Here is a 144,179-nt window from a genome sequence, read left to right as displayed (position 1 = left end):
AAGCCCTTAGCTGAATGGTTTTCTTGTCACTAGAAGTGCAGTTGTTTCTTTCCTGTAATCGGAGTAGATCAGTAGGTGACAGCTATGAAGATCTGCTTCCATCCCTTCACTGAGCTGTATGTTGCAGAGTAAACACACCTTTATTTCTCTTCCAGGCTGGATGGAAAACACGTTGTTTTTGGGCACGTAAAGGAAGGAATGGATGTTGTGAAAAAAATTGAGAGCTTTGGTTCCAAGAATGGGAAGACCTCTAAAAAGATTGTTATTACTGACTGTGGCCAACTGTCATAGCCTTTTGCTCTGCTGTTAAGGACAACTTCAATGCTGTGAAGAATGAATCATAAACATTTCTGATCCCATGAGTAGCAATATGAAGCCATATTTTCTATTTAACTTGGTTCTACTTTTATACTTGTATCAAATAATATGGATTAAAAGTGTAAAATGTGTGTGAATTGAGCTATTGTGGTAGTCACTGCCATGCTGACTTGGCAGAGTCCTACTGTGTTCTGAAAGAAGTGGCACAGTAACTGAGAGTCTGCCTGTCCTGCTGTTAACGTTATTAATACGTGAGTGCTTCAGGTACTAGAGTTGGTGGTGGGGCTGACAATTCAGTACTCTGTAACTGAGGGGTAAATAAAAGCTAAATTGTGAAATACCACGTTTCCTTCAGTTCCAGTAACCCCTTTCTGTTCTGTCTCACCATCATTCAGAAAAATGGTACTAACTGGTGTTATCAGGGATAACTGCAGCAATTATGTCAAGTATTTTCTTTGTGTCTTAAGTTGATCCAGTAGAGCTATTAATGTATGGTTGTTGGTTTTTTAATTAATGTTAGATCTATTTTTGTAGTCTGATCACTGTTTAAAAATGCTTGCTTCAGTGGAGCAGTGTGTATTCTGGGTTGAGTAGCAGCCTGCTTCCAGAGCTTTACCTCTACAATAAGACCACAAATGAGCCAGAATATCATGGGACAGTGAACTTGCTTGAAGAACAGCTCTTTTCTGAGGCCCAATCATGTAATGAATGCAGCACAGCTCTCAAGAGATGGGCTATTTTTGCACTTGGAGAGCATAAACAAGAGTGTAGTGAGCTTATTAGAATGAGCAGTGGGCTCTACTGCTATTTTTCTGTTATTCTGGTCCTACGAGGTCAGCCTGCCCCTGATATATCTTTTTGTTGTGGCTTCTTCTCATCCATCAGCAGAGTCAGAATTGGTCACCATGGAATTGCATGGCCAGTGGGTACAGCAAAATTGTTGTGGTTGATGCATGAGAAGGAAAGAATTTAGCTGATCAGATTCAGTTTCATTTGTAGAAACTGGTGTGTTTTTATGTGGAATCCTTGAGCAGTAACAAATGTTGGAACCTCGCAGTACTGCTTCTAGAATTGCTAAAGTTGTAAGCTTTCCATGCTTGGGGGGAAAAAGCACTTGGCTGGTTTTATGTGATCATCTTCTGCTGAAGAGAAAAATAAAATGTGATAGCTCTGTTCAACTATGAATTTACTTCCACTGCATTCTGCTACCCGTGTGGGTTTTAAAGTAATTTGCACTGCAATTTTTTCCTATTTGGAGCTGCATTCTTGTGTATACATGGGAGGAGTGCAATCTTACAGGAAAGTGTGACTTATGAGCTTCCCTTCATTAGAGCTGTTTCATCTTGTATCATTTTTGATTTGTACTGTTTTGGTTTCCTATATAATAACAATTGTGTTCTCAATTTGTATATAAAAAATAATTTAAATATAGTTCTCCTATAAAAAGGAAAAATACTAAGTTGTTTCTTTCTTAAATAAGAGTGTGTACTCTTCTTAGAAGTAGAAAAATGTGATGCTGAATTTTGGTATGTATATGTGGGCTTGGTTTAGAAAAGAATCATAGAGTCTTTCTGTTTAGAAGGGACCTTTAGAACTGCCTCTTAGTCCAATTCCTCTGCAGTGCACTCTGCAGTGTAGCGTCCCACCTACAGCTGGATCAGGTGCTTAGAACTCCATCCAGCCTTACCTCGGATGTTTCTAAGCACGGGGCCTCCTACCTCCCCTCTGGGCAATTTGTTGCTGTGCCTCACCACTTCTATAAAGAACTATTCAGTCTAAATCTCCCCTCTTTAAGTTTGAAGCCATTTTGCCCTCAATCTAGCAGGCGCTAGAGCTTTCCAGGCTGCTTTTTTCCTGGGAGCCCTCAGATGTCGCCGGTAGCCTGGGAAGCAGTGGTCTCTCCCTTTGCTGCCCTATCTCTGGATTGGTGTGCAGGTGGCAACTGGAGTAGGCTTTGGAGGCCGCTTTTTTACAACAAAGGCCTCTGCCTCGCAGCATTGTTAGGGACAGAGAAAAGCTTTAAAGATGTGTTTCAGCTGTGAGAGGATACGATGCCCGAAGTGACTTTTGAAATCGACTGATGTTAAATCCCCACCGACTGCGTGTTTCCCTTGTGTTCTAATGCGCGAGAAGGCGGGAGGCGAAGAGCGATGTGACCGCGGGGTGGCGCCGCTGCCCACCGGCGGGGTCGGGCGGTTCGGAGGCGGGCGCGGGGTGGAGGGGGCGCGGGGAGCAGTGCCCGGAGCCAGGGAGTGCCAACAGACGTGCGCCAAAAGCGAGTTTGTGTTGCGGAGGTTTTTCAAGTAACTCACAAATGTTTTTGTTTAGTCTCGTGTTTTAATTATGTCCCAGACTCTGCTTACATAGGTGGCTTTCATTGGTGCTGGGCTGGGGCTGTGTGTCTGCGTTTGTAACGTTCAACTACTGGGAAGAAGTGGCATCAGAGGTAACAAATACCGTTCCCTGCTGCAATGCATGCACCGCCTGTGACAACGTATCCGCAGTTAGAGCATGGAGGATGTGAATTATTGAAATGTACACAGATCACTCAATGTAGCCTTTTCAGTGGACAACGGATGCTATGCTGCAGGCTGAAGGCTTGTGGCTGCACAGACCTTTCTTCCTGGCTCTGAAGCAGTCAGGTCTGGGGGAGTGTGGTGTTGTCCATTGATAGCTTCTGTCTGCAGCGTCGGCAGTGATGATGGAAATGAAATACTGCTGATGGTTTTGACCTGAGTTCAGTGCAAGTGTATCAGAGGTCAGTGCTGGCTGAGTTGCTTGTTTTTTGTTAAGAGGTTCAGCAAACAAAAACTTAGAATTAGGTCATCATTGGGACTGATGAAGTCAGAGAATGGAGGAAAGCCCAGCAGTGCAGTGACCCCTCCCTCCAGAAGGCAGCAGCACGCTCAGGTCACCAGTGCTCTGTAGGAGAGCAGTGTAAACGGGCAGGGAACTGGGCTTCAAGCCCGCAGCCATATCCCCAGCTGTGCATCCCCACTGGGTGGACAGCTAGCTCTCCACCTGGTTTGGTAACGTGCCCTTTGCTTTACTGGGCACGAGCCCACTGCTGCTGAGCGGCACTTTGAAGCCCAGCTCTGCTGCGGAGCACTGGGACCACGCATTGGGCTCCTGCTGTGCTGCCTGGCACTGGGCACTGTGTCTCTTCTGGCATTCCTTGGCTCCAGCTGAGGGAGGGCAGTGCTGGGTGGATCCAGAGGCTGCAGTGTGGCTCTGGCAATCATTGACTGTAACCACCCAAAAGACAGCTTGGATGAACTATCACTTATTTTTTTACTAGCCAGAACAACAAAGGAAAAAGAGCATGTACCAGAAGGAAAAAAATGACTGTGTCTTTAAAACAGGGTCAGGGAGAAGTTAAAAATGTGCAGATACAGGGCTTTGTGGGGGGGAAGACTGTCACCATTCTCATTTTCACTCACCTCCTACTTACATCTGGGAAGGTGGGCAGAGCAGCTGCTGAAATTACCAGGTGGAAATCACTTTTAGCAGTCGCAAGTACCGGTGCTTTTCCTGCTCACTCTGGCCTCACCCCCAGCACATTCTCATGATGTGGGGCCAAATGCCACCCATCTGTCTGTCCATCCATCCATCTATCTGTCTGTCCATCCTTTCTTCTGCTCCATCCGTCTGAGCCATGCCCGGCAACCAGGAGCTGCTCCCCTGGGATCTGAGGCATGAGGAGGCAGCAGCTGCACAGTTCAGCTCTGCTGCAGCCATAAATTTTGCATTAGCACTAAACAGTGCTCGTTCCAAGTGATGCAGTGCCTTGGATTCTTTTTCTGCCTGCCAAAAGTCAGTGTTTGGTTGGGATTTTATTTTTTTGGAAGAGGCTTTGCTATTAACTTGATGGTTGCCAAGGCCAAACAAAGTGCAAAGTGTCCTTGGAGAAAGCTACGTGATTCTGTGCATTAAAATCCGGGGGATGCCAACACACGAGCTCAGCCTTGCAATGTCACGTGGCTTGCTTGTGCTGCCAGCACCCTATAAAAGCTTTGCTGAATTTTTAAAGAATATTCCCATGCTTAAACTGTAGAGGTTGAAGCTCTGCCTTCTTTGTTCCGCTTGCTGCATGGGACTGCCCAGCCATGGCTGGCCCAGCAGGGCCAAGGGGCAGCACCCAGCTGGGAGCTGTGGCCTGTACTGCACACTCTTGCCACTGCTCCATGCTGACCCTAACCCTTGGTGCATCGAGCTGCTGCATGCAAACCTCAGCGGGCACTGGGGGGGCAGTATATCTCCTGACTCCAAGCAGGAAAAAAGCCCAAGCAGCTCTCTGCTGAATGCTTCCATTTGCTTGCAGAGTGATCAGGATTGCACAGAGCTTGAGAACTTAACACAGCAGGGGGAGAAGAGGAGATGGCTGCAGGACCAGCCTTTCAGTGGTGGCTGCTGCTCTAACACAGTGCCCACGGGGTCAGGGCAAAACTGCTTGCTTTTCCATCAACTGTCATCTGGTTTCCCTCACAGCTGCTCTGAGCTGTGCTGCCCTGGATTTGGAAAACAGGGCTCGTGCACACAGACACAGGAACACACAGTGAAGGTAAATAAAATGCTCCTTTTAGATGCAAGGATGACTTCATTTCCGGGGTGAGCTGGAGGATTACTTGTGGTTAGAAACAGAAAGCATAGAGATTATTTTGGAACAGTAGTGGAGATAATTACATCTTCCTCTTCTCCACCTTTCCAGAACTGATCCCTTCATGATGAAATGAAAGGAAATATTTGGGTTTTTTTTCCTCTTCACAATACTATGAAAAAATTTTCCAGAGCCCGTCCTGATCCAACAGCTTCCAGCAGACTATGGCCCTGGTTGGGGTCCTGCTGCTTGCAGACCCCATGCTGCACCACACTTTACAGCCAGAATGTCACAAGCATGATGTTCAATGTGTGCAGCCAGCTCTTCTCCATCAGTTGCAGTCCCATTCCTGTAGTACTTCCAGCAGCCCTGCAACACTGTCCAGCTGCAGTTGATGGCTTCACTCCTGTTTATTTGCTGCCCCAGCTCCCACAGGTGATCCTGAAGGTGCTGAGGAGCAGCAGAGTAAGGGAGGGATGTCGTCCCAGCTGTCGCAGCAGCATCCTGCAGCTGGCAGCAGGTTTACCTATTCTTTGCACTTTCTGTTTTCTTTGCTTTCTAAACTGAAAAAGCTCTCAGTGGGACTTTGCAGCTGCAGATGTTATTATCCCAGCCAGGAGAACTCAGTTCCTTTTCTTCTTCTTTTCAGGCATTTGGAGCACCAGCCCGTGCCAGCTTCCTCTGCCCAGAAGCTGTCTCAGTTTCTCAGGAATGAAGCTGAATGGAGTTTTTCAATGGCTTCAGTAGCAGCTTGCAGATAACAGAAGTTTGTTCCATGCTGTTCTTTGCGAGCAGAACCCCTGACAGAGTAGCCTTAACTCTATCAAGGAGTCAAAGAGTTAAAATAATATTGCCCCAGTGTGTCATTGCTGACTAAGGTCTTGGGTTTAACAAGACCCTAAATTGTTCATGTTCTAATGATGTAATTTGTTATCCTGAATTTCCCCTTATTTTGTCATCAGAGTGCCCGTCTCTATGGTTGTAACTTTAACACAAATTCTTCACTCAAAATCAGCAACAATTGTGTGTCTGGGTGATAAACTGGCAGCAGCTCTGGTCTCACCTGCTTGATGCAGTCCTGTGGTCGCTGCCTTTCCACTGAGCTGGATGCAGAGGCCTGCCCTGCTCTGCACTGGGGTCACTGGTGGGCCACCAAATTCATCCAGGTATGTGGGATATGTTGGAAGAAGGCAGTGGTCCCCAAGAGAAAAAGCAGGAAAAACTTCAGTGATCTTCAGATTGATACAGATGTTATCTAATGAGTGACATTTTTCTTATATTCCAATCCAGTGTGATTTATTAGGACAAGAGTATTTCCTGCTGGGAATACACTTAATTTATGACCAGTTATTTCTTTTCTTGCTTTTTTTTTCTTTTTTCTTTTTTTTTTTTTTTTTTTTTGTGTGTGTGTGTGTGTGTGTGTGTGTGCTCTCATAGCCAGGTTTCTCAGAGCTGGAGGACCAACACCAAGGTGGCTTGGCTTCATTGCCTCCAGAAGACCATCAGCAAAAGTGAGCACAGCTGACATGGAAAAATGGAAAATGGAGGAAAAAGGCTATAGAGCAGAGTGAATAAAAGCAAGAATATAAGCTAAGTCCTTTGCTTTTGGAAGCTTTCCAACAACCTCTAATATGCATTAGTGAGATATTAGCATTCTGCCTTGCAGGATGAACTATATGATATTACATCTTAGCCCTGCGCATTTTCAAGCTCCTTGCCCTTTATTACAGACACTGGTTTATTAAAACTAGACATGGACCTAGATCAAACTCTGGCAGAAACTGAATGAATGTCTGCCTCCAAAGCCTGCAGCTAGCTACAACTGCTCTCTAATGTGCTTAAAATAATGCTTAACCCAATGAAACACCCAAGAGCTTCTCATCCCTTCTCTCTTTGCTCTCCCTGAACAACGCTCCATATGCCCGGATGTGTGGGAGCTGACAGCATGCAAAACTCCCTGCCCGCTAGTGCTCCTGGTGTGGTGGGCAGTGTGTGAGGAGCCACATTCCATCCTATGAAGCATGATCGATGATGTATCTGAAAGGGTACTGCATGTGACTTGTTTTGAAGTCTGTTCATGTGACCTGTTCTGCTTCCAGGACTAGCTGGCAGTTAATTTCCTCTTGCTTCTTTCCAAAATGTCCTTCCCATGTCCTTTTGTTTTATGGTCTTCACTAAGGAATGTTGTCCTCTGGATCATTTTTATTGGCTTTGCTTTTTAATAATCAGCATTTGTGTTTTAATGCAGTGGGATTTTTTTTTTGTAACAAAATTCATAGCTTAGAAAGAAATCAAAGCAGTCTTTCATTTCCTCAGATAGATCTGAAATGCGATTACTTTTGTAAGTTGTAAATAAAGAGCTGGTAACTGACACTTAATGGGATGCACTCCCAGCATGTTTTCAGCATCCACTGATAGGAAAACTGCTGAGTTGGTGCATCAGGCCACTTCGTCCTGCTCTTTTCACTCCGGGTCCATCTAAGCTGCTTCCCTGATGATTTCTGCCAGAGGGTTTTTTTTATCCCCATAATCTGCTCTGGCAATTCAGCACAGGGAGATTCACGGGGGCATTAACTCCTATTGGACAACAAAAAGCTGTAAGAGCCATCTTCCTGCTGACAGTGAGTGAGGGCCCAGCAGAAGGAGTGAGTTTGGAGACAATTTTGATAACGGAAAAAGAATTCTAGTATTTAAAATCAACCTGATTGACAGTCAGGTTGGAAGCAAGTCTAAGTCCCTGAGGCTACGCACTCCTCACCCCAGTGGGGCCCTCTCCTGGGCTGCCTGTCCTGCTCCTGGGCTGGGCTGTGTTGGAGGGATCCTTGGAATGGCCAGGCTGTGAGGCAGCAAGACCTCGAGGAACTCAGCTGTGCGTGGCCGCTCCCTGTGAGCTCACACTGTCGGGCTGCCAGCAACGCTGGGACTGGCTTCCCTCACACCATCACAGCAGGGAGGGTCCAGGGAGGCTCCCAGCCCAAGTCTGCAAGGACCCAGAGGTACTGAGGCATGCACAGGCTGACGTGGTCCTTGCACGCATGGCTCACTCAGTGCTCCCAGAAAGTGTACAGAGCAAAGCAGCAGCAGCAGCAGCAGCAGCAGCAGCAGCAGCACAGCATCCAAACTTGTGACTCCAAATCCTGTACTTAGCTCCAGCCCAGCCACTGGAGGAAAGCAGCCCTCCTGAAGTAGTTATCACATGGGCAATGAGGGGTGGGAGATCAGTGGTGTGTCACAGGGACTAGGACTAAAGAAGGGCTGAAAGTGAAGGGACTGAGTGACTGAATTACGCTGTGTGAGTGGAATGTGGGAGAAAATGCCAGGTACACAACTAACTCACCGTATGAAAGCACTAAAAGAAACAACACCTGGAAATTGAGGCGTGCAAATTCATTTAGGAAATGAGAACCAATGCCTGAGCAGTGAGGATGATGAGTATTGGACCAAGCTACCAATTTATGTGAGTTTTCCAGTCCAGATGAAAGCATGCCAGAAGAGTTACAAGCCTGAGAGCAACTGGCTGAAACTCAGTGCCTTGTAGCATGCAGGCTGTCAGGCTGGATGCTTTAATGTTCCTTTTTGGCCTCAGACTATATTAAAAATGAAGAAACCAAAAGCCCCTTTCCTGATCTGAATCTTGCCTTGCCAGCACTCCTTATCATTTCTTTCTACTCTTGTTCTCAATCGGATCTTGGGGGAGTTACTTTCTCTGTCCTATTAGAAGTCTCTCTCTCTCACTCTGCTTTTAGTAGATAAAAACTGGGGATTTTGAAGGTCCTGAAGGAAGTCAGACTCCCAGCTTCAACTGAATTCAAAGGGAACTGAGTGCCAAATTCAGAGCTCTTGTGAAAGTTCCAACCCAGAGCCCTGAAATTCAGAGTAGCTTTTGAAAACCTGTAAAAAGCAAGCTTGCTGATAGTGGACTGTCTCAAGTTTTATTCCTTACTCTTATGCATTTTTTTGATGAGGGTGCTCTATAAATATGCACAATGATGATGCGAAATAGAGTAAATGTCTGGCTGTTGTGTATGAATTTTCTGCAGTGAAAATCACCAAAGTTATTTTACTGGCTGGTTATCTCAAAGCAGCAAGTATCCAGACGGTTGTCTCCAACTGTTGTTATTAAATTCAGCAGGAAATCCATCCTGTCCAAAAGAATTATGAGTTTCCATTGCTCCTGGAGATGTCCAGAGATGTTAGTGTGTGTGTGCTCGTGTTGCACAAGCAGCCAGCAGTGTGTGGGGCTGGGTTTTGATCTCATCCTGGGCTGGGGGAGCTGGGTTGGAGCTGTAAAACTGATGTCAGTGTCTAGCCTGGGGGTTTATTTAAGAAAGCAAGCCTTCCAAAACACCCTGATCACTCCAGCTATAAATATGTTTCACATCATAGGGCAGCATTTGAAATTAGTGGTTCAGCATCCCGTAACGGGGCCCAGACGCCGTCAGTGGCAGCCTTTGCCATTAAGGCTTGGTGTTTGTCAGCTATTTCTGCTCAGAGGTGTGTGAGATACCACAGTTTCCCCTTTTTCTTAAAAGAGGAAATAACTGTGGTGGCAATCTGGTCTTTGTCACTTCTGTAGATGCTAAACCATAGAGTCCCGGTCCCTTATGTATCCCATAAGGCCCATAGGGGGTGGGACTCATCTACCAACGGGTCAGGAAGCAGAACCCTGACTGGGGGACTTGCCCTGGCCAGGGGCCTGGAGCAGGTCCTCTCATAAGCAGCCATCTGAATGGCTGGAGAGGTGCTGCTGCTGCTGCAGTGGCAGCCCCCAATTGACACAGTTCCTAAATCCCCCCCTGCTCTCTGTGGCACAAGACAGTCTGAAGATATCTGTGGCTGTCCCCTCACACATTGTTCCTTGCCCAGTTGACAGAGCACAGGATGGTGGAAGTGACATGCTCAGCCCTAGAACAACCTCGCAGCATAGCTTTATTTTTCAGGTCGTTTTGATTGCACAAAATGGAAGCTGCTGTCCTGGATAAACTAGGAAGCCTATTGGTGTAACCACACTGCTCAACTATCAGCCTCTGTTTCACAGACTGAGACTAGATCTAACATGATTAGAAAAGTTCAAATTTGTCTTTAAAACTTTGATTCATCTCAAAAATCATTGTGTTCTTGGCAAAATACATAAGTAAGCATCTTTAGAATATCTGCACCAGTCCTACATTTAACTCACTGTAATACCACAGCCACATATAGCCACCTGGCAAAAGTCTCCTAGAGAAACTCGGCAGCACAGAAACATGATGCTATAGCCTTGAGAAAACAGCAAGAGGGCACTGACACTGTTCAGATGTTTGATTTTATAGAAGATACCTCTGGACATGAATAAAATCAGTCTTGGTGAGCATGTATACACATAACAGGGTGCATTGCCAGCAACGCGACATGCCATATACTGCAGTGAATAAATGCTGTTGTTGGAAGCATGGAGTGTACCAATGCAACTGGGGCTTTAGAACTTCCACGGGCAACTCTGGATCCACACCAGCCTGTTCCACCTCAGCCAGAGTGGCAGGTGGCATTTCTCCAGTTCCACTGTGGGAGCACAGCAGTGTGCTCAGGACGCAGCCAGCCTGTCAGGCTGTCATGCGCCTATGCCAGCAACAGCACACTGGCAACCACTGTTGTGGCAGTGCCTTGCACAGTGCTTTCTTCCCCTCGTGTCAAGTGTGTATAGTTAGGAGTCACTGTATGGGAACTGTTGAGTCACGGTCTGAACCACTGATTGAGCACCTGGGGAAAGGTCAGCCCTGGGAGCACAGGTGAAGGTAATTCAGCTGAGTGACTGTAAGGGGGTGGAGCCTGGCTGCACCTCTCCTAGCCCTCATTTAAGGGCTGACTGCCACTAGGAGTTTTCTGACTGCCCCTAAGCAGTTTTCCCTGTGAACCTAGATCTTCAGAGAAGGGTGAGCACTTTTCCTTTGTAACGCCTTTTCATTGTGCTGGTCCCTTTGTCATTACATCTCCTGTATCACCATTCCACTGTGTTGATCTTTCCGTTACAGTCACCAAGCTTTTAAGTCACTTTCTCTACTTTCCCCAGTTAGTGTAGCCTTAATTCAGAAAGTTTTCCAAGGCTTTATATGTACAGAGCAAAGCTTTTTCATCAGCTTTAGTACATTTACAACTTTCCATGGAAAAAGTAAAAAGCAGGAATGTGTTGTCCAGCTTTTTCTGGGGCATAGTGCCCTTACTGCCTTCTCTCACTCTGGAAACTGCATGCCGTGTGCACTTCCCATTTCAGCCCTTCCTAGTGGAGCAGGGCTTTGGCAACTAGTAATGATACTGACATACTGCTGTTCAAAAGAGCAGCACTGAAACCTCATACATGCTAAAAACTCTTCCAGTGATGAGTTCAAGATGGAGAAAGCTCCTTACACATTGCAGAGTGCCATACAGGAAGAATTTGAAGAGCTGACCCTTTATATTTCCTATCTTTCCAGTGCTGTGTTTTACTATCTAATGGCTTACTGCTGACAACTCTTGGTTAAGCAAGGATTGGGATAGCCAAGGCAAACTAAAAACAAAGATAATATGAAGCATATGGCAATTAAATGCTAAGAAAATAAAGTCAGAGCACTGTGAGAGACCACAGTCCCTGACAGCACTGACCTGGGCAGGGGTGGGCACTGAGGACTACATGGTGGAAAAGAAAAAGAGCAGCGGTTCATCCAAGGCCTTTTGCAACTCACTTTGGACTCCTTGTGCTCTGAGTATGATTAATCCACAACCTGGGTAATCTGTGCAAGAACTGGTGATGGCTGCTTGGTTTTTCTAACAAAGCTGCATTGCTTTAGTAAAACACTGTGCACCGTATGTGTTACCAGTGGTGCTTCTATGTCAGAGCAGCACAGGAGGATGGTGAGTATTTTGCACTGTTGACTACCTCTTCTTTCCACACTGCAGACATGCCTTGAATTTGCTCAGTTTGTGATGTTTCCCACCCTGCTCAGCCCATGATGGGAAGTGCAGATTGCCTTTCCATACCAAACTGCCTGCAAGGGGAGCTCAGTGCAGGTGTATGTGGGAAGTGAGCGGGAATTGGGCCCAGATGTTGCAAGACGCCTGCAGCTCCCAGCCAAGCTGCTGGGGGCTGTCAGCACAGCTTGCTGATCACTGGGGAAGTTTATGGGGGAGCCAAACTCCAGAGCAGGCAGCCACACATGACAGCTTGGCCCAGCTCAGCTCCCACCAGGCTTCAGCATGCTGCTCAGCCACGAGTGTGTGCAACTTTCTGACAGCTCCTCTTGAGCGGCTTTTCTCCAAAATAACCATCCTTGCTCTCTCTCATTGGCAGCATGACCCTGGAACAAGTGTATCACAGTTTTGGCATGTTTAGGACATGCTACCATAGTACAGCAATATTATGTGGCAAGAACAACATATGTTTTGGAAGGGAGTTCAGTTTATCTTAGCTGCTCCAAATTTACTTGACCTGTTTAATCCGGCTTTCACACTACATCATCTCAGTTGCTGGGATTGCTTTTAGGTCATGTCCCTTGCAACATGTGCAGCCAGTTGGCCTTTCATCTATATGTTTAATTGTCCAAAATGGTTTCCATGTGATTAACACAACACCCCCCCTCACCCACTGGTGGTGGGCCATTGGTAGGCCAGATTGTGCTGTCTTCCCTTCAGTTGTCAAGTGGGGGGGGGGAGGGGGGCTACGAGGAAGGAATTGTGCTCAGTTGGTGAGCTGGAGAACTTGCTCAGGGACATCATCAGATTGCTCCCTGTCTGGAGAGTACAGACTTCATCACTGCGGGGAGAAGGAGGAAGGAGCTATTTGCTGTCACCATTACTTCTCCAAGGGAGAGCAGCTCCACTCTGCTCTTGCCTCATCTCCTGCCAACAGCAACAGCCATCGCCCTGCCCATCAGCCATTCCATCCGTCCAGCTGAATCACACTGGAGGCATGAAGCAGTGTTGGGTGCTGAAACCTTACAAGGCTTACAGTTGCAGAATACACCCATGTGCCCAGCCTGGAAACTGGCTCCCACCCTGCAGAGAGAGACAGGCCCCCTCAGTTGGGCATTCATAGTGGACCAGCTGGGGCCGTGGCTGGGGGCTGCAAAAGTATCCACGTTTACCAGCTCCAGTCTTGCAGACCCGTCTGCTAACTCCATCCAGGGCTTTCTCTCACAAGGCAACCAAATGTGTTAAGAAAAGAAATTGAGAAGATCATTTTCACACCTGGCTTACTGACTGCAGTACATTTTTCTTCCTTCACTGCAAAACCATTGCACCGGCCACTTGTCTTCCCTAACCTTTCAATATTAATGTGGCAAAGTGCTTTCTGTCCTGGAATGTTTTCAGTCTGTCAGAATGTTTTCAGCAAGAGCTGGCCGAAGAAATGGACTGCTTCAAAAAGGATTGGAAAAACTAAGTCCATCTCTGATAGAAAGGTCTCCTGGAGCAGGAGAGTGCCCTGATGTGTACCTCAAGTTAACATGGAGATATCCATAGAACTCATGGAAGAAGTCAAAGCCAGGGCCTTAGGCTGTAACCCAGATGCAGATGGCGGTGCTTAGAGACTAACAGGGCAATCAGGCCCTCAGGCCCCATGTTCTGAAAAGCTTCCCTTTTGGTTCTCTGCTGAACTAAAGATAGGGGCTTTGTGAGGAACAGATGAGCAGTTGTAAGCGTGACTTGACTGTAGAGGTCCTGTGTTCCTTCCTGTGAGTGCAGTGAAATGGTTGTGGTCAGACACCTGCTTCCTTTCCATCTGGAAACGACTGCATTTAAGCACTGGTTAAACCCTGCCTAGCTGGACAACCTGTTTCTTTGTACTCTTCCAGCAAACTTCAGGCTCTTCCTAATGCTTAAAAACGAACAAACAAAATCCTAGCAAATTACTCAACAACAGACCAAATCATTTTATTTAGGCAGGGTAGCATCAGGGAACTTGTTATGCTGCTGATGGTGTGGGGTCAGGGCTGCAATGGAGTTACTTAAGAGCTATGCTGAGGACATTGAGAGGGGACAGCACTTTGTTGCAATGCAAACTGATTCTTTTGAGAAACCAGGAGTGGCACATAGCAAGTTAGAGGACTTCAGGAGTAAAAAACTCAAAGACCAATGACTGTGAAGTACTAGCAACAGGGGGAGCTGAGAGCAGTAGGAGAAAAAAGGGAGGTAGGAGGCAACTAGATACTTAAAGATTGCAGTTCCAATGATTTCATGTGCAGTCATTTGCAAACTAAGATGAAGGACTTTGCTGAGGCTGAGGCTGGTCAATTTTATATTCTAAACATATGTGTCTTAATTTAGTGACCAAGAAGATTTTAAACAGCTGGGTTTTTCAGAAGATCAGTTTAGTTATAGGAATTTATTTTATTTTATTTTTGACTTGGAGAACAGGAAACAGCTTTGGAGTGAACTAATAGCAGATTTTTGTTTGTTTGTTTTTGTTTTTCTTTGTGTATCCCTGAAAGGGATTAGCAGCATGCTAGAGACCAAGCAGTACCTCAGTTTAAAAAAAAAAAAAAGCACTTTTTAACTCTTAAGAAAACAATAATATCTGCCAGGAGCAAAAATGAAGTTTATGTGCCCATTACTGTAAAGTTAAATGCTACCAGCTGTATTGTCTACCTTTTCAAAAGGAACTTAGGTGACAAATTTCCCCTACTTTTCATATTTAAAAATCTGTTTTGAAATCTGCCAGGTTTTCTGGTAAGGTGTTGAAGAGAAGATCAGGTTTATGAAGTGTATTAAATTCTCATTAAAAAAAAAAAAAATCTAAGCCATATTTCAAATGTAGAGTCCTCGAGGGAGAAAATCACACATACCTTAGACTGAACTTCACCTTTCCTGGGACTGTAGAGCCTTTTGAGCCCTTCTTTCTTCTTGTACTAAATTCCTGTGAGGAGGCACACAGGGCTCAACATAGGAAGGAAATTGGGGGAGAAAAAGTTCACTTTCTTCTTTTGGCTCTACTCATCTCACAAAAGCCTCCAGATGTAACTCCTTTTGTCTGAATATTTCTGTCTGCTTCAGACTGACATTTCCTCTCCTAGCAGAGAGATGGGCAGACATATTTATGGCAGAAAAGATAAATTGTGAAGCATTTCTCCATCCAGGTCTGCGTTTGCTTGCACATCTTGTGCTTTCCCTGCAGCCAAACGTGCTTTCATGCATACAGGAGCACTTCAGGATGCCAAGCAGCATGAGGGGCTGCCTGGACATGGAGATGTACCCCTGGGTTCAAGGATATTGTTTAAGATTTGTGGAGGTGAAATATGGCCATAAGCTAGCCAGCATGCATGGTCATTTGGGATCTCCCCAACTGGGCAGAATGATATTGCCCAGTGTGGATGAAAGCCACCACTTGGTTACCTCCCATCAAGCTGTGGCATATCACACAGCACATGGCACAGCCATGGCCAGGAGGAACACCCAAGCCCCCTTTCTTTGCAGGGCTGGTGAGTACCTCGTGCTCGTGGCTTCAAGCCAGGCCTTTCCCAGTTCTTGGCACTGCTGAATAGCAGCTGCAGGGGTCCAGAGGCCAGCGCTAGATATTTCCACTCATTTGTTTTTTAAGCCTACGACCTCATCCTTACAAGCTCCATTTACTATACCTTTAGGATCCTATGAGGTGGGCAAACACCTCTTAGAAATTTTACTTGGCTCAGTAAATTCCTCTGGGTCTCTAGTGAGCCATACAGTGAGTTGACCCTGACCCACTACTGGGAGACCCAGAGTAAGTGGCACATCTAGCATGGGGGAATGCAGTGTGTGGACAGGCTTAAAATACCCCAATTAGCTGTGTTTAAGGTTTAGCTTTTCCAACAAAAGTATCTGCAATTAATTAAAAAAAAGAAAAAGAAAAAAAAACAACAACCCCCACCCACCAAATGAGTTACATTTGTGCATTATTTGGTTGTATACTACGAATTATGGTGGGATTGTGATTAGTGTCCTGTCTGTTAATCCAATTGAGCCTGATTGTGAGTGACTTGCAGGGTTTTCTTCCAGAACATGAATGCTGGAGAACCAGAGGGCATTTTGTTAGGAACTGAACAGCTAGACTGAGTATAGACCTACCTATACAGGAACTAACTGCATGCGTACTCTTTTATGATGAAGCAGAACAGATCCTTTCAGGCCAGATCAGTGATCAGATGTGCACTGGCTCTAGTGTCTTTTTTCCTACAATAGCTATTAAAACCAGGCAATTAAATGTCTGTTGGCACAGTCTTTGCTCCTGTGCTTTGGGACTTCCTGAGCCAGGGCCGCAGCTCTGTAGTTAATAACCCTTTAAGGATTTTAATTTTTTTAATGTGATTTTTCTAATCGTTTTTGAGCTCATTTCTCCTTTTGAATTAGAACATCCCATGGCTGTGAATTTCTATCTCCTGTGTGAAAATTTTGTTTTAGTGTTATCTCAGATAATTTTATCCAAAATTCCCTGTTTCTGGTAGGGAAGCACTCTAGAAGCAATGAGTACTTCTTCTCTTCTTCATGTCATTTATTGTTGCAGGCCATGACATCACATTTGTGATCTCTTTTTCCAGGAAGAGAAGGCCCAGTGCACACAGCCTCTTTCCTTTCACTGGTCCTAATTTTTTCAGTTCTGCTTCATCTTTTCAGTGTTTGTGAATGCAAAATTAATCAGTAATGGAGTGATAAAGGCCATGTGATGATGTTTTCTCTTTGGTTTGTTGTCCTGAATTCCAAATCTTACACTTGCCTCTTTTTTTTTTTTTTTTTTTTTTAATGAGTATGGTTACTCAGTAAATTATGCAAAACAACTTATTCCTGACAAATACTAGCAAACTAAAACCTACTATTGAATATGCACAATTTGGGGAGTCTTTGCAGTTGTGCATAATTTGTGTTTACCACTGCTGAATTACAGGAACCAACATTTCAGCCCATCACGAAGCACCAAGTTGCTGGCTGGCTCTGTGCAGCCTGGGTTGCAGCTCCAACACCTCCCAGCAGGATGGGCCTGCTCAGTCCCAACCCTGGAGAGTGTCCCAGTAAACGCTGACTGAGGTAGGTGTTTCCTGATATGTTCTGTTATTAAAGCTTTTCCTTGTTTGTTGAAGCATTGTGAGAGGCTTTGTTCGAATGAAATTTTGCAGTTGTGGTGGGTTGTATCAAAGCCTGTGTGCCTGTTTTTTGCCTGAAGAGGTGAGGATGAGGAGGATGTAGAGGATGAGTGATGTCACTGGTCCCAGTAAGAGCAAATTGCTGTGTGAGCAGGTGTGGGTCTTACAGCTGATGCTGCTGAGGGGAGAGTTTGCAAATAGTATCTCCTAGTTCAGGGGGTGAATGCTAGAGAAAAGCAAGACTGAGTGTGGTGTTCCCTTTGTTCAGGACCCCAAATAAACCACATGCTACACGCTTCTCAGGAATGAGGATTCTGTATGTCCTTCTAGGTAGGTGTTCCACTTCTGAGTGGGAAGACCTGACTGTCAGCTGTCAGTGACTGGTGTTCTGGTCTCAGGCTCCTCTTTTGTCAGTGTCTCCTGTGTGCATCTTCTTGAGAGGGATGAAGACAAAAGTGGGCCTACCTTGTGTAGCTGTTGATGCACTGGAAGGCCAAGATGCGGCTGGGTATGTGATGTGTTTTGGCTGACTTAATACTTGTAATCTTTGTGCACTGTTTGTTTTTCAATAAAGAACAATGAAACATTTTTACTTCAAAGTATGGATGTTATGTGAAATCTCTGTGATAAATTCCCTATTATTTTTCCTAAAGCGGGAACTTCTTAGTTCCTCTGTTATGAGCATTGTCTTTTGACTTCGTTCATATGTAACAGGAAGGCAAATCACCTGGGAATTAAGAGTAAAGGAAAAGTAGTTTGATAATTTATGTTGCTACTATATTGTTTGTGTTAATCTATTTTTGTTTTCAATATGAAAAAGTTACTTCTGAGGGATAACGTGGAGGATAACGTGTTAACAGAGACTTGGCATTTTGCTGTTTGTCTGCTGAGCATTTTCTCTGGTATCAGTGGAGCACTGAACTTGGCATGCTGGCATTAGGAGAGCCCCTGGTTCTAGTGGAGGGAGGTATTACAGTTAGCTTAGGTTTGTGGCTATAGTTGCATATGGGAACAGAGATCTTGGCAATTTTTATACTGAAGAACAGTGCGTTTTGTGCTTAAAACAATAATTTACTACTAATTTACTGTCTTCTATGGGGTTCAACTAGGAGCATGTCTTTCATCATCAGATGGAAATTGCTTTTTTCAGGGCTTCAAATCTGCGTGGTTCCTTGTCCAGTCTCTCTTTTGCACACACATGCATGCACATGTATATGTTTTGACTCTCATGCAAACTGAATGAGGAGAGCTCTCAAATCTTCCTAGCAATCAGGTTTGCTATGCAATGTGTCATTTCACTATGTTACAGTGCTCCAAATGTCTGAGATGCACCATATTTGTATGAGCCTAGAACTGTGTGCTCATCAGTCTACTAAAAATACTTTCTTTCTAAATGAAGAGGATCCCTCGTGTTAGAGGCCATATACCTAAACTACTAAGAGTAACAACCTCATTTTAATGTATTGCAAGAAAACCACACCACTCTTGCTGTTTTTTTTTTTGGTTTTTTTTGGTTTTTTTTTTTTTTGCATTATTTTAATACAGCATTAAAATGCTAGAATACTAGAGAAAAGCTGTATACTATCCAGCAAATAAGGCACATGTCGGAATGCCATTTTATGGACAATCCACAACAGAGGTTTTACAGTCTCTTTAGCAATGTAGTCGCTCAGTAAGCTAGCTGTCATCTTGATTGCTGAAGCAGAACTGGTACCTCCGAGGCTGTTGTCCATAGGTTCTGTTTTTGTTTTAGCTGTACAAGTTTCTTAACAGTTACAGAAAATGAAATTGTACAAATAGCCAACTGAATCTGACAAGGTCAGTGGGCACAGCTAAACAAATGTAATAGTAATTAGGTTAATTTTTTTTAAAGCTGAAGAAATTCATAAGATACAGTGTTAGTTTTAGCACTAGTACACAATGCAGTGAGTGCTGTACTAAACAATCTTTTAAAGGAAACAAGAATCCAGTACAGGTTTGGGCAGACCTCCCATTTTAGCATGGTAAAATATCAAACTAAAAACCCAATCCTTCATAATATAATCAAACTACATGAAATGTAAAGTGTAAAAATGCTTCAAATACGTGCACATGCATATTCTATATTGCTATGAGTTCTAATTAAAATAAACATAAATCCTTACAATCGTCTACTTCAATGCATTTCTCTTCCATCCTTTGATTAATATTATTGCTGTAGCCAGTACTGCATAGCTGAGCTCACAGTCTGCAAAGATTTGTGAAAGTTGAGTTGTCAGACAGCGTCCCAATCAACTCTTTTCCCTTCTCACCATGAAAAAGGACAAGAACTACCATTTGAAACTCGACGCTTGTGCTTCAGAGTTTCTGAAAGCTGAGTCTCTGTGGTGCTTTCAGCATCTTCTGTCTTTCACAAGGTCATAAAGTGACACTATACTGTTATTTGCTCTCACTTGCTATACATCTAGTGATAGCTTTTTCTAGCAATCCTTCCCCAAATACACATAAATAAAATGTATAAGCATTTTCATATAAGTCAAAGCACTTGAATAATATATTGGTTACTTAATACTGATATTTTCATCCAAGGATAACAAAAACAATATGGCTTAAAGAATTGCAAGTTTTTTTTTTTTTGTCAGAATTATGTACCAACTTTCATATAATATTTTATGTAGACAATATTTCCTTCTTAATGTAGTTCTGTTGCATACTTTATACAGACAAAAGCATTGTAAAAAAAAAAAAAAAAAAAAAAAAAAAAAAAAGTAAATTACTTCCATAAATATTTTCTTGAGGATACATCCCTAGTTCTGCAAAATACTTAAGAAGACTTTTACCTCTGTTAGTATCCTAGTTGAGAGGAAGGCCCTTCTGAAAGCTTCCAAGTTGTAAAAACTTTTTCCCAAAGAACAAACAATACTTTTACTAAAAAGGCCCTCAAATATATACAAAAAAGTTACTGCAAAGAGTTTCCAGATAAGATAACGATTCAGTATTACAAGAAATATTTGTAACCATTCAAAAATTTTAACATCTAGAAAGGTTTCCAAAATACACACATAGTATTAAAAAAAAATTGAAAGAAACTCTATGTCAAGTATAACTCAAGATAAATACACATCTGCAAGTAAAACTGTAAAATACTTCATACAGGGTAAACATTTATATCAATCATCTATAGCTAGTAACTGCACACGATTGTCCCTTTGAAATTCATCCTAGAAACAAACCATCATCCCTATGTCTAAGATCTTGACCAGCCCTCTGAGCACTTCAGCAAAATAGCAACATTAATGGACAGCAGTGGTTTTGCGGATAGGAAGGAGATGTGATGAAGCCTGATCTGGAGCAGAGTGATATCTTAGAGGATGATTTTGTGTGGGGATAGTTCCATCACATTTTGAAACGTTGGCAAAGGCAAATGGAAAATGTACGTCAGTTCACTTAAATCATAAACATGTGTTTTTGAAATCATTGCAATCTATTCAGTGGATAACCCTTAGCATCCACACTAGAGAAAAAAATGGTATTCCATTTGACTGCAGGACATAGAGAACTAATCTGTGAATGCTGACATTTCCAAAAGCTTCTTACTATTTTAAAAGTAGTTTTATTTGGGAAATAATGGCTAGATCTTGTCAGGTATGCAACCCATGTTTAATCTAAATGTCACGTTACACAGAAGGTAAAATATAGAGAGCACTTCTTAATAAAAGGCTTCTTTCAGACAGCTGTAAATTCACATTTTTAGTTTACAAATTGTGTCCCATATAATGGGGAATTTAAAATACACTTATTTTCAGAAATAATATATACTCTTGTGTATTTATTTGAAATTAAGAGGCAACAGGAAGGCCTCAATTTTTTCTTGTGTGGCATCATTTTATGCCAGCCATAGCAGCAATAGAAACTGGCTAAAAGGGGGCCATCCTTTAAGCTACAGGGATTTCTTTCATTGTCATGAAAGGAAATATTTGTAACAACTTCAAAGGAGCTGCATCAAGTTAAAACAGCTAAAGCCTATACTACTTATTTTGGATTCCCAATAATTTTCTCCAGTGCAGGGCCAATGCCAAAGAAAAACTTCATGTGAAATGTTCAGACCAACTAAAGAAATAATATGAGATATATTTTTCAAGAAACAAACGAACCAAAAAAAGTCTGAAGGAGGAGGAAAATGTAAGAAAATCATCCCCAGAAAAACTGCTGCATGCTGGATGGACCTATGGATCTGTAGGTAGGCAGATAATAGCAAGCATTTGATGAGGTTTAAAACTGGGCTTGACAGATAAAGGCAGAGAGAGAAATTTATTTCAGGTACGTCCCTGAGAATACTCTATTTAGGGAGACCTGCACTGATTTAAATTTCTTTACTGGAACAGCTTTGTTTCTGATAGCTGCTTAAAAATCCCTTTGAGGAATACCAGCTAATGGACTAAATGTAGAGCTATTTAAAGAGAACATCAAAAAGTATTCCTAAAAATACGAGTGGTAAATAAACTCATCCTCTTCCCTCTCAAAGTATGACTTCTAGGGTTGTATTTTTTCAGTTTGGAAGGAGTTTAGCCTATGGGTAAATTACCTTTTTTTTTTTAAATTAAAAAAAAGATAGAATTATCTTATAGGCAATTTGTTTTCTATTTTTTTTATGTGAAATTGATATTAAGAAGTTTTCTTTCTGTGCCAATGACCACAAGATATTGTCTGGTTCTTAGAGCTGCGTGTTCTTCCAGCAAGACACCAAGCATACAGAAAAGCATGGAGCAGATGCTCCTATGAGCAAACCTTGGCAGAAGGGATGGAGGAACCTCATTCATGCTTCCTCAGCCACCAGCTTGCTAGAGAGAGGCCCTGAGCAGGACAAGAAAAACAGGGTTGCCCTGCATTCTAGGGGAAGTTTGAGTTGAGCCCCGCAGACACAAGGACAAGGACATCCTGTCTGGGTTCCCAGTGCTCTCCTGTCCCACCCCTTGCCTCTCAGCTCCAGCAGAGACAGTGAGATCAGCACGCTGCTTCCAGCCCCAGGGGGCTGCAGTCCAAGTTCGGCAGGACAAAGTAGGGCAGTGTCTGGCTTTTAGCTTCTCCCCACATTTTTTTAATCTGTTCTTCCCCAGCATAAGTGCAGGGGAAAATAGATTTTCCTCCTAGATATTTTAGATATGCTTAATATTTCTTACATACTTTGTCTTCTACCTGGAAAAATGTGATATAAATATGGAACTCTTTTAACTCTACTTTTAGGAACTGTTACTCTACATGGAGAGTTGTTAAGTATGTTGATCACGTATATTTTTAGGAAGTTTATTTTAAAATAAAACCTAAAAGCACCACCATGAAACACTGAATCTGGATAAACAGTTTTTAAGAGAACACTGTCATGAGAATAGCGATGATTGCATATAATGGCATTGGCAGTTGGCCTTTGTTCAGTATCTGCTGGTATGCTCTATACTGATGTAGCTATACCATGGGATGTGCTATTCTACTGATTTAGTGGTTATCAAAAAGCAGGAATTATTTAAAAACAAAATGCTTGGTAGCAACGCTAGGGAGAAAAATAATTCTCTGATTTTCACCTGATGGTGTTCATCTACTTGTCCTTTAGTTGGATATGAAACACCAAGGATATTTCTGTTCATGTTCTGTTAAGCACTCAAAAAGGAAAAAAAAAAAAATAATAATTGGATTTAACATGTTATTCTTTCAGTAAAAGCATGCATGCTGGAAACTAATTATCAAGATTAACAAGCTTTAAAATCCACCCTCAAAATCACCTGTGTATTTTATTCTCTTATAGGCAAGTTAGTATCTTTGTTTTTCTCTAAGGTATTTTTTTCTGAATCTGTGCAAAAGAATGCATTTCTATTTGAAAAATCTGAAACTGTATATCTTGACTGACATAACTGAGATCTCTTATTAGTGTTAACATTCAATAATATTATTCTTCAGCTACTCTAGTTTATAGAACTACCATCTTGGCAAAACTAGTTTCAAAGTGATTAATTTTCTTTAAGATTTTAGAATTACATAGCATTTTTCATCCAGTGATGTCAAAACGCTAATAGATACTGAGTATGCCTCACAACACTGCTGTGAGGTAGGTGCACTGAAGTACGATTACCCCCCTTTTGCAGCTGGGGGAACTGAAGTCCAAGAAGGATCTCGTGACTTGCCCACAGCCAGGGAGCTAATGCAGGAGTCATGGTCAGAATCAACAAATCCCAAGGCTTTTTCATCAGACTGACCAGTGGGCTGTGTCACTTGGGCTACACATAAATAATGCAGTTTGTGAGATATGTATATTACCCTACCACCAGAATAAGCAGAAACTATTCTGCCCTGTTTAGAACAAAGCAGAGAAATGGTCGAAGTTTCACCTTAGAACAAATTCTAAAGACCTTCACATTTCCTACAGGAATGCTCACTGAGTTTTCAGTTCGCTTTGCAAGAGCTTGACTGTACTTATTGGTTATGTTTTGGTATTACTTGGCACAAAACCCTCTCTGTATTAGTACTGTGGAATTAATCCTCAAAACAGATTTAATTCACATCAAGTTATGTAGGATTTTAAATATTTCCACTAAGTATTCACACAAATCAATCTCTAAAGGAAACCTCACAAAAATAGAAATGTTTTTTTTTTTATTAAAAAAAAAAAAAACAAAACCCAAACCTAAAACCACACAAACCATTATCCCTGTAAGTTTTCTCAGTGAATTGCTTGTTTTGTCCTTATGCCTGTGTATTCTTATACAGACATATAAACAGGATACTGTCTCGAGGTACTTTCAGCTCATCCCTGATGAGATACTACTTTGCAACAGGATCACCCTGCCCAAAGTTCCACCTGAAATGGGACAACCAAATATAACTCCTACATTTCTCCTAAGGTAAATAGGTGTTTCAGGAAGACAGGAAAGTGGGAATATTATAAAGAGTGTTCTTCATACCTCATAACACCTTATGGCTAAAAAGTTTTACATTGTAACAAATTTGTACAGTAGAAAACAGGACATAAAAAATATTTCCAGAAAGTGGCTTTAAAACTATTATAAATAGTAAGTTTGGCTAATTGTTCAATTATGGATTTGGAGGACAATTTTAAGCATTCTTATCCCCCTTTATTCACAGTAAATTTAGTGTGCTTGCAGCCTAATGAATAGCGCATACACATGCAAAACCTCTTGTAGCAGAATTATATGACAAGAGAAAGATCTGTTAGTCACACAACCAAGCCAATTTTATCTCCTCCAAAAACCTCTTGGAATCCTTCCCGATGCTGTGGGTCCCATTATGGCATTCCCTTTCTGTACAACCACACCCTCAAACAATTATTCACTTTTTTTTGCCTCAAAATTGCAAAAACTGATTTTGCCTAAGCCCTGCCTGAGTGACACTAACAAATAGAAAAGTCCAAGAAAGCAGCAACACAAAACTCTCAGACTTTCTAAAACTGGGAAAACAATTATTTTCCTTCTTTTATGCTGTGGCTTGTTTAATCTCCTTTTGTCTTGTCATATAATAGGAATAATATTCCTGTCGTGGGTGAGTGCTTTTAATTAGTGGCCCCACAGTTATTTCACCTCTGCAAAACCCATTTATCACATATAGTCCTTGTGAATATTATATCTTGCCTACAGAATAGTACTTCATTTCACCTGACCATGATATAGGGTCTGTGTAAACAATCAGCAGAACCTGCAACTGTGGTTCTGTTGTGAACACTATCAGTAATGCTTATACGTGTGTACATATATATATGTAAGCTTACATATATATGTATGTATACAAATTCACCATAGTCCTGTAAATACCTGTTGCATGTGTGTGCATACACAGGAGAAATGTTACATTCCGTTAAAGGTAAGGCATACTGTTAGGTTATAGATAGGCAATATTGGCAATTATTTTAGCTTTTATCTTGAAGTGTTGTGTTGCTCTTGATCGTGTGCTGTCAGAGGATCTTTAAGGATGAGGGGGACGGGAAGAGGCCACTTGGAAGGTTTATTGCACACGGCGGCAGTAGTAGCCCAAAACTTTGCACTTCTCACACAGGTGCTGGGGGTGTTCTTTGCTCTGGTCTGAAACGTCCAGGCCATCCGGCTTTTCCAGGGGTCTCTGCAGAGAAGGGTGGGAACAAGAGTTGATTCAAGGCTTTATCACTGCTGTTAATCTCTACTACATGTGCTGAGCATACTTCTATGCTTAACCAGCTTTCTCCTCACAGTTACAAAAATCCTGCTGTCTGAGCAGACAAAATGTTTTCAACTCTTTGCTTTATAGTGGCATAAAGTTGCCTCGCAATCTTGAATGTTGTTCTTCATAAAGGTTCTGTTTACCTTGCTGTAGGTAAACTAATGAAAGCCCGAATGGGGAGTATGTTTATGTGGTTACACAGCAATTTATTCCCTTGGCTCTAGTAACTGAGACATCCCAAAAGCATTAGCACTTCAAGCATGGGAATCCCACTGCCCAGAATGCCAGAAGGGTTAACAACACTGCGATTAGCTGCTGCTACAGGAAAACTGTTTTACCTATGCACAGATGTCACATAAGTTAGTGAGGTCTCAACCCCATATTTATGAGGCTGATGTTTGTTTGTTTGTTTGTTTTTTAAGTAGAAGAGCTGCAAAGCTATTAGTAAAAACAAAAACAAAAGCAACAACAAAGAACCAGAAAAACAATCTCTGTTGTGAACCTGACTGATAATTTGGATAAATTGCTAAAGAACACTTGTGGAATCACAGGGCTGGCAGTATATTTAACTAAAAAAGGGAACAAAGCTGCTTTGAGTTTAATAATCCATGTGCTTTAATTTTCTATGACATGTAAGAAATTTTGCAGTCACTTGGAAAATATTAAGTATTTTAGTAGGGATATTGCTGTTTGGAAAATCTGATCAGCAGAAGTGATAGAGCTGTGAGGTAGAACATAACACTGATGTGCACAGTTTGTTTTATACTAACAAAATGCTGTAACATAATTTCTCAGCTTTCTTGGAATGTACCTGAAAAATGATTTAAATACTCAATGCCTTACCAAGAAGAAGACTGTGGAAGTTCTGTGGAACTGTGGTAAAGACAGTGATGTGAATGATGTGATGTGAAATCTCAAAATAAGCCATAAGCATCTCACTGTTCTACAGGGATAGCAGACTACTGCTTATCTTTCTTGTAACAAAGAAAGGATGAAAAAAAAAAAATTATGGCCATTTATCTTTTATACCTTCCCTAAATACTACAGGCCTGTCATCATCTTTAAAACCTGGTACACCTGGTCTTCTAAGTTTCCTGGTTATTTATTTTTAAATTCTGCATGTCAAAGCCACCCATCTGAGTGTGAGTGAATAAGAAGTATTGAGCTTTCTGAAACCTATTTTTTTTTCTCTTAGTGTTACTCTGTAAGATCTGCTCACACCCTATGGAATGGAAGACTTTCCCAGTGTTCAGTGGTTACAGTCAGGCAAAATGTACTCTTTTCCTAAAAAAATAGTCTGAAACTTCTTGCTATAATCAGTTGTATTGGATTATAAGTACAACACTTGTTCATTATGTTGCATAGCTAGTAGAAAGAATGTATGGGAGCAACTCAATAGTGATTGCCAATGTCTTGTCACCAGTTCAGGATTCCTACCCACAGCACATTGCCAAAATTTTTCTCTGTCCTGGGCTAGAGGCTATGTGACCTTCTGAGCTTAAATTTGTTTGTAATTTAATTTCAGGCTGTTTTTCCTTTCTTGGAGAGGGGGTGCTTGAACCTGTATTGGTTGTGTATGAGGAAGGAAGATTTTGGATCTATCGGCAACCTCGATTGAGACTGCAACTCAAATGCTGGTGCATTCTGGGCTTCTGCCACAGCAGAGACAAGTTGAATAAACTTATTGGGTCAGAAAAACTGCCTTTATGCCTGTTCCACAGCCTATTCCACCAACATCTGCCCATAAATTTTCTTCAACAGTTTGCATTACATAAATCTTCCTCAAAGATGATGTCCAGGTTTAGGAGCTCCAAGATTTAATTTATTCTCCACAATGGAGAATTTTAGAGCTTTGAAATGTTGCACTTAAAACAGTCTATTTGACTCAGCTCTGATTGCTTCTACATGTTAGCTGTGTTCTGATTAAAGAGAAAAAAATACAGCAGTTATCATGTTTATTGATATAAGCCAGATTTTTTTAATACACATGGCCTTGGGAATCATTTTTCCTGGAAATAGTGCAAAGGACATTGGGAGTGTCTTGAAGTGCCAAGAGTTTTTTGGACTGTTTTCAGAAACAATAGCTCTCCGTGGTTTGCTTTCCCCCTGCGTTGATTGAGCTCAGCTTTTTGGCCCACGAAACACTTCGATTTCAGAGATGTTATTGTTACCTCTGTGTTACGACACAGAGGCTGGGGAGAGAGGGGTTACAAGGCAGGAAGCTGGGTTTCCAAGGGCTGGCTGGAAGGAGCTGAGCTGAGCCCAAACACTGCTTTTGCTGAGGGCTGAAGCCTCAAAATGGTGGTGGGCTTGCACAGTTTGTGCCTAAAATGAAGCCCCAGTTTACCTCTGTGAGTTTCCTGCAAGCCAAAAATCCCTGCAAGAGCTCTGAGAAGCAGCTGTTTTCCTCCCATTCTTACTGCTGATGTTCTAATCGTGTGGAGGCCTTTGAGGCAGTAATCTTGCAGACTTGCAACTTTAATGCTATGCTAAAAAGGATATTAGATAGCTAAAGGTTTGCAGGTGATGAAGTGAGATTTTGTTTGTACAGGCAGCTGAGGCTGACTCAGGAGCACTCTCACCAGCTTTGGAGGGTGAAAGCAGAAGGTGGAGAGTGCTGAACAGTTGTGTGGCTGCACACTATGGGTAATTTGGGGGGTTGTCTGAATGCTGCAGAAGATCCACTCAGCTGAGGAGGCTCTCTAATCCTCCAGCCCTGTGCTGCCAGGAGCCCAACAGCAGGAAGGCTCAGTACACTCAGAGCAGGCCTGGGAAAGAGGACTGGCTGCTTGGCTGAAGGAACAGTGCCTTTCCTTAGAAAGAGGAGAAATGCAGCCTGTAAAAGAGCAGAAAGTCCTGCTATATTTCTCTGGGAAAGGTATTCTTTCTTCTGTAAAAGGGAGAGTTTAATGTTTTGGTTTTCTTTTTTTTTGTAACGCAAGTAAACAGGATTTGATGGTCTACTTTCTGTAAATACTATGGGGAAGGGCATTTCTCAACGTCTGGAGTTTTTGCATCTTTTTCTTTAGCATTCTTTGGTAGTTGATGGCTGGAAATGACCTTATGCAGCTCCACCAGGAAGGCATTTGACAGCAGTGACTAAAGCCATTGCCCAAGGTGAATAAAACTGAACTAAATTTAAATTAGCAATTCCTGTCCTGCAAACTAACTTAAGACTGTGAAGTATTGCTTCCCCAGTCTACATGTACTGATTAAACTCTGTATTCCATAAATCCTTTTTTCAAAATAAAGAACAAAACATACTCAAAGTGACTCATATATATATGTAATGTCTTAGATGTTAGTGGAAATGTCACAAGGACACCCTTTAGAGAAATTGTTCTTAGCGGAAGCAAAATGGGTGCTTATATTTCTATTTAGAAGTTTGAATTTATTTTTTTTTTCCCCTTTAGAGTGGAACAATTTGATTCTACCTCTGGTAGATAAACCATATCAAAATTTAAATGCAAGAAAACAAGTATAAGTATATTTCTGGACTCATTACATCAGGCCTTAATGGAGCAAATGAGATGAATAGATGACATTAGATCTGTGCGTAAAAATTGATTCTACAGCTAGAGGTGGCAGGATACTGATAAAGGGCAACAATCTTCAGGTGCATTAGCTTCTATGCTTCTCTCAAGGCACAGACACTCTCAAGAATTTGTACATTGTTAGTACAATAAAAGATTATGGATTATGGATATGAAAGGATTAAATGTAATGTGTTCTTGAGTGGCAGAGCTTTGCTCTCCTGCCTGTATGGCATGAATAAGGACTTCAGTTGTGGCTGTGAAATAAAAAGACTGCAATGAGAAGGCTGCAGATCCATGGCATGAAGATGTGAGAGCAGGCAGCCTCTGTTAGCGGCATGCCTCTGGAACAGGCCAGCTAGGAATGAAAGAGAGCCACCTGAAATGAACAGCAGAAATCTCTCTCGGTTTCAGAGAAGCAGCAGTCTGGGATGACCTGTTTTCCAACTGCTGGGGCACACAGAGGTGGAAATGCAATGATTCCCCTCCAGCTGCTGGGGAGGAATTAAATCCAAATAGGAGAGAGAATACTTGCAGGCCTCAATCTGCTCACTAGTGCGTTGGGCTTTAGAGTGATCAGAGCCAATCCTCCCCAAGCTGAGGGAAGAGAAACTGCACCTGGACAGGGGAATTATGATGGAATCACTGCACTGCCTGTGGAAGTAATAGCTTGGATAACATGAAGAATGTATTTACATACCAAATTATTTTCAGTCTAGCGATAAATTCCTGACAGCTGGAAGTAAGTCATGTCCAAGAGGACAAGTCAGTCACCAGATGGCTGGTTCTACACCAGTGCAACAGCTGTCATCACAAACAGCCCTGGAGTCAGCCACGAAGTCAGAGGAGAAGCCTTGATAAGAGGCCAGCCAGGAAGCAGGCACAGATGCTGCTGCTAGAGCAGTCAGGGGAAGAAAATGAAAATTCAGAGCTTGGCGTCTGGGCTGTTACAATGCCAAGAACACTGGTGAAAGGCTAAAATGACTGGCTCCACACTGGAGCAGTATAAGGAAGAGTACAGACAACTATATGGAATCCAAATTTCAGGAAATAATAAGAGGTAGAATTAAGTTCCATCTGAGGCTTTTTTTTTTTTTTTTTTTTTTTTGTTATTGTTGCTTTGTTTTGTTTAGGGTAGATAATGTGACTAGGCAGGAAACCTCTTTTGAAAGAGCAATCCAGTAACTTGTTCTGGGCAGTCCTTTGCTCTCCTGTTTCTCAGCAACACTTGAACTCGACAGGCCTCAAGGTCTTGGGAATTCCTGTAAGTATTTCCACCAGGAACTTAGTCATGAAGACAAAAATGCATGCAGTTTTTTTGGAACAGCTGTAGCAGTTTTGCAGCTCAGGTGTGAAAGCCACCTGATTTTTCCACTCTGAATTAGTTGGTATCAAGGCAGCAGACACTTGTGTTACTACTTGTTATGCATGCTGTGCCATCCTTCTCAAACACAGAGATTTAGAACCGTGTTTGTAGAGCACTCTGAAGTATATACACAACTGTAAAATTGCTGAGAAGACTTTTCCTGCTGCAGGGAGATTAAAAGCTCATTCTCACAGATAGGGTATGTGGAATAAAAGAACAGAGCTGAAGAGACTTTCCTTGTGGGGAATTGGCACAGAATCTTTTCACTCCAGGAAAAAGCCTCCAGGAACCAAGAGCAGGTGAACTTAGAGGCAGTACTGGAGGATGAGGAAGTATCCTTGAAGATGGTTACTGTGTCTTATCCTAAATCCATACCTTCCTGTGGGCACTCTCTACTGCCTAGGATGGTGTGTGAAATGGAGGATGTTGATCTGACCTGATACAAGTTCTTATGACAGAATCATTGTGACAAATCTTTCATGCAGTATACACGTATGGAAATGGAGATGCTGTAATATGCCCTCACCAGGGAAATGTGATAACTGTATTTTTAGAAATGGTCTGGACTGTTTGCAGTTAGGTAATTTTTGTAATTCTGAAGGCTCTTGTAACTCAGCATAAAGTTAGTTAATGTTGAGGAAATAAGAATGATTAGCATCTGTCAACAAAATGACCCTCTTCTAATAATGTAAAGATAGTATTGTGACCTAATTGTTTACCAAATGGTAGGGTAAGAAAAGGATGCTGAGTTAAAATATATTGCAGAGGGGGTGTATTGACCAAATTGTTTTGGAGAAGAAATAATTTAATCTGCTAGAAGTAATACTGTTTGAAGTAGAATTGAGGTTAAATTTCTGACTGGCCAGTTCATCTGGGTTTTGTTAATTTAAATATATATATATACTAATATCATGTAGCATGATAACTGCAAAGAAAGAACAAACATTACAAAACAGCAGTATCAATTTATTTCTTGAATGGAGTTTTATCTGTACAGGTACTGAGTGTAAGAACAGCTTCTAGAGAGAGACAATGTTTATTATATTAAGCTGAAAAAGATGTTCATTGGAAGATCCAGACGAGTGGAAGTACTGTCTAAACCCTTATAATGAAGTCATTAGGAGCACAGAATTAACTAAGAACTTCCTCTGATGCACTGAGAGGGGAAAAAAAATGTTTGTTTAGAAATGCATAGGAACTCTGTTCATGAAAGAGAACTCTCCTTTGGTATATGTCAACAGAATAATGAAAATGAAGGAAAAGCAAGAAATGTATACAGAAAATGATAAAGGAGTGTAGGTAGTTCTAATAGTTTATTATAATACAACTAAATCTTACATCCACAGTATGTGTCAATGTTTAAACCTTCAAACTCAAAACACTGGACTTTTTAATTAGAACAATCAATCACTATGCTTTTATAAAATACATAGCATTACCATAAAAGTATTGCTGGCTGAGTACAGCGCATTTCTAAAAAGCTGCAGAACAGCAACCCATAGACATGTATTAAGATATGTTTAAAGTCTGGTGTGGGGCTGGATGCTTAGGGCTGGATCCTTTGCTGCTAGCTCCGTGCATGAACTGGTGTTTTCTTTAGTGTCTGGCTATAACTGGTATGTTTAATTAGAAATACAAGGCACTGGAAGAATGAAAAATAATAGAAAGAACAGCAATAGTGAAACTGAGATATAGAATCAGACAGAGGTAAGGCAAGATGAGAAACAACAGAATGAGAAATCTTTCAACTTGAGGTTGTAAGTTTGGATTTTGGGGGAAAAAGCAGTATTGACTGGCTGCAGGTTCTTTGCGTCTGGAAGCTTAGCTGAAATGCATAGTCCAGACTTGAAGGTCTCACCTAGCACCAACTACTACTGAGACATGGATACATGGATTGGTAAGAAGAGTAAAGCCTTTTCACATCCCAGATTATGGTCTAAGGGGATGATGTGGAAACACAGTGATGGAGTTCAGCTGTGTCAGCCTGCATTGCACATGCTGTGATTGTTCATATACATGGTTCTAAGGAAGAAGCACTGTGTACTGCAGCCCTTCCACACAGTCTTTGATGTCTGTGCTATGCAGTTCACAGACTCCTCTAGCCCTGCCATGGGGGGCAGCTCTCCTCCTTTACTACACAACATTTTTATTCCCCAGTATGCAATGTATTTTGTGGATGAGATAGTTCCAGAGCAAGTTCTTGTGACTCTTTGAACACTGACAAAAATAATGGAGGTCATTTAGAAGAACAAACAAAGTACATATTTATAACTTTGTGTTGTAAATCAGTGTTCTTGTAATTCCTCTCACCATCAAGACTCTACTTCTTTATGTGTAATAAATGCTCAGCCTGGATTTTGGTGCAGTTGTCTAAGCAAGCTGTCTAAGCAAGAACAAGAAATCAGACGCTTCTGAAGCTTTGAACTAGTGTCTCATCAGTTAACTTAGGTTTCTAAAGATAACCTCTTGTTTTCAGATTTGGAATCAGAGTGGTGCTAACCTAGAGATGGAGGGGGATTAGGGTTAGGTTACATCATCTAAATGCCCAGCAGAAACAGTGACATTCACTGACTTGGCCATTAGTTCGTTCTGCAGTGGAAGTAGTTCCATGTTATTTAAATGAACAAATAACTTCACAAAAAAAAAAATCATCTCGAGTGAATTAAGTGGGTCAAGTCTAAAACAAGCCCTCTGCCATAAACATGTCGGATTTAAAAAACTTTAATTTACATTTCTTCAAGGTACTACATAGTATAAATCGATATTTTAGCTGAATATGGGAATGCAGAATAACCTTAGCCAAAACTTGCCCTTAGAATTAGATGAATATACATGTGTATAAAAGGAAGAAATAGAGTTGATTAAATTTTCCTGGTTGGGATAATGCTAATAAGCTTGTTTCTATCTCTGTTGCTGCTTGTTGCAATGAATTTCAGTACTTCTACTTTTCCTCACAATAAAATCACAATATTACTTAGAATTATTTTTTTATTAACATGCTTCCTCTCCCCAAAATCACATAAAATGGTATGAAGTGTTCCTTTTCACCTATTGCAAATACTCTCAAATAATCCATCTGTGATTTGAGCACAGGTTGTGAGTGGGCAGCAGACAACCTGACCCATGCAGAGCTCTATTTATTGCTGAGATTCAGCTAGGATAAACTGCATCTGAAGCAAATTACACCTCCCAAACTCTTAAAATAATTCCCACTTATTCATCCATAACAATTTACAGCAATATTGCAAAATCACACTTAAATTTTTCTGTAATGCTTCTTGCATTTGCTCAGTATCAGCCATCTTGAAGAAAAGTGCTGTGTGGCTTAAGACAGATGCACTCACAGATGTCTCCCTTTTGACTGTGCTGAAATTGGCAGCATTAAATCCTAGGTGTTGCTCCAATAGCAGTTGAAGTTGTAAAATCATTCCCTAGAAGCGAGCCTGCAATTGTATCTTTCTGGTTATGCTAAGCAAGCTTTTACAGAATTGTAGGGATTGGAAGGGACCTCCAAAGATCATCTAGTCCAACGCCCCTGCAAAGCAGGCCTCCTAGTGCAGGTTGCGAAGGGAGGCGTCCAGGAAGGTCTTGAATGTCTCCAGAGAAGTAGAATCCACAACCCTCCTGAGCAGCCTTGTTCCAGTGCTTACTGTGAAGAAGTTCCTTCACATGTGGGTGCAGACCTTCCTATGCTCCAGTTTATGGTCATTTCCCCTTGTCCTGTCCCCACAGACCGTTGGAAAGAAGTTGGCCATGTCTGTTTGACTCTCACACTTATAAACATTTATAAACATTAATAAGATCACCTCTCAGTCTTCTTTTCTCAAAGACCCAGTTTGCTCAGCCTTTCCTCGTAGGGGAGGAGCTCTATATACTTTCTAGTATATATTTATATACTAGATTTAATTAATTTATTTATTTAATTATTAATTAATTATAAATTATTAATAATTATAAACATTTATTTATTTATTTATTTATTTATTTATTTATTTGGTGGAGCTGCTAAAAATTACTTTCTGCATGAAAATCCAACTTCAACAAAATCAGTCTGTAGCCTGGTTTTTCAGCAAAATGAGGAATATGAGCTTAGTTGTTCTGAGCAATTGATCTGCCTCTTATTAACTACCATTGTATTAGATGATGGTTTGCAACCACTTCTGACAGGATACAAACAAGAACTGAGTCAGTCTTCCCACTGTAAATTGCAAATACAGGGGCTGGAACTGCAGGAGATGCAACTGCACTCTACAGGGGACAGGAATGAAGGCTGTGGCTAGCAGCATTGCAGATATGGATTTCTTATTAGAGCTACTATTTACACTTGACTGTGTCAGCTTATTGAGAGACTTTCTCTTGAAGTTCCTAGCCTGGGCACCACCAAGTACTATGGAAAACAAGAAACGCCTCTTTACACAGGCTGTCTTGCTTTACTGTTTAACTAAGTTATTTAGTAAGTAGGGGTCCTCTTAATATTTCTTCTATTTTATTGCTAGTACTACATATATAAAAATATGTATCTCCCTACCCAAGTCCAGTCTTATTTAAATGGATGAACAAAAAAATTTTCCTTTGGAAATAATTTCACTGACACTTGTGCAATAAAGCAGTTAATTGGTGTAAATATGAAGAGAGTCAGAAGTATCAAGACGCCCATTGCTACTGCTGAACTTGTTTTCTCTATTATCTAATGGCTCCATCTCAGATTGTATGGTCCCAAAGTCTCTTTTTATAATGAAGATAAGTAAAGGCTTTGTTTTGGAGGTATTTTTACTGAAAGGGTATTCAAATTTTGTAAAATTGGAAGTAGTTCACTTCCCCAGGACTCTGTGAACAGCTGCTCATTTGTGAAAGTTTGTGTTTTCTTTTTAATTATTATTTTAATTTTATTTTGTGGCATGCTGTAGTCCATGCCAAGTCCTGTTTAGGTCATAGCCAAGCTTCACAAATTGAAGAAAATTCCAAGTTCCAAGACTGTATGCCACCATGTTGGTTCTCCTACCTGTTTGTGAGGATAAACGTTAATGTGGCACTTGATGCACTCTTGTCCCATGTTAGCCCAGGAGTTTCCGCTCATCCATTTTCTCTTACATTTGGGGCACTTATATTCACCGAAGCAGCGTTTCTTGCCCTGGTATGGGGTCAGGCCTTCTCCCTTGGGACGAGCCTAAAGAAAGCAAAAAAATGAGTAGCAATGAGTGATCAATGCATTTTAATAAAAGAGCAGTAAAACAATGTCTTTGTACAGGAAACTATGAGAACAAGATATTGGAGACAGGCAGCATGAAGGTCATATCTTAATGAATAGTTTGTATGTTGAAGCTCAAGTTTAAGTTCAAAGAGGTACTTCTGAGAAGTATAGAAAAATTCAAGAATGCTTGCAACGCTTCTGGCACTGAACTCAGCATTTGGAAATTTTTGTGCACGTTTGCAAATAATATTTTTATTATGAATTTCATTATAACCAAATCATATATTGAATAAGTATTGTTATGATTATACATAGCATCTGGAGAAGTAGCTCAGTAGGCTTTTGTGGCTAGGTCCTTCTCCAAGGGAAGCTTTCAGTAAGGAAGCTTTGCAAGTAAGAATTACATAGTCTTAAATATTGAAATGCAGGTGATACACTAGTATGGGGGTACACATTACTATATGTGACAGTCAAACTGAGGTTAAGTATGAAGGAAAGATAAGATTTTGATCAAAGGAAATCATTAATTTCATGAACTTCATTAGGATTTCTGCTTACTGTAAACAATGTTTCACTGATCTTCTGTTTTGAAGGAAACAGTAAAGGATTCCCAAACGTAATGAACTGCCGTGATGTAGAAATATTAAATATTGCCTAAAGAAAGCCTGCTTACCCAGGGAAGCTATTAGAGTTGGCAATGACCTTATGTAAATAGCTTTTCTTTTGCAGCAGAAATATGGCGATATACATAATAACGCTAATACTGCAAGGTGACAATGAGTATAGCATACAGCTGTCCTGGGAAGAGCTGTATGCATGAAGCTCCTTTCCCAGAGACTCTAGCAGATGTTGAAATGCTGCCCGCATATTCACTCTATTTTGTTTATTGTTGTCTAGAGGGAGAGACTTCCCCTGTGCTATGGCAGGATGGTACGATCACCTATCAAAGGATGCTTTGTTATTTGTTCATATGTCATGCTGCTGAGGCTTTTTTTTTTTTAAGTTCCCAGATTAAGTTTACAAAAGTTAAATGGCCCATCGTGCTGAGAAAGGGGTTGTTTTGTTTTGGGAGCTTGTACGATTTCTCAGTGTGTAGGTCCAAATTGCTTTCTATGTGAAAACACTGGTTGGAAAAGCAGGTGGTTGGCAGAAGACCTGAACTTGGCAGGCACACTGGGACTCCAGCTCCCATGGCTGGTGGTGTTCACTGCACTACCTCCGGTGTTGCGCGTGGGAACAGAGCATCAAGCACTGAATCCTGCACCCCGGCCGATGGGAGACAAGCAGTGGGCACCCAAAACCTTCTCTGGCATGCTGGCCCTATTTTTATTTTTCAGTGTCAGTGAACAACATTTTCTGCTTTTTTTTTTTTTTTTTTTTTTGGTGCTTATTCCTCAGCATAATTACTCTTCAAAAAATCGGATGTGGTAGCACAAACAACAAACGCTTCTAATAGTTTTTCATGACCTGATGTGCCACTGTAAGTGTTCTGGCTCATGGTGAAGATGAAGCTGATGCTAAGACATACATTTACACTGCACAAAAAAGTGCTCAGTATAATGGGAAACATTTGGACTTTCATGCCTAAATGAGTGCTGGCAGACACCCAGGGTTTAATCCTCCAATCCATGGTGTTCCTTGATAAAGATGGAGATTGCAATTGAATGTAGGGCAGGAAAATGTCAATTTATGGAGCCGTCCTTATTCAGGACACTTAATTTGGCACTGCCTCTGAGGAATTTGCTTCACAGCTCAAGTCAGTGTAAGAAGGAGCCACATGCTCTCTTCATTTACAAATTCTCATGGAACTGAATAGGAGCCCTGTGTACAAAGAGCTCCCATGATTGTGAGATGTTTCCCCTCCTCCTGAGGTGTCATGGATTGCTTTGTTTGTAGTTTTGACTGAGGCTATGCTATTGAAGAGTGGAAGAGAGTTATTTCCAATTCTCAGTTTCAGCGACGCAGTACTTAAACTCTTCCTCTGGTCATAGCTGGAAAGGCAGCTTCGTTACCCCTACTAAGCAGCAGTCCTTTCAGAAAAAGTACAGGTCACTGAGCATGTTATTTCCAAAAGCAATAGCGTAGACTTTGGAGACAGAGCATGTCTGAGAAGTCCTACACATGTTTATAAACAGTATTAGAACATAAAACTCCCACTGCAGTATGCTGTGCCAACCATAAACAATGTTAAAACATCAGATTCCCCAGGCAATATGTTAGCTAGCCACGCCCTGCAGGCAGGGCATCTCTGAGATGGCTGCCTGGAGCAGGATGGGGAGCACAGGTTTCTGCAGCTGAGGCAGATGGCTGCAGAGACAGAACAGAGATGCTGTGCCCTCCCATACTCATTGCAGGGCACTGGAGGTGCTTGTCTGTGATGTCCTCTATGCGTATAGCTAGGCTCCAGCACTGGAGGCTTGCCAGATTAGAAGTAATTTCTCTGACTTGCTCAGTCAGTGGGAAGCAGAACCAGGAAAAGAAGGCAGGAGAGGGAACTCCAGAGGTAATTTCCTGTTATAATTGCTTAACTAAACTTCTGATTTATTTTTACTTTAACTTTTCAGCTGTCACACCTTCCTCCTTATTCAGAGACTTTAATTAGTTTGCTGGCAAACTACAACTTTCTCTGTAGGTGTTTCGCTACTCAGTTTTATGGATGTTTATACTTCACCCTAACAGATTTTATTTTCTTTCTCATATCCTCAGTTTCCCAGACTATGCCTGACAGGGAAGTTGTTTTCTCAAACAAACAAGCTCATTATCAAGAAATGCCATTTGGAATCACTGAAAGCAGTGAAAGTAACTCTCCAACTCGCTTCACCCTTCGGGTTCAAACAAAACAGACGTGACAGTTTCTGGTGAAAGGCACAATAGATCTTGCAAAAGCCCTTCCAAGGCCCTCTCTCCACAGCAGTCAGAAAAATGGAAGGGTCTTGTCCTTAGGCTCATTAGATAGAGATGCATTACCTCAATCTTCCAGACAAAAGGCTACAACAAATGATAGCATCTTTGCAGCTTTATCTAAGCACGTACCTGAAAGTTGGTGCATGAGCTTGCCTCAATGAGATTTAACCTATGTATAAAGCCAGCAATTTTTCTTTGTGGCACAGCAGTGAAAATTACTTCAATGTTCCATCTTTTACTGACACCCAACTACCTCTACTTTTCATCTTCCTCCTTTCTTCAGCCAAAACCACAAATTGGCTATAAGATTTTAAAACTTTTAAAGTTGAGCTTTTCTGTTAGTAACTGGCCAGCTGAGCTCTCACACATAACCTATTGGACTGTGCATCTCATGGAGGAATCTGCCAAATCACTTGGCAGTGATGGCCATAATAAAGGATTCTGCTTTCCCCAGACAGTTCTCTCCAAGTATCAGTTTGCAGAGTCAGCAACAAAACAAAACAAAATCTCCACATGTCCAGCTTAGAACTAGACAGATTATAAACAACAGCTTGCAGAGATTTCCTTCGAAGTGGAATGGAGAAGTTCAGTTTGTTTAATACTCTTCTTCCCTACATCATCCCCTGGGTTTGTGTTGCACAGCTGAAAGATGTACAATGCAGGAGGACGATGAAGTCAGCATGACACTGGTAGGTGGGTCCCCTTCCTAGAAGAACATTGTAAGTATCTTCTTATAAGGATGATTCAACAGAGCAGAAAAGCAAGAACAGAAAACAATAGCTTGATGCACTGCCTTCTCCCAAGTGATATGCAGGAGTGAGAGGGCTGGAGTTGTATTTTGAAATATGAGCTTTCTGACACTCAATTTTAAGTCAGTAAAACTAGGAGGCAGCATTACTCAAGTGCTTCTAGAGCATATTTTACATTGTTCTGCCAACAATGCTGGGAAACATAAAATGATTATGGTAAAGGATACCCCAAATGCTCAGTAGTAAAACGAAAGCATTATGACTAATTTGACATATGGAGTGTCCTGGCCCTCTGCTTCTGTAGAGCATTGGAAAAGTCACTTCAGTACTTTGGCTTTATTCATATTTGTGTAGGCTGTGTAGGGAATGAAGATACACTTGATTATCTATGGACGTCTTCAGCAGAAGTAATGCCAAAATGGCACAAAATGAACCTATCTAATGAATGATCAGCATTATTTCTTTGTCTTTCCTGACCTTTGCAGTAATTCAAATTTGAAATTCAGCATGAAACCTGGACTGATGCAGAGGCTGTGTGTTTAGGAAATGAGTTCTAATATAGCTGCTCTTATTTTACTTGCTGCCCGTAAGGCATTTTGCTGGTGTATGATATTGCTGATGTGAGGCACTGAAGACTTCTGAGGTATTCAATTGCTGTAGCTACATCTTTAATTAGTATGCACAATATAGGAACAGGATTTGGGGATACAGAAACAAAATTAATTCTTTCAACCTTCTTGTCCCTGGTATAATTTGGGTATTATTGATATGATGAGAACTGGCAGGTTAAAGGGGGACTCTTCATTACAGCATTACTACTAAAAGCTTTTATTCAGCTTTTATGGAGTTGCTAGATATAACAGATATCCAAACTAAGGATTTATGACAAACAAAATTGTAGCTGAGCAAGACATGAACGAAAAATAAACTTGCAAACATAACAGAGGAGGTTAGTGTGTATTTTGCCTAGGATTTTCCTGGGGGCTTGACATGTCACAAGGCCTAGGGTTACATCATGTTCTGCCTGGGAGGCTGTTATACGGCTGCTGCCATCACTGGAAGAATCAGTTATTTATACCACTGCATTCAAAGAAACAAGCTCATTCTTTGCTGCAGTCAGGGTTCACCTGTTATCACTAATCTGAAATCTCCTCTTGCATGCACATCAGTTCTGCTCTTAAAATACAATCAAGGCAGGATGTGGCTTTGTACTGAGGTTCTTTATAATAAAACAATTAGAAAAGTCAGTCATCTGATAAAATTAGTAGGATTTTTTGTCACTCCTTCTCTAGGGCAGTATGCTTACTGTCTCCTTTCTGCTCACTGCCAGTGTGCTGAGATGGGAAAAAGGGGATGATGAGCTGCTGATGCCTGACCTCCTAAAGAAACACAAAATTAGAAAGACCAGACTGCTTAGGCTATGTGTCTGCCTCCAAGGCTCACCAGATACTGTGCTCTTGCTAGTAGTCTATTGTGTCATTTTCCTAGAAAATATTTTCACAGCTTACTGCGTATATTCAATATTTCTCCTTTCTTTATTTCATCTGCATACCTGTATCTCTATTAAGCATAATCACAGTCCTCTGCTTTTTAGGTTCTGGTACATTTTAGAATCATTTAGACTCCTCACATACCTAACACCTTCTCCTCTCCAGACTGTGCCTCCGCCAGCTGAGAGAGACATGTTTAGCTATTTTGATCATCTTTTCTGGCAATATTTCCTCTTCATTAATGATGTTTTTCTAGGATTTGGTTCCATGCAGTCAGTGTCTTTCTGTCAGGGTGGTGTTCAGAATGAAGTGCAGTTCTCCAGGAATAGAGCATTAAAAGACACAAGTTTGTATAGCACACAGACAAAAATAATATTCATTTTTGTTTGACTTGAACAAGTATCCAACTACAAACATTTTCATTCTCTAAGCCTTACTTTTTTGGGGAAACAAATATTTAAGAGTATATTGATTAAGCTGTGTTGATGAACTTTTTACATGTATATTTTGAAATGGCAGGAGATCGATTTTATGTTTGTCATTTTAGTATATGAGTATGTGTCTTCTGGTAGCTTTGGAAAATCAGTGTTGTCAATATATCACCAACTTTGATCTCATTCCCACAATGATAATCCAAGGGTAATATTTGGCACTATGTGTTACTAATAACACACACACTGATGATTATAGCAATAGGTGTGATTGTCATGGATATGCCAATCAACATTTAAAAATCCAAGAAGCCAGCTTGGCAAACATTTAAATCAAAATGCGGTTATGCAGATTTTTTAGAATATTAGCCATGCTTTTGGACAAATCCTTTCTTCTGTTACAAAATGCCTAGTTGAGCTGATTATTGGAACCATCCTTGGGCTGAAGATGCATAATACTCTTTTCTTTACGTCAGTTTGAAGCACAGTGCCTACAGAACTGCCAAAAAATAGTTACTTATCTGATCTGTCAATTACAAAACATCTGAGGACATGATAATGTGGATTTCAGTCATGGAATCACAATGTGCCTCCACTTCCTTTGTGGGGGGGAGAAGACATCTTACAGTTCCCCAGCTCACTGCACTTTTTGCGATGTCATATAATCACTTTGTGTGTAGGCTGCTCCGGAAGTTATGCCTCCTATTTATTTCCGTGGAAGCTACAACAGATACAAAGAACACAATAACACTTTTTCATAGAACAAAGTCTCAGCTACAAAACACTATTTTTCAGCATAGTCACCATCATTAGCTATGCATTTTATGCAAGAGATGAGCAAGAGTCTCCATGTCATGGTCAGAAAAATATGTACCAGCAGAGGTGACCCTCTGTCACTGTTGCCACTGCTGAAGTGCACCACCCACCACCTTGCTGTGCTCACATCCACATTCAGCAAGCACAGTGAATGTCAATAGGTGCCATTTTTTTCTGCATGGAGGAATTCGATAACACAGCTTTGCTTCATACGCACTTCCATGTCAGAAGCCATTCTATCACACTGCCCCTCTGCTGTCACATGGCAACAAAATGTAATGGAATATTGGTGGGGAGGTTCAGCCTCTACTACCATATCACCAAGATTTGTCTCTGACACTGTGGGCCAACATCATAAAATAGGAGGCCTTATCTTTGGAGCAGCCCTTGTAGTACATATGGTACTGGAGCATATCTAGGTGCTTCTATAACATACTATGCAAACAGTACAATACTTTTGCTCAATATTTTTAATAGAAAAACTTCAGGGTTCATAGTTATTGCACATAAATGTTACGTGTTAATGAATCCTCTTTGTGGAGTCTTAAAAAATAAATCTCCCATTGCATTCATAATTCTTACTATAGAATTTTCTTGCTAAATATTCACATGAATTTTATATGCTTTAGAATTTGAAACTCAGCTATATAATGTATTATATACAGAGCAACAGGCAATTATGATGTGTTCAATGTATTTAGTAAAGTTTAAGAGCTGTAGATCTCAACTAACCCTATTCCAGTCTTCTGCTGAGGAAGGCTGCAAATAATTATCACTGTTAACTTCCAGGACTTATTTTACCTGTGGATGCTACTCTTCGCTTATTAAATGACTGTGAAAGATCTCCAAAACTATCTGTACTTGCAGCCAATCACAGGTTTAATACATTTGTTCCCTTAGGACCTAGAAAACAATGGAATTACTTGAGCATATGAATAGCTGCTTACTGAATTTACTATTGAAAGTATTGCATAACTCACTCAGATCCTAGAATTTCAAGAATAGGGAAAGAATAGATCTCAGAATCTTATGTGTGTGAAGATAACAGTCAAAATGTGAACTAAGTATTAACATAAACAAGGGGGCAAACATACTGGAAAGAATTCTCATAGGAAACAGTGTCAACTTTTGTGAAAACTAGTTTGGTTTTTTTTTCAATGTATCAGCGAAATAAAAAAGCAAGAATTAAAAAAGGCTGAGGACTGGGGTTAGAAAATGGAAATCAATAGTGCCTAATTGAACCTGTGTCTCTGCTTTATAACTTAAGTCTTGTATGTTATATAGAAAATTGAATTTGCATACCAAATCAGGCATGTGAAGAGTTAAAATTGCACTTGCATGCTGGGATGCAATGAGGCATTTCTTTTCAGTGTTACAAGATCATATTCCTCCAAACAGCTTGAGATAAAAGGAAGTGGTCGAAATCTCTCTTTCCCCTTCTCTGATACAAAATTGGCCATGTTGAATTAATTATGAAGAAACTAGGAATGTATTCATTTTAATAGCTTCCTGATGCGTGGACTCTTTTGTCTCTCTTCCTCTGTTGCTTGAAAACATACAACAGCAATACCCTCCTGCTCCTCACTTCCTCCCTCCCCTTTTCCTCTGCTAACATACTATGTTAAATATGCTAACTTTTTTTTCAGTACTTGAAATCAGTTTTGGAGCAGTAAGAGTCACACCCTTGCTATAACCAAGATTCACTTTTTCTAAGCTAAGGCCAAGACTTGTTCTTGTAGAAGCTGCTTAATGGGTCTACTTTGGATAGCTTCATGTGGGTTTTGGATTTCTCCCAAGGCTAATGTGGCACAGCTGAGGCACTGCTCTAGTGATGAGCTGACATGTCTAGAGATGACTACCTCCTGTCCTTTAAAAAGCAATGAAGGAGCCATAGTAGCCCCTTTGCTTCTCCTCATAGGTTGTGGGATCCTTACAGAAGCAAGACAGAGAGGAAGGCTGATGTCACTGGAGGTAATTTTATTTTTATTTAAGTTAGGTGCTTTTGAAGCCCTGCTCAAAATGAGGAAGCTTTATGCTTTGTAAGCGTTCTGAAGTGTGCTTGTGCAAGGCCTTTGCCTGAAGAGAATATTTGGACTGAATTATGCAGTTGCTATGCAGCTGTAGCTCTCCTTTAGATCTTGTAGTGATATTAACTGTCCAGCTAAAGAAAATGGGTGAGCAGACTCTGTGAAGGCTAGATTAGTGTGCTACTACTTGGTAGAAGAAAATTTTCAACACAGGATCTGAACAGGGCATTTTCCCAATTATGTGGTGACCGTATTCAGCTACTTCCTGTTTCGTACTTCAGCTGAGAATGAGACTTTTTTACATAAAACTGCTTGCAGAATGACTGTTACCTTTACTCTCTGTACTGTTTGTGAAAGCTGTGCAGGACTCTTAATTGCATTCTTGGCAACTCCCCTGTTTAGTTCCTTGGCAAACATATTTAGTCCTTATTCTTTATGAAGTACTGTAGCCTAATCTTATAGTAGAGTGGCTTAATGTAGCTTCAGTGTGAATTCACACGGAGAGTAGAGATGGAGCGATTTTAGTAGTTAAGAAAACCGTAGGCATTGATGAGAGGTAGAATTCTCTGCTGTTACAACTGCTGTGTGACTATCCACATCTTTGGGTGCCTTTCTTTTGCATATCTGGTAGCGTTGTGGCTTTCCTCTGTTTGTCTGCAAAGTACTTGGGAGGGGCTTTACTACCACAGGGATTTTAAGAAGCAACCTCACCTTAGAAAACTGCAACCTTTTGCTGGTTCATTAGCAACAAAGTTAGCTGATCTCTAGGGATGTTAGGAGAGATGACCGCTTTTTTCCTCTGAGGCAGAATGATTTGTAGAACTCAGATGGTATTAATTACAATACATTATGGAATTAGAATAAATAATGAATTTATTTCAACTGGAAGATTTGCCATCATTCATAAATCTAAAAATAACGTGAACTTTTTCCAGTTTCCAAACAAAACTGTATAATCCCAAAACATTACCTGTTTTACTTCTAACAAATTTGTATCCCGCAATAAAGGTGAATCTGATATGACAGATAATGAAATATCCTTTAGAGAAATTTTAAATAAGCACATCGAGTTCCCATTCAATTTCCCAAATAATCTCTGTACTGGGCAGTGGCAGAAGGACGAGCACTCTGCTCCCTGCAGGGTGGGCTGGAGTTGCAGGGGAAGGTATTACGCTGGGAGAATACATGGGACAGAGATGAGAAGGAGAACAGAGAATATTTTAATTCAGTACTCTTGAACAATGCGCTGTAAAATGAGACTAGTGGTTTTACCACTCAGGAAGCTGCTTACTTTGCTGTGGTTTGTCTTTACACTACTTGTTGTACCCTCTGAACTGATAACACTCTTGTCTTTTCTTGTTCCCTACATATGTGTATGAATCATAACAATGATGGATTTTTTTATTAGTCTGAATTAGAAATGCTTTTGCTCCTGTAAAGTTTTTATCTCTTCAAAACAGCTCTTGGAAAGCAGAGGAAATATTGTTAAGATGATAAGGACAAGTTTCAGTGGAAAGGATGTTTCTAGAAGAACTCTGCCTTCTTCCTTCCTACTGCTCTGAAAGGGGCAGACTCTTTTTAACTACCCACCAATCCTGAAGGATTTGGGACCTGGCTCATGGCATATTCTGTACCTACATAGGAATGGGTGTAGATGAAGTAAGAAAAATCCAGCAGGAGAGCTGGATCATGAAGAAAAGATTGTGACCTTGTGGTTAAGGCGCAAGTCTGGGTCTCTGTAAGCCTGGGTTTAATTTCTGGCTTGACTACAGGCTCTTTGCAAGTTTGCAGACAAGTTACTTGATCTTTGTTCTTCAATACTTTCTCTAGAGTACGGACAGTACTATAGCATAGTTCATGTTGTATGAGGATATTTAATGTTTGTTGCTACAGCAATGAACAGAAATCTGAGTTACACTAGTCTTGGTTTGGGATTAGAGCAAGGATTGACATAGGCCTATTACCACTGAACCTGACCTCACACCCTGGGCCAATTTTTTTTTTTAAAGTTCTGCTCAACAGATGTTTTCTCTTTCATCTGTCTTGTTTTCCCTACAACCAGCTTGGTTAACATAGTCAGAAATGACATTTTTTGTTAACTGCAGGTGAATTTCCTCTGATGCAACAGTATTTAAAAGGTAAACAATAACTACATGGCAGAAGGTAAGACAAGTTACTGCAAGGATTTCTAGCTAGGCAGCTCTTCATGCAAAAGATAAAATATGTAACATTTTTAGAAATCTTCCCGTTGCCATAAAAACAATGGTCTGCACCACATCTAAACTCCCCACCCTAAAGCAGTGCGGTGGAGGCTCCCAGGACGCTAACATGCTGAGCCGGCTGTGGCCTGCCCTTCTCCAAGATGAAATACCATAGCAAGAGTGTCATTGCTTGTAGCTGGAATGGGCCTTTTTCTTGAAATATTAAGAAACAGGGAAAGGAAATAAAGACCATATGAGCAACCACCCTCCCTTTCTCCACCTCAGCCCCCATCCCTCCCCACCATTCTGTCATCCCTAAGATGACATGCAGAAACATCAGTTGAATCTGTTGGCCTGCTTTAAATTACAGCATACTTCTTGAGACTGGAAAAAGACTATGAGTGCCCAAATGTGAAACAAGATTTCAGCTGCTGATGTCTAAACTGCATGAACGTTTACTATGCTTAATAAATAATGTGAAATAGACTTTTCTCTCCTGTTGCAATGTCTTTACTCTAGAAATATTCTGCCCGATTACATGAGCATGTTGCACATAATGAAGTCTTAGCAACCCATCTCTTTTGCCCACAGAGTCCATGTGGAAATCTGTACACCTCAAGATCCCACAAATCCCAGCTACCTGACCTACTTTGTGTGCATGACATCACTTGGGTGCCTCATTTGCTTTCTCGTTTGCTTTGAACTCTGCACACATGCAGCTGCATGGGAAGAAGTCCTTGCTTGTGTTTTCTTCTATTGTAGGCTCAGTCTCTCTGTTATGACAGAGCAGGATTTTACTTTAACTTAAAGGAATTGGATAAATCTCAGTTTCAATCATAATGGTTTGCAGAGAAAACTTACAGGCATAAACATCTACACTTTAGGTGACCCAATATACCATATTCTTTGGTGTGAAGATTGTAATTATTCCATAAAAATATGCATCTCTTTATTTCTTCTACCCTTCCCAGTCCATCCTGTTTCTGCAGTTGTATTTGTATTTTCCACTGTACTCCTTCATTGATTTTTTCACTCTGTGCAAAACTAGCTTGAATCATCCAAAACAGAAATAATATGTGCTGTGCTATCAAACTGCACTAACTGCTGATAAACACTGTTAACCATTCTGTGATGGTCATAGCTGATGTTAGTAGATCTACAAGAACTGTGAGCATTTTAGTGAAAGTATTATGGGCGGGAGCTGGAGCAAATCATTTCCCTCTGCAATATCTGACTTGGTCACATGCAGAAATATGAGAAACCTTGAAAGTGAGGAAGAATGGCCCACAATCAATATGTATACTGTTAGAATTCTGAGTGTAGCTCCAACTGTGTTTCAAGAACTTTGAGATTAAGATAACTGTTGCTGTTAAATACTTCATCTGGAAAAGTTGTTCTAACCAGAATGTAGTCAAAATAGTGAAACAAAACAGTAACTGATGGGGTTTTCATCCCTATTTCCTTTCACAAAAGTAGATGAAATTTCCGTTACGCTCTTTTGCATTCACTAGCTCTTTGCTTATACCTATACTATTCTATCTTTTACAGGCTTGTATTTCTACACCGTACGATTTTTCGTATATTTAAATGTTTTAATGTCAGACAGTCATGAGGAGCATTTCCTTATCACGAGAACCTGAAATCTCACTTCCTGAAAGTCATTGTTTTCCCGTCTGAGTACAGAGAAGTAGTTGTCACCATAGGAATCTAATGCTGAATCACTCTAATATTGGCAGTGATGTTGGTTATAGCCCATATGTTTTGCTAGCACTGACCTCAAGCAGCATCACAAGGATGGGCTGGGAGGTGAGCAGGCCTTCCAAAATAATTATACTTTCTCTTAGCATTGTGGTGTCATTCTCTAAGCAGGTGCTGTTTTTGTTCTCCAAGTAACGTATATCAGAGGTAAAGCTGGTAAGGAGTAGCACAAGTTATTTCACTATGCATGCACAGAATGTTCCTCCCCCCGTTGCTGTCCATTAGATGAGAATAAATTAGTTATTTTTGTTGCTATTTAGAACATTGGTGACCAGCAGCAGAATGTATCTATTTGAAAGTCTCATGTCCTCAGAATATGATATCTAAAGTAAGAGCTAACCTTTGTTTCCATTTCCATGTTAGAACTTCAGAATGGAGAAAAAAAAAGTTTGTTATTTTGGTGAACAAAAAAGAACAAGATCCCTGACTACAGTATCTTTTTACTCTTCACCCTTATTTAAAGCAGATAGCAGCGGTAAGAGTGAGAATTCACTACAAGTCTAATTTAAAAACTCTACTTCCTTGTGCATAGTCCCAAGCCCAGTACGTACTCCACTATATTTTATTTCGACTGATTCAGGTGTGAGGAAGTAAACATAATTGGTGCTGATTTTGCTGTGGCTGGCTTGTTGCTAACTGTGCAAAGTAATGTCTTTGGAAGTTTGTGGATTTGGTGTGTCTCTGTTATTCCTGATCTATTTCCTCCCTCCCTTCAGACTCACTTCTGTAGTTCAGCAGTGCCTTTAGATAACGGATTAGCAGAAGAGAAAAGGAAAGATAGCACTGTTCAAAGCAAATGCTTTCACCATAGCGCAATTTGTGTCATCCTGAAGTTAAACAATGTTCTGAGGCCATCCCAATTCCTAAAGGAGTAATTGTGGGCTAGACTTTCTGCACCTTCCAGATTTTGACTATAACTTTCATGGACTTATCCTTTCAGATCCGGAAGCAAATCTCACCCTAGCTCCCAGAAAGTAAATACAATTTATTCAAGAAAAAAAAAAAGTATGCATCACAGCACCGGGTGTATCTTTTGGTAGTGAACTCAATGTGCCAGAAAGCACATGTGGAGAACAGTTGCAGTGTTCTTCTTCCCTTCATGCTCTAGGAGTATTTTTTTTTCCTAAAGTTCTAGTTCTATTTTAAAGATTATCCACATTGCCCTGTTCAGAATATCTGATTCCACTTTTGTCAGAGCAGACAGTTTTAATACCCACAGGCATGTAAAGGGAAAAGCTTGTTATCAAACAATAAAAAGGATTAATACATGCTTTAATAAAAACCTTATGAAAGGAGAGGATCCACCAAAGGACTGTAGGGCACAGAAAGCATGAAAAGGCTTTGTCCTGCGATCGGTACTTTCATGAGAACACGTCTGTTACCAAGGCTATCTTCAAATTCTCTAAAGTGTAAAGCAGTCTTCCCAACACAGACAGTAAACAGGCCACTGCAAAACATCTGTACTTGGTACTGTCTCTCTCTATTGTTTGCTCAAGTCTAAGAAACTATTCATTTTTGAAAGGGTATTGTGCAAGAGGAATCTGGTATAAAATGTTTGCCATAGCATTTGTCCTGGAAGGCTACTGGAGAGGTGGGATGAAGATGTGTAGAGGGGAGACAGACAGTTCTTTCTCCTTTTTCTTACTTTTTGCCCTTTATTTCACCCTGATGCTGTTTCCATAGAGAAATGCCAGTCTTAAAATAGAGGGGAAGATCTTGGAGGGGAAGAAAAAATTCCTAAGCATTGAAAAACATTACTAGTATTTCGTTTTATTTTTCATATTAAGGTATTCCTTTCTGTTACATAAAATTATTTCAGCAGTTAATGATAGAAAGGGAAAAAAAAAACATTATGGAATGACAAAAATAGAAGATGAATAGCAACAAGTGCATCCCACCTGTCTTACTATAAGGTCTCTGAATCTAAGGGTGTTTTCTTCCCCAGCCAAGGAGTGTCATGAAAGCTGTGCTGTTTTGGTAAGTCACAGATTCAGATGTTTGCACAGAGATTGGCACAGCCACAAATGTTTTCTAGTCCCTTGATTTATTTATTTTTCCCAGTCTTTCCAAGGACCAGTTAATTTTATCCTCTCTGTGCGTTGCAGTGGGACGTTCAGTTCAGTTTGTGTCTAGCAAAGAGAGGCTCATTATCTTTTGCAGACTCAAAACAAACCCTTGATTTTAAAATGTGACAAAAACAGAGGCAAGTGCCCCTTTCCGGTGCCTTGGGCTGAGCCAGCACATGGGCTCCTTGCTCCGTGATCCCCAGTGCAGCTGTCCCTTTGTGCACTGGGACACAAGGAGATGGGCTCAGGAAGAAGCAGTCAGGCTGACAGGTGTGCCATGGTACAAGGATTTGGCGGGGTAGGCCTCACGTCTCCACACACATGGGTCTTGTATTTGCTTTCCTCTGTGGCCTCATCATGCAGCCTCCCTTTCTGCACTGTCTCATGGCCAGCTCTGGCCAGAATAATCTCCTTTCTCATTATTCTCTAACACTGGTATTTGTCAAGTTGATGGGAACAATGAGAGCATTCATTTAGTCGGGAGACAGGCAAAAGGAGGTCAGGAAAAAACCCTTCAAGGGGAAAGAAATAGTTCTGTCAAACTTTGAGCTCCACTGGAGCTCCGTTTGTCTTGAGGTTTGACTGGGTGGGAGACAGACTGCCTTGCACTGGCTATGTCTTCATCTGGGGTCACAGGGCAAACTCAGGTTTTATTGTTTAGGTTTTATTTTATAGGTTTTGTTTTTTAGCTGCATCTTTAATCATAGAGCCCTCCTGTTCAGCTGTGTTCCTTCATGCTTTGCATAATTAAAATTCTAAGAAAGGGGTTTTACCTACATGCTTGTTTATACACATATGCAGTTATTCTAATATCAGAGACTTCAATCTCCTGCCCAACACCCAGTAATACATGGCCCTTGCTGGTAGTGAGGGACAGCTTGAATTCTAACAACAGTACCAATGAGAGGTCTCAAGATAAAGTAAGGAAAGTGTGTTCTTCCTGAACATCCTAGTAATTGCTGTGGGACGGTGAGGATCAGTAGAAATTTGCCTGGAAACAAATATGTTAACTTAATGCCTAAAGAAGGCCTCTAGCCCTATTTTACAGTTTGCTCTCAAACAGTTAGCAGACTTCTCACAAATAGCACTGGCTCTTTGGCACTTGTTGAATGTAAATAGATAGCTAAAGATATCAGTGTGTTTTTAAGAGCATTTCACATTATTGAAAATAGATCCAATGATTTTATAAATGTTGTGTTACCTACAAGCTGAGAATGAGCATTGAGCTCACTTAAAAATCACTCCAAGCAGCACCGCATGCAGAGACAGTTAACCATGGGGCATTCATGTCACAAATACCGCTGCAGTGGAGACATGGAAAGGTTTAATAGTTTCAGATAATCCTATCTTTTGTCTTTGCACTCTAATGAGGCTGTGTTAAAGTGCTGTCATATCTTGCTGCAGAAGTATTGTGTTTTAGAGGGAAGTTAAATGAATTTTGTGGGCCATTAATAACAGCCTGTGCAGTTTGCCGCTTGCTCCAATTCCAAAGCATTCAATACAGAGTAAATCTATTGGTATGAAAATGCAGCTACCTCTGGGATTGAGAGCAGTACTAATTTGTGCTTTGCATTTTGTCAGCTCTTCATAATAAGAAATCATTTCTCTAAAAAAAAAACACCACTGACGTATACTCAGTATCTATGATCTTCAGGAAGATAAGCTGTTTCTAATACCTATTGTGTTAATCACAATAAGATTTGAATCAGTTTTGAGAAGCTGAGACAGCGTTATCATAATTCATAGTTATTATAAATATAAAAGATTAGCAGTAATAAGAAAAGGATATAGAAAGATAAGGATGTTTTCATCACGCATTTAGCTTCCACGCACAAACAGCAAGAGGAAGAGTATACTGTTTACACTTAACACAATGTGTACAGTTCATTCTGCAAGCGTAGGGAATTTTTCTTACCATGGTGAATAGTGCAGTTCAATCTGATACAACACTATTGCTGGGTAGATCCTGAGAGAAACTTTACTTAAATAGCTTCATATAACTTTTAAAGAGCACAAAAAAATTGACAGAGAAGACTCAGAGATGGTGGGATTGTGGCTCAGATGACCACTTCTGGGTTGACGTAGCTGATGTTGGAGGAGAAACTGTATTCTAAGCAATACCAGTTATCATGCAAGAATTATTGCAAGTCTATGTATGTTGTATTAATTCCTTGCTTTTTCTGCGTTTCAGTTATTGTGTAATGGGTGAAATTGCTGTGGGAATAGCAAGCCTAAATGCATTAAAACTTCGGAGAAGTTTAAATGTTTAAGAGCAGCCTACAGAGTTTACTTCATTTGCTTTCATTGACAATAAAGCCGTAACATTTTCCTTACTGTAGATATGTGAAAACATCCCAGGGCAACTAAGCACAGTGAATCCTTGTTATTCTCTTTAAGTTTATGATCCAATAGCTTATGCAGCATCCGAGGGTCAATGTGTGTTAACCGAGAATAGGTGGAACTTATTATGCCTTTCTTATTGTTTCTCACAGGATTTATCCAGGTTATTTAACACATTGTTCTATTACATAAACATGTAAAGCTTAAAACATGTATTTTCTGTAAATAGGAGTGGGTAGGGAAGTCCAAAAGAACTAACCCAAACATGTCTGTAAATGAGTGTCTAAGCCAGGATTGTCCCCCAGTTAATTTATATCTGTTCCACCCTGCCATTATTGCCAGATTAGTTATCGTTTGCGACTAAACTGGTCAAGCCAGAAGTGGCTTAAGAAAAAAAATAACAAATCAAAACACCAAAAACAAACAAACAAAAACAACTTTGATGCAAGAAAGCTGTAACCACACAAGGACTATCTTTCAGTTCTCTTATGAAACAGATGTTTCATTGCTCCATATAGAGGAAATTGAGATCAGCTGATTACCTCACAGATTGGCCTGAAAAAGTGAGCATGTAACTTGCAGCCAGTAACTGTGAGAAGAGTTTTAGAAGTGAGCTGTTTTACTTGGGAAAGGGGCAGTGGTGAATAACCAGCTTGGAGTGGTACTTGGCAAGAAGGTTCTGATGACAATATGTTTTTGAAGGCACCATGAAACAAATACATGTTCTGAAAAAGGAGATATGCGCAACAAATTCCAGGGCAGGAGAACAGCTGCAGAAATGTTTTATGTCTTTGTTTGATCTCCAAATTTAAACTGAGCTGCTTTGTTTCACAGTGCCTGCAAACAACAGTTTCTTCTAATGCCACAATTCATGCGTGTCTGTGGAAAAGCTGCAACTATTTGCAGCCATCTGAGTGTTAGGTGGATGTGTATTTAACAGGTCTTTAATCGAAGAGAAGAAGGTATTTAAAATAATTAGTTGGGATTTTAAAGTGGTAGGTGCAGAAAGGCTCAGCATGCTGGACATTGTCATGCGTGGTGTGTAAAGCAGCAGAAGATGGAGGGCTAGGAGAGCTGATGTCTGATACCCACATCCAACTGTCACTAGGACAACTTGCAGATATGTCTGTCTAGGGTTCAGGTCCTGTTGCATCATCAGGTATGCATGCATGATGCAGGAGTGGGTGCTGTTGCCCTGGTGCTGCTGGTTTGCAGGCTGTAGGAGGCATGCTGCTTAGAGTGCAGGTGTGTATAGGTTCTGCTCAGGTGGTTGAGGGCCATTGTAGGCCTTGAGGACTATTAAAAAAAACTGTGTGGTTTTCTGAGCAACGTGTGCATAACTTGCATAATTTTGCAGCTCTCTGCATAGGATGCTTCTCTGGAAAATGCTATCATTGGTCATATTCACTGGAATCTCTTGGGGGACTTTGAAGGATGCATTCAACATTGTGTAAGAGGAACAGTTCTGAAAATGTGAGGCAGTGCTGTTAAGCAAAGCCAGTTTTGTAAACTGGAAGAAGACATTGCTTTCAACCAGAACTGCTGAGTTGGGGTGGTTTAGGATTTGCAGCCCCCACCCTTTTTCTCTCCTCAAGTAATTAGCTCAGCTAAAGTGGGTTATAGTACGGGTGTTTAAATAAAAGCAAAAAGTAGTGCCCTCTGCTATGGATTAACAAAGAACAGAACTAAAATGGCACACGGAGCTCCTGCCAGGCTGCAAGAGGTTTTTAGAGGGCAGTTCCAAATGTCCCCTGGAAGCAGTGCTAGAGATGCCTGGGCTGCAGCCAGCAGCGCCCAAGTCGTGCACGGAACAGCTGGCAGGAGCAGGGCTGGGAGGGTGGGGAGCGCGGTGCTCCCGCAGCTGGGGAAAGGTCATTGCTGTGTGCTCTGGTGGATAGGAAGGACAAAAGGGAAGAGCTGAACCTTCCCAGAAAAAGGGCATGTAAATAAAGGGTGGGGAATTACTTTTTTTCTGTCCAGGAAATAGAGAGTAACTCCTCACAAACATGTTTAACCAAATAAATAAAAATCTTTGGAGCACAGTTTTGCATGATTTGAGTACGGTAATTATTTTCTTGCCATTCGGGTAGAGATTAATATCCCCATAAGCAAAGGATATATTCACTCTCTTAAATGATGACAGCTGAACAGACCTGTCTACTGAAAGCAAAGTAGTTTGCAGAAGCATTGAGCACCCCACGTGCACTGACTTTCTGTGGTGTCCCTGAGATTCCTGGACAGTGCAGTACCATGGCACAGCACATAATAGGAGGAAAGGGCCTGTTACCCTTTTGGCCAGTATGAAGATCAACTTCCCCAAGCACATTTGCTTTCTGCACTCCAAACTACTGGACATGTAAACATGTTACAGAAAACAAAGCAGCTGGCTGAACTCAGGTTAAGGAAAGGTTGTTCAGGTGGCACCAGCTAAATCAAGGCCCTTAATCCCTACCAATCCTGGTCCTTGACTACAGAAGCAGAGATCTGAACACTGTTTTCTCCCATATTACATATAATTTCTCCAGCTACTTTGTTTCTGTGGTTCTTCCTGCACACACTGCAATTTCTGCTAACAATCAGATTTCGGAAGGAATATTCTGAAAGTCTGCATTGCAGACCATATGTCTGATGAAAAAATACTGTAGATAGTGGAAATTTAGTCAAATGAATGAAAATATAAAAGATCATATGTTTTATACTGAGGAAGAGAAGGTCCAAATTGCTGATGGGCATTAAAGACAGGTATGGACTGGGAGCCCTATCTCCTCTTAGTGGAACAATGAGAGCAATAAAATCAGTGCTTTCAACCTTGCCTATATGCGCGTCTTGATCAGCTCTCTTTCAAGAAACAGGAGAGTGAATAAGTTGAGATGGCCATCAGATAGTTTACGCTTATTAGTAATTTATTAACAGAATTCTCTACTCTTTCTTTTTTTCCCTGCTATGGCACTCATGCTCTTCCTTACTCTTTTTTCTTCTTTCTTCTGAGCTCCCCAGATCAAAAAAGACAGGGTCTGCAGCATCTCCCCTATGAGGAAAGGCTGAGTAACATGGGTCTATTCAGTCCAGGGAAAAGGAGACTGAGGGGAGATCTGATGGGTATTTGTAAATATCTAAAGGGAGGTGGGAGGCAAACGGATGAGGCCAGGCTCTTCTTGGTGGTGCGTAGCAAGGAGTAATGGCCTAAAACTTGAACGTAGAAAGTTACATACAAACATGAAGAACTTCTTTGTTGTAAGAGTGACAGAGCATTGCAAGACGCCCAGAGAGGTTGCGTAGTCTCCTGTGGAGATATTGAAGACCTGTCTGAATGCGACCTATTGTAGGGTACCCGCTCTATCAGAGGTGTGGACTCAATGATCTCTTGTGGTTCCTTCCAACCCTGGCAATTCTGTGTTTCTTCAGGATCTTAATGTTTGAAGATTTCAAAAGAAAAGAATGTACAAGTGTAAAATGTTAGTCACTGTTCTCCACAGAAAAACAACAGTGTTTTGTGTGTTATCACTACACAACACTTTTTTTTCTGCAGTTATTCCTCTCCACCCTGACTGCTAGCTCCTTTTAGTTACATTATGATAAACAGACTTCTCTCTGTGGGGCTCAGTGGTTAGTAATAACTCAACCCCATGAGGCAGAATTATAACTTTATAGTCCATGTGATCTGTCATAAGTGGTGATATGTAGGACTGCTCTTTAAGTAGTTGCAGGAAATGCAGCTTACAGACCTATTTTTTTAAACCTATTGTAGAAACAGACACACAAACTGTAACAATTAATGAAAAACTCTTAGAAATTTGACTGTGTAGACTTGCAAATGATTCTTGAACTCAAAATTGCACCAGTAAACTGTTTTCAATTAATGATTTATTAGTTCCATTTAACATTGAACAGAAGATCCCAGCTGAGTGTAGAAATTCTAGTAGATGGGAAAATATTGCACATGGGTTTTGGATTCTTCTGAATTTCAAACCTAAAATGAGTGTAGATTTTAGCTTTGTTCATAATAATAACCTGCAGGGAACTTGAAATTTTGCCTTTTTATCTCTCTTACAACATCAATAGCAATCATTTTCCCAGACTTGACCAAAAAAAAGCACTGCAGTATTCATGACTGATTGAAAAAGAAGTTGCCCCATATGGGGATCAAAGGCTGACACTAACCCTTATTAATCATATCACTAATACATATTAAAAGACCACAGGAGCTGAAGTGTTCTCCAGTAAGTCCTGATTAAAAGAGAGCAAGAAGTTATACATCCAACAGATATACAAAAACTGGAAGAAAGTATCCTATCAAATCTGTTATCTCAGCATTGGGACCAAAGCACTTCCACAGAGTATGTTATGACCTATCATCATTTAACAATTTCTTCCATGCTTCTTCAGTGGAAATTTTGTTTTAGACAGGATTTTTCATTTTTAAATATATTGTAAATATATGTGCTTCACTATGCGTTTACTTGCAACCAAGCACAGAATGTACATGCCTTGTGCACATGGATGTTTGTGGTCATCCTTAATTCCTGAGCACCTTTAATTCTAAAGTTAGGATCCCCCCCAACTCCCTGCCTCCTGCTCCTGCCTCTTGAAAGCGGTTTCTGCCCTCAGGGACAAGTGCTACTGAGATAGTTTGTGAACTGCACAGTGTAACTGTAGGCACTATTAGGTAATACAGCAGTGGAAAAGCTTGAAGGTGAGAACCTAATGGACCAAATACTCAAAAGATGTTTAGAATGCTCCAAGAACTCAATGCGAGTATCTTTAGGATCTTGTCTGTGATCCACCCCGTACCTTCTAATTTGTGGAGGGATGTAGAAGACAATGTCGCTCTTGAATTTCTAGGGACACTAATTGTGCTATATTCTTGAAATAGCACAATCTTCCTGAAAGATGGAGTCATTCTACTCAGGTAGACAGTATTGCACTCTATGCCTGATATTGATGAGTAAAGAGGTGAGGAGGATATAAGCAAAGGTTTGATGATCTTCTGCAAAAAGGAGCTGAACCAGAGTATTTGGAGAGAGGAAGTAAAATACTGCTTGATAATTACGACACGTTAGTCTCTGGGAGGAATGCTGTAATAGTCATATAAGCAACTAAATTTGAGCATTGTTGAGATTGCACTAGTACTAAAACTTTTTCCAAAACTCTGCTTTGGTTGCCAGCATCAGCTTCTGCTCTAGTTCAGCTTCAAGCAGCTGTTTTTCATCCATGAATTCAATTCACTGCATTGAGCTTGGGCTCACTGTGTTGTAGTGATGCTGTTGCAGGCAGTAAAAACTAGCCAGTGGTGTGTGTCACATACACATATTGCTAACATTTAAATGCAACTGTCCAACCTAGTAAATGTGACCATACAGACACTAATTCTTGTGGGATGACACAGAAATGATTCAGGGAAGGGAAATACTATTTCTGTTCAAAAAGCTATTCTAACAAGTCACTCTGTTTGCCTGCTACCTTTTTTTTTGGTGCAACAGCTGTATCTCATGGCCAGTAGTGTCAAATACTAAAGAGGTGCAGGATGAAGGGAATGGATGTGTTCTCTCTTCATTGCCAGAAGGAGGTCATCCGTCAGTGCCATTGCAGTGGTTTCATTTGTGTTCTGGCTTGCATCCAGGCTATGCTGGGACTGCTTCAGTTAGCTAAGTAGACTCCCTTAGCTCTTCTAAGATGTATATTCCTTGCCACAGGCAAAGCAAAGAACTGTATTTTTATCTATGCTTTTGTGAATATCTGTCAGCCAGACAAGAAGCTGTCGAAGATGTTCACACAGGGAAACTAGACTGATTTGAACATAGGCTGTACAATTAACCAATCTTTTAATAACTATTAAAAGATTTAGGTATGTTCCACACTGTTTAAGTTGCTCGTGCATTGTCTTAACCCTCCCCTACATCTGCTTCCGCCTTCTCAGTGTCAGCCTAATCAATTCTACAGACATTTGGGATCAACAACATCTGGCAAAAAAGGCAATAAAGCTTCCCTAGTATTACTGTGAAGCTAGAGGCCAGATCTGGGATTTTTTAAAACATGTTTTTACTACTGGCCACAAAATGGCTTAATGCCTAGATCTTGCAGTAGGAGTTCCTCCAGTAAACCCATTTAATGATTCATCCTCATCTCTCTTAAAAGAAACGTAAGTATACAATGCAATTGTATGCAATACACTCCCTGCATTTCACTCAAAGTGGAGGAACAAGATCCCACCAATTGCAGTTATCCATCTCATTAGTCTTAGGCTTAACAGCATACCTTTCACCAGCTTGCAGGTAACATTGTAAAGTGTTCTATTTATTGAGCCTGTCTAAGCATGCTCCTTGCTTATTCGTCTTCTATGCTTGACATTGTCATCTTTCATGATTATTGTTGATGTCTGCAGCTCAGAGCAGATACACATGTATTTTACTATAATTTTCTAACATTTCTCTTGTATTAGTTGGATTGTCTTTGAATCTATGGTCACAGCTATGAACAGAGAAGTTTTCTGCATTGGTCCAAAGAGGAGAAAAAAAGAAAAATTCTCTACTGCTCTTTGAAGAAGGAAATAAATTGGCAGGGTCCTAAGTAGAAATTTCTACTAATTTCTCACTAACCTTAGTAAGAGCTTCCTGTGCTGTTGGTGAGGCTTTGCCAATCAGCCTCTGGGGACAAGTTGTGCCAGTCCGCACGGCAGCTTCTTCACACTGGGTTGCAGACTGGGACAAAGCAGTCTGCACCATGGGCCTCTTTATCCTCTTGATCATGCTAGTGCTAGCCTTTTCAAACTGATAGAACTGGACAGGTTTTGCTCAGCAGATAAACCATTGCTTGTTTGGAGTCAAAACTGAAAAGCGGAGTGCCAAACTCATGCAGTGCCACTTGTCTGACTGCATGGATAGCTAGAGGGGCTGAACTTTATGGCACCTCCCTGTTTTATTCCCATCTTCTAGCTGTAGCATTGCATTCACATGTACCTATTTTTTCCTGGAAATGAAACCGGAGGTCTAAGAATATGTATTATTATTTATACATGAAATGCATCACTTGTTTTACTTCACTTTGGAGCATTTCCCTCATATCGTCAGTATGCACTAAGGATATTCAGCAAAAGGAACAGTGATGTAAAGATGAAGCCCTAAATTTCACTTTCAACAATTTTGGTTAGTATCACCACTCATTGGAAGATGTTAATGAAAGTGAGATGGAGTAAGAGAATATATTTAAATGCAATGTAGAAATCTTGGCTTGTGTGTAGTCTGTAACACTGGACAAATGCACACAGCTCAAAAATTGTCCGTTGAAATTAAGTCTACGAAGAGCAAGAACCTGACAGCCCTGTCTTCAGTGCTGGAACTAGCACGGTTAATCTGGAGTAAAGTTTATTTCACATTGCTGGAAGGAGCAGGCCCCTCAACATCCTTCAGTTTTGAGATGACTTGAGTTCCTTGCAATTGCCAACGCAGCACCTGCACTAGACACAAGTTTCTAAAAACTAGGTCATAATCACACGTGCAACTGTTGATTGCACAAAACAGGCAGGCTATAAAGCTGTCCTGTTTTATCTGCTTTAAGTGCTGGCATGCAATGTCAGGAAACCCAGCAAATACAGGACCACCTGTGGAGTCCTTGTTACAGCATGATCCTGTTAAGTTAATACTCTCAAGCCTCTCTGCTGACTAATACAGGCAAACATTACAGCTAGCCAGGGGTTTAATAAGAGGGATGCTTTTACCTAGGGTACATGCCAACCCTAAGATTACTATGGAAAACAGGCCTAAAAGCAAGCAAGAGGTTAAAAAAGAAAACGTCTGGCTTTTTCAACAGCTGGCTTCCATTGTGAAAGGGTCATGTAGTGCCAAGGAAAACAGAAAATAGGAAGGCACACAGATTTGTTAGTTTGAAGTAATTGACCACATGGTGTCCAATGGTTTGTGTTCTCATGTTCTCTAGAGCGAAGTCCCACGGGAGCTGAGGCAAGGGTTCCAGTTCCTAGCACTCTATTGTTTACCCTGATGGTTTCCAGATGCTGGAGACAAGGACAGTGAAATCTCTGGGATGCTGCCAAAGAATGAAAAAGACTAAAGAAAACACTGGGAATATTTTTTCATTTTGTTTTTAAAGAGACAGCTCTTCTTTTCACTAAGATTATCTTAATTTATGATTTCCCTGCTCTCAAATACGCATGTACATGCTTTTTCTTTCCCGTTCTTCCCTCTCTGTTTCTCTTTTTGTATGTAAACAGCTCTGCAACACAATTAATGAAGGGATAGAAATGTCGACATATATTTTCCCTTGGCATCCTTAGCTCATTTAGCTGCAACACTGAGGATGTACAAAAATGATTAGAAAACCCCAGCAAAAACTCCATAGCAGGCACCAAGAGAGTGTTAGCAGTGATGGGAAAGCCTCAGAAGGCTGTGAGTTCAAGTTTGCTTTGGCATGGCTGTAAGAAATTTGCAGAATTCTACAAAGCCTTTCCAAACATCAGAACCACTGAAATTAGGGAAGGGGAGTGGGGAGCAAGGCCAGGAGAGCAGCAGGCACTTTCATCAGCAAGGCCAGAGCACAGAAAAGACCAGGGGAATGTTAAATTCTGAGGAGAGTCCTCCTGGTAATTAATTTTCATCTCTCAGTAAGATGAGGTCCAAGAACAGGACTTTCCTTGTGCCGGAAAGTGTTTGGAGACTGGTCTTCCAGTCCAGCCTGGCTGCCAATGCTCTGAGTTGCAGTGAGCTTCTGCATTGCACTTATGTGTGCGTATGCACTTGTGGTTGGACAGAGGCTGTGGATATCAAGGAAATGTTGTCTGGGTTCTATGTTAGCAGTATCAGGTCATACCTCTTATTTTGTAGTAAAGAAGAACCTCAGGATATATATTGCAGCTGTGTATTTGCTGCATTGTTTGTATCCCCTGAAAGGGATGGTAAGTGTAAAGGAAGGAGTGTCTGCAGGAAAACAACTCCTTTAAAGTAGAGTTTGTGTAGATGTTATCTTGCTAATGCAAGACCTTAGGAAAACCAGTCCTTCACAGAGAAGGTCCTGAAACAGTGTAAAAGCTTGATTCTGAATTCAGTGGTAAGTTAACATTCCACCCAAAACATTGTTCAATACACCTTTCTGTTCAAAACAGAAGGCAAAATCTACTGGCCAGCTTTCAGTCTCTTTGATACTGCCATTCTCTGCTTATTCAGACTCTTCCAAAGAACCTTTTGTGAGAACTAAGGATACTGAGATCTGATGTTCTGGGCTGAAGCTTTGAAACTGCACACAGTGTTTCTTTTTTCTCCATCCTGTTTTCTGAACATACTCAAATGGACCTTCCATCTCTTTCCATTCTGATTTGTTACTATCTGGATGTAAGGCTAATACAAATACTTTGTTCAGAGACGAGTATTTGCTTGTTTCTCGTGCATTTCGTAGATTTTAATGCTAGAAGAAGTGGAGAATCTCTATAACAGAAACTACTGTGTTTCTTTTTGTAATACCTACAGTAGAAAGAATTTCTCTTTCCTTTCTCTTACTGCATGTGTTAACAACAGCACAGTGGAGCTGAATCCTGATGACAGTAAAATAAGAAGTGGTTTAAGAATACTATTTCTCAGCAGATATTATAAGCAGGACTTCCAACATGAGAGATACTTTGGCAAATGACACGGGGGACATGTCTACGTGTTGGCATGTAGGCACCCAGTCATTTTGCGAGTCAAACAGGCTGTGCTGATGGAAACCTCAGTACTCACGCTTTGTAAATCTACTGACAAATAGGCTAAGGCACTTGACGAGAAAGTTTATACCTCTATCTGTCTGTTGAATGATAAAATCATTAACTGTCCTATTTTGTCGCAGAGCTGTGGTCCTTCCCAGCTCTGCAGTTAGATCAGAGCAGGCCATGCGCTTGAGCAGTACACCTTCCTTTTGGATTCTACTGTGGTGAGGTATGGCACCAAGCTTCTCCTTTTCCATTTTCCCTCCATTTTTTAAAATAATGAAATCTAAGCTGCATTTGAAAACAAAAGAATCCCTGTGATCCTCTAACTGATTCCTTTCCTTATATCCAAATGAAATGCAATGAATGAACTGCAAGTCTATTTCTCTCTCCACAACTGTGAAGAAGTGTTAGGATTGAGATTACCTAGTATCTCTATTGTGTCCTGATGGAACCTATTAACAGAACCACTCAGGGTATTCTCAATCAAGATGTTGTTTTACAGGGCCAACAGTGGCAGCCAGAGACGGTACCAAAGCAAGCCATGGGGCAACCAGTACTGCCACCCCAGAGACTTGCTGCCCTGGGGCGCTGAGGGCCAGAGGAGCATCTTTTGGCACCTCTTTCTGCCCTTGATTCTCTGAAGTGTAGTCTGGGGGGACTATTGAGACAGAGCCCAGCTGACAAACAGTGGTGTTATGACGTACTAACCAAGTGGCAGCACTAGCTTGTAATTCATTTGTGTTGGAAACATCACAAGTGACTGAACTATGCGTGCTTCTTGTTTTGGGTGGAGCAGGTGAATAATGTGCCTGTCAGATGCTGAGCTAAATCTTTACATTTCCATGCCTTGCTTTCTTACTTGAAAGATACAAACAAAATCAAATGACTTACTGTCAAATGAGAACTTGAATATTGAAAGGCTTGCAACCCTGCAGAGAGACTCCATCAGTTTCAGCGTGTACCTTGCCTCTCTAGTTTTCTGTCTTAGTGAACGACTGCATAGCTGGAACTTGTTCTCAGTATGCTTGCAGAGACAAAAACATGCTGGAGGACAAAGCTTAAAAGGATATTTAACGTGTGATGATTTTTCTTATTTCTTTATGTGACACTGGATTTGGTGAAGATGTTTGAGGGCTAATCCTTAGCTTGTCAAAACAGATGTAACTGAATAAATGCATCCTGGTGAATTCATAGTGATTGTGAATCTAGGTCCTGTGAATTTAGTTTCCCTCTTAAACTCAATAGAATAAATTAACTGTATGGAATGATGTTTTCTGCGATCCTCTATACAGAAGTACTGCAATTTTGATTGGCTTTTAGGTACTATGTGAGGAGTATGTTACCAAGTTTTTTGTACCTTCTGCTTTTCCAGGCAACCTGAATTAGAATTTGGAAAGCTTGTCAGAAATTAGTATACTTGGGGCTTCTGGTCTTTGCCAAGCTAGTATGAATATCTAACATGCTGTGTTAAAGCTTAGTGGCAATATGGAAACCTTTCAATTCCATTGCACTTTCAACAGCTGCCAAGCTGGCACTACAGTGTACAAGTTTTGAATCAACCTGGTGTGTTTTTTTCCAGGCAGACTTTTTTCCTTACTGTAAAAACGGATTGCTCTTTTACTCCTATTTTAGAATAACATTTCACTTATGGTTTGTAAAATGCGGCTGGAAGGAGATCTAGGACAAGTGCAGTGGCTTGAAAAAGATGAAATAATTTCTCACTAAGCATGTTTTTCTTATTTATCTATATAAACATTTTTGTTATTGGAAAGATAAGGCATATATTTGCCTTGTCTTTATGTATACTACTGAAACAAGTGAAATTTTTGAATAATGAATATAAAAGAGGGTATCCAGATCTTTATAAGCAGGTAATGCTTTGGAGTGTATCTGGATTTTGATGTTAAGTTTCAGATACCATGGAGAAGTTTTGTTTTCACAAAGTATACCTCATCAATGCATTTTTTCAGTTGCTAAGCATTCTAAATTAATATTTTATTTTTTGATCTGCACTCCTACAATTTTTCAGTTGATTAAGAGTAATACAGTGAGAACCAAATTCAGTAAGTAGTGAAAGTGAAAAAAAAAAGTGAAGCTAATGTTTTGTTTTGTATTTTTGCCACAGTATTGTAGCTTACACTGTAAACTTGTGAGGGTTTGAACTCTATCCTGTGCTCTGAATCACAACTGGAAATAGAGCTCTGATCAAGTCAAGAAATTTTAAATGGAACATACGTATTTGTTAGGGGACAGAAGTGGAGATAGATGCCTTCAACATTGGTCTGCAACTTCAGCATGCTAAAAATGTGCTTGCTGCAAGCAGCTGATACTCTTCAAATATGTCTGATCTAGCAGATGTCTTAGGGAGCTATGACCTCGAACACTGGCTTATGTAGAGAGGTTGGCTTCCAGAGAGGAGCTCCCAAAGAGACAGAGAGAGAAAATAAGGAAGGAAAATGATTTTATTTGTTGCATCCGGTTAACCGGTAACAAAACAAACAGAAAAACAAACTCAATTATATCCTGGATTTCAAGAGCTTCAATTCTAAACTTGGTTTGACCCGGTTACTTTGGGCTGTCTTTAGAAAATGAAATGCTGCCTTTCCTCCTAGGTTTGAAAACTGTTTCCGGCCTGGGATTTATGGCTAGTGGTGGGCCTCAAAGGACCACATAATGTTCAGTGACTAAAGCAGATATAGCTGCAAACGCAACCCAAAAAAGAGGATTATCAATAGATTTCTACAGTGTTTCTTTCTATCTCATGTAGAGGACCCCAAGGAGTTTTCTCCCCTCTTTTTTTTCCTTGTTTCAGCTTAGTGAATCGTGTTTGGGGACTGCATGTTGTGGTCAAAATGTCAACAGTTAAAATGCATATATTTCTAAGCTGCTTGCATGGCTCTAAAATATTCTACACTGAGATATTATCTTGTTCTCATCCAAAATATAGAAGTTGGCTATTTCTGCTGGAACTATTTAATGCTTTTTGAGGCTCATGCCTAAAATAAGCGCTGTTGGATTCTGGCAGTGGTTTATATTGTATGCCTTCTGAACTGTGCGTTTCCTTGTCAGAATGTGTGAACAGATTACAGTACTGGCAAATCATGCTGCTAGTAATCCACAGGCAAATCAGATAAGGGAGCACTGAATGGCCCTTGTGGTTTCCAGGCAGGCTTCACTGGCGACAGAAAGAGTTTTGCTGCAGAATTCAGTGGGAGTAAGATGCAGCTTCCACAGGGAGGGGCAATGATGTTTTTTCACTCGCAGTCAGTATCTGGTTTGAGGAGTATTGAATATAAGGCATTACAACATAAGGAACATTAACTTATTTTCTAGTTGGACCATTATAGCCGATGGAAAACTTAGAAATTCTATCAACATTTCATATTTATAGTTACTGTATTTTCCTTGAAGCACTGATCACATATAACTTTGAATTCCTAACTCTTCTATGTCCTCGCACATTGGAATAAGTCCGGGAGAAGAGTTCAAGCCTTGCAGCTCTTCCACAGATCTATGCCTGTAATCTTGTTTGCACTTCACTTGTATCTTTCTTTCATTCTCTTTTTGAATGCATTCTTTATCATTTCCAGCAAGCCCGTTTCCAAAAAAAAACCCACTGTTACTCAGAAGACAGTTTTCATCTTCTTATGGTAGGTTCTTTTCTACCTACATTTTTTTTTTTTTAATATAAAGAACAAAATATGGCTGAAGGAAAACTTGCTTTAAGGAAACAAAACTTGAGGGTTTTTTTCCTTTGAAGGTTTTTTCCTTGCTTTAAGGAAACAAAACAGGGCTAAAACAGGACTTGAAGGGAAGATGATTTAATTCCACTATGGCACTTGGGATGGGTCGTTGCCCTCCTTATTTCTCTCTCTTTCTTGTGGACCACTGATCGATTTAATAGGAATATGGTAAGGCAAACTAAGTTCATTATTTTAAACTTAGTATAGGAATGTGAGTCAAATAGAATAAAAGAAAAGTGTAAAGAGATAATTAAAAGGAATAATGGATTAATTTCCATTACTGTACAAGAAAAACTCTCTTGGAACTGATTAAGGAGAACTGCAGGATATGGCAAAGAATTTTAAAAAAGCTGCATCTGGCACTTGATACCTAAAGCTGTAAGCACACGATCATGACAACATGATACAGGTGTTTGTGTGCATTTTCTGTCACAGGTCTAATCACCTAACACAAAATCTTATCCAAACAAGTTCTGAGACCCATATTTTAGTTAGAAAGTACATGAAAAAAAACCACAAACACAACAGCGTCATGATATTAGCTAAATTTTAGAGGATCGTGGTCATAGGTCTCTGACAGCAAACGTGATTTGATAGAATCTGAACTGCTTTTTTCTTAGAGAAAAGAAAAATATTCTTATCTCAACCCTGTTTCATTTCTCTCTGTGAGCTATGTATGTGGGGAAAAGTTCAGACCTTGTTACTTTTCCTAACACTCAGACTATTTTAGATCAGACAAAAGAGAAAAGAGTCACTGCTGAATGAGACTCTGTTTCCATTACTTAAGATGGTTCTCATTTTGCTGTAGAAATACGTGTGAAAGAAAAAGAAGCAGCTGCGCCAAAGAGCCCAGTAACCCAGAAGTTTCCTGTCCTATTCTTTCCTATGGAGAATGCTGGGATTTGGAAGCTCTCAAGACAAACATGCATCTATATTCCCGTATAAGACTACAGCACAGCTGCCAAGATTGCAAGATACCACAGAATCTGTAGTTGCCTCTGAGACCAACTGTGCTAGGAATGGATAATCCTGCCTTTTATTTATAAATAAAAATATATTTTTTAAAAATTCCCTGTTATCCATTAAAGTCCAATGTGTGCTAGGATAAACAGAAGTGAAAATGGTTAATTCCTAGGGCCTAGGACTATTTCATCTGGATGGGATTTTGTGACAGTTTTTCCTATAGCGTCCTATAATTCTTGTTCACATGCACCAGAAACACCGTGAGAAACAAGCACTGACTGGTTATGGGTGGACGTGTTTTTCTTTCTGGGATGCGCACTATAGAGTTGCATAAAACTGGAAATAAACAGTTGTCTATCACTCGGAACAAAGAAGCTGAGTTCACTTCAGATGCAATTAAAATCAGGGCTGAAATACTGCTTGTGGTCAACGGTTCTAGGAAAGCTATAATGTTACTGATGTAACGTGGACTTTCCCAGCTGCTGTGGAAGTTAGAGACTGTATACATATAGCTTTGCTCTCATCCAGTTTGAGAACTGACAAATATCCCATTTTTGCCTGCACAGTACCCTGATGCTGACTGTGGGTAGCCTTCTGTTGCAGCCGCTGCTTCTCCTTGGGAGCATTGCTCTCCAGAAACAAGGTTGTACATGAGCCAACCAATTTACTTTCCCCCGTTATCTTAGCTCTTAAGCTATGGAAAGATAACGGTGACTACAGGAAGACTGTTTTAAAGTGATACGTTCCATTTTGCCACGGAGGCTGGGATGCTGCTCTCTGGATATGACAAGGAAGAAAACCTTATATGCATGGTTGACCAGAAGAATTCCTTGAATGTGGCTGAATGTGACTTGCCAAGGAAATAGGTTATTATTTTCTCCTCTCTGCTTCCTCTGATGGCACTTTTTTTCACTATGTGGGAATGGTGAAAATAAAAGATAGTAGAAGAAAGGAATGAAAGTGAAAGATCAAAGCTTTTGATTCAGTCAGACTTAGTGATCACTTTATTAACATTGTATTTACAATTCAAGGTTTAAAAAAAAAGTCGAAGTGCAGATTTGTAAGCGTGCTTGCTGGATACGTTGATGTAAACTGAGTTATTCTATTGTGACCTGCTGCTGATATTTCTACATGAGAGCAACCCATTGTCACCAGTAGGGTCCAGTTCAACAACCACCTCTTGGGGAGAAGTGGGATTAAATATCACCCTATTAATATCTGATGCTTGTCTTTACAGGTTTTTGTTGGCAATAGAAGTGTAGCGTTTGGGTTTCTAGAGTATACGTAGCTTGATAGAAGATTGCTCAGATTCTGCAACGCAACAGCACTCCTTCAGAAGTCAGCTAGGTTTTTTACAGAGGGAAAAATAACTTTATGGTCCAATCTCACAGTTGGTTTTAAGCAACTTGACCTGTCGTCAAATTGAAATTTCCCTCCAAGTTTAAGGAAAATCTTCAGAGACACAAGGATGTTGCTTTAAATTCATGTCTTTAAAAATGTTTTTATGTTTTGTCACTTACTGTAAGCTCAGAGCTGTAACCATGTCTTGATATTTGACTCTATTATAAAATTCAGTCATTTTCCCTTAATGGAATATCTAATAGTTTTTAATGGAATGTCTAACAGTTGTTTATTGGTAAGCAAGCATCAACCTTCACTCATTATTGTGGCAAACATATGCGGGCAGAAGGGCTTACTCTTCCAGTATGAGGCAAAGAATGAAGAACTTTATATTGGCTTGAGAGCATTTGTACTAGTTCAAGTATAACAACAGAAAATCCCTTCTACCACGTCTCCAAGAACCAGGCATGAATCTGATAGAGACATCTGTGCCTGGAAAATGTGCTATGTGCTGGCCAACTTGTCTATGCAGGGTGAAATATGGGGTAAGTGAAAGTACTTCCCTGGTAAAGCGAGTAGTAGTAAAGCTACACAGAAACGAGAAAGAGGCTTCTCCTCTGCTCAGTGATACCTCCTGCCAAGGCACGCCAGGGTAAGAAAAGAGATGAGCAGAAACATTCTAAGATGAAAGGAAAATAAAAAGGAAAGAGAAGAAAATCGAGTGGTAAGAGAGAGACCACAGAAAGCACCATGGAAAAAAAAGATCAAAAAAGATCTATTCTTCAGCAATCAGGTGCTCTTACATTTCTTAGAATATGTTGCTAGCTCACCATGACAAGTCTGCAAGCTAGTTAGCACCCTCTTGAAGTAAATTAGGTGAAATAAAGGGGGAGATCAAGGCATTTTAGTAAGGGCAAAACTGATCTAATTAAGTAAAGGTCTGCAGAGATTTTTCCTTTTATTCTTAAATGACTTTGGTCATAAGGCCAAAAATGGGAAAACAAAGGCTGCTCAGCCTTGCTCTTGTCCCTGAAAAAATCATGGGGTGAGTTCTCCTGGAAACCATTTCTGGGCACATGAAGAAAGTAATGGGGAACAATCAGCGTGGTTTTACTGAAGGTAAATCATGCCTGATTGCCTCCTATGATAGAATAACTGGATTTATGGATGCAGAGAGAGCAAGGGCAATTTGCTTTGACTTAGAAAAGCTGTTGATAGCATCTTTCACAGCACTCTTGTATTGGAATTAGGATGATATTGTCTGGATAATGCGGTTAGAAAAAATCAGGTCAGATGACTGAGCCCAAGGGAAGTGGTTTGAGGGTCATACTCTACATGGATGGCATTAATGAGTGGGATGACACGTATCTGTCCTTGAGCTTCATTACCAGTGATGTGGCTGAGATGATGGAGAGCTTGCTTATAAGTCTGCAGGTGATGCCCAGCTTGTGGGAGCAGTCAGTCTGCTCAAGGGCAGGGCTGCTGTTCAGAGATTGGATGGAGGAATGCGCTGATGGGACTGAATGAAACTCAGTAGGGACAAAGATGAAGTCCTGACCCGCGGCAGAAGAGGCCCTGCCAAAGAGAAGGGCTGGGCATTGACCAGCCATGGAGCAGCTCTGTGGGAAGGAAGCCATTTGCCATTCCATGCTCCCTGTCCCCATCCCCCACTCTACTTTTCCCAGCTTGATTTCCACGCCATCTCAAAAATGTTACAGGAGATTAAAGCAATCTAGAGATAGGTAGCAATAAAAAGTAGAGATGCAGAAGACTGTTATGAAGGCCAAATAAATTTCAGGACTCTTAGACACACTAAGTGAATACACAGCAGAAGTGTAGAGTGGGTAAGCTGGAAGTTCTCCTAGCTCTCTTTCACAGAAGATGATGTTAAATCAGACAAAGATTTTAAAGAAATACATCTTATGCAACTATCCAATCTTTAGCACTCACTGAAACCAAGAACGAAACAGCATTCAAAACCCAAATTAGGAGTTTATTAACAAGAGTGAGAATGGTGAGTTAGGCATGGTAAAAGCTCTCCTGCAATTATTAAAGACCATTATTCCTGAGGACATGTGACAAATACAACTCATAAAATGTATCTTTGTCACACTGTTTTAAGATTTTACATCCATTAATAGAGTCTTTGAATACTTGTTGAATTATCTGGACTGTCACTGCCCTTCACTAGGAGTGATCTATTTTTTTTAGGCTGCTCCTTTCAGTGCTTAAGTAGTCTGAGTAAAGGTGCTGGATATGGACAGGCTTCTGGCAGCGCTGGCAGAACTCGCACTGCAGTTGTGAAATAGGCTGTGGAAGGTGATGACTATGGAAAGGGATGGAGGAATGTATCAAGTAACACAGTGCAAGAGTGTAGTTGCTCACAAAAAATGGGGTTGTGGAGAACGTAGTGAAAACCAAGATGCTGGTAGGAAGAGGACACTGACAAAGATGCTACTGTTGGAGGAAGGGCAGAAGGGGGTGTAATCACAATAATGGAGAGAGATCTGAAGTTAACTAAGGTGGCATTGAGCTTCAGGCATGCTGCTATTTTAGTCCATCTTCTGGAACTGCAGGGTTACTTACTGGAAATCCAGTCTGAAAAGGCATTCTTTGTGTAATACTCTAAGTAGAAAGCCACCCCAAGGGATGTGAATTACCAAATACTGTGACGCAGTAGTGTAGAACATAAACCCAAACAAATCAGGGTTCTCAAAGGCCTATAGCTAAATATTTATTTCAAAGTCAATTTAAAAACAGAATTTTCATCCAGCAAGAGCATACAGTAATCCAGCAGGTCTCACGTGGCTCTGTTATTTCTTCATGCCACATTTCCAGCCCTAACAGATTTTAATGTTCAAAGACTTGGCGTTTACATTGGGTGGGTCCTGTCTGCTTTAGGTAACAAAAAGGGCACTTTTCACTGTATTTAACAGTGCAGCAGCAGTACTTATCTATTCAACACAAGTTACAAAAATTAATAGCAACTCTAACTTGAGCCTATTAGAAAAAAGACATGAAGCAGGCAGGATTTATGATTTACACTAAATTTACATTTATCATTTAATTCTTCAACAAGCCTCAAGTTAAGGTTCCATGGAATTCATTCAGTAAGAATGTGGCAAACTTACATTTTCTGAATTTGAAAGACAGTCTTACCACAAATTAATTTGTTGCTGATAAACAAGTTTTGAAACATTTGAGTTTCTTAAGAGAAGTCTGGGAACACTCATTCCTCTTACTGAATCCTTTTCCATTCATTAATAACCACAAGGACACAGATGCAACCATTTTTTTGAGCTTGTGGTCCTCCTTCATGATAGAAGTCTCAGCATTTATCTACATCTATGGTCACCTATAAAACTTTGGTCTATCCATTATTTCTTCAATCCTCACAGAAACTGTTAAATGTAATGCTGTCACAACCAACAGATGAATTAAAAGTATTCAGGTACCAGAGTAAGGAGCATTAACATATGCTTCTATTTGTGTGGTTTGCTATTTTTACACTTGCAGCTTTTTTGCTCTAAAGGGCTGATTTTGGGGGGGGATAGAAGTTCAAGCATGAGCAGATTTCATGACTTTAACTGTGAAAGTCTGTTATCTATTTTCTACATCACAAAAGGTATAGAGAGTATCTCAGTGAGATCCAAGAATGGCTATGAGGTTTGGTCACATGAATAATGTGTTTAACTGGATGCCGAGCAAAGTCAGCTCTAGGTGCCACAGTTGGTAGGTTTCAGAAATTTTACTTCTAAATGGAGATTCTAAAAGGTATATCTGGTTGGATAGCAGATGGAAAAGTTACACAGAGGCTACTTTAGAGAGGTTAGCATCATGATACCTGTTTTACACAGGTGAAATTGAAGTATGGATGGATGAACATGGATGAGCATGCCTTATGTCTCACAGCCAGGCAGGTCAGGGTGGAGAACTCAGGTCTCCTGGCTCCGGGATCATTCTCGATTTCAGGCACTGTATGTATCCTGTTAAAAGAAAGACGTGCAAGTGCCTTTCCTGACAAACTGGTTCCTATGGATATGTTGTAATTATTGATGCAGTCCCAAGACAGGGGCAATTTAGTGCAGAATGATGTTTCTCTAAGTCTTTTAGACTTGGGGCCTGTTTTATTTCTGATGAAGCAATCACTTTTCTCTTCCTGTTAGGACCACTTCCATGCAGCCCCTCAAACTGCTAAATCATCCCCTCACACGCGTACACACTGGTAATATTTATTAAATGAAACACTTATGTCAACAATCAATGCTTGGCAGCCAAGGAGACATGACAGGAAATATCTTTAGTATCAAAAGGGTTGTTACACAGCAGGATGCATGCACTGCTTGAAAGTGGAATCTTATGGCTGGTTAGCTGGGTCTTTACTGATATGTATCTAGAGAAAAGACTTAGATTACAGATAAGGGGCCAATTGGTGTGTTAACGCCGCAATCTATCCTACTTGTTAAAGCTGTGCAGGTTGTTATAATATTCTTTGAAACTACAAGGTTCAGATATAAAATCAGCAGCAACTGCAAAAGCACACATACTGTTTTGCTCCCTAATAAATGTTAAGTCAGTGTGAGAAATGGGAGTTGTATTGCTTGAACACAAAGAATAAGACACAGATGTAGCCTGCCTATAAACCAGAAGGACTGCAAGCTTGAAAGCAAGACAACTGTTGTGAGAAACTGTGGGACTCAAGTGTCCTCAAGTTCCCTAATGTGCCTTTGGAAATTTTAGTGAAGTACAGGAAGTTTATTCCATGTAGCATCATTCTGAGCGTTAGCCTTCCTAGAGGCTCGGGAAGGGGCACTGGGGGTGGGGAGTGAGGAGTGCTCATTTGCCTATGAACTAAAAGCTACAGGGTTTGGATTAAAGTCTGTTTTTCAGTCTTTTTCTGAAGTGAAAAAGAAAAGGTGACAAACCACCTCATTACCACACTTAAAAATGGCTGTAGTTGAATGTCCCTTTGGAAACAGCCTTGTGCAGTTAACTAACAGAATTTCCTGTTCAGAAATTCATGTTTCCAGGAAGCCACAAAGCAGAGACCAACAGAAAAGAGAAGGCTGTTTTACATGTATCATGGCTTGGGTTTCCACTAGGAAAGTGAACTTTCCCCAGTTAAATGATTAGCTTGAACTAAAAAGCAAAACAGAAAAACCCAATTTATTTGAAATTTTACCCTTGGATGTGAAACTGTTCTGTCTCCAGTTCTGTTGAGCAGTTCACTCAAGCTTGAGTTTCTGTTCTGCATTCCCTGTGTGATCACAGTGCAAGCTTTTCCACACATCATCTTCTGCTTGGTTTGCCTCCTCCTTGTTCCACTGGGATCAAGAATTACTATTTTGCTCAAAGGGAAGAACGTCAATGATTATGCACAAGATGAATTCAGAACCTGCTTACTGGAGGTGCACACCTTAAAGAAAAACATCCTGTAATTGTAAATCCCAGGACTGGCATTTTTCTTGAGCTTGATTTGGAAGTTGCAGAAGAAATCTCTGGTATTCTGCTCCAAACTCACTAGACTGGGCTTTGCTTATCAGGGAATACAAATATTTAATAGCATCCTGACTTTATAATTAAAGGCATGTGAGGAAAACTCCTGGCACAAAAGATTCAGAGATGTGTAAATAATTAGGAGAGAGCTCAGGATAAATATATCTCTCTTTATATATACACTGAATTCAGAAACACTGAATGCTATGATCTTATGAGCATCCAGGTCCATGGTTTGGATTCTGTCTCCTTTAAAGCTGCAAGTCCAGATATGGGCTGGGCTTAGAAAGAAAAGTTTCCTCATGCGGGTTCAAAGATTCTCTGGTCTGGAGTTGGAGATCCAAGTTAATTCCAAGAATAACTTGCATTTACATTTTTCCTCTTGTCTTCCAAGGGCCTAACTATATTGCTCTTGGCTTATGGAAGGAGTATGGACATCAAAGGTGATCTTCTACAGTAATACATTTTATAATAGTTTATACCAAGCCTTACGCAAAAACAGAGAAGAAAAATGTCCTTTGCATAGTTTGAAATGATGTTCTGGAGTTTAGAGAGAATTCTCTGAAATGGGCTGTACTTCAGCATGGCAGTCTGGTGCTGTTTTCTGCTCCAGGCTACAATGAGTAATGAATGAAAATTAGGTTATGTTATCCCTATTCTTATTTACCATATTTGATGGGTTTCAAACACTATTTTCTAAAGCTAGAACTATAGCATAAAAGTTAGGACAAAATCCAGAAACAACAGCGATGTTACCAGCCACTGCTTTCTCTCAACATATCTATTTTGATTTGTTTCTTTCTTCTAACTTTTAGCTCAGCCAGGCTGAGGTGATAGTGGTGAAGTGTAGTGAGACTGCAGATTTATTTTTCTTAGCTGCTAAGATATGGTGGATATATATTAGGCAGAATATCCATTCTTCCGTGCATGTCTCAAAGGGCCTGCTCATAGAAGTGTTTATGTAGAAACCACAACTCTCTGAGGAAAACAAAGTTAGGGAAGAAAATTTCTGTCCACTTGCAAGAATTTGGTATCACCTCTGGCATCAGACTGTTGCAGAAAGAGTTGTGGGTTTTTTTCGTTTTTGTTTTTTAATGTTAGAAGCTGGGGAAAACCATACATTGAAAGTACATAGCCCTATATTAAACAGGATTTTAGTTTGGCCACAGAATCAGAGTGACATTCTGTTGAAATATATCCAAAATATCCATATGCAATTGGAATACATAGGTCGCTCTGAAAGTAATGCTTCTTATTTATTTCCATTGAAACTATAACAAAGAGCACAGTAGTACTATTTGAGAGATAAATTCTCAACTACAAAACACTGTTTTTCAACAGTCACCACCATTTGCTGTGCATTTTCACCATTAATGAAGTAGATCCTGCATCCCATGCTTGTAAATATCTGCATCAATAGAGGTGACCCACTGTCACTGTTGCCACTGCTAAAGTGCACCACCCACTCTTCACTGTGCTCACATCACTGTTTGGTCTCAGTCAACATTCAGCAAACATAAGTGAATGTCAATGGATGCCTTTTTTTTTTTCTCCACGTGGAGGAATTCAGTGACACACTTTTGCATTATGTGCACTTCCATGTCACATGACAATCTGTCAGACTGCCCTTCTTCTAACGTCTGTCACACAGTAAGAACATGTAATGGGATATTGGTGTGAAGGTTCAACCTCTACTGCCATACCCCAACATTCACTTCTGACGTCATTGGCCAACATAATTAAATAGGAGGCATTAGTTTTGGAGCAGCCCTTGTATTTTCAACAGAACAAAGATACATAATAGAGATACAGAAAACAAAATACTGATGTGAAGATGCATTTTTAGCCCAGAATGCCAGCCATGCTGCTGACATAAGTCAGGTTTGGTTAGATATCTGTGCAAAAGGGAGATCTGAAAAATAATTCAACACAGATACCGTTTTTTTTAATATTGAGGCAAAAAAGAAAGGAAACCTGTTTTCCTTTCTTTTTTCTGTCTGGGTGATGCGGGGAGGGATGGAACAGTTCTGTATAGAACAGGTAGAAAAGCATGCGGATGTAGGAGCAAATGTTCTTGGGAAGTTTCTGGATTTTAGGGAAGTGGAAAGGCCTGGCTCATTCCATGTTTCCCCAGAACCTACTGAAGACATATACCACAGAAGAGGAAATAAGAGATAGAGCAAAGTCTAATAGTGGTAGAAGAGCACTGGTGTAATGGCTTTACTACAGATACAGAAGGGTTGCACACGTTATAACAGCTGGCATTTTGGAACGCAGCCTACAAAACAGACTGGAATGGTGAGTCACCTCAAATTTTATTCAGTCATTCTACATGCCTGTGCATCCATGGCAGGTTGTTTGCTGTTTCTCATTTCCTCTGCTACAGAAAAAGCACCCTGTTCACTTTGGTAGTAAATTTACATAATTTCACTTCCAAAGCAACAGAAGAAGGCTATAATACGTATTATTGCTTTGATGGAAATAAGTAAGAGGCATTATTTTCAGAGCAACCTACATAAATTCTCAGTGTAAACTCAATTACAGCCCTCTTCTACATTCTCTTGAATTCTCCCCTTTGAGAATTCTACTTCTCAGAGCCTGGCAGCACACAGACACATATCTCTATTTCCACACACAAGACAAAGAAAAGGCCCAATAATAAAGGCCAAATTCGGACTAGAAGTTCAATTTCAAGCAAATCAGTGGTTTATTCTATAAAGCTCTTGTTCTTCTTCTGTGAGAACTTGTGTAAATAACTTGAGTGGATGTTCAGTGCTTGCAGATAACTTTAAAAAATTTCAAGACAGTAACATTCCTTCAGGTCATGGCACAAAACATAAACAAGTCTAACCAAAATATTGGTAGAAGACCTAGCAAGAAGGATAAACTTCCTATCAGCATGTAGGGCTGAGTCTTGATCCTTTGTCTGGCTTCTAGAATCATTATAATGAGAAAGAGAACCCAAATCTTCTCTTATAAGGAAAAAACATTGCAGAGCACTTTTCTCTGGAGCTGGTTCTAACCCAGAATCACTTGTGTGGGTGAGACGTGAAGAATTCCTTCAAACTTTATTTGGATTACAAGGCATCTGCAGAGTATCTGTTCATACTGTTCATATCCCTAGACCAACAGTTCAGTGTATGGATAGCTTCAAATGTTGGCTTTTTTAGGTCTTTCTCCCCCTGATTTAATGCTGTACCATCATCTCTTCACCAAGGGAATGGTTTCCCCATTTGTGATATGGTAGCTTTTGCCAGTTTTGGAAATTCAGCTTGAAAAAGACACATCAGTGTCTATAACATGCTGTTATAATTATGTCTAACCAAAACTCATTTGCATTATCTAGTCACAGGGAAATCACTATGATGTGCAATTGAGCTTTGTGACTTGCCTGGTTTTTTTGCATGGCTTTTTGCTTTTTTACAATGAAAGCTTCAAGGGCAGAATCAAAACTGTTTGATAGCTTCTTGTGCTATATGACATGGGATAGATGTTTATGTAGCCAAGTACATGTAAACATGCATTTCTTGCATAAGCAAGGTATTGAGCTGCCTTACAATGTCACGTTCAGCTGCATCTTTGAAAGCATGCTTCCTTTTCTGGTGAGGACACAAGCTGTGGAAAGAATTCTCTCCCTGGCAGCAGAGAAATCCCCAGTAGAGCCACTCTCCTTTGTGCAGCTTGCTCCGTGCAAGATAAATTGAACATCCACTCAGGTTATTTATACAAGTTCTCCCAGAGGAGGAACAAGAGCTTTACAGGCTAAACTGCTGTGCAGCACTGTGCCGTGTTACAATCGAGTTCACTGTGGGATTGCTGGTGTTTACTTTTGGTGTGATGGAGGCATTCACAGGAGGAGGGAGCAACACAGCCATGTGCTGCCAACTGCTTGACGCCCTGCTGCTGGCCTGCCCCGATGATTTGTGCAGCTGCTGGATGGGTCTGGTTTCAGGGGCCATGAGCTGCAGTAGCAGGTGGGACTCCCAGCAGTGGGACCAGACATGGGACAAAGCAGAAAGATCTGTCTCTTTGCAGGGTGGCAAAGGGACTGACAAAGGAGCACTTTGTGAGCTTTGCTTTCCCAGAAAGGCAAATCCCTAGGATCCCTGCAAAACCACCTGCCACTTCCAGGGTAACAGGATCCTTTGTAAAAACACTGGACAACAAGTACAAAGTTGGAAGAACAACTGTGTTGCACTGCTCAACCTCTAAGGTAATTACTGCAGTAATTTTTCTGTGTATTAGAAGGTCTTTGTTCAGGTCTGTGTACATAACATATCCTTTCCACTCATCAACTCTGACAATGCAGTTCTTGCCATGGTAGGGTTTAGTATCGCCTCCCACATTATTGTGGCATAAAAACAGGTAGGATGCTCTTTATATTTATTGCTATTCTGGGGATCCTTCTTGAGGGTTTGCTATCAGTGCTTGTACAATTTTAAGTAATTTGTAACTTAAAGTCACAATACCCATGCCAACAATAATAACTACAGTTCTGCTATTGAGCTCAGTGGAAGTTCACTCTGTATTACCCTTCTCACCTGCCAGCATTTGATACATTTTGCCAGTAGGAAGATATCAGATGTAATTTGCAAAGAACAGAGATTTCTGTGATATTAGTTTTAAATAATGCTTTTATACTAAAGTGTGTTCATGGGACAAAATGTCCTAGGGCTAAACCTTTGTGATTGGGGAATGGACTGGAGGGGCTGCCTGCCTGGGACTGCTGGACCTGGCTTCTCACTTGTGCCTTACTGTTCTACATGTCACCGAGCATCTGTAAGATGGGGTAGTGTCTGTGGCTCTCAGACGAAAAGCCATGTGCCTCAGTTCTGCTGGAATCAATGGGACCCTGGCACACATTTCAGGGTTGTCACCCCAGGCTTATACTTAAAACATACGTTGGTACCAAGTTACCGAGTTGTATGTTTGTTTGTTTGTTTTTAACTATATCTCATCATTCATTTCATGGTTGGGCTGTAGACCTTCAAGTATGTTATATTCCTTCCAACCTGCAGATTCTGACTGTTTCTTTTGGAAGAGGAAATATTACTGGAAGGAAGTCTGTGCTCAGAAGGAGAAAGTTGGAAACAATTTTTTTAGACCATGTTCTCAAAGTGACCATACTAGATCCCCTATCCTCCAAGCCATGGTAGCAGTAAACCATAGGACACTACTAAATGCCAGGTCTTCCTGGCCTCTTGTGTGCTATATCTAATTTTCCCAGAGCCTCGGCTCTGATATGCTTGATCTCTGATATCAGAAAGCTGGTCCATCTGCACATTTTCTCTAGAGACTAAACCATGATAAATAGATGTGTTTCAGGATTTTCTCAAAGAAAATAAAATACCCATCCTATAAGTATTTTAATTTTGCAACTATACCTGTTCCCAACATCACTTGCTTAGACCAAGATGAACAGCACAGTGATTTGTCTGTGTTGTGTGATCTGAACATTAATAGCATGAAAAATAGCATGTAAAAATTGTATCTATTCAGTAATCCTGATCCCTCAAAGCTCATTTCAAATCTTGTAGAAAGTCAATGGACTTTTCAGTGCCTTCAGGCAGGCTTTATGTTACTCCTTAAAAGTCCTTCGGTGGAGTATGAGGCTGCCTTTGCATGAGTCTTGTATTTCAGTCATGAGATGATGCATTTGGGATACCAAGATCTGGATCACATTCTTTCTGGCTAATCATGACACTATCCTGATTTCTATCTTTCTATGGAGTAAGTCCTCGTCTCTAGGAGTCCACAGACAGGTCTTAAATGTTTCTAGTATAGTCCTTGCAGGAGAATGTACAGCTAAGGTAGAGACGAATAGAAATGAAGGAGCTCTGGAGAACCAGACCACTGTCTAGTCACCAAAAACTGAGCCTTTAAGTTCCTCTTAGATTCTGGTTTTCATTCGGGGTTTGTTCTGAATATGAACTGAAAGAAGAGATGGTGAACTTGTAATGGAGAGAGATGCTGTGGATTAATGACAGCCAGCCAGCCAGCTCCTTAAACTGACTGTTGTACGAGTCATCATTACTCCCAAATGCTGTTAATCTCATGGCTACTACTGCATTGCTGGCTTTTGAGAGACCATATGGGATGGTGAGACTTGGTTCTCTGCTTTCATGACTTACAGAACTCTTTGCCCAGTCATGCCTGGGGAGAAGTTCTCTCTTGCTCTTCAATTTTCTAGTGTCACAAGTCACATCACTGTATTTAGGAGACAGGGTGTTGAGCACTGCAGGAAAGGACTAAGATGGAAGAATGTTTTGGGGAGCAAAATGGTTTTGTGAAACAGCCCAGCCAGTCTGAAGACAATACTGCCATCAGCAGAAAAAAAAAAAAGCTCCCGGACCTCTGGCAAATTGGAAAGCCAGACTTAACCATGCTGCTTCTTACAAGTGACAGAGCCACAGGAGTGGATTTGTGTTGAGAACAAATCCCACCATAAAAGAACAACGATGAAAGGCCATAAGGGGGGAAAATAAATTCCAGAGTGGGTCGATGTGCTTACGCAAGACAATTTACACAATCACAGCATTGTACCAAGAAACAAAGATATGGCCTTAGGGAAGCTGCAGCCATTTTGTAAGTAATAGTTTTAAAAATGCTTGTGCTGATTGGACCAAGAAATGTCTGTAGGGGCAGGGGCCCCAGTGGGGAGCTGCAGGCAGCCCCGTGGGGAGCAGCCTGACCTGCCTCCCTGCAAAGACTGGCCCCTCGAGAACACAACTGGCTTTGAGCCGAGCTGCAGGCCCCAGCTGTGCTCTGCAGCCTAGCACTGGCCTTTGCCGGAACACTTTTGGGCTGAATGTGTTCTTAAAGACGCATGGGGACAGGAGGTTTCACAGCAAGAGCTTTCATCCTTGCTTTTTGTTATTGTCTATGTCTCCGGTGTGTTTGGAGCTCAGCGTGCTCAGCTGTGTTTTTAGAGCAAGTTCCTCCAGCATGGCTTCTTTGTTCCTGTTCTGCTTCAATCTGTTTGTATTTAGGCCTCCCCATCAGGGTGAGAAAACTCCAGAAGTGTCAGTAAAGCATTGGGCTTGGTTTGTGTTTCAAGCTAAGAATCCAGTAAATGATTTTTAAAAAATAATAATTAAAAAAAAGTATTGGTAATCAAGTGTCATGGGAAAAGCTGTTTTTGCAGCTAAAAGCATAAATTATTAATGATTAATTCAGGAATTTGGTAGCTGACTTTTTTTTTTTCTTTTTTTTTCTTTTTTTTTCTTTCTTTTTTTTTTTTTTTTTTTCTGAAAGCAATAGCTCGGCAGGGTCATCAAAGAAGTGTGCCTTACTGGGTGAGCAGGTCTGAGAGAGATGCACCGAGTTTCCAAAACGCAGGTGAACAGGATTTCAGGGCAAGGGAAACCCACTTAGATGAGGTGACTGACTGCAAGATCTGCTGTTGCTCAGAGTTGCTTTTCTGCCTTTGTTAATATAGATTAAGATGCAAGTGAAAATGGAGTTCTATACAGTAACAAATCAAACCTGGGAAAATGATCCCAAGTGAGATCTAGGTGAGATTTAGGTTTATGTGGCAACCTGAAATTAATTGTTACTTCAGTGCTACCAGCTGTAGCAATGTGCCTTTGGGTGCCTGCGCAGTTCTTTGACAGCTTTGCTCAGGAAATAGCTATGAGGCACCAATTAGCCTCTGCACCATCTAGAATGCAGAGCTCAATGCACAGCTCAGGAGGGAGAGCTCTGCACCCGTGGTACTCCTATCCCTGTCTGCTTCAGTTTGTTCTGCATTACCAGAGTAATGGTCTGAGGAAACATTTTTTCTCCAATGTGTTTTTTAAATAATGTGGTAGACAAGTATCCTTACGTGTGCCTCTGTGAGGTTATTCTGATCTGTTACTACTCTACCTTACAGAATACTCTCGGCTGTTATTGTAACCAGCAATTACACACAGTTGTTTCCTTTCAGTTTTTGTTTTTCACTTGAATGTGAATTTTGCAGGATCAAAGGCTTTATACTCAGATTTCTCTGTATGAAGGAAACGTTTCCATCTCATTCTGACAGTTGCTGTGCCTTATGGCTACAAAAGTAGTTCTCTTTCAATTCTGAAAAACAATTATAAGAAAAGCAAACCACTAATTAGGCTATGGAATTGACTTCAGTATTGAATATGGATGCTTCATTACCAAGTCATTTAAAACAGGACAGCAAGTGAGGGGAAATTCTACATTAGTGACAGCAGGCACTAACCTAGGTGATCTAGCAGGCATTCTCTGACACGGTTTCCAGAAGTCTACTGCACAGCAGATTAGCAATAAACCCTGGAAGCTTTTTTACCAGCTAAGCCATTCATGTGGAACACAGTATGTTGAAACAGATTATGCAGGTTGTTTGAAAGTTATGCTTCTAATAGTTTACATTTGTAATTCTGTAATAGGAATTCCTTCAAGTTTGTGTATAAATAATGGAAAAAGTGAATTAAGAAACACTAACAAGTGTTTAACTTGCTTTTGAGAAATCTTTTCCAAAACTTGATGTTTACACAACAGTTAGCACTGTCCTAATGCCAGAAGATATTGAAAGGAACAGAGACGAACAGTGCTGTCATTTACACTCCATGAAAAGTCATTTGATAGCTCAGAAAGATTTCTCGGTTTCTCTAGCGACTTGGTTCTAGTGTAAGCTTGCCATCTCTATATGCTGCTCACGTACTTAGTCAAGCACAAAAGCAGCATTGGAGAAAAAAAAAAAAAGTAATAAATTGCAGGGCCAAATCCATTATGATGAAGCTTCATTGCACTTGGTGGAGTTAAGCAAGCAGAGAATTTTTTGTGGAGACTTAGGAACAATAAAAATGATGAAATATTAAAATGAAGCCTTAATAGAGCATTAGAGCTGAGAGGAGTAACAGTTGTTTATCTGGAAGTCATTTTCACTCCAAATATAAGGAAAATGGTAAATGGAAAGTCCTTTCCAAAGCCTTGGAAGTTGTGAAAGCACAGTCTCTCATCTTTGACTAGGAAGCTTATCTTTCACATAGGCTTCCAGAAAGTTATCTCCCTATAAAGATATGCTGTTATCTCCTGGTTTTGATCAGATCACTTATGCAGATACATGTAATGGCTCAGTTTAAAAAGCGAGTCCTTGCCAAAACTGTCTGTGTTGTCAAAGTAAAATGAAACTTAACATCACACGTGTAAAAAAAAAAAAAAGAATTATCACTGATGAAGACAATGACATGAATAACCTACTAGAACAGATGCACACGACATCACATAATAATAAATGTGTCCTTATTCCATGTGGAGTGATATCACAGATGTGTCTGAACACTCTTGATGATTTAGCGCCTTTTTCTGTGAGATAAAGCTGTGCCAGATCAAGGCAGAAAGTGATCCAGGCAGCTGAACTATTAAATGCTTTCACAAATGCCATAAGTAAATTATTTCATACGAAGTTGTCAACAGTTTGCGGGCTGGTTCGGCCCGGTTCCATGACTAGCAGGGCGGAGGGATTTCACAAAATCTGTGCCTCTGAAAAAGGGAAACAGGGGACCCCAAAATAATTTAAAACAGTGGCAAAAATCTGAGGAGAAACAAACTAATTTACTAAATATATTATCAGAATGCAAGATAACACGCTATAATACAGTATAAATAGAATTGAAACTAATAAATCAAATATAATGAGAGAGTGTCCAAAAGGTGGAAAGGCCTCACCGTAACACTGAGGTGAGATGCGCAGTCTGGTTGAGCAGCAGGGAGGAGAGCCTGATGAAGAAGAGCATATCAGGTGACCTTGCCAGGGGTTGTATCTCCTCTCTGACCGCAAAGGCCCGTGGGGTAAGTAGCTCTACTTCTCTTCCAGACAGGTGCCCAGAACTGGAGTATTAACACCTTAGCTCCCAGTGCACTACATGAGTTATGATGTGGAATACCGATAACCAAAAATCATAAAACCATGACAAAAGTGTTCTGTTCTTTACGATATTTCTTCTTCATTCCAAAGGGCAACAAGTGCTTCATGATCAAAGATCTCTAGTTAAAAAGATGCTTAGGATCTACAACAAACACTGGCAGTTTTTCTATTGTTTTTGTTTCCTCCAGTTTCATTGTGTATTTTATCAAGATTATCTCTGCATGTAGTATAACTTCTTTCCATGTAGTCTAAATGATTTGGTTTTTTAAAGTAACAATTAAAGAATGTTTTATTTCAGCCATCCAGGGCTAGTAATTAACATGATAGTCTCCACTTTAACCTGGGCTACATTATTTGCCTTTACTAACCTACCTGATGAAGGGCAGAATGTGTGGCAGTTCAGAGGCTAGGTTCAGGTAAGCGTTCTTTACCAAAAACTTTCTAAGCCAGCTGAAGTGAATTGGATATACCCATGTAAAAGATTCCTTTAGCCTTTTAGTATCACCTGTACAGTGATTGTATGGAATAACCTGACAGTAACTTTTCCTGTACTACTCAGCACCTCTGATTCCTATCCCTCTACAATCCAGCTTAGCAAAGGTCTACAAACATGCAGCAAGATGAGGCAAAGCCAAGACTTTTGTCTGAGCTCAGTAAAAGGTTAGCTGCAATCTGATTCAAATAGAAACTTTTGCAAACATAATATTTTATCTGATTCAGTGAAAACAACTGTGTCTTGATGGCTAATCTCATTGCTGTAATTGAAAAGAGTAAACTGTGCTACTTCCACAGTTGAAATCTAATGACCCATGACAACAGTACAAACTGTTGATTAGGTCTCTGGTCAAGATTGAGGCATATAACTTAAGATGACATAATCTGCTCTAGCTGGCTTCATATTCCTCCCTAAATTCTGATTGCTGGTGACATCATGCACCACTCTGGTCACCTCTACAAGAGGTAACAACTATACTTGTCTAGGCCTATACCAGTTAGGGATAGTTGAAAAGGAAATTACAGTATTATCACTGAAACTACAAGTCATCTGAAATCTCAGTTTTTACATCTTCCTTCAAATATATTTCTGCTGGAAATAGCAGTAAGTAAATCGTATAAGGATGACATCTGTAGAAAACTTGGCAGTACTAAAATTGAGATGTATCAATATGGCACTAAGGGACACGTTTAGTGATAGGACATGGTGAGTCAGATTAACGGTTGGACTTGATGACCTTGAATGTCTTTTCCAACCTACATTCCATGCAGACTGTTTTCTCTGCCCCCCATGATGGTAAACAGCCTATGCATTCCTCATCATGGGTTCATCCTCCTCTGCCTAGGTGGTTTACTTGTCTTGCTTCAGATTAAAATTTGCTGATACCACGCTATGCAACTTCTCCCTCTCATATTCCTTTATATCCCTTTCCAGGTCAGCCCATCACAGGCCTGGCCATTTGGAATATAACAGTATACTGAAAATAACTGCTTTGGTGAGTCCATCTGAAGCCTGACACAGCAATCCGTGTTCTATGGTAACTGCCTCCCTAGACATACAATCATACAGAAACTACACAGTGCTATTTTAAGCATGTCATAGGGACAAGGAAGGATAAAATGTAGTCCTCCCCTTGATCTATTGAGTTTGCCATGGTGTGCACCTTTCTTCTATTAACAAGTATTTAATAGTCTGAGACTCTAAGACAAGTGTGGCTTTCTGCTCACTGCAATTTGCAAATTTTATTGTAAGCTATTAAAAAAAAAAAAAAAAAGACTTGCAGGCTTGGGTGGTGTCTTTTTCTTGTTCCCTCAATTTCCCCAAAATGGTACTAAAAATAAGACTTTGTTTCACCCTTCCCTTACTCTGGATTGTTGGATCTGAACAGGATCTAGCTGTGCATCTTTATTTGATCAATACAGGAAGAGATAGTACCAGCACAGGAGCCTATATTTATCATCTGAGAAACAGCTGTAGTTAAAGCAAGAATTAATTGTGAACTACAGGAAATTTCAGTGGTCTGGAGTATGGTTATCACCTGTCTCCAGAATGTAATCTGAGACCATATATGTTAGGTCCTAATATCCATGAATATGTGTTTGGGTGAGAATGATTAGGTGAGGACAATGATCTGTGCTACCCTGAAGAAAGACAGAAAGGCTGATTCCCTTCTAATCCCAACTCCAGAAAAAAAACCCCTCAAAACTAAATACTAAATCTCCCAAACTTAAAATTTTTTTTGGGGGGGGGGGGGTTATGTGTTTTGTTGTTGTTGTTGTTATGATTTGTTTTTTATGATTGCTCTCAAGAATTGTTAGGCAAGATGAGAGAGAAATCAGGCAGGCATGCTGGTACAAACACCACTGCATTCAGAGTAACACTGCAAATAGCCACAAGCAGGTTAGTTAAGAAGTCTGTCAACAGCATCATTAAAAACCTGGGGAGAGGAAGTGTGGTCATAATGTTTTGGGGTGTTTTTTTTTTTGCTTGCTGACCATATTTAAGATCTTCTTTGTCAAATGAAGTGAGACTTCCTGTTCATCTGTGTAGAAGCAAAGATTCTTGGCAAGAGGGTCAGAGACCCTTCCCTATTAATCTTTGCGGAAAGTAAAAGTTCCTAAGGAGAAAGGTCTGATATTAATATTTTTGTTCATTATTTGCAAGAAACTGACTATCATACTAGATTTTGCAGAATTGTTTGGAAAGACAGAGTCCCTACCCAAATTCATTTACTCTGTAAATGTTAACATGGAGGATGGGAAAACTGTGCAGAATTACTTTTGTTTTGCAGATCCATGGAGTACATGGTATCACCTCTTACAGTCTCCTGAGAAAAAGAAGATGGTATTATGCTTTTTTCAGTATTGACTTCATGGACAGCACATTTTCCCTCCTAATTACAGTTTATCTCTTACAAGATTGAAATTTCATTGTGCACTTTCCATTTCTTCCTGTGAGTTTGATGAAGAAAGTTTAAACTAAATGTGTGGCTGTGCATTTACAGCAGTAAAGGAAGGAGGCATGAGTTAAAAAAACATGAGGACCTGCAAATAACATCTGAACATAGATATAGTATGAGAAAGAACATGAATCTTCCAGGCTCTAGAATGAAGATCAAATGAATCAAGAGAAGTTGCATTTTCCATTAGTGTTTTCATACAGCTCTGCCTCCAGGCTTCAGGCAGGACCAGAAAAAAATAAAAGTGCCAAAATATCATGAGAAAGGCTGTTCTTGCAAAATTTCTGGCCTGACCAGTATAGGAAAATCTCATGAAAGACTGTTCTCGTCTGCTTTCCAGCCCTGCTTGGCATGCCCACTTGGAAGTTTTGAACCATATTTGAATTATCTGGTTTCCCATGTGAATAGTGTTCTGTAAAACTGTGGTATGACAGTCATACAGACTTGACACACCAGACCTTTGCAGACCAGCAGTGATTTAAGCACTTTTCAGCCCATCTCTGGAAATTAGCATTTATTAGCAAGCAGAGTTCTAGAGCCTGTTGAAGAAGGAGCTGTACAAACCAACAGGAAAACACATCGGCCACCAGAATTTAGACCCCAATAGTTAAGACAGGATTTTGTAACAGGTCCTCATCTGTAGGATAGATATTATCACTAACACAAAAGCATACAACTAATCAGTGTTCAACCCAGATTTTTTAAACGTGAGTCCGGAGTGTAAATCACAAGACAATCTTCTCACATTCAACAGAATGTGTTGTACAGTGCAAGATGTCTTAATGCAAACCAAAATATCTGAAAAGAATATTGTGTAGAAAACTGTCTGGGATTCAGTCTGTCACCTTAGTCAGTTCACATTTAGCCTAATTCACTCCAAGCACAACAGCCTACATGTTCTGCTGTGCCTGCAGCAGACAGTAAGCAGAACCAATTTCAAAATCATTATGAACAGTGACTTTGCTTATTAAAAGAGAAAAATCTAGCTCCTGGGTTCTGCAACTTGTAGAGTTAATGACAACCTAAAGAAGAAAAATACATGTTTTTGAGAATTCATGACTGTAAAGTTGAACCCTAGGACTGCCACATGAAAGGAGAATGTTGGAAGAGTTTGCTGGCTCAGCCAGCCTCCATGGAAGACAGATTCTCCAGGAATTTCTCCATGACTTCAGTATCAGTCACTGAAAGCCATGTTTTTTTTCCTCACTGTAGAGCCCATTATTTTAGGTTCTGTAATCTAACTGGAGTAGTAATATGATTCCCACTGAACAAATCTCTTCCTCAACACAACAAGAAAGATATTTGCCTTTGAAGAATCACAGACATAGTCCAGTCACTCTTTATATGATAGATACAACACAAAACCCATAGGTTTTATCCAACATATATTTTACAGTTGGGACATGTTGCCAGTAGTAATGTACTAGACTGCAGTTCCAAGGACACACATATTTACCAAGGAAGACTTAGCTATGATTTTGAAAGGCATGAATTCCCTGGGGACAATGTGTGGGGTACTGCAGTGCCTTAGGGCAAACTGGGAGAGCCAAGGAATATACTTCTGTTTGTGCTGATGAGATGCTCCATGCAAAGTCCATTAGTCGGAACAAATACGGCTCTGTTTTGCATGATGCGAATGGATTGTAAGGGCACATTACTGCCTCCTTGTAAAAAAGGATGTTCTTTGTGACCAAAATTCCTCAGCATGCTGCACACTGCAGCTAAACTGGGGAGGTCCACACACAATATCTCTGTTGTATTTCTGTGGCAAATATGTGGCAGTGTAAAAGACAATAACAGATGAAACAATCTGAATTGCTGAATAGTAAATGGGATTATCTTTTTTTTTAAACTCATAATTTTTTCTTAATTGACTGAACAGAATTGAACTGCCTATGCTCCAATATGTAAAGCAGTTTCCAAGACCAGCTTCTGGACTAGAAGCATTTAAAAGTCATCCACAGCAGCCTGAAGTTGCTGTGACACAGTCTGCAAAGCACTGCCAGTAAATCTTGAATGCGGGGTGTATGAGACCAGAGTCTGCTATAGGAAACTTGAGCTGTTTAGAGAGGTTTTGAATTTTTATTTGCCTTATTACTTTTGTATAAAATAGCTGTCTCCTACTGTTGACATTTCCAGGCCCTGTGGGATGAGTGACCCTTGTTACTGTGTAGCAGACCAGGGCCTAACAGAGAGAATCCAGGACAAGTGGCAGTGGTATAAATCACTAATAGTCTTGTTCTTGCTCCACTCCCAGATTAAAGAGGACATTGGCTGCAACTTGTTAAAAAAACGATGTGTGATCTTGTGATCTTAGCTTTTGTTACCTGACCGGTGTGCTCCTCAGGGCACCACTACGTTCTCCCTTTCATCTGGTTCCCATGAATTGTAATTTTCCTCCCAAGAAAAAGAGACAAGTAAGATCTATCTTCGATGGCAAAACAGCAAATGGTTGTCTTCCAGAATCTCTGCTTGCTGTTTGTTAACCAGTCCCAAGTACTTTTAGTACATATTCTCTGAACTAGCAGGATTTTGGTTGAAGAATATTTTCCACAGACCCGTCACACTATTATCCACCCACTGCATTGGTTTTCTTTCCAGAAATACACTGCCAACTGAAACTGCATGATCAGTACCAGAACAAATTGCTATTTGAACACTCACTGCCACCCAAAGGGCACAATTCTTTAACAGGCAGGACTGCCACTTGTTCTGATGTCACTGCATTTCAAGCCCGGGTGGGGAGCTCCAGGCCAACCTCTTAGCAGGATGGGGCAGCACGCAGCTCCAATTTGAACTTATACTGTGCCATGTCACAGCCAGTCATACTATGAAAGAGAGACAGGCATCTGTAGAAATAATATACATCACTGAGTTTGGTTGGCTGAGATCAATTGCACCACAAGAATTCCTCAGGCAAACTTTGGGTACATAGGGAGATACTGTATCTTACAGATATCTTTTGAAATACACAGCTTTTTAGTTTCAAAGCACTCTCTAGAAGATATACAGTTTGTTACAGGCAAGGCTTTCTTCATCTTCCTGCACCGGTACAAGGAAACGCAACCAGTCTGAAAGCAACACCTTGTTTGCGCTAGTTGTTGTGAGAGACTGTACCACTGGGCAGACCCTACCCCATTTTGTGCATAGGACATCTTTAAAAGTATTGGTGGGGACAATTTAGATTTCATTCTTGGGTGTTGGCAACTATCTTCATTGAATTTTTAACCTCTTTTGTCTGTCAAAGAAATATAAGAAAACCTGAGGTGTAAGGCCCAGGAAGGATGGTTGGAGGTTGAAATCTGACATCATACAGCCACTGAAGATATTGACTACTTCAGCCCTTATAGATCTCGATCCTATCAGTTAAAATTGTGTAAGATTTATGGAAATGTATCCTAAAGATACTGTTCTATTTTCCTGGGGCACTTACTTCAAAGGAAGAGAATGCTTTTGTTTTTCTCCCAGTAACAAGAGCATGTAATATGTAATTCAAGGCAGGTAATCACAGTATGATCTTTTTATTTTATTTTCTTATGATAACATAAACATAATATTAACTAAACAGAAATTATGGTTGGATTTGATCTTCGTATTTGCTAAATGCCCAGAACTGCTACCTAAAGCACAAAACAAAACAAAAAAAGTAAAAGTAGAATAATATTTCTAATGCATATCTAATGCTTTTGGTGGTACCAATATTAACATTCATGTCTACAGATCTCCAGTTCCTTGTTTTGCATAGCGGAGTTATGGGGACACGTGAGGACAAATCTGAGAATAGGGCATGCAGGGAGAGCATTTCAGCCCCTTCCTCATTTGTGTTCTTATAGGAACATAAAGTGAGGTGAGAGGAAGACGATTATTGTAACCAACTATTTGCATGATGTATCTGGCAAATGCTATCGTAGTATGATAAAATCCAAGAGGCCCAGCTTTTGATGAGAATTTTAAACAAATGAGAATACTGCTGCTTTGTAACAAACGTCCTATTTGTTCATTTGACTTCAACCAGCATCCTCTGCATGGCACTGCTACATCTGTTGTGCAACAACTAAGATGCAGTGCAGAAAAACAGTGTATCGTGTGCTTTGTCAAATGTTAACATACCCCACGCACTTTCCAAAAAGATGAAAGGAACTGTACAGCTCCTGTTGAGCCACAGCCTAAACCACTGATTGAGCACCTGGGGAAAGGACCAGGCCAGCCCTGGGAGCACAGGTGAAGGTAATTCAGCTGTGTGACTGTAAGAGGTGGAGCCTGACTGCACCTCTCCTAGCCCTCATTTAAGGGCTGACTGCCAGTGGGGAAGGGTCTCTAGTTGGTGATCTCTCCTTTGTGGAGTTTTTCCTGCTTGCAGGAAAGGGTAATCATTTTTCTTTTTTTCTTTGAAATGCCTTTCCATGGTGCTAGCGCCTTTCTCATTATGTTTCCTGTACCACCCTTCCACCATGTTGGTTTTTTTGATTGTTACAGGAACTCACAAGATTCATGGGCAGAGGCGCATTGATGTCTCTTCTTTTGTTGAAATAGGTGGAAAGGATGTGTTCTTGTAATAAACCTAAAAGGTGGGCGGGAGAATGTACCTTAGCACTGACTAGCTCCTCTAGACAGTGGTTATTCATAAGTGAGCTTCAATCCTGAGACTGGTATCTTTAGTGACACCCTAAAGAAAAGTAACCCATAGCCTCAGATTGTTTTCTGTTGAAAATTTTCCCGTGCTGTTGATGACTGTGGTACTGAAAAATGTCCTCTAAAAAGGAAAAATGATGAGAAATGATCTTGTGGTAAAACACACGTAAACTCCTGGACAAAGTTTTCCCTTGGACTAAAGCAAAGCTGTGAGGCTGACTTGATCAAGAAATTCCAAAAGCAGTGAAAGCCAGTTAGATAACCTTTCTTCAAAATACATTGATTTTTTTTTTTTTAAATGTTCCAAAAGCAATGTGAGTTTATTTTTCATTGTTTTCACTCATTTGATAACACTAAAGTTCTACTCTGAGTCTTTTTGCTTTTTTCTTATTTCTGCTGTTCTTATCAGTGCTTAACAATCTCACTATTTTCTGCCAAGTAGAGATTTGAAGTGCTTTCTTTCACTTACAATTTCTTTATGCTGAGGTTGCTAATGTTTTTCTCTTTTTTTGGTCTATATAGTAAAACCTTTATGACATAAAGTTAATTGCTTGTGATTGTATATTACTGTGCAACAAGGAAATTTATCAGAATTTTAACTGTGCTGATACAGTTTGTTGCTTTATTTTACAAGTATGGGACTAAGTTATGCATTCAGAAATTAGGATTGGTTTTATCTTATGAAAAATACTAGGACTGCATTGAGAATTACTCATAATGATGACTAGTAACAGGAAATTTTTAGAACCTAATATTTGTCAGCTTGAATCATCCTCTCTCCCAAATTCATTATTCCCTGAATCAATCCCATGCTTGAACTAGCTATAAAGAGATGCTTTCCGTGCCATCAGAAACAGTTCTGGTATGAGCTGAATCTGCGTGTAAAAATCTACTGTTTACAAAATGTGGATGGTGAAACAACAGCACTCTTGTCTCAGTTTGATAGTACTGTGTGAAGCTGTAGCTAAAACAAAAACTAAGACTAAAGAAAGATGAATATGTGTGCAGGGGTGGGGTTTTCAACATATACGATAATAACGAAGAGGTCAGGTAACTGATGTCATCACCTGAACCATGGGATCTGTTGCACACGGCTATATTCTACCATGGCTGAGTGTGAAATTAGAGAGATGCAAAACATTCTTTAGTTTAGATCTTGGAACAACTCTGTTAGCTTTGGAGAAACAAGCAAGTTATCTGCTTCCAAGGACCTAAGTGATCAGTGAAATGCTGGAAGTAGACAGCACAGCAATCACAGGACAGCTCTGTAGCACTGCTTGTGCATCCAAGCTGCAATGCTTAGTGCTCACTTCTGGTGCTAAGAGGCTGAGATGCAGGTAGTCCAAATGGTATCTTTGGTCATGCTTCAGAAAGAAGCTGACAGCTTTCTAGTGAGGAAGAATCTCTTAGAATGAGAAGTACTTGAGGTATATGGAAATGTGAAGAGAAGTGCAGTGCATGGTCTTCAGAATTGTGCCATTTCTGACTCAAGGTTAACGTATCCATTGTACAGTTTGAGTTCTTTCCATCGCATGAACATGACAGCTAACTAAAGTTGGAATGCCGTGCTAGACAGAATTCATAGATAGTAATATTGCCCAGCTTCTATTGTCTGTTAGGCAAACAGATCATCCCATCATACAAACAGATGCATCCCCACAAACTTGAACAGAAACAAGCTCATTTGTCCGAGAGTGCTGATGCTGTTAAGCTTGCCTGTCTTCAGCTTTAAGGCCCAACACAGAAAATAATGCCGAAAATTTAGGAGTGGTTGTAAGGCAAAAAGCAACAGGGGCAGAGGAGAGGGTGTAAAGTTTTTTCCAAATCCTAGTCCTGTCACTGTTTGAGATGGAAAAATAATTGCAAAGTGTCTGCCAGCAGTGAAAAAAACTGCAGGGCAAAGCACAGTTTCTCTGAAGAAACTGACAAAAAGACTTATGTCGGTGCTGGTATTATGACTTACAATGGAATTTCGGTTTTAGTTTTTCATATTTTCTCTTCCATTCAAATGGGATATAGAGAGGAATTTGAAGTCGCGACTGTACTTGTGTGATTACTTCACTCTACATCACTATTTCTTTGTTTTAACCCAGTGTATTCAGATCTTCATTGTCCCCAGCATATAAAATGCAGTGATGGTCTTATGAGAAATTTCTGTTTCAATTACTCAGCAAAATTCTGTCAATTTATTTGTTTCATCTGAGGGTTCTTTTTGCAGAGAATACTTAGTATTTGGGAGAATAAACAGTTTTCTACCTGATCACACGTATCGTTCTAATGTTTCGTTTTTTTCTCTTACAGGACATGTATTTGTATTAAAGTAGCTCTAAAGGAGCTACTTCCAGAACTAGGAATTGCACACTGCTAGGCATGCTATCCTGATTCTCTTTGAAAAGGTTCAGCTATGTGTGAAGGAACACTGGTTCTGTAGTCTGTGGGATGTTTATCTGATTAGTCCACATAGTTTGCCCCAACAGGAAAGTCAGGGAGGGATTAAAAGGAAAATCAGCTCCAAGGAGCTTTGTCTTCCTAAGATATACAGTATGTTTGTACTTAGTGTCCAAATTTGGTTATTTATCTTAGCTAGAAGTGTCATTAGAAGGAATCGGGTTTCTGAAAAGCAGTATGGAGTACATCAGTTTTATAAAGAGACAGTAAAAATCTACTGCTGGATATTCAGCTGCTGGCTGACAGTATGGAGTCAGACTGAAAAGCAGTGTAGGCTTTTTCAAGATCTTCAAATTGTTTTCCTGGATCTACAAAGTTAACTCTTGTGGCTCAACGTACTTTGGTCACGTTCCTCACTGCAATGTAGCAAAAGACCAAAGTGTGCTAAAAATGTCCAGAGATTAAACAACTATGTCTTGGTTTGCAAAAAATGATAGGCAGGTAAACATTTTTAGTAGGGAGTGGCTTGCAGTGAATGAAATGACAGCCATTGGAGATTAAAAGGGAAAAATATGGGAAAATATTTTTAAGTTAGAAAACTAGATAAGGCTTGTGTCTTGGGTAACTGTATACAAGAAGTACCAAAGGTGTGTTTTCTACTTGTGTTGTCAGCTTCAATGTACTAAATATCTGTTCTTCAGACTTAATTTTCCTGTATAAATGAAAGGTGTCTTGGAAAGGAGACTGGGTCAAAATCTTGATACTCCAGAAAAGGAGCAAGGACTTTAACTATAGCAGCTGAATAGGGAGAGGAATTGATTGTGAAAGAATCTCAAGAATGGATGTGAGATAAAGAGAAGGTAAGACATGATGCAGAGTGTGTGGTCAGCCAGGTCAGGCCCTAAGTACATCCACCAATAACTCTGGAAGCTGGAGGAAGACAACAGCCTGTTTTTGAGGGTTTACCATCCAAAGTTGCTTGTCTGTCTCCAGCTCCTACTGGAGTAGGTCTTCTTCATAGCTATAGATGGGAGTCAGAATGAGGCCCTATCTAACAGAACTTAGGATGGTGCTGTATACTGACCACTGATTGCTTTCAAACAGCAGGCAGTCTTCAGCCAGCAGCTGTCTTTTCACACGTCCCTGGCTCTTATCTCTACTAGTTTCTGCTTTTGGCCCTTATCAGCCATCCTACATACTAGGGGCCTGTAGGAGGGAAGACTATGAGGTAGAAAGAAAAGGCACAATAAGAAGTGTTTACGAAAAGTGATGCTTTCATAAGATAGTGCTCTTCCCCCTGAGAAAGGTGGGCAAGGCCCAAGGAATTGTAGCAAGATGGTTTGCATCTTTCATGGAAGGGTCATACAGCCTATTCGTAGCAAGAGCAGTGACAATTCCAGCTCTACTATCCATCCCTGCTCTGTTTCCTATGCACAACAGTCCTGTCGAATCTCTGCATACAGCCACCAGATGAACTGACAAAAAAAAAAACAACACAGGCTTTAAGGCAAGCTCTGCAGGCTGCACCCAGCTCTAACCATCCATCATCACAAAAAATCACCAGTGTGAACCAGTGTCCAGATAAGGCCTGCTCATGAAGAACTAACAGCTTGATAACCTGGGCTGACAGCATAACAGTGATCCAGTACTAAAGTGTTGTAGCTGCAGAGCAGCTCCCTTTGTGGGAGGCAAAAACATCCAATAGCTCTGCTCACTCTGGCAGGTATCTCCTGGAGCCTGTGCTAATGCTGAACTTCTGCTTCTGACGAATATGTCCAGCAGTAATTCTGTCTCCTGATGGGCTGATTTATCTCCATCATAACTGGTATAATCATGAGCTTTGCCATTGTCCTCCATGGAAAACATTCAGAAATGTGAAGCTGTCACGTTGGAAAACCACAAGTCTACAGAACGCTCTATTAGGTCATCTCACCTCGCATGGTTACAGAACTTGTGGATCAGAATTAGGTTAGACTGGTGGCCTGGAGCAGAGGGAGATGTCTATGCCTGCAGGCAGCGCAGTCAGGTCCTGGGAGAAGTGCGGCTGTGGGAGAGGGCCACTTCTGTTGGACACTCTGCTTTCTGGCACAGTGGGAACAGAGCAGCACTCACTAGTAGGTGGAAAAAAAGCTTTCCTGAGGCATTGTTTCTCATGCTCCCTGGAGTTAAGCTTACCAGAATGCTTCCATTCTGAGTGCAAGGTATATTGTATATCTGATCTCATGTTAGAGAAGGCAGTTACTAAATAGAGATGCTACATGTTATGAACAAGACTCACCCTGGAAAGAGACTAATAGCACAAACCACAGGCATATACCTTGAGAAGCTCAGATGCAAAATTAAAGGAAACTGGTGTAGAAGTGACTAAAGAGACTGAGAGGAAGATTTCCTTCACAGAGAGTCTGTAAATCTTTCACCTATAGGTCTGGGAAGTACCTGTGAAGGAGTGAACTCTGCTGCAGCATTAGATCTACCTACAGAAGCTTATCTCGACCTTGCTAACCAATAAATAGCATAGTTGTTGAAACACAAAAGCAAAAGTAACAAGAAAGCAACTTGTGGTTTGTTTTAAATTAAATGCAGTTGAAGTAAGGAAAGCCACACAACCTGTGCCTATGAAAACACCCCTCCAAGTCAAAGCACACTACAAAGCACCCTTATGTTACTAGAAATACAGCAGTCTCTGCTTTCATTTCAATTATTCACTCGTCAGAAAATAACTGGGAACATTCCTTTGGATTAGTCACATAAAAATCTCAGGTAATATTGATTTTTATTAAGCTGTTCCTTTAAAAATGAAAAAAAAGTTTTCCATTTGGCCGCTTAGCCCAATGCTCTTTGTGCACAAAATGTCTGTCCTTTCTCAAGCCTAAGGTGTAACAAATTTCAATGGTTCCAGAAATGTGAAACAGTAAAGGAAAAAAAAAAAATGCAGGGCTACAGTTGTAGAAGAGTAACACGATCTTCCAAAGTACCAAAAACTAATGCTAGAAATTCACCTTATGGCATACTGAATTTCTGTAAGTGGAACTTGGACACTGTGCTTCTGCCTGGGACTGGGATTACTGCTGAAAGAAGGTGGCCCAGAGCTATGGCCTTGGGAAGGGAGCTGGCAAGGGGAACTGGAGGCTGCAAAAAGAAATTCCATGAGGAATTCTTAGTCTAGGGAAGGACTGGACTGATTGGTCCAAAGGGGTTAGGGATAAGGAGAAAGCCTAAAGCTACTGTTGGATTTGTGCTGGAAGGAGCTGCCAAAGAGACTGAGGGCTGTGGAAAGAATTGTCCCCTGCGGAATTCTTGATCTTGGAAAGGGCTTGGGCATCATGTGTTCAGCTGAGCCCAGGACTAGGATTAGGCTGAGAGGAAGCTCAGAGTTACAGCTGTGAGATGTGGCAGATAGTCTTCCAAAATAAATAAGGGGTCAATGTTATGATTCTCCTTCCAGCTTTATCAAGTCTCTTGATGGAATGGGACCCTGAAACAGTACAGTGAAAGAATAAAACAATATAATAATTTGCTTCCCATTGCTTTCTCATTTCTGACTCAAGAGCTGCGCTTTGTCATACTCTGTGTAATTTTTCAGTAGCAGAAGTGAATTTGGGGCATACTAGACCTCCTTACTGTTCTGAGTAACTAGTAACCACTCAGTTTCTCAATTTCTTCTTACTTTTCCAACAAAAATCTTGATTTGCTGTCAATTTTACCTCCAAACTATTCCCTTCCCCCTGCTGCCCTCTGGTCTCTGCAAACATGCTGAAATCTAAAGTTTCAGCCATTCTAGGAATCTCTCCTGATTCTTTTTTTCCCCAATCCCTGAGAAACCTGATCTGCCAGATGGGTGGGAGAGCTTATTGTTTTTTTGTCTGACATCTGGATTTCATTAGCAGACTCATGCGTGCTGAATCAGGAATGGGAGCTCAGAAGAAAGCAGATGAGAGTTAGAATTGTATTAATGCTTTTAAAAAAAAAAAAAAAAGCCCAGTTCCTTCCTTAAGTTTGCAAACAAACACAAAATGTGAGTGACATGAGCTCAGTGTAAGCAATACAACCCTTATTAGCTGTACCTGTTTACGTTAGTGCTGGATGTAAAAAAAATCCCTTTCAACAGTTGCACGTTAGCAGCACTTCTTTTCAGGTTTATGAGTTTGTGACAGTCTCCTGTATTCTGTTTAAAATAGACTCACTGTAGTACACGAGAAAAATAGTTTGCCACAAACAAACCAGGTAAGATTTGCTGCAATAGGGACTGCTGAAAATGACAGCAGCAGGAGGGAGGATTTATTTATTTAAATTTTAACAGGCAGTAGCGAAGTGTTAGAAGTGTCCTAAAGGTCAGGGTGTTATTAATTACTATAGCTCTCATTACTGAATAACAGAAGTAATAATATACGCAGACACAGTCGTGAGTCCAGTATGTGGTGCTGTGCTAACAGTGCTGAATGGTTGTTAGATCTATTTTGCTAAGGTTGATGGTTTGAAAGTACATAGTATCTCTTCAGTGCATCTTATCTTTTCTCTCCTTCTTCAAGGCACAGGGAACCCCAATTCTCAGGTTGAACGCCCTGCCTACGGGCAGAAAATGGAGATGAGGGGATTCAGGTAGTATTTGTGATTGCATTGCAGAGGGAAAGAGGGAGAGAAATTTTCATCATGTTGTAGAAGTTCAAAGAAGCCTAGTGTAAGGAATAAAACAAAATTATAACATGAGGGCAAGCTTAAAAGGCAGAATTACTCCTTTGTATGTTGTAACATACCCTTTAGGACCTCAACTGGTTCAGCTGCTCCCTTCAGGTAGAACTGCCTACATGACATCACACAGGATACAGCTGCATAATGTTCTCATATTAGCAGAAAGCAGATAGAAGCATTTGGTCACTAACACCAAAAAGACCAGCATGTTCTGAAGTCAGAGCACAATTACTCTCATTTCAACACACTCCAGCCTCCTTCAGAAGATACAGCTATCTCCTGTTCTGAGAAAGTGATCTGCCTGTGACAGGTGACATGCAGGTGGATGCATGCTTGTCTGTCACAGTCATGTAACAATATCAGGCTAGGAGTAAGGCTGTAGTTTTATGTGATGAGCCACCGTTTTCAAGGAAGCCTGAAAAATGATGGTCATGATTCTCCGTTTTCCCTTGCTTCCTGTAAACATTTTTGACTTTCTGGAAAATAACATTTTTTTCCCCACCATTTCTTTGAAATGAGTCTTTTACCTCCACTTTGTTTTTCCTTCTCTAATTTTCTCAGCTGTGTAACCTGGAGTTTAGGAGTAAGAATAACATTCTCTCTGCTCTCATGAGCTCATGTAAGACCCACTGGGGCTGTGTGGGGACCGTGTGCTTGGGCTTCCTGGTAGCTGCAGGTGGTGTGGGCATGCTCACCCAGGTGGAGGTATTGATTTCCCTGGGCTGTTGCAGAGATTTATCTACAGCTGTGCACCTGAAACATGGGTTCAAGTTAGAATGGATTTGAAACCAGTATTTTGTACGTGAAAGCCTTGAGCCTGGGAAATTATTCTAAACTCACATCCAGAATTGCAGCCTGAGACCACATCGAAGTCTGGATGGAAATGTGCTCCTTCTATGCAGAATGAAAAAAGAATGTTTTTATGACTCAGTAACACATATCTCCAGAGGCTCTGTTCTAACCCCATGCAAATTTCCCTGCAGCCAGAGAATGAGATAGAGATAGAAACAGAGTAGTGAATATCCTATGGAAAATCACTCTCAGACCTGAGGATGAACTAGAAATCAAGATTATGTCACTTCCAGTGTGTCTGCTGTTGCTTCTAAAATACCCAAATGTTTCAACTTAAGTGTCTGTCCGTGGGCTTTATTGCCTTATTAATAATTTGGCACTGACTGGGCCCTGACATGAAAGTCTTATTCTAATTACAAAGAACTTTCTAGCCTTTCAGCCCTGCAAGGGAAATTTCTAAGAAAAAGGTTCCTTTTTTTAAGGAAAAAACAGGCTTTTGCAGACTTTAGAAATGTCTCCTTAAAGAACAGCTCTCTCTTAGTAATGACTAAGTAATGACTTTGGACAGGTACACTCTAGGCTGGGTAAGGATCTGACTGGAGGGCCAGGCCCAAAGAGTGGTGGTGAATGGAGCTAAATCCAGCTGGTGACCAGTCACAAGTGGTGTTTCCCAGGGGTCGGTGCTGGGGCCTGTCCTCTTCAGTATCTTTATTGATGACCTGGATGAGGGCATTGAGTGCTCCCTCAGTAAGTTTGCAGATGACACCAAGTTGGCTGGAAGTGTGGATCTGCCTGGGGGTAGTGAGGCCCTACAGAGGGATCTGGACAGGCTGGATTGCTGGGCTGAAGCCGGCGGGATGAGGTTCAACTGATGCCAGGTCCTGCACTTTGGCCTCAACAACCCCAGGCAATGCTACAGGCCTGGGGCAGAGTGGCTGGAAGACTGTGTAGAGGAAATGGACCTGGGGGTATTGATTGATGCTGGGCTGAACATGAGCCAGCGGTGTGTCCACGTGGCCAAGAAGGCCAGTGGCATCCTGGCTTGCATCAGAAACAGTGTTGTCAGCAGGAATAGGGCAGTGATTGTTCTCCTGTACTCAGCTCTGGTGAGGCCACACCTTGAGTACTGTGTCCACTTTTGGGCCCCTCACTGCAAGAAAGACATTGAGGCCCTGGAGCGGGTTCAAAGAAGGGCAACAAAGCTGGTGAGGGGTCTGGAGCACAGGCTTATGAGGAGCAGCTGAAGGAGCTGAGATTGTTCAGTCTGGAAAGGAGGAGGCTCAGGGGAGACTTTATTGCTCTCTATAACTGCCTGAAGGGAGGTTGTAGTGAGCTGTGGGTCAGCCTCTTCTCTTGTGTAACTGGTGATAGGACCAGAGGGAATGGCTTCAAGCTGTGCCAGGGGAGATTCAGGCTGGACGTTAGGAAATACTACTTCTCTGAAAGAGTGGTCAGGCACTGGAATGGGCTGCCCAGGGAGGTGGTAGAGTCATCAACCTGGAGGTGTTCAAGGAATGTTTGGACATTGTGCTGAGGGACGTGGTTTAGTGAGAACTATTGGTGATACATGGATGATTGGACTGGGTGATCCTGTGGGTCTTTTCATACCTTGATGATTCTAAGATTCTAAAACTAGCAATTTTGGGTATGAAATATAAGACACTAAGGAACCAAGTTTACAGTAAGCTTATCATTAAATTTGTCTATTACTTTATTACAAGGTGTATTTTCCTAATAAAAAATAAATGTGAATATTTAAGATATTTAGTATTTGTTCTGGTGAGCCGTAAAGTGGTGCAGGGAAGTAGACTAGGAGTTACAGCAGGACTTGTGCCCAAGGTCTGCTCTTAGTTTTGTCAGTTTGGCATTTGGGAAAGATATTAGGTTTCTGAGACTCACCTTACACATCTGTACAACATAAATACATTGAATTTCTGAAGGTAAACTCAAGTCAGAGCTAACAGTTCCAGAGTATAAACAGAAAGCATTCTTATGCAAGTAACAGCTTAATGGTACTAATTTTAGGGAACCAACAAGTTTTTTTAATACTATTAAAGCACTAGGAATGGCCCTTATGGGTGAAAAAGTAAATTAAAAATAAATACAGTTTCTGCTCTCATTTGAATTTGCAAGCAAATCAGCATGATAGACTGACAGGTCTCCAAAGTCCTCAGGTTTGGAGTTTCAGCAAATGTACAAACACTGACTGTCCTTTCACAGGTTTGCACAGAGTAACATTGCTTTAAAAATGAACCTACAATCATTTTTAATGCTATCTGCTCCAAATGCCATTAATATAAGGCTAAAATGTGTGACTTACTGTGCAAGCAACAAATGGTATCTGTATCAAAATGCGCTCTTCTGCGAGGGCACAGAATCTGGAGAGCTACTCCAGTATAGACATAGTTTCTTTACAAACTAGATGCAAAGCAAGCCATTGTACCCTAGAGTCACTGACAAGATGAAATGCTTTAATCTCCAGCACATGCAATGACTTCTCAAGTCTTCCTCTGTACCCCTAGGATTGCTGACTGTAAGTAAACTCAGACCATCACCCAGACAGACTGATCAGATGCCTCCTGAGCTTGCTGTAGGTGAAGCTGGCATCCATGAACCAGTATGGCACAATGATTTATGTTCCTGATGCATGCAGTGCTGGATCCACACACCTGGGAAAATTTGTTCTCATCCTGAAGTAGACCTCTTTATAGCTGTAAAATAGGCCAGCCATACTTAAACATGTAAGGTTCCTTTTACCTTTGTTGACATAAGCCAGATAGAGAAAAACAACACCGACACCTGCAGTTAGACATCATCAGCGAAATGGAAGAGGGATTTATTTCTATTTAGTATCTTAATTTCTTCTGTGAATTAAGGGGGTGGAGACAAGCCAGTTTACTCCCTGGTCAATCTTTCTCCACCTCTACACCCAGAAAGTCTCATTTTCCTGACATCACCCCAGCTTCTCCTCCACTTGGGTATGAGGATTAACAGAAAATGTGTTTCCCTTTTTGAAAAACTGTGAGTTTCTGTTAAAACTGAGAAGGAGATCTGAAATGTTGATACATTTGGTGGATGCAAAAAAAAATTTTTTTTTTTCAATCTGGCAGTGTCAAGAATGTTCATTTGAGTAAATGATAACTGTAACACATTACAGGACAAAGAATGTTTCCTCTGTATTACCACAAACTGTTATGCTTTTTCAGCTGAGCCCTTCTTTGAAACAGACATTTTCCTTGAAAAAAAAATCTTTTTAAAAAAGAAAAATGAAGCTGTAGCTCTGTGGAAAGTGTTTGTGTGTGAGCATTTTGCTGCTGTTTCCAAGGGGTGCAGTCTTTTGTTTTTTATGTGTTGTTGCAATAAATGCACATTTGCTTCAGCTTTTATTTTTTAGCAGTATTGTATTTTGCACAGAAGTATTTGATTTAAAAGCACAGAGAGGAAGGATTGTGTAAATGGGTGATATAGATATCTGGAAGGACAATCAGTGATCTCTTATTGCACAACCTGAAAATGTGTTTAATTATCGTAAAGCAGAATCATTGAGGAAAGGACCTTAGGAGGTCACCAAATTCAACCTCCTCCTCCAAGCAGGACCAGCACTGAGTTCAGATCTGGTTTTCTAGGGCTTTCTCTCTAGGCAGGTTTTGAAAACTTCCAAACCTGGATGGAAATTCTGCAAGCTGTACTTCACACTGAAGAAAAATACTCTCATGAAATGAGAAAAAATTATTCGCTCAGTCTTCCATTACTACTTCCTTATCAGCGCAAAATAGGAGTTTATAGAATACTGTGGTTTTAACCTAGTAGTCCTCTCCGTGCCTTATCTACCACAAATCAGTTTGTGGAGGGCTGGATACCAGACGTTATGTTCTCTCTCAAGAGGAATGCCCATAGTATTTGTTTCCAAGCTAAGCACTTAATTATGTTTCAACACGAGTTTTGCTGCAAGTGAAGCAAGTAACAAATCATTAGTAAACAGAATTCAGATTTAGACCAATGCAATAGCTATATGCAGTCTACCTCAAAGAAGCTGGTAAATCTCCCAGTGGCTTGCACAGTATTTGAGTCACAGAATCATAGAATTATTAAGATTAGAAGAGACTGCTAGGATCATCTAGTTTAACCATCAACCCATCACCACATGCTGTGGACCTAAACCATGTCACTTGGAGTCTGGACTGTTGTGTGCAGGTTTTAAATGTAAATTGTGCATGTTCAAGATAATGAGTTGTATTATTAATATGCAGATCTATAATAACAGAAGAATAAGGTTGGAAGATACTTTGGGAGATTGTCTCACAGAATCACAGAGGTTGGAAGGGGACTCGAGATCACTGAGTCCAACCCCCTGCTAAAGCAGGTACCCTATAATAGGTCACCCAGGTAAGCATCCAGATGGGTCTTAAATATCTCCATAGAAGAAGACTCCATTGCCCCCCTGGGCAGCCTGTCCCAGTGCTCTGTCAACCTTACCACAAAGAAGTTCTTCTTCATTTCTGTATGGAACTTTCTGTGTTCAAGTTTTAGGCTGTTACACCTTGCCCAATTGCTACACACCACCGAGAAGAGCTTGGCTTCATCCATTTGCCTCCCATGTCCCTTTAGATATTTATAAACATTCCTCAGATCCCATCTCAGCTTACTTTCCCCCAGATTGAACAGATCCACGTTACTCAGACTTTCCTGATAGGGGAGATGATCCAGGTCCTTTATCATCCCCCCCTACACACACACAAAACAAAAAAGCTTAAACTTATATCAGTAATAAAGAGTGGGCCACAGCAATAATGGCTTAAGAATCGTACATAAGGTTTGTTTTTGGGTGGTTTCCCAGAGTTTGTAAATGCAATATCAAGCAGTCTGATAGACAGGAAAGGGGCTGACCCCAGTTCTCTTGATATTTCTGCTCTCTTTTTCACCAAGTGCTCTTATTTTGGTATTTTAGAGCTCGGTATTTCCTATTGAAGCAACGGCTTTATCAAACAACAGCCACAGTCTCATACCCAGCACTTGGGAGTGTTCTCTCCAGGCAGGACTGTGGGGATCCCCCTACTCATGTGCAGCTGGCTGAGTCTTCACCTTCCTGATAAACAGTTTGAAGGCATGGCATGCACTGAGTTTTCAGGATTTCCAAAGCAGAGAGTAATGTGCTTCTTTTGATGTTTCAGACTATTAAGCACTGTAAACTTCCAGAGATAGAGTGAATGTTACTAAGTTACAGTTCACCAGACTTTTGTTACAAATTTCTGCAAGTCTTCATAGTAAAAGTAGAAAAGATCTGAGAAAGTGTGTCCAGCTAATCTCACAGGCTGAGAAACTCGGCGGGGCTAAGTTCAAGCATATGAGAAAAAGAATAAGCATATGAGAATTTATTGCAACCAGCAATAAATTTTGTAATGTATTTGACTCCTTTAACTTTTGGGGCTTTTTGAAATATAGTCTTCCACTATAAAAATAGATTTCAAGAGGCTTGTGGGTTTTTGTTTGGTCAGTCAGTTGGTTTTCAATTGAGACTTCTAAGCTAAAAACCAGAAAGGTGAAATCTTTATCTTTGTAAAGATGGTAGCCTATTCCCCACTGCCATCTCAGCCAGACCTCGGTACCTGGGGAAAGGACAGCTGTGGGCTCCTTGAATTTTGAGGATGTTTGGTTGCCTTTTCCAACTGCAAGGTGCAAGACAAATGAGATTTGTGCTTAGGGTACAAGAGCTGTTGTAAACGTGCAGCCCAGAGCTGCCTGTTGGGCAGCAGTGCTGAGCCAGCTGTGCTGCCAGGAGCTGCTCTGCCTGAGCACAAGAGGAGCAGCTTTGGGGCAGGGTGATCCAGCACAACAGGCTGCAGGCTGGGGAAAAAAGATTGCACTCAACTTGATGCTGATTTGTTCCACATCCTGCATGAAATCACAAAGGTAAATCTGTGCAAACTCTGGCAGTCACAGCAGTTACCTGCTACTCCCATTGACTTGAATATGTCTTCTCAAGGTACTTCTGTTCTGCAGGATCTGCTTTGCAGATCAGTGTTGCCAAAGGAAGAGCTCTCATTGGATTCATTAATTTGAATCATGCCATACCTTTTATTCAGGGCTAAAAACACAGCACAAAATGAGACTAATATTGTTTCTCATTACATATAGTAATATGTCTGTACTCCTATGAGTTTGCACATGCATTTTCCTCTATAGGTATAGTGCAAAATTTGGAAATACACTACGTAATGGTTCCGTATCTCAGAGAGGTATGGGTGAGATGATATCATTTAAGACACGGAAAGGCAAAATTAGTTTAGAGAAAATGCAAGTATCCTTGCATGCTACTAAAAATTGAAAGTGCTGCATTTTTTGTGTACATTCTAATTACAGCAGGTTTTGCAAATGTAGACAAATTCATGGTGATGAATTGCAGTCAACATCGCTCCCACTTCATGTCATTTCTAAAACGAAGTCCACGATTTCTACCACTAAACATCACAGAAACTGTTTAAAGAATAGTTAATTCTTACCTACTGAAGAACTAAAAGTTTTCTCCATTTCAGTTTCCAAGCAGATCATTTTGGACAGGATATCAGACAAACTGCAGATAGCTGACTACAGCTGACCTTTTCAGTGAGAACTGTCCAGCCTCCTAGAGCACCACCATCACTTAGGATAGAAATCTGAAGCAATGTACATGTTTCCACTGGTATGGTGTGCTGTTAACTTTTACAGCAGTCAAAAAAGAACGCTCATCTTTATGGTGTTTGTAACAAGCAGAATTAAGGGAGGATGTGAAATCTCAAAGTTGTTACACAATTTCTTTGTTACGCAGGAAAAACTCCATAAAACACTCCATTCCAAAATCTGTTTCGTATTAGGCAATTACACGAAAAGAAAATAAAAATACCACAATTTATTGATTTGCATTTTGTCCAAATCAGATTACTTTATCTCTTTTCTGTTTCCAAATCTAAGTACAAAAATGCAAAACGGCATCCCTTTTCTCGTAGGATTTGCAAAGCAACTTCCATTTTTGACAGCATTAGAAAAGCTAGGCATCAAAATCTAAGTCATTAAGTGTGTGTAATGTTGAAATTAAGAAATCAATTACCATCCAAAGCTGTGGTGGCAAATGATGCCTCTCTATTAAAGGTTTGGTTCCACTGTTGCTAGTCCCTTCTTGAGAACAATTTTTTCAAAGTTTTGAATGTAGCTCATGCATACCAGGTCACCCCTGTAGATCTATTCTCAAATTTAGAGAAAATAAGTGAAATGCTTACATTTCTGTGTTCAGAAACCACTAGACCACAAAACATTGCATGTGCTAGATACCGGCAACAAAGAGCTGATTTCATATCACCTACCCCTTAAGTAGGATTTGAAAACTAACTTTGGTCTGTAGAAGCAGCCAGGTGCATGCACAGCATACGCACTGATGAGATGCGATCTGGGTGCTGTGTGTGCCCTTTGGCCGTACGTGTTGGAAACGGAACAGAACAAGAGCTCAGAGATGGGAGCTGTGGGGCCGGGTGCCTCTGTGAGGGGCTGAGGAGGCTTGGCTCAGCTGGCCCCACAGGACGCATGCTGAGAGAGGATACGGTTGCAGTCTATTAATACATCCTGAGATAAACACCAGGGAGGGAGATGAGTTATTTCAGCGGAGGACAATGTTGGCATGAGAACAAATGACTGTGAAGAGGCCACAAGTTACATTTACCCTGGAAGCTGGAAGATTTTGAGTTGTGAGAGGACTTAAATTCTGGAGCAGTTTCCCTCAAGAGCAGCAAAATGTTGAATCTCTTCCCAACTAAAACTCCACTGGTTTACGCAAGGCAGTGCGTGATATGGCTGCTTGTAACTGGAGGAGGATGGGTGCAGCAGATGCCTGGCAGTCCTGCAGCCCTTTTCTCAATACTGGCTTGTCAGCCAGCCATGGAGTATGCTCTGTAGGAAGTCATTTCATTTCCCAGTTCACATAGAAATTGAAGACATTGCTAGTGAAATCTTAATATATGGAAAAATAATTGTGCACCCAGGAAGTGCAATTTAAGTAAATCAATATTTCTACAATATTTCTACAATCTTAATTAGTTTTCATTTCCCAGAATTTTTGTGGGTGCATCTTCAATTATTATATTATGTGTTCTTGAATCTCCAATGCACAAACTGTAAGAATACCTGTGAAATACACAGTGCATTTCTGCTCCAACACTGACATGTCTGATTGTGACTGTCGGTGTGAGCTGCAGCTTGGACATGCTGATCACTGAGGGACATTTACATCCATCTGACTGCCTGTGCAGCAGGGCAGCCATCTCCCACAGCTCAACACTACGTCATTGTGAAGCACGCTTAGGAGTTGGAGTTCTAAACCCTTGTTAAGCAACACACGCTGTTACACAATCCTATATCTATATAAGTGCTGTAGCACACTAAACTAAGCACATTAACCAAAGAAGTACACAAACCAAAGTATTTTTGACCTTATAGTAAGGGAAATTTCATGTTTTCCTCAAGAGAATTGCCTTACTGAACATATATTGAAATAATGTAAAGTAAAAATATTTTCAGGTGCCACACCTAGGTCTGCAAATGCAGTTTAAAGCTCCACAGCTGTCATTAGAATTAATGAAAGATATACAGCTGAATTCCATGAAGAAAACAATTTAGCCCACGCATAGCAGCAGTTGGAATACACTCAGTTAAAGCTCATTTGACATTAGACTTGATTTCACACTGACCTTGCTCAGCTGGCAAATGCTTTTCTGACTGTGTTTTGGCTTATGTGCGTTTGATATCTCCAACTGCCACAAGCTGTAGTTAATTCTATGCAGATTAATTCTGCTGAAAGTCACACATTAAGGGGGTAGGAGGTTAAAACCATAGTAAAGCAGATGACAGTAATGTCCTCATCTGTATTTCTAGAATATTGGCAGCACTTGAATTTCCTTGGGACACTACATAGATACAGTTGGAGTTGTGGAAGTTTAAGCCAGAAACACAAGTACATCCAGCTGAAACTTGAGAGCATGGAGAAGCCTTGCACATTGTGGCTTGAATCCTCAGGAAACAAAAAAAACCTGCAGATCAGTAAGAGCTTTTAGTGCACACAGGTTTATATCTCTTTTCTATGGAAATAAGTATTGCCAGCTTTGCCACTACAAAAAAAGTTCTTGGAATCTAAGACCGTCACATCTTGCCAAGTATAGCAAACCACTTTTACGAGACAAGAGACGTTTTGCACCAGGTTCACTTGGAGCTTGCGTTACTGCAGCACCAATTCAAAGTTCCCTTCCAGTGTAACAATTTCTTCTCCTTTAGCATATGTAACTTGTTATATTTTTTTATTAAGTGCCATTGCCAAAATGGCTATATGGTGTGCTGTGTGAAAATTTAATTTACACAGTCTCTGTGATGGAAAATAACGTAGTAGCTATTTTTAAGTTTCCAAATTCTACTTTTTCATGTGCCTGTATGAGTATCCTTTATAATGCTTAATAGACAAATTAAATAAGTTTTTTTTTCCATCGGCATTGTGATAAAGAAAAGATTAAAAGAACACATGGCTAGCTGGGCACTTTGTCAAGACATTTGTTCAGTGTTACTCTAAAGAACTGTTTCAGCCAAATTTTGTGTCAGTAAATGAAGGAATGTTCAAAGTTAAAACAAAAATTTCTCCAGAATACTGTATATTCCTTACCTGTGGGCAGTCTTTGATGTAGTGTCCCTTGTTAAAGCAGAGGTGGCACAGGTAGTTGGGAGGTGGCCTCTTGCTGGGTTTTCTGGCTTCTGAAGAAAGGGATAGGTCAGAAAAATGCTCAGTAAGGGAGCTTAACCCATCCACTATGTTGTTAAGAGAGCCATAAGGAGATGCACTCTTATACAGACTGCTGCTCAGAGCCTGCAAAAGAAAAGAAAATTTTACATGAAATGCAACACTGTTCCTAGACTGATCTGGGCAGGGGAAGGATAAAATTAACATTAAAAAAATGTGGGATTTTTTCATTAGGAATGTGGATTCTGTGCATTTGAGGGGAGCAATACAGTGGTCATCAGTAAAGAGGTTTCTTGAGGGCAGCGTGATAGAGATGATCATTCTACTGCTGGGAGCATACTGAACCACGGTTCTTTCATCCACAGCCTTGCCTCTAAGCAGTGATTGCTTTCTTGTGTTTGATTGTGCCACAGTCATGTTCTAGTTAGAATATGTTGGCAAAAAGAGAAAGAACAAAGCAGAGAATGGACCATTTCTGTGAACAGAACTATTTATAAGAACAATACTGAAGTTGGAGAAAGGAAAAAACCATGAGAAAAATGCAAAGTAATTTTTAATTTCCAGTCAAGTTAACGTGACAGTCAACACAGAGTCCTGCTTTCAACCAATAGCAAGGAACATTCAGACCTACATCTGTCTTGGATTTTCTAAGGATTATTTAAACACTTCTTAATGAATGGTAAAGACCTAGTTTTTGTACTTCAATATGACCTTCGCTCCCTCTATCTGTGGATGACAATCGTTTCCACTCTGAATTGGAAAGGGTCTTTCTCAGGTCTGATAGACCTCACACCAGTGCCATAACCATGTAGTTCTACTGGCATCAGAGTTCTTGCTACTTTATGGGAAAGTAAGGTAAGAAGACATCCAACCTGTGCCTCTACAGAGGCCTTGTTTTTCATTACTATTAAATCAAAATATTTCAATGGACTCTTTACATGTGTTATATAGATATATTGAAGACATACAGAAATTACTTGTGATAACTTGCAAATAAATTTGAAATGGGATTATATTTATCTCAGAGGTCTCAAAAATTTGGGATATCTGTACACTGAGTGTGCTTTCTTTGTAACAGTCACTTACTGAAAGAATCTTTCAGAAGCCCTAGGCACCACTCACTGGTCAGACATGGCTTATTGAGTCTCACCAGCCCCCTTACAAAGGCAAAGCTGGTGCATAGGAGTAAGATCAACCCAAGGGGCCACAGAGTGAGAGTCCAAAGCCCCAGACTTTGCCCTGGACTTCCCACTGACCTTCTCTCTGCCCCAGGGGAAGTAATTACAACTTTCCCTCCCTTTTAGTCTGGGACATGCATAGCAGGTTTTCTGTTTACAAAACTGTGAGTGATCTCATGGAGGACTTAAACTAGCAGAGTGCTGATGTAGTTCTATGCTATCTGTTCTAGTTCTATCTGCCTAGAGGAGAGTCAGCCACTTTGTTTCGGGGGTTAAACCTGTATATTTCAAAAGGAAAAGCTATTGGAAGAACTAATGAAAAGGTTTTAGCTGCTTTAGCCATCAAGTAAGCAAAGATACCTCCAAATACCTCCAACAGTCACTGGAATTTTTTTTCTGAGATTTATTGGACACTGGTGGAATGGGAAATTCTTGGCATCAAACTGCTAAAAGGAAGAGGAAGTACTATGGATGCCAAAATACTATTAATTAGGGTCTTCAAAAAGTTCTTGTCTCCCTAGGAGCCACTTTCTATAACATACGCTTGGAAAATACAAAATCTCTATTTTTAAGAGTCTCTCTTGCCAAGAGATTCTTAAGCTACTTCACATGCATTAAACCAATTAGTACCTTTGCAAACCCCTATTACCTGATTTTTACAGAAATGTGTGTATACCCACAGAATATGTAAAATTCCAAATTCTTTACCTTTAACAGAAATGTGTAACAGAATGTACAAATTCTGACCCTAAGTAGGCTGCTGGTTCTGACCCCAGGGCTAACCCAGTGCCAAAACATGCCTACCTGCTGCCTAAATTGGGTTTTGAATGGGACATATGACTCACAGAGGTGACTACTTTCCTTTCTACATATCTTTCCCAATGAGCTATTACAACCACTGTAAGGGAGATATTCAGCACTGTGAAAAATGTGTTAGTTAATTCTATCCAACACCAGTGCTTCTTGGTATTTTTCAGGTCAATGGGGGAACGGACAGGTTGTAAAGACCATAGTTCTGTCTCCTCTATCAGGAAATCTTCTTTGCAAATCATGGTATCCACAAGCCTTGTGAAAGGCCAGGACTCCCTCAGACCAATGGCTTTACTAATACAAAATTATAATCTTAGCAGACAGCCGTGGCTTTATGGCCTATGTGTGACAGCAGGCTGAGAAAGTGACCATATGGCTCTGCTGGCAGGGCACTGGTGTAATATTTGCTAAAGGTGGACATGCCAAAATTTCACCATGAAACACTCTTCTGTAGTCACCATGAAGCCCAGCGTTAAGACAAGGAAAAGCCACAAATATAACAACCAGCAGGCTACAACAGAAGAGAAGACGGATACTGTCAACATCACTGAGGCTTCAAAGAATAACTTTTCTTGTTAAGGAAAATTCCTAAAAGATCCCAGAATTCTCTGTCTCTTCTAGTACAGAATCAGGCAAATTAACTCAACAGTTCCTGCCAATCTGACCTGGAAAATGGTCTGACATCAGTTTAACTCTGAGTCAATATGAAAAACACATCAATTTAGCACTTGAAAGATACGATAAAGAGCATCAGTGCAAACAGTGCTACGTTTCCCTCACTGTGGAAATCTCCAGTTCTTCAAGAGAAAAAGCCATGCCAAAAAGCCCAGTTATATAATAAGGGTGGTGGTGAGAAAATTCATCCTGGGCCCTGGAATGAAATAGCAAAAGCCCAGGAACATATAATAAGGATGATGGAATCAAATGGTCCTGTAGTCAGTTTTATCTTTGCCTTTGACAGTGAATGTTGCAAAGGTACATAAACCAGCATTTTTTTTTTTTTGTCTGGGACATTTAATGTAGCAAATTAGCAATTCAATCCTTGCTGAGTTTTTGCTCTGTTGCAAAATAGCATTTCAAGAAAGATTTTGAACAAAAGCTTTGAGTTAGTTTCACACTCAAAATGTCCAGGGGAAGATCAGGGTGACAAGCAGAACGTCAATGGTCTTATAAAGATGACAATATAAAGAGAAACAGAGAGGAAGAGGGAATTGCATTCTGACTCATTTTGACCTCGAGCATACTGGTACACATCTGCAAGGTGCCAGGGAGACTGCTCCTCAGTTGGGTTCCACCAAGAGCAGTGATTACTTTGTGTTCACAGTATGCCCTAGCAAAGTCAACCTGCCTTAAGCTGGAAGACTCCCAGACTCGAAGGAGCAGTCCTTGAGAGTAGCCCTGCAGAGAAGGGCCTGGTGGTCCTAATGGATGAAAAACTTAACGTGAGCCAGCATGTGCCCTTGCAGCTCAGAAAGCAAATGGTATCCTGCACTCTATCAGAAGACAGGTGGCAGCAGGGACAGGGAGGTGATTATCCTCCTCTACTCTGCTCTTGCGAGGCCCCATCCGGAATACTGTGTCCAGGTCTGGAGCTCCCATTACGAGACAGACAGAGAGCTGTTGGAGCAGGTCCAGAGGAGAGCCACAAAGATGACCAGGGGACTGGAGCATCTTCCCTGCGAAGACAGGCTGAGCGAACTGGGCTTGTTCAGCCTGGAGAAAAGAAGGCTGCGGGGTGACCTCATTGCAGCCTTTCAGTACCTAAAGGGAGCCTACAAACAGGAGGGGAGTCAACTCCCTGAAAAGGTAGATAACAGCAGGGCAAGGGGAAATGGTTTTAAGTTAAGGGAGAGAAAATTTACGTTGAAAGTTCTTTACAGAGAGAGTGGTGAGGTACTGGAACAGTCTGCCCAGAGAAGTTGTGGATGCCCCATCCCTAGAGGCGTTCAAGGCCAGGTTGGATGAGGCCCTGGGCAACCTGGTTTAGTATTAAATGGGGAGCTTGGTGGCCCTGCATGTGGCAGGGAGGCTAGAGTCATGATCCTTGAGGTCCCTTCCAACCCTGGCCATTCTGTGATTCTGTGAAGAACTCAAACCACAAATAATAATTCCCACTGGGAGTCTCATTTTGAGCTACAATAGGGTTTGAGCTTGACAGTGAAAGGGTTAGTGCTCTTAAAGATCCCAAAGACCACACTGCATGTCCTAATTACAAGGCTCATCAGGTCAGCTGCAATGAATTCAGAATTTCCTTATCTTGATATGCTGGGAGGGCAGAGAAATTATGTAAAACTTGCTTAGTGGGAAGTTCTGGCTGATAATGTAAGTTTGATTGGTTTTGTTGTTTGTTTGTTTGTTCTTTTTCTTACTGTGACTCTTGTTGACTTAGCTGAATGGGAACCAAACTGAAAATCTGGTGGTCTGTTTTTGAAAGATAACCTTTCTGCTTGGTAGGTCTTCAAGTTCTGTTGGTGGTGCTGTGAAGTAAGGCTTCCTTTGTTATTTCTTTGCTAAGTGTTTCCAGTTGAAGAATATGCAATCAGTAAGGTTGTGGTGTGGTCCTGACTGATAGAGGCAGCTATTGTCTTGTATGGTTTCTTTGCTCTTATTGCCGGTTGGGTAACATATGTGAGTTCTGCTATCCAGCTCAGGTCTAAGAAATTCCTGATTCTGTGAAGGATCTGGCAAATGCTCTTGATTCCCTCACCTAGTCCCTTCCTTTCAGAGACAGCTTTGGGGATTAATGTGCCAAGGGGCAAGTAATGAGACACTGGAACAGAATTTCTCTCTTCAACTTCTTTTTTAGTGATGTCATGTTAGAAGTAAAATTGTACTCTTTGGAATGTAATGTTGCGTGGCACACTGTAACAAATGGATGATAAGCTTTCTTTTCTTTTCTTTTCCAAGTTCTCCCTGGTACTATCTATTGCTTTACTTGTAAAAGTATTTTTTAACTGAGGTTGGAGAACATAGAAACTATACTAACATCTCAATTAGGATAATATTTAATTTTGCCCAGAGGCAATCTGGACAAAATTAGAGGGATTACCTATTTTTCAAAACCCTAACTTACAGTTAATATTAATAAGTGATAACAACCTGTTTATGTGGGAACAGCACCTTCTTATTAGGATTTACAGAAGTTGAGAGGCAAAGGTTTTAGACGTGGAACTGAGTATGTAGAGGCATTTTGCGAAACTGAGTTTCTGCCTGGAGTTCAGTCTGTGGCGGCTGGGCCCTGAAAGCAGTGGCCGAGCATATCTAGTCATTAGTTACCTGCAGTCGAAATGACCTGTGCTGGTGGAAGTGTTCAAAAGGTTGTATTTGGCAGCACATTTGTTTGGTGCTCTTGGAGATATTTGGATTTGTTTTTGTTTCAGAATTACGCTTCAAAGGTATGATTTGTGATAGTGGTTCTCTCCACATTTTTATTAATTGCATATAATGATGGGAGAGCAGTTCTTCCACAGCATGAAATGGTCTGTAATTGAAAAGCAATGATCAGGAATTTTTGATGGCTTATTTTTCTTTGGTATTTTACCAGCATACTAAAAAAAATTGAAAATAAATCAGCCTTAACTTCCAGAGTTAGGTTTAAGTCAGTAAGTCCCGTGGCTGCTTGACATTGGTTGGAAAAAGGAGTTTTGTTGCCCTATCATCAGTGTGAAAAAGCAAGGATTTTCATATACTGTAAACTATAAACATTCTCTAGTCTGTGAAGTGTCTGTGATGGTAACCAGATGAGCTATGCTAATTATTAGCCCTGCACTGAAATGTCAAAAGGTGCTGAAGTTGTTTATCAGCTTGGATTTTCATGAAGATAAGAACTGAGTGCATCCCTGTGTTGTGTCATGCATGAAACAGTAGGACAGACAAGTCATTACCCTCACTAGGTTGCTATTTTTATGTGAAAGGAGGAAGATTGAAACTATCAAAACAGTAATTCAGTGGCCTGTATGTGCCAATAAACACAACTTCATCTGCCCTTCATCTGTTTTCCCTGATAGCCATGGAAGGCTTGTTCCTGATGTGAGACTTATCTGTGAAGGTAGGACAGAGGAACCTGAAAACAGGCACATCTGGAGAACAGCACCTAAAATATGTGACCTTTTTGTGCTCCAGTTCTTTGATTTTTATTTTTGTACTACTGCAGAAAGCATTGAACACAAAATCCACGCTTATGGCCAATCCAAAAGCCTTCTGAAAACAGGATTAAATGACAAAGCTGTAGTAAACTTAGCTGTACCAGAATTAGCCAGAGAAATTAATTAAGAAAATTAATTACCAAGGCTGAACTGGAAAACCTCAGAAACTGCTTCTGAATGGCTTATACCTGCTGTAGTTCTACCAATTGTAGACGCTTTTACAGAGAATAGCTTATGTGGTGCCCTTCACCTTTTATGTGGTGAAATTTTATCATTGGGCAAGAGCAAGAAAAGCTCATCTCTCATTGAAGAAAACATTTGTCTGGAGGAAGGGAAAAGACCACAGCTTCTGTGGTCTTTAGGCTGACTTTAAGAAAATGTGAATTACTCAGGTTCCTCACTTAACATAGGTAAACATGGATTAGCCAAGGCTATCTTAATTCATCCTTCTTCCATAGGGGGATTTAGATAAACACTTTCTTGTATTAAACTGCTAACACTAATGCCTGCTTGTAAATATTCTCAAATAGAGAGCACTAGGATTCTCTTTTCACAGAAATGTTATCTTAGAGAGATAGGTGTGAATGTGGCATGACTTGATAGTAGTGAAGCAAGGTGGTAGGACAACAAATCTTCAATCTAGTGCCTTGATCTACCTAATCTAGTTCTTCTAGAGCTGTTGGCTTGGTTGGCTGTGGCTTCTCAGATTGTAACTGATACCACCTCTGAAATTGCATAACAGCATATGGGTGCAACATGCTTCTCTGAATGGCTTATATACCTTTGTTTCATGGAGTGATTGCAGAACAGCATGTGGCACCATCTCCCCTTATTTAAAATCTGCCAACCTCTAGAGCCTTGAGCTAAGGCTTACAAAGTCTGCCCGTTCAAGACATCCACAGATCCATAGCTCTTAAAAAGTGCAGCTCCCTGTCTGTTGGGGGGGCATGGAGGTAATAAAACTGACAGTTACTCTGCTCAATCACTGACTTCAGGTAGGGCTCTTGGCTCTCTGTTAGGAGTGTGATCCCTCCTGTTTCAGCTCAGGCAAAGGCTTGGTATAGATATCAGTAGGAGCACTTGTATGGGGACCTCACAAATATACTTTAATGGAAAGATGGGAAAGGAGAGGCTTGATTTCTTCTGGACAGAGGTGCCCAGACTTGGAGGAATGCTCTAAATCTCGTACCAAGCTCTGCAGGAATCCTTTTCATCAGCTGAAGGTGAAACAACTGCCCGCTTATGTTAAGGAGAAGCTCTAACACACAAGCAGTATATTAGGGACAAGGGAGACCATTCACACTGCAAATTGCTTTAACACATTTCCCCAGGAGCTCTCACTTCCCAGTCTGTCCCTGGGATGCCTGCAGCTGGGTCCCCAGGTTGCAGAGCACTAAATTCTGACCTCCCCAGAACCAGTGGCTCTGGGGGCAGGGAACACCCCACCAGGCACCCTGATCCCAGCCCCTTATCACGTTGTTGAAAAACAAGCACGTTTTGGGGGTGTTAGCATGGAGTCCTTGGGCTTTGTGGACGTTATAAAGCGTAAAGTGAGGGGAGAAGCGGATGGACGGATTTTGACCCCTGCACTTTAATACCCATAGCCACATTCTGTTAACATCTCTGTTTCCTGCAGGAAATCTTGTCTCAATCTGACCTACAGTTTGAAAAACAAGAGTCAGGTTTCCTTTCATTTGATGGGTCTTTTGACACTCCAAACATAAGAAAAATAACACCCGGAAATAGATATGTGCCTGTTTAAGGCACACTTAGGAAAGCGTTTACCTCCTGCAAAGCTCTTACGTGATGAAAGGTTTTGTGAAGAAATGTTCAATTTGGGTTACATAGAACTTTAAGCCTGAGACTCTTTTGTTTATATCATTTACATTCAGTAATGCCTTCTTGGCACAGAAACCTCTGCAATAGCTGCCAAAGTTAAAAAGAGGCAAAGCTAAGGTCTCTGTCAGAGGTAGAAACAATACATCATCTGCCCAGAATGGGCCCCTCACAATGTGCTTGGGGCCTCAGTTCCTGCATTCATGAGGAGACAGAAACTTTTATTAAATTGAGTATAGTGAAGTAAATAAATCGCTTCCATCTATCAAATGACAGGCTGGAATTTCATCTCATGACTCCAGCTTTTGGATAGTTTTATCTTCATCTACAGCAACACTGAATCAGTCGTGATACAACACAACTTCAAGTGCGACCTGAGCAAGTCCACTTAAAACTCCACAGTGTACTTCAGATAAATTATAACAATTGAGTAACCTGGTTTCAAAGTGGACTGAAGGACTTTTTTTTCCAGGTTGGGTCTATCAGTGGAATGAATGTATTGTTCTATTTAATTCAGTTGCAATGCATGTTGGAGAAAGATGGCTGTAAGAACACCTCCGTATTTCAAGGACCACTGATGCTCAAACACTGTTCTCCTCCAAATCCTTACAAATCCCCTTTTTTCAAGATACAACTCTTGTACAGTAGGTTATTTGCTCCCCATTCAACCGCAGGTATTCTCAGCCCTTATGAATACACGCATGTAGGTGTCTGGCAGGCTGGCTTAGTGCAAAGAAATGCAGGCTCTTCCTCCCAAACTTTTCCTACTCCCCTACTACTACCTCAAACAAGTTTAGAAATCTGGGGCTCCAAGGTTGGCAAGAGAAGCCTATGGGAGCAAGATGATCCCTCAAAAATGTTTGCTTGGCTGGCAGTTAGCTGGATGAGCTGTAAATATAGATGGCCAGATTCCAGAGATCCTTCTAGAGCATTGCACTTGTGTTCATTCAAAAGAGACACCGAATCCTGCCCTGTGTTAGGAGTAGGTGTGGGTGGTCTTATATAACAGGAACATAAACATCTGCTTTGGATATGAGAGCAAGAGCCATGGACCACATAGAATTTCTGTGGACCATGTGGGTATTTGCTTATCATCAAACTAAATCTTGAGAGACAGAAAGTATATTTGTTAAGATGCAGGTTTGGGAATACCATGCAGCAGTTCTCAGTGGATACGAAAGTATCAAGAAAGAGGCCTAGAGGATGTTCCTTAAGCACCTCCCACTTCAAGAGCTGGACTTGCATGCTCACAACAAAACCCATGACAGAAAGTAATGGGCTAGGTTTGTGATATGTTGGAGCTTGGTAACTTAAAATCCACCAAAACTCAAACAACTGTACTGGCCAGGCCAGTCAGCAAAGGGCACAGATAAAAGCCAGTCCTCTTAACTTTTCTGAAGGGAATCTTTGTAATTTTAGGTTCTGGTTTTTGTAGATCACAGATTGTTTGCAACATTTCCTGCAGGTCATTTTTTATTTCCAGGAAAAAAACTGATGCGTGTTGTGACACTTATGAAATACTGTCTGTCTGAGTTATGTCAGAATTGTTGAGAGACTTGAATAGCTTTGTAAAACTTAATCAGTTCCTTTGCTCCATTATAACTTCTCTGGAACCCAGACAGAAACCAAAGTAAACCACAATGAAGCGAAGACTGAGATTCTTTCCATTAAATTTAATCATTTCATCGTGGCTTTCTAAAAGAGGAAAAAGGGCAGCGCAAGAGAGCCACAAAATGGGCACTGGGCAGCTGGCAAATTCCCTGGGAAAAGGAAACTGAGGAGAGGTGCAAGCACCAGCAATTACATTTCACCAAACCACTTGGAACCTTTCAGATGATACCTGTTATTGCTTTTTAGGAGCGTTTATAGCTATATATATATGTAGTTTTGTTTAAGGAAAAAGAAAAATCTGCTTTGTTTTCTATGTAAATACATCTTATCAATTATGAATGATCAGCTTTGCAATATCTGTGCCTGGAGTTTTGTGCATCTGTATTGAGTAAGAACTTAAGTGGCCCACTTAGACTTGGAATTAGAAAACTTCTCTTTGCCTCTGTCCTCCCCAGTGGCTGTCAATTATATGAACTCTTCTGAATTTTTTAACTTGAAAACCAACACCATTACTAAAGGTTATGTGCTATCCTGCAATTCCATAAAATCCCATAAGCAAAATATTGGAAGTCATGTTACCTTGGCTTTTGACTAAAATCATAGTTTTGTACACTCTTTCTATTCATTCAATAAATTTCTTAAGTAAACTCATTGGTTCAAGTCAGATTTGACTGTCTGATGGTTTGTATGTTTCACAGAGGAGGGTTTTCCTTTTCCGAGTAACCGAGTCTATGTCTACAGAGTAAAAGAGGAAGGGATGAGAAACATTACCCTAAAGGGTTAGTCACCCCTTTGTTTCGGTGCTTTGGCATAGAAGACACTGTAAAATAACTGAAAACTTCACTGACAAAATAGAATTTTAGTAAGATTTTTGCATGCTTTTGCCTCTGACTTTTTTGGTGGGTTTCTTGTTTGTTTGTTTGCTTGTTTTTTCCCTCTGTGTACTTCCTGGCAAGTTTTTCAAGACATGGGTGTATTTCTGAGACAAAAAGTGAGTGCCTATGCTGTTTTCAGTTAAGAGTTTGCACATATACGACGTCCCAGGGGATTTCTAGGGTTTGGCTATGATTTTCTACTAACTGGGAAGAATTGCCTTATTTTCAATATCTAGCTTCAAAAAAAAAAAATTGTTAGTAAACAAGGAGGCCCATATCTCTTCTTTGCTTGACCTGATATATGTTTAGCAAATAAAATTTTAGCTCTTACTAGCTTTTCAAACCTTTGAGTTTGAAAACATTGAAAACCTGAAACCTTGAGTTCAGCCTTTGATATAGTGCTGTGTGGCTAAGTAGTTCTGGTTTCAAGAAGTTAAAGCCCAACTGTAAGTCACATCTGAACTAATTAACACTTAAAGGCAGAGCAGATGTGCTACAGAGCTTTAGCTGCATTGATTTCAGGTGTGGGGATGGTAAGGGGGTAATAAAAGAGGCTCTGGCTGCTGGACTGATTATAGCACATCACTAGCAGGTTGCTTCTGTGAGGTTTCTGCTGTCCTTCCATTGTTTTTTCCTCAGGTTTCCTTACCTGAGCAACTCTGCTTCAATTATTCGCAGTTTAATATAAAGAAAAACAACAAAAATTCTAAATCTTGTAAAAAGTTAAAAGCCACAACTAGAGTGTACAAATGGAAGAGGTTGATAGATAAAATTGCTTGGCTTTCTCATAATCTCTTAGACAGAATGTAGATTTTAATTTCAGATTCCATTCATATAAAACCTTCATGGATCTTGATAATATATTTTGTGCTGGTTTTAGTTCTCCTTCCTGTCCTGAGTAAAAGAGTGTTTTCCAAAGATAGCAGCAGCAAAGCAGGAGGCTGTGGCTGTAGTAGGAATGGCGGGGTGGGGGTGGGGGGGCAGGGAACACGTGATTCTGGACTTCAAATCCCTCTTGGTACTCACCTGAACTTCGAATTTTACAGCATATACCAAACTGGAGTTGAAAATACAGTAGATGTATTCTGGGCTCAAAGCCTCAGATCTAACAGCTGAGGGTGTGAAATCTGCACTTTCTGTGCTGAGGCAGTGCTTTCTAAATGGTTTCGGAGCCAGCTGCAGAGGAGGACAGAGGCTGATGTACTAAAGACTCCAAAAGTCTGCTGGCTCAGAAGTCCAGATCTTGCTGCAATCCCTTGCAAGAATTCATGCAAAGAAGAAATGCCTAAAACAGTGTAAGTTGTGGGGCATGTATATAGAAGTATTAAAAAGTTTTAAAAGCTTGAATCATATGCGTACACTGACAGCAAAAGTTTGCAGGGAGCTTCTCAACTTTAAATGTTACTGGTTTGGATTTTTGCTTTAACCTAAAATTATTCTCACTAGCAAGAGCAGCCAGGTATCTTAGGAGTGATGGATTGAAAAACAACAATTATTTTGGCTTGATTGCTTCAGTTATCTGAGAGCATTATGCTGGTTTTTCTTACTTCTTTGCAGTTAGATGTATGACTAGGAAGGAGAAGGAAAAGATTATTGGTTTTGTCTTCGTTTTATTTTCTTTCTTTTTAAATACCTCTTGCAAAACCACAGAAAAGCCTTTCTACCTGAGGAGAAGACAGCAGGGACAACACATCTGAACTGCCAATTAACTTCTTGAAAGTCTGAACAGAGCTGACTGTGACTTTGTGTAGTTGTAGGATATCTGTGAGGTTCAGCCAGCCTGAGTTAGAGAGCAGAAGTTCCCTCAACACAAGAATTGCTGAGCTATTTCATTCCCAATAAAATTGGTAGAAGGATAAAGCCACTGAGGTGTTAGCACTTGCACAGAATGATAAAACCACAGAGTATCCTGAGTTGGAATGGATCCATAAATATCAGGTCCAACTCCTATGGTTCCACTGGAGGTGATAAAAAATACTGAGAAAAATAAAGATAAGGAGACCAATGAAATCATAATCACTAGTATTACAGGATTTTTTTCAAGAGGACTTTACAACAGGCAGTTCTGGTGGGGTGTTTAATTATTCTGTAATACAGTCTACTTTTTTCTCTTTCAAATATGTGAAACTCACTGTACTTGAATTGCTTATGTCAGGCTGCTGACTTTTTTAGGACAATGCATTGAAGATTCTAGATCTTATTTGCAGACTTAGCTTCCTGTATGTATGCTTTAAGTATTTAAATAATTCTTTCTCTGTTTACATTTAAAAATAAAGAGCCAAATATCCAAGTTTGCGTAATAGTATCATCTGTGACTCCAGATGAGAGGGCTGGTTGAGGCCAGCAGTCATCCTGCCTTATTGCCTTTCTCCAGGTAAGAGAACCTTGCTGCAGGAACGGTCCTGTGCAGTGTATTTGATGCTTTGTGGTACTGCCCACTGTCTGACTGTGCTGAGGTCTAATCCTACTTTCACTGGAAGAATAATAAATACAGGAACCAAACTGCTTTTAAGGAATTTATTTTTAACATGCCTTCATGATCTGTACTGCTCCACACTTAAGAAGGCTTAAATAAGAGGAGATAGCTGTTGTTGTTTAGTCTGCAGCAGAGAAACAAGAGATCCTGGCTGAGCACGCTAAGGGCTGTGTGTGACCACAGATATGCTCTGTGGTATGGTGACCAAGGATAGACCAGAAAACAGGAGCAATCACAAGTGTTGCAGAGCTTTCAGTGATTTCTGCTAATCCTTATCTCTGCTGTATTTGCCCTAGGATCTCTGTGGCTACAGGCAGCTTCTCACAAGGTGTTTTGTCTCTAGTTTTTTATTCGTAACTGCTCTCAGAGATCTGACAGTTCATTTAATGGGACAGAGGTCTGATATTGTATGGTGATCTCCCATCCTCTCAGTAGCGGACTGAGACTACAAAGAACTTTTTTTAAATCTTACTGTTACCCTTCAAATTAACCTACCTAGGCTAAAGAACAAATTTTACTTTGTGAAGTATCAAAGCAGTGTGGTGTGCCCAGAGGTCTATGGAAAACAATAAACAGGATGGTCTGATGGTCTGTTTTTGTTTTTGTTTTTTTCAGTAGAAATGCAGAAATGCCAGCTTCTTTCCATAAATGTTGCTGTTCTTGCAAGTGTTTTTTTTTGTTTTGTTTTTTTTCGGGTTTTTTTTTTTTTTTTTCTGTTGGGGGGGGGAGTGAAAGGGAGGGGGTAGAGTGGTCTTTAATGTGTGTGTGTGACAATGACATATATAACCTTTCTCTTTTCTTCTCTGGGAGGCTGCCTGATAAGCAGCACTGATCCCAGTGCTTCTGTTCCACTCAGGTTTGAGTGTTTTTTGCCATACTAAACATTCGTTTTTTTTTGTTTTTTCCCCTTCCAAATTTTCCTTCCTTCCTTTGTGATCTGCACTTTAATGTAACCAAGTGAACTAGCTCATGTTTTCTCATTCCCAATTAGTTCCCCTCTTGACAGTAAGGAATGGGTCTGGAAGTCCCTGAGTCAAAAGCATGAACTACTTCTCAAAAACAGTGATTATTTTCTAATTCAAAACATGCAGTTATTTTTGCTCAAGTACAAAATGCTTAAGGTCTGGAAAGCGGCTGCTGTAGAGGTTTCTGGAAGGAATTCCCCTCTTGGAAAGACATTCAAAATATTGTACGTGGGCAAAGAATTCATTAGGACTCATGCTCCTTCTCATGTAAATATTGGCCAGTGCTAGAATTAGCACTCTGTGTCAGAAGGAACACGTTTCATTATGCTATGGTAACTTTGAGTTACTTGTGGCTGGCTCCTCTCGATTGAAGTCAGCACTGATTTAGTAGGAAACCGACTGTGAGAGTAGGAAAATGCCATAGGACCCTATTGTACCATTATTTTGGGTTTCTCAATTATACCAGTCAGTGACACAAAGCCACAGTTACCTGGCTGTGTCTCAAATGCCTTAAGTCCCATGTACCCAGCCCCACCACAAAACCTCAGATACGTGGCTCTGACGGATGGTGTTAGAATGAGGGTGGAGTTCAGTTCAGTAACCAATTAAATGCATCTTAATGTTCTAACATGCTTTCTCTTCATATCTGGGACAACAAATGCTGCAGTAAAGTTTTATTTAAAGCAGGTCTGTTTTTCAAAATGGGTCTTACGTATGGAACAAAACATTCATTGTCACTTTACTGTTTAAACCTTTATTATTGCTTTTTTTCTGGGTACAATGGGCTTTTATGTACCAAACAGCTGTGTTCATCATGTTTATTTAGAAGGCATCCATTGTAGTGGAAAAAGTCTGGAGGACAAAAATCTTGGTGAAGTGCAAGACTATTCTGTGGGTGCTGGCTTATTTATTTATTTGTTTCTGTCCAGCTCTTTGGTCAGCATGCAGGTCACATACACAGGCACTGCCATGCAGACTTGCAAACCCAATATAACAGCAGCCTCTTACAAGTGCTGTTTCTCATCCTAAGCAATCTCTTCCAGAAATTTTCAATCGCAAGGCAGCATACAAGACGCCTAACTATTTTATATCCTATGATCCTACCATTTCTCAATCTGTTGCTATTTTGGCCACTCATTAGGTCACTTTCCAAATATTGTGTACAGCTATGTGTCAATCATTGTCACAGCCCAGCTCCTGGCTAAGCCAATCCAGGACAAAACTGGGAGGAAAAAAATGCCAGCCAAAGCAAGCACTGTGCAGAAAACAGTCAACGATTTAACTGTGGAAGGCTACGTGTCTTCCAAAGATAGCATAAGCCCACTTGATGCACAAGTAGCACACAGCACTGTTGCTCCCCAAAATAGTTCTACACACTCAAAATACTCAGTTTATGCCGACTGGCACCTGCAAATAAACAGATGTTAGAATTTCAAGAACTGAGAGATGACACTGTAGGAAACTCTTGTGTGGCTCCTGCCTAAAAGCAGCCTAACTTGGTTTCTGGAAAGAGCAAAACATCTAGCATATGGACAGAACTTTTCCTATTGAGTAAGATCATCCCTAACACTTTCTAAACCTGTCAATGGAAGCAGCTGTATAAGCAAGCAGCAGTAGCTGGTGGAGCTGAAAGCATTCCCACTTCCTTCAGAGCACGCTCGGTGGGTGCTGCTGTGCCCTAGGAGGTGGCCATGCCCCTTCCCTCGTCCCCAAGCATGAGCTGTGTTAACACACAGCTCAGGTCAAGCCTGGAACCAAAGACGTGACCTGTGCAAGATCCCTTCCCTCAGAGGGTAGTGAGTTGTGGCACAGTGTGGCCCAGGTGGCAGCTCCCTACAGCAGGGCCAATAGGTGGCACAGGTTTGGCTGCTGCCTGCAGGGTGACCTGGGTAAATCCTGAGGAGCCAGGGAGACAGTGCTCCAAAGGGGAGTGGTAAAGGGGTTGAGGGGAAAAATGGAGAGAGATGTGAACCAAGAGGAAAAATGGAGAAAGTGTGACAAAAGGATTAACTCCTATATGTGAAAAGTGCAAGTAGAAACAGGAGAATGAAGTCGGGAGAAACTTCAGGAAAAATTCTGGAAGCTGTTTTGGGGACTTTGTGCACGTTCCCTTCATCTGTTTTTGTGGGTGATTCTTTGTTTCGGGGTTGTTTTTTTCTGCCTTCTTTCTCCCCAGGAGAAGGAGCCAGAGTAAGCACAGCATACCCTGAGTGCACCAGCCCCAGGACTGGGCAGTGGACATATAGCTGAACCTGGCTCTTGTGACTATCTGGGGAGCGCAAAGCTCTTGGTTCACATGGAGTAGCAAAACCTATCTGGTAACAGGGGGCTGTGGTATGCTGCCTATTCCAGCAAAATCTATGCATTGGCAAAGGATGTGTGTTCCTACATCAAGTATTCTGTGTTATATGCTTGCTAAGGGTGCATCAGGCTGACTGGATTGTGAATTATATGTTCTCAAAAATAGTTTGTTTCAGTTGTCTCAATAGTTGTCTCAGACTGGATGTGTTTGCAAGATTCTTAAGCAAGAAATGATTTCTAATTAAGGATAAAAGAATGTGTATACAGCTTGAGCTCCTCACTCCTAACAGCTGTAATATGGTGACTGGTGGGGAATTTGAGTGGTTTTCATTGAACAACCCCATCATTGATGGATTAGAAATAGGTATTTTGACTGAGAACACTTCTGAAGCCTGTACTGGGAAGACTCAGAAACACCCCTCTCTGGGCAGCGCTCCGGAGGTTGGGCACAGCACTGCAAACCCTCACCCAGTGCAGCCACCACAGAACGCCCGAGGCAAGAGCCCTCCCCAAAGCACAGCTCTGCTGTTTGGAGGGTTTTAGCTGCCATGCACCAGTGGAGACCCCCATTGCAGAAGTGCTTGACCCCAACAACTTCCTGTGGCAAGGCGCTCCACAGCGGATTGTCTCTGCCTGCCCCAGAGTTATTTAATTTCCTTCCCTTGGGTCCCTATAGCCCAGTCTCGCCCGACAAAATGCACGCTCAACTTTTTTGCTTTTGTCACGTCCCTTCTTACACTTTCTTAGCCTATAAAGATAGATACAAAAGTGATTGACTATTGCCAGAGAGAAGAAAGTGATTTAAATATTTAAATTTAAATAGAGGGGGCACGTCTCACTGTTAGTAGGGACGAGGTGTTTTCCGTGCGCCCGTCCCTCCACCTCCTCCGCACTTCTGGCAGCGGGGCGGTCGGATCCCGGTAACCATTTACCACACTGTCAACACGGGTTAGCGGGACAGCGGCGTGGGGCAGCGTCCCCGCGGTCCCCCGTGGGGCGGAAGGCGGCCGAGGGCTCGGCATCATGGCGGTTGGGGCACTCACCTCGCTGCGCTGGAGCTGGAAGAAGCTGTTGAGATAGCTGGAGCTGAGCGAGGAGCCCAGCTCCGGGGGGCTCTTGGTGTAGCCGAGGTCGGGGTGCTGCGAGGAGGAGGGCTCGGGGCGGAAGGCATCGAAGGCGCTGGCCTGGTGCGTGTCTTGCAGCGAGAGATAGACCCAGTTGAGGAGCTGGGCGGGCTGGTACACGGACGCGGCGCTGGTGTCGATGGCTGACAACAAGCTCATCTTTCCCCCGAGCGGCGGCCGCCTCCGAGCTGCCGCTCCCGCTCCGGCCGCGTCCCCGTCCTCGCGCGGGCCGCCTCCTCCCGCCGCCCAGAGGACGGGCCGGGGGCTCGCCGCTCCCCGCTCGCTGCCCTACGGCCCGCGGAGCCCGCCCAGCCCCAGCGCTCCGCGCCGCACAGGCATCGCTGCCGCCGCCCGCGGGCCGCGCAGGAAACTTTCCGCGCTCTGCTCCGGGCCCCGCTATCTGTCTTTATTCCCACTCCCGCAGGCACGGCCGGGGAGGAGCCGCCGGCGCTCCCATACGCCTCCCGCCCGCCGCGGGGTGCGGGGCCGGGCGGGGCTCTGATCCGGCCGCCTCCGCGCCCGCCCCGGCCCGGTGTCCCCGCACGGGGCGCGCCGGCGGGCGGGCTCGCTCGGCCCGGGGCTTCCTTTTCCTCTTTCCTGCGATAGCTGCCTCGCACGCGGCCGGCCCGGGGCTGCTCGCTCGGGGCCGTTGCGGAGCGGGCGAGCCCCGCTCGGTGCTCCGGCGTCCCGCCCCCGCTCCTCGCTGGGATCCGCGGCGCGAGGTGCCCGCTCGTTCACCCCCTGCCAGAGGCGCAGTTTACAGAAGCTCCCTGGCTGCGAGCGGTGCCAGGCCCTGCTGATGGCCAGGGTTTCCCAAATAAGGCGGCGAGCATGCCGTGTTCCGCTGGAACCCCGCTAGGCTGCTCTGGCCCCGGGCCGCGCCGAGGTAACGCCACGGCCTTTTAAGGAGTCGGCAGCACGAGGGGGTGATGGACGATCGCGCTCTTTGGAAGGAGCCTCAGAGGTCTTGTTCCCAGCAGAACAAGAAGAAGACGAAGAAGAAAAAAAAAAAATCCAACACTTTCATTTCTTAGATAAAACAAAAATCTGACCTTTGAAACTTCAAAGTTGGCATCCAGGTTTGCCATAATGAGTCACACGTCTCTGCTACACTGGAGGAAAAACCACTGTACTGAATGCAGTAGGAAATGCAGGCTGGTGTGTGCACAGCAGGTAACTCATCAGCTGCAAACCTGACAGGTAGATGCACCTTTCTGCTGAAAGCAGAAGTGCAGTCAGCTGCACAGCTGCCCACTTGCTGGAGTGTGAGAGAAGGTGGGGTTTGCAAAGCTGCAAAGCCAGGTCAGGTTTGAAATAACTAGATGCAACTTAGGAGATGCATTAAAGGAGATGCAACTCCTTTAATGGTGCTAATATGTATATTTATTTTAGAAGAGAAAGTTCTTGCAGTGTGGATCCAATCTACTCATTTATGAGCTCTTGGTTCACAGGCACCTCTGGGAGTTTCTGAATGTGTTTGTGTCAGTCCAAGAAGGAACAGGCTGTGCTGGGCAGTGCAGAGGGTCTCAGTTGTCTGTGGCACACATGGTGGGGTCAGAGAGCCTGAATCAAACTGTACTCAAATTCAAACAATTGCTTAGGGTATTATTCAAACAAAAAAAGTTTGAACTAGGTTTAAGGACTTAATAAATTACGGATGAGGATTGTACTGTATTTGCTGGTAAATGGAAAAAGAACGAGAAATAAAGCTTGTGTTTGTGGAGCCCACGTTTCTGGTAGGAGGTGATGGTCATGTCAGGGCAAGGCTCTGGGTTTGCAGTTGTGAACTTCTGTGGGCGTACTAATTCCTTCCTTAATGACACTCTGCATTTTTATCACTTCCTTCTTTTACCTGATAAATTAGTTCCACTGCTCACTCCCATAGTGTGTGGACAGTGATACAGTGAAGCTCAAGGTTGCTCTGAGCAAGCAGGAAACAGAATGTAGCAGGGTTCCTGTAGTGATGTGGAGTGACGGAGGTGCTACAAAGTTTCACGAGTGCTTTGGGCATATTTGCAATTCCCCCCGGACAGTAGGCCAGCTGGATTCTGGCTATGTGGGGGGTTGAGCGTATTGAGTAAGTGCTTTGTTCAGCCAAGCGTCAAGAAAGGGAAAGACTGCAAATGCCTCTGCTGTGAGTGGTTCAATCCTGCAGTGCTCCAACTGAGGGATGTGGCTGCCATCCTGGCCTGCTGCTGTAGCCTCTTCTGGAACATAATTTCTATGGAATTCTTTCCCTCTGAATTAGAGATCGCTCGTAGCTCAGCAAAATGCCACTGCCACATTTGCAGATGTCTAGTGATCATCAAGATGATGACTTTTTTTCCTTGTAAGTCTCCTCCTTGTTCACCTTTAGAAGTCATAGATTGAAGAGAAGGGGATGAGCACAGTGGTCACTGCAGCAGACGTGTTGCAGTTGAGAAAAAAACGCTGTGAAGTTCAGTTTTGTCAGTTGTTCTCTGAAAGGTGTGGGGGGAAACTAACCCATGAGACAGCCCAATGGCTGCAAGATGCTTTCAGCTCAGTTCCTACTGATCATGGCAGGCTGGAATGTAAGCAACATCAGCTGCATGGACTGTGCATCAGCTGCATGGTGCTAAAGCAGTAGCTTGTTTATCCTCCTGGTCTTCCTTGTGTGTGGTGTTAAAGAAGTCAGAAAACAACCAGAACTGTAACATGAAACTTTAAATGGCTTGCATGGCTTATGTGACTTGGTAATAGTCTTGAAAGAGGTCAAAATCAAATGTAGAGAGAGAATCCAGCCTATTTATCCCAGTTCTGTTCCCCAAGCAGCAGGTCACTGTGCAGTTTATTAGTGTCATGTAGCTGCTCACCTCAGCAAGCTGGGCTTCTTGCAGCTGCTCTCTGCCTGAGGAATTTTTGCAAGAGGAGGAACAGAATTGTCAACTTCTGGCCAGGAATCACATCATTAATCCAAGCAGTCATGTTTCTGCTTTCAGTGTTCATACCTTTAGAAGGTGACAGCCATTAACTTACACTGTGCTTCGTAAGTGTGTTTATGTTAATATTTTGTTTGTTTGTTTAATGATATTCTGCTTTGTTGCTTTGTTTTGTTCTGTTTTGTTTTTCCGAAAAATGCATGCACCCTACTAGAAAATTTCCTAGGTTCTCATCCTTTTTAAAAACATCTTGGCCTGATTTGCTGTCATCTTAGTTTAGCTCCTAACTAGGTGGGGTTCCAAGGAGAAGATGGAAGTAATGTCTAAATGTGGCAATGAGAGTGGAGAGCTTTGAGCCTATCACTGAACCCACGAACACACAGTGCAATGGGCCTCTCAGCTGTAGCACAGCAGGAATATTCTAAGTGAAGTTTTTTCTCTACCGCAGAGATTCTTATGAAATAAATTAGCCATGCTATGGAAATAGTACGTAAGCACCCTTCGGATTATGAGAAGGCATTTCAGTTTTACAGTTGTAATAACAGTACATCTTCATGTGATGTTGCTCAGATCTGGATGTCAGACACTTGTGCTTGCTATGTAGGTAGGGCGGTTCTGCTGCCAGAAATGAAGTACAGCATAAACCAAGCATTATAAAAGTTAGTCTAGAAAATGTAACCTAGCGTTATGTACAGAAGTCAAAATGCATGTTTTCTTCCCCTAAGCAGACGCGATGTAAAAGTGCTCTTCCTTCTAGAGCTTTGACATAGAAAGTTCTGGAAATGAATGAATATGAATTTAAAGCTTATCATCTGTAGCCTTTTAGTAAATACGTACCATATGCAATACTGACTTGCTGTGGGTAGTGTGCCAAGCACAGCTCCTAAGGCTGCCTAAAACCACAAAGTGGGTAATTGCTGTAACAGACCCTCACTGAGCACGTGGTTCTGCACCTGGCCAGCTTATGGTTTCAAGTCTTGGGGCCTCCCCACTTGCTCTAGGTTAGCATATCTGTGCATTGCTGAATAATTGCATGAAAACTGTAGTTAATATGAGTAGTTGTATGAGGAATACTGCTTTCAGTGGTTTGGGGTTTTTTGAAGAAGGAGGTGTTTTTGTTTTGGTTTGGTTTTGCATTGTTCTACAAAGGTCTCTGCTGACTCTTCAGCTGCTGGACAGACTTCTGAAGTGTTCTGTTTATTTCACATCAAGAGACAGGAGGCCTTGTGTCTACTGCTGGTCTAAGAGTTTGGCATCCCTAACCAAAGCAGTAGCTGAGGCATGGTATCCCCGTACTTAGCCCATCCTATCCCCTTGCTCTCACTTGCTCCGGGAATCCTATGGAGCCGGGAAAGGCAGCAGAGTAGAGGGGAGGGAGGGGACACAGGCGCAGCAGTAGCCCCTGTGCCCTGCCTGAGGGACCTCAGTGGGTACTGGCATCCCCAGCCAGGGAGCAACACATTATTCTGCCAGTGCATATAAATGGTTCTGAGTTTGCCCACTGTGGAAGAACGAGGCTAAAGAAAAGAGAGCAATGGCAGGAAGGAGAAGAAAACAGCTGAGATAAAGGCGAATGAAATCAGCACTAAATAATAAGAGAAGAGGGAGCAAGTGGGGCCTATGAACAGAGTGCTGTAATGGGATTGGAGCTGCAATTTGATTTTTGGTAGCAGACTGCCCGTTGTGGAGTAATGTCTGCCTTAGGTCAGCTCGGCTCTGGGAGTAGTGTTTTGTCCATGGCCTATGAGCCTGGTGGCACCACAGTTGTCTCTCAGACTGTCCCTGCCTCCTGCTTTAATGCTGCACACTCACTGGTTTCTTCTCAGTGCCTTCTTTACATACTCAGCCCTATTGGAAATTTTGCTTTTTCTGTGCTATCCCAGATTTCCACCAGGTTGGGTAACTGAACAAGGGTTCAGTTTTTTCACTGGAGTGTGTGCATATCATTCACTGCAACTTCTGTGGCTGAGGTGATTCTAGACTGGGCATTTCTGGTGTTTAGCCCTACCCCTGTTCCAGGAAAGTTTGTTTCCTGGTTACTTTGAGTTGACACAGTATTTATATCAGAATCGGAAAGTCTCCAAGGAGATTTCAGGCACTTCTTTACGTAAAACAAATGAACTGCAGACGTTTGAACACAAGAGATTTTGTTTTCATGTTCCAGAATGTGGTTCTTTGTTTCAAGTAAGGTTTCTCTCTCTTTGCCTTAGTCAGCATACCTCACATACCTGTCAAATTTTCTGAGATGTTCTAGAAAAATGTCTTACCTGGCTCTCAGTTGTCTGGTGCTGGCAATATCTGTGTACAGCTTTGAGTAGGCAGAAGCTGCTACTCAACACCATCTCATCAAGGGCCCAAAGTCATCAGCTTTTACATCTGATGGCATATTGGGTCTTGAATTTGTTCTGCTATAGGGTTTCATGAGGACAATTATGTTGCTGCAGGCATAAATATGACTAAGCTGCTCTGGTGTAGAACTTTATGTTCATTTATCAGTTATATGTAAAAATAATTGTATTCTTCATTTCCTCTATGCCATCCTAGGTGAGAAAGATGAAGATATAGTGGAGATTACAGTAAAGAAGTATAGGTAATTAAGTTGTAAGGAAAAACATACCCCACTCTACTGATGTAAAGTTGGAATATTTTGAGCAAAACTGTTCTTCTGGAAAGTTTTGGATTTGAATTCTGTTTCTGGTTTGTTATTATCATTGTTTCCTTGTGTATTTTTGTTTGTTTGTTTATTTTATTTTGCCTACTCACTTGAAATTTAATTTTTAATCCCTGAATGGATTTAAACACCTCTGCAAAGCCTTACAATGCACCTGCTGAGATGAAGCTGGCACCAAGCCACACATACTGACCTGACCCTTTCCCATCCACATTTAGTCAGGTGAGTAACTTTCCCCACATAAAGGGTTGAACAAGTCTCCTAGTGTCTGTCTTACACTCAGCTGTTAATTTGAAGGTGTTAACATGCACCATCTGGTCCTGCAAGGATGGGATTAGTCAAGCATATCATTACCACTAATAACTCGCTGAATGAAAAGTAAAAATGAAAGCTGAGGAAATCTGCTAGGGTGTAACTGCTCCTAAATTAACTTTCCAGCATTTCTGTCCTATGGAATGTCCTATTTGCCAGGAAATGTGAAGAACCAATGAACAGATGACACACAAAAAAGTGTGGGGTTTTTTTTCCTGCTGTCACTGTGGACTGCTCCTTGTTCCCTGTCCCTTATCTCTGCCAGCCCACAGGACAGAGCTGGCTGTGCAACTGCAGAAGTCCTTTTCCAGCCAACATGCCCACATTGTGACCTTTGCCACAGAACCAAAGTCTCTGTGGAGAGAACAATCATCTTTGTTCATGCTTTTGGAGATGCTTCTGTCAAAACCGAATTGCTCAGGTAAGTAAGGATATTGAGAAATTGGGGGAATATTTTGTTACAATCCTAATACTCACCTTAAAGACCGTGACAAAAGGTCTTGTGTGTTTTTACACTGAGAAAATAGAAATGAGAGATTCCTGATTTTCCATCTTTTTGTGATGGCTTTCCTCTATACTAATTGTCTACTCTGTCCCGAGGGAAAACATCTTTCAGGAAGGTGGCTTTAACTCACAAGCACTGATGACATACTGATAATGTTAAAGTGCTATAGGTTCCTGCCATTGCCAAATTCCAGCTTTCTTAATGGCACAGTTATATATTGCATGGGCAAAAAACGTTTTCCATCCTTCAGCCAAGATTTTAATAAAGAAATGCTTTTGACATCTATAGTTTGCTTTCAGGCAATCGCTGTTGTGTTTTGAATGAAGGAGAAGATGGTGAGTGAGATTTCAGTGGCTGTTAAATGGCCTGTATTCATTCCTTCCCTTAAAAATAATATTAGAAATCAGTTTTTATATAGTGTTGAGAAGGAGGGAACTGTCAAGCACAGATTACTTCAAGTATGAAATGCCCATTCTGTTTTATGTAGTCAGGAAGTAGAGGTATGAGCTGTTGTCCCTCATTAACAAGAGCCAGAGGGGCTGCGGAGAAACTTAATGCTCTAGCTAATTTCTGGAGTAATATTCTACATGCTACTCATTTTCCATCCAGCATGAACATGTGCATTCTGACTCTATTTACATGAAAGCACAGCAAAGTGTGGATGACACACCTCCACACTGAGGCCCGGCGCAGGAAGGGGTCTTGCTTTTCAGCCAGATTCTTTCTAGGTCACCAGTGCTTTGAATGAAGATGTCAGGATCCTGCATCTGTTCTCGTATCTTGCCAGATGTCTCAAGGTGAGATAAGAGGCTTCATGCAGCGAAGGAAAAAAATTTATTTGTATTGTGGTTTTTCTGTGAGTCAGCTAAAAAAAAATAAATAAATCAGGCCTCCCTTGGCAAACTGAATGAAATAAAGAGGTTTCACTTGGCTGGGATTTACCTATATTTAGTAAAGAATTGAACAATATACTAGAAAGAATATCCTCTGTTTAACTTCTTTTAAACCTTTTCTTTTGCTGATCTGAAAATATGAGTGTGCTGCAAATATTGCCAAAATTATGATTGTCTTCAAAATCTTCTGAGAAGAACTGACAGTGGCAGCTAATATCTCCAGTAGAATGTTGTGGTTTGGCTTTGATTTGTAGTTAGCTGTGGCTAGAGTGGCAGCTGGAGGTACAATTTGCAGAAGTACTTCCAAAATTATGATTCATTTCCAGTTGTAGTTGGACAGATTGAACTGGGTTCAGGCTTGGTTTGATTCTCTCTTCTAAAATACCTGTATCTTGTACTGTTTCTGCATTTCAAAGGTTCTCTTGTTCTCTCCGCCGTCATAGTTATGCTATCGTAATTCTTTCATAAAGAATGGCTCTAGAAGGCCAATAAATAAATAATTCATGGTATACCCCCTAAATGTCTGCTTTCTGGATAGCTTGAAGGCTGTATGTTAGCAGGAGGCTTGGGTTACTCTGGGACATTTTTTAACTGACAGTCACACTTTTAAAATGAATAATTGTGTTTGATCATAATAGCAGCCAGTCTGCAAGGACTCATAAATTCCACTGAGTTACCAGAGATATAGTTTAGTCTCCTTGGAATCCATAATGCATTTTTAATCGGACTATTATGGTCTATGGTACCTGCATATTCCATTGAAAGTTTGAAAAACTTTCTATTATAATTCAATAGAAACCTAAAGAGTCATATATCCTTCTTGGGTTTCTTGAGCTTATTTTCTTGGCTTGTGGTAACTCCTAGAGAATGGAGAAAGGGCTTTACTTTTTTGACCTGCTTCTTCAGTCATTTGTTTTTCCTCACTGAACTTTCCTTCAACAGTAATAAACTCTTTGTTCCCTCTCTTGCTCTGTAACAATTTGAATGCTTGTTGTTTTGAAAGCCTTTTGGGGGTAGTAACACTCCAACCAACACTCCAACTGGGTGGGTTAACGCATAAGGTTATGTCTGCTCGAGAAAGAACTGTGAATATTTCTAAAGGAAGGTCAATAGGTCTGATATCCACACTACTCATTTCAGGGATTTCTTTTCAACAGAATGAATCTAGTTTAGCTAGTTGGACTGAATGCCCTGTAGTAGTCAGAACACATTTCAGGGCATGAGAGATTAGGGCATGTTGTGTGTGCTCTGACATATGAACAAAAACAAGGGAGAACAGTCACAAGATTTACAATGGAAATGTTAAAAAATTGTGTAAAAAATGTTACAATCCAGCTGTTGTGTAGGTGCACCTACCTGGGAGCACTGCATGCCCTAAACTGTTCCTGTGGCTAGCTGTGTAGAGAAGATACAGTATATCTGTATTTCCTCTGAGATGGCCTTAGGACTGACAGCAAATTCCTTTCATTCCCCTCTCACCTATTCAGAATGGATTTCAGCCGTGTTCTCTCGCAGCTTTTTTTTTTTTTTTTTTTTTTTTTTTAATACACTTCTGGCTGTGGAATTTGAAAGAACGCTAAAAACTCAGCATTCCTGTTAATAAGAGTTTCAAAATCACAAGCTGTCCCTCCTGTGCTTTTGCAGGACATGGAATATTGCATGAATCCTTGCTGCACTGGCATTCCAGCAGCTTTTCTGTGTACAGCTTGTCTTTGCTCATACTTCTCTGCTTCCTCCATTTTGTAGTTTATTTATCCCTTCTGCAAGGCCCAAAAGGATCTATACTATGAATAATGGCCCAACTTGGTCCTGATAATCACTTATTTGCTTGGAATGGAATTAAAACTATTCATTATTTGACACAGGACACTGAACAGCCATCAGGTCAGGATGTTGTCAGTGATGTGGGGTAAGTTACATCTAACAAGGGCAGAAGAAAATGATCCTATATTATTCTCTTCAGGTTCTAAAAATAATGTTTTTCTTTAGCGACTCTCAGCTGAACGGTACTCCAGAATTACTATTTTATCAATATATAAGGGTGAACACAGCCACCAGAAAAGTGTTATAAAACCAGCTGGGTAGGTACATAAGCTGAACAACTTGACCGTGGGTAACAGTGGCCCCATGGCAGGCAGAGCCAGCCAAGGCAGTGACCTAGAATTTTGTACTCGAGCTACTAAACCACATAGAAACAATTTGATGAGTGTCCTTTCACAATGGAGATGCTGGAAATACATTCTCTCCCTTGAAAAAAATGTTCTACATTTGGGATGCAGAGTTCTACACTGCCTTTTCCACTGAAACAAGAACAGTATATATTAAAAAAAAATAATAATAATAATTAAAAAAAAAATCTGAGAAAGCTGGCCAGTTCTGATTTTTATGTTTTTGTTCCATAGAGTTTTGACTAAAATCTGGACACATGAAGAATATTTCTCCTTCAGGTCACCGAACTGCTTATCTCTGAGCTGGTTCCTTCCCCTTTTTCTGAGCTGCTGAAGATGGTGGTGCTCCCTGGACTGTAAGGATGACATCTTCTGAACCATTCCCTTTATCCTGTTTTGCAACACAAGTTTAAGGGGAACAGTTTCCTCTGTTTATTGCGATTGAAGAGTGGCTGTGTTTAGAATGAAGGGCAGTACTGGGGATGTGTGAAAGCCTTTATTTGCGTTGTTCTTTTCTTTTTACACTCTTCAGGCAGTGTTGCCAAGTTGCACCTCTCTTAAGTGTGAGAAAGAACAGCACTGCAAAGCAGTGACTTTAAAGAGCCTGGCTGCATTTTGGCACCTGGTCACTGGAGATGGAATGTGTTTAAAACCTTAAGCTCCCTCCAGCTGTCTGTGGTATACTTGTGGAAAACAACAATAATGCTTTTCCTGTTCTTCCTAGAGCCAAATATGTCTGTTACAGTCAAGTAACAGAGCAGTGTAATCTAGTACTGATATCCCTTCAAGCTAAACAGGGCACCATGGGAAGGGAAAGGAAACCAAAATGTTGGGCTGTGGCTCAGCTTTGCTTGGCCACGCATGTGCTTGTGGCTTCCCAGCGCCTGCCCAGGCCCTGCTGCTCCAAGGATAAGACAGTGATTTATGACAAGCTTTGTACTTTAAACAATTTTTCATTTAAAGTTCTGCTCTTACTATCCAACTTATCCTCTTACAGCGATGAAGGTACAGGCTACACATGAGGGGAGTATTGTTATTTCTGCAGGATATTATTTAAAATAAAATTTTTTAAAAAGTAAAAAAAGAAAATCACCCCAGCTTGTGGTGAGAGCTCTGTTTGCAAACCATTTTCCTACATTTTACGTGGAATACCTCCAGCTCCCTCTTTTGCATTGGTTGTCTGTGACACGTTCCCAGAACTAATAAGCCCCTCTTTTTTCCAACAAGATGAAGGCTCCGGGCCTGCTATAATTGCTCCCAACATCCTGACTCTACCTGGAATGCTTCCATCTCCTGGAACAAGCCCAGTGTCTGCTCTGCAAACCACAGTGTCCATAGTTTTGGTTGTTAAAAATACTAAAGATTTACTTTCTTAAATGTACCTGTATGAGAGTTCAAGTGTTGACAGTTCCTACTAGCATATGAAGCACATTTATTTGATTTTGACTTTACGCTTGATGCCCGTTAACATTTTAGTTTAAAGATTTTATTTTACAAAGTTGATAAATCTTTTATTTAATGACCTTAATCCTTGTGTCCTTTGCATAACAACATTTTAGGTATTTATACTGCATTTCAGTACAAGACACCACAGAATGTACTTTTCATCTTAATTCCTCCTTGTTTCTCTACTTCTCTTTGGATGAGTGTTGCTTTGTGTATTTGTTTGCCCTGGCAGATTTTGTGTAAGTATTTCCAGGTTTGTATTTTCAAGTGATTTTTACTATTTTTTTCCTTTCTTTTTTCCTCTTTTTTTTTTTTTTTTTATATAATTTTTTTTTTTTAGGACAATGGCAACTTTGAAATCCCAGGCAAAAAATGCTATGTGGCTGAGAGACTTGTATTAACTTTGTAGGAGAGCAGAACTCCCAGCTCTTTCAACAAGCAGAAGTGTGAGAAAAGTGGACGTGTGTGTTACAGCAGGTATGAGATCTGCTGCCCACAGGACACTGAGTGGGGCTGAGGCAGGCTTGGTGTGGTCTTGTGATGCTGAGGGCAGCTGCTGGTTTCAGTGAATAAGGATGGCTCTGGGCACTTTGTCTGTTGATTTCTTTCTCGTGAAAGTAGCAGGTAGCTCTGAGAGCATGGTGTCTGGTTCCCACTACTTGCAGTCTGGATGTGAACCAGTGACCCGGCTCACAAGTTCAGAGCTGTTAACCCCATGCAACTTCTTTTATATTTTAAAATGGTACAGACCAAAAGCAAATGAAGAACACAAAGCTGAGTAAGTCATCGCTTATATACTGTGCCACTAGAGCATTGCATTTGTTTACTTTTCATATTTGCTCTTTTGCATTTAGCTGCTGCTGTGTTGCCATCAGCTTCTTGATCAGTGCAGGGACATCCTGGCCTGCCCAGCACAGCCACTGGGGCTGGGGGGTCTCAGACATTGTGTGAAGCTCTCTGCCAGGCTGGCCTTGCGGGGTGCGTGGTATTTTCCTGTCAGCTAGATGTAATTGTTTGCATGGAGACTTTGCTGAGAAGCCTTGGGAGGGGGAGAACAGAACTGAAATGCACTTTTCATCAACTCTGCACATTCATATACATCTGTGTACTCAGAAAAATACCCAAAGGTTTATGCCGCCAACAAAAACAGCTGTATATAATGAACAGCCAGTCCTTCCTGTATACTACTCCAATATATTGCTCCCATATGACCTACAGCATAAAAAATGTTTGTAGAAAGGACTTGGCAAATAATTTTCAGAAGTTAATACATCTGAAAAAAGGTATGACAAAATTTAACAAGACAAAAATTGAAATTAATTATTGGATTTTACTTGAGGAATTCTCTCCTTCAGAAGTTTAATTTCAGTACTGTTCTATTTTCCAATCTTATATAAATGTATCAATAGTATAATTCATAAATGGAGATTTGATTATTCTGGTATTCATTTTTATCATCTGTGGAAGAGTGGATTTCATTTTTATGTTATTTCTACTGTAGAAGGAATGTATATGTATGTCTCTGGCTACATGTGTATGCTCACAGCTAGTTATTTTCCTTATTTACATTTATGAGAGAACTCTTCACAATGCCTTTTGAAAAGCACTCAAATTCTATTGTTGCCTATTTTGTTAACTTATTTATGTATTGAAATAGTCAAAGGAGGGAGCAGGTTTTCTTTAGAGAAACCATACTTCTTTGAACAGTTGGCACTTTCTATCTCAGTGTTGCACTGTGCTGCCCTTAATAACTTCTTAATAGTTTCCCACTAAAATGTTTGCGATTGTTATAAATGAATGATTTATTATAGACTGCAATTATTTGCTATCATCAAGTATTGCATGCAGTGCATCTTGTATTTGACTGAAGCTATGTACTCTGACACAAACTTTCTCCAAGTACACATATCTGTCTGACTTTTTTACAACACAAGTAAGGATTGCATTAGAAAGGAGATTCAGAGGTGGGGTGGGGGGGAGAGGGGAAGGAAGAAATGGTAAAAGGTGGTCTGGACTATTTTTTAAAAATGGATTAATTAAAAACTAACAAACAAATATAATTTGCCAGAGTGATGCTTCAAGGAGCAATTTACAAGTACAAAATTCAAAGTAATTGTTAAACTTTAATATTCATTGTCAGAACAGATTTTTTAAATTATTAATTCTTTTCTCTACCAACTTGCAAAATAGTTTTGTCTGATTTGAAGCAGCATATTTAGGAATAACTGTATTTTACCTTCTGTTTCAGTTACCTTCTGCTCCTGACTTAAGGATGAAGTGGGAATCACTCAACTTTTCCCACTATTACTGAGTTATTGTAATTAGTCATTGGCAGTTTCTTTGTCCTCATCCATTGGGATGGTGCCTCCCACTCCCTTGCTTTGGCCAATGGTTACTTAAGGCTCAGTGACTGTTTCTTGCTCTACGTGTGCAGTCAGTTAATATCCTGAAACGATCTTGATGATCTGTCAGCAGTTCATGCAGCTATTCCTTCTGAGCTTTCACTCGACATAAAGCATGATCTCAGTATAGTGGCCTGTGGTGAGATTTTCGTTAAATTTTATTTCCAGTAATTTAGGATTAGGTTAGATTCTGTGAAAGATGATGTACAAATTAGACCAAAAAATCAGTTTCTAATTTTTGACAGGAAAAGACTACTTTACCACTGACAATTTTGTTTCATATTATTTTCACTTGACCATATCGTCCAATATCTGACACATCATGTTAGACCTTGAGATTTAGCTCATATTAGCTCCACTTTGAGAATTTGTCCAAAGCTCCCTGTATTTATTCTTAATCTCTAGGGTTGCACTAGGAAATTCATCATTCAGATGGCTCTGTTCCTGACCTATTATTATTATTATCTGTGCATTTTGTTTTACCATTTTGAAAACAGTCTTTGGCTAAATCTCCTAGTCACATCCTTCAGTGCTAAGATAGCCTGAGATTTTAGCTACAGATTTCAAGCATTACTATGCGATTGCATAGATGTTGAGATGAAGGAGGATTAGTATAGTTTAGCCTTGATTGTATAGGTCACTGAAAATCATGTATTGGTAGAGTAACAAGCTATAAGAATTCATCCTTTGGTCAAGTCACAATGCAGCTTATGTAGACAACAACTCAGCAGTATTTTTTCCCATTAGTAAACCACTGACCTTAGTCTCCCTCTATGGTACCACTCTTCTCAAGTGTGGTAATGTAATTCTGTTTGGTACACAGCACCTATGCATCCTGTGACTTTATCAAATGAATGCATAAGCATCTTTGACTTGGAATTCTTGGCCACTCAGTTTTCTAAAAGTATCAGTAGCTTTATCTGCAATGGCAAATAGACAGTGAATATCTGTACTTAAATAGTTGGACCAAAAAAACTGCATCTATTTCTATAAATCCCTAAAATGAACTGTGAAATAGTTGCTACTATTGTGTAATCCTCTTGTAATCACCTGTAGTGCTTGCTGAAGAAATGCAAATTTTCCAAACTTTATAAGCAAAATCAAAACCAGGCTGAGTACAGTTCAATAGTTGTGATGTAAAGACCTGAATTCTGGAGTCAATGCCGTGTACTGATGCATGATTTCTCCCAAACTGCTGCATGAAATATATCTGATTGCATCTCTGCAGGATGTTTTAACTACTGTATGTCAGTAAAGCTTGTTGTTTGGAATGTATCAATAGCAACTGTAATTTTGTTCATTTGTCAGCAATAGTCAGAATTTAGAAACATTATCTCCTTTAGACTTGGATAACAAATCCATAGTGAGAGGACATTTTTACCTATCTCAGAAGCTTGTTATATCTAGATTTATTACTGTCTGCAAAGAAATGTGAGATCTTGCAGGAGCACCCTCTAGAAATCTGAACTTTCTGAAAACATTTTGGCTATTTTCCCACTTTTGAATGAGTGCCCAAACTTTTCCCCCTATTTTGAGATCCTGTCTTCATTGCTGCACCTGCCAATCTCTTTGTTTTCCCTCAAAATAATGTGATAAACTAAGAAATCTTAAAGCTTTCAGTTGCTGAAGTATCTTCTTAGACATGAAACTTTGCAATGCCTGTTACTGCTTGGGTTAAGAAGGAGGGCATTGTTGCTTAGAGAGCTCCCATAAATACTGTGTTGAAGCATCTCATAAAGAAAAAATGCATACTGGGAAATAATCAACAGTGATTCATTGATTTCTCACTACACTCTGAAATGCCTGTTTTCAGCTTCTAAATGAATCAATATACAGTAAAGTCTCAATCATGAAGAATGGCTACTGGTATGCAGCAGCACATCTTGTGGTGAAGACAAAGGATGGAAGTTGCACTGAGCTGTGTTCCAGTTACTCATTGAGCCATAGACTCACTCCATGGTCTTAGGAAGGCCACCTGGCTTCTTTGGCTCATCAATTCCTTTGTCCACCTTTTCTAGCTAAGATTGTCTGACCGTGTTATCAGGGACTGTCTTTAGTCTTGTGGCCTTTTGTCCTGTCAGGCCCAACCAAATAGTCCACAGACCCCTCTTATTGTGTTCATTGCTGCTGTCCTCTACAGGAGTTTCTAAGATCAGAATTAATACATCACGTAGTTTAGTGTTGATGGGATGTATGTGGTCACCAGTCTCCTTCTTACTATTTACCTTTTTTAGCTATTTAAGTCTCTTGCATTCCGCTTTCGAGGAAAAGGAAGTTGATCAAGTATCTTTATAATCTAAATTTTCCTCCTGCATTGAGGCTAAATACAGCCTCAAACTAATTAGTTCAGATGTTTGGGTAGCTTATGCCTAACCCTTCCATTGAGAACATCCCATTAAGAAATCAATTTCATATGCATGAAAGTCATATGCAAAATGCTGTTGTGCATCACTAGGTATATGTTGGTAGCAGTCCAATTGGGCAGGACTGGGGTGAAATGGATCAGCATTGTGGCACTGCTTCAGGTTAGAGTTGTGGGTGAGCTCTAGCTATGCCATGTGGCTTTTGTAGTATCTGCTGTAAATAAACAAGAAGAGTAGATTTGTAGGTGGTATTAGACATCAGTTTTCCTGTAATTGGAATCCTGGAAATGTTTACAACAGTGATGCAAACACTTATGTTGAAGAATAGCCAGCTTAGCTGGAGAGTCTTCTCATCTGCAGTACATGCAGCAGATATTTCCCAGCTGGATCATGGTTAGGAAAAAATTGTGACATGAAAATAGGGTAGTGTGTTCACTTTCACTGTTATGTTGGTTGCAATATAGAGGAGCAGGAAGGAAAAGCAAATTGCTTGCTGGAGTTATCAGGCTGATTAATTCCTTGGCTTGACAAATTTAGCTGAAGTATTTTCGCTGGGTTTGAAAAGCAACAGTGTGTGGAGAATAAGTGAAAGGTCCTTGCAAAGAAGTAAACAAACAAAAAGCCACAGCTGATCAGTTCTTGGTCACATTTCAAACAATCAAAAACACAGAATATAGGTTTGTATCAGACCTGGGCGGTGCCTGGGTTTGCCTGGTGATATCTCTGAAACAAACAGAAGAATCAAGGCCAACAGTGATCAGCAGGAAAACTACAGCTTTTAAAGAAATAAAGTATGCTGTGCACTGTGTGCAGAGAGCACCGTTTGCCTTTTGGAAGACAAATGCACTGAGGGATTACTTTCGCCCATGTACCACTTCACTACCACTAATTTTGCTACTAAGTTACTTGGAGAAGACCTTTTAAGTGTGTGGATAGGCTTTATGATGGAATCCTAGATATTTCCAAGCTCAGATACATAATTATTTACCAAGGTTGGCAGTAGTATGTAGCTTTGTGTAGACACAGAAGAGCTGGTGATCAAAACCTAGATGCTGTGGTTTCTTGTGAGCATTTTCCAAGGTGTTTTATTTATGTGCGCACTTTTCAATGTACTCAGTATTTTTCTTGGGAAGGAACAGGAAAAAAAATCCCTGTTATGATTGTCAGTTGTCTACAAAAAGACATAACTAATTAGTTGACCACTCAGCCCTGGAACGTGATGCAGTTCCCTTGAGCTTGCAGTTCAGTATTGTGCTCAAGCGTTTCATTCTGCACACTCACATTTCTTCCCGTCTGTTGCAGCAAAGGTGCAACCTTATTAAAAATACACTTGATGCTGCTGGATACCTCAGTGGGATTTTGTGTAGAAGCATGAGTCAAAGCTTTCACTTCAAGTGCTGGGAGGCAGGTTTACCTCTTCATAAAATTTAAAGCTGGCAGAGACTGTGAAAATGTTTATCCCAGCCAAAACTAGTACATAAGGCACAGATTTTGTGACCTTTCTAACATCTTTGGCTAAGAAGTTCTTGATCTCAAAAAAACTCCAGCAGACGTAGGCTATCAACCTTTTCCTTTGTAGTTGGTTCCAGCAGTTAGTCATCCTTTTCATTCAAAGTGGCCTCCGCCACTATTTACCCATGTGTTTAGTTACCATTTATTTTGCTTTTCCACAAGTAAGGAGGGTATTTTTGTTTTGTTTTGTTTTGCTGGGTTTTTTTGTTTCTTTGATTGCTTTTAATTACACAGTTGTTGCTCTTTCTATGGAAAGAATAATAGAATTGATTTATATTTATGCAATTTTTAAACTGGTTTTCTCCCTCCAGAAATTCCATTTTGTCAGCTGAAAAAGCACAGTGATATTTTTGAACAATTAACAAGCTATAAAATGTTGGCTTGTGTAGCACTATTGAAATTTAGACTCTTCTCACTGTCCTTCCCCGATTTTGGTAAAAGAGATGTTTTAGTCAGGATAGCAAACTATGCTCTAAAGCTTCTTTTAGGAAGATGTTCTCAAGTTGCACTTAAACTTTTTCAATCATTTTTATTCTTAATGATATAATCTTTAGTTCTGCACAATATTTTATGTATATGAAGAAAGAAATGTAGCAAAGCCTGCCTGGAAACATTCCAACAGAGAACTGCTATAAGATGTCTGTCCTGAGGCTCTAGTACGAATTACTGCTGCACATCCCAGAAGCCCTAATGGCAAGATGATTGTTAAGGAATGCCCTAGTGGGACACTCATCCAGATTTCCTAAACTGTCTGCTAAACCAGGATTTTGGCCTGCCCTTCTAACTATTGGCTCTTAACAAATTACTTGAGGTAGTTTGTTGATTTGGTTATTTAACTGGTTGGGGCAGGAATACTGGAAAATGTAATGCAAGGGGAAAAATGACAGCACAGCTGTGCAAACAACACTAAGATGTTCCTCATGCCCCGTCCTCATTGATTAGTATCCCCTCCTCTACATACTTAGGGAATGTAGTAAGTTGTATTTAAGTGTATATATATTCTGTATGATGTGCAGAAATATATGTAGTTCTGATGTGGCTTATTAAGAGCATAATTTATTAATGATAATTGAAGACCACAATGGAACTTGCTCTGTTACAGCCTTCAGGGCATCATCAGTAGTTTAAGGGTCCAAGAAGATTCTAAACTATGATCAGCATGACACATGCCAGTAGGTGTATCTTAAACAGAAGAACTGCCATAGGCCTATTTTTAGTGTGGCTATCAGATGTCTTAGGATGGAAAATTGCAGAGCTCTATTTCAAAAGATCCTATGAAGCCAGAGACGATGATCTCAAAATATAAGCAGTATTAAGATTGTAACAAGCATGAATACATTGTCAGAAA

General features: G+C 40.9%; 2 protein-coding genes across 2 annotated transcripts in view; one reads left to right on the top strand and one right to left on the bottom strand.

The window, feature by feature from the left end:
- PPIF (peptidylprolyl isomerase F) overlaps positions 1-291 on the top strand; it is a gene marked incomplete at both ends in the record, with an annotated part of 6,417 nt that extends 6,126 nt beyond the window's left edge. Inside the window, one exon of the mRNA XM_079536566.1 lies at positions 156-291. Coding sequence (XP_079392692.1) covers positions 156-291 — 136 coding nt within the window. The remainder of the gene's footprint in view (positions 1-155) is intronic.
- Positions 292-24,960: 24,669 nt separating this feature from the next.
- ZCCHC24 (zinc finger CCHC-type containing 24) lies at positions 24,961-125,818 on the bottom strand (the record flags this gene model as incomplete). The annotated part of the gene is made up of 4 exons (XM_079536053.1): positions 24,961-25,074; positions 35,054-35,218; positions 108,264-108,464; positions 125,579-125,818. The coding sequence occupies 4 exons, from the start codon at positions 125,816-125,818 to the stop codon at positions 24,961-24,963; spliced, it is 720 nt and encodes a 239-aa protein (XP_079392179.1).
- Positions 125,819-144,179: the final 18,361 nt, after the last annotated feature.

Source organism: Tetrao urogallus (assembly GCF_951394365.1).
Source record: "Tetrao urogallus genome assembly, chromosome: 5".
Lineage (NCBI taxonomy): Eukaryota > Metazoa > Chordata > Aves > Galliformes > Phasianidae > Tetrao > Tetrao urogallus.
The sequence above is the reverse complement of the archived record's forward strand: the minus strand, read 5'-3'. Positions and strand labels throughout refer to the sequence as shown.